At 45.5% G+C, this 144179-nt stretch overlaps 2 protein-coding genes across 6 annotated transcripts; one reads left to right on the top strand and one right to left on the bottom strand.

Annotated features, from left to right (window-relative positions):
* The first annotated feature begins 41105 nt into the window (after positions 1–41105).
* On the top strand, positions 41106–98527 carry CTXND1 (cortexin domain containing 1). Its single transcript, XM_038010242.2, has 3 exons — positions 41106–41330; positions 90292–90443; positions 92021–98527. Exon 3 carries the CDS (start codon positions 92086–92088, stop codon positions 92263–92265), a length of 180 nt encoding a protein of 59 aa, XP_037866170.1. The 5' UTR covers positions 41106–41330; positions 90292–90443; positions 92021–92085; the 3' UTR covers positions 92266–98527.
* Positions 98528–107679: 9152 nt separating this feature from the next.
* FAH (fumarylacetoacetate hydrolase) lies at positions 107680–143762 on the bottom strand. 5 transcript variants are annotated; one of them, XM_008015669.3, is made up of 15 exons: positions 143686–143762; positions 142667–142776; positions 137635–137745; positions 135941–136062; positions 135361–135410; positions 133473–133563; positions 127669–127766; positions 127505–127557; positions 123930–124029; positions 123038–123168; positions 121098–121173; positions 118273–118319; positions 115945–116046; positions 115011–115128; positions 107680–107915 (listed from the first exon to the last, which is right to left on the bottom strand). In XM_008015669.3, the coding sequence occupies exons 2-15, from the start codon at positions 142745–142747 to the stop codon at positions 107836–107838; spliced, it is 1260 nt and encodes a 419-aa protein (XP_008013860.3). In that variant the 5' UTR covers positions 142748–142776; positions 143686–143762; the 3' UTR covers positions 107680–107835. The 5 variants fall into 5 exon arrangements, with proteins under 5 accessions (XP_008013860.3, XP_008013858.3, XP_008013857.3 ...); XM_008015667.3 differs by lacking the exon at positions 143686–143762 and adding an exon at positions 142965–143015; XM_008015666.3 differs by lacking the exon at positions 143686–143762 and adding an exon at positions 142959–143011.
* Between the last annotated feature and the right edge of the window lie 417 nt (positions 143763–144179).

Here is a 144179-nt window from a genome sequence, read left to right as displayed (position 1 = left end):
GATGGGTCTCCTGAACACAGCAAACTGATGGGTCTTGACTCTATCCAATTTACCAGTCTGTGTCTTTTAATTGGACCATTTAGTCCATTTACATTTAAGGTTAATATTGTTATGTGTGAACTTGATCCTGTCATTGTGATATTAGCTGGTTATTTTGCTCATTAGTTGATGCAGTTTTTTCCTAGCATCGATGGCCTTTACATTTTGGCATGTTTTTGCAATGGCTGGTACCAGTTGTTCCTTTCCATGTTTAGTGCTTCCTTCAGGGTCTCTTGTAGGGCAGGCCTGGTGGTGACAAAATCTCTAAGCATTTGCTTGTCTGTAAAGGATTTTAATTCTCCTTCACTTATGAAACTTAGTTTGGCTGGATATGAAATTCTGGGTTTAAAATTCTTTTCTTTAAGAATGTTGAATATTGGCCCCCACTATCTTCTGGCTTGTAGAGTTTCTGCCGAGAGATCTGCTGTTAGTCTGATGGGCTTCCCTTTGTGGGTAACCCAACCTTTCTCTCTGGCTGCCCTTAACATTTTTTCCTTCATTTCAACTTTGGTGAATCTGGCAATTATGTGTCTTGGAGTTGCTCTTCTCGAGGAGTATCTTTGTGGCGTTCTCTGTATTTCCTGAATTTGAATGTTGGCCAGCCTTACTAGGTTGGGGAAGTTCTCCTGGATGATATCCTGAAGAGTGTTTTCCAACTTGCTTCCATTTTCCCCCTCACTTTCAGGCACACCAATCAGACGTAGATTTGGTCTTTTCACATAATCCTATATTTCTTGGAGGCTTTGTTCATTTCTTTTTCCTCTTTTTTCTCTAGACTTCTCTTCTCACTTCGTTTCATTCATTTGATCTTCATTCATTGATACTCTTTCTTCCAGTTGATCGAGTCAGTTACTGAAGCTTGTACATTTGTCACATATTTCTTGTGTCATGGTTTTTATCTCTCTCAGTTCGTTTATGGCCTTCTCTGCATTGATTATTCTAGTTATCCATTCTTCCATTCTTTTTTCAAGATTTTTCGTTTCTTTGCACTGGTTATGTAGTTCCTCCTTTAGCTCTGAGAAGTTTGATCAACTGAAGCCTTCTTCTCTCAATGCATCAAAGTCATTCTCCGTCCAGCTTTGATCTGTTGCTGGTGATGAGCTGCGTTCCTTTGGAGGGGGAGATGTGCTCTGATTTTTTGAATTTCCAGCTTTTCTGTCCTGCTTTTTTCCCATCTTTGTGGTTTTATCTGTCTTTGGTCTTTGATGACAGTGACGAACTGATGAGTTTTGGTGTGGTTGTCCTTTCTGTTTGTTAGTTTTCCTACTAACAGTCAGGACCCTCAGCTGTAGGTCTGTTGGAGGTTGCTTGAGGTCCCCTCCAGACCCTGTTTTCCTGGGTATCAGCAGCAGAGGCTGCAGAAGATAGAATCTTGCTGAACGGTGAGTGTTGCTGTCTGATTCTTGCTCTGGAAGCTTCATCTCAGGGGTGTACCCCACCGTGTGAGGTGTGAAGTGTCGGTCTGCACCTAGTGCGGGATGTCTCCCAGTTAGGCTACTCAAGGGTCAGGGACCCACTTAAGCAGGCAATCTGTCCTTTCTCAGATCTCAACCTCCATGTTGGGAGATCCACTGCTCTCTTCAAAGCTGTCAGACAGGGTCATTTACCTCTGCCGAGGTTTCTGCTGCTTTTTGTTTAGCTATGCCCTGTCCCCAGAGATGGAGTCTACAGAGACAGGCAGGTCCCCTTGAGCTGCAGTGGGCTCCACACAGTTCGAGCTTCCCTGTGGCTTTGTTTACCTACGTAAGCCTCAGCAATGGTAGGCACCCCTCCCCCAGCCTCACTGCTGCCTTGCAGTTAGAGCTCAGACTGCTATGCTAGCAACAAGGGAGGCTCCATGGGCGTGGGACCCTCCCATCCAGGTGTGGGATATAATCTCCTTGTGTGCCATTTGCTAAGACCCTTGGTAAAGTGCAGTATTAGGGTGGGAGTTACCCGATTTTCCAGGTGTTGTGTGTTTCAGTTTCCCTCGACTAGGAAAAGGATTCCCTTCCCCCTTGCACTTCCCGGGTGAGGTGATGGCTTGCCCTGCTTCAGCTCTTGCTGGCCAGGCTGCCACCAGCTGACCAGCACCAATTGTGCAGCACTCCCCAGTGAGATGAACCTGGCACCTCAGTTGAAAATGCAGAAATCACCCATCCTCTGTGTTACTTGCACTGGGAGCTAGAGGCTGGAGCTGCTCCTATTCAGCCATCTTGCTCCAGGATCCAAGAATCCTTTTCTTTCCAGATGCTTCCAATCTCCAGTCCAGCTCTCAGAGCTTTCCTTGGGGAGACAGCAGTGAATGCAATGTGCAGATGCCGGGCCCCTCCTCACTGCATTTCCTTTGTTTTCTGCATTTTCTGCACTTCCTGCACCTCCTTCAGTGCTCTGAAGATACTGGATATAGAATTATGGCAAAAATTAGGCTAGGACCCAGGCCACCTCCCTGACAGCACCTGTGGACAGAGGAAAGCCTGCCAGAGGGTATGGCTGGTTGGGTAGAGGCTCTGGTCACATGCCACAGAGACAGGGAGAACTGGAAAGTGCTCACCTCTATAGGAGCTCTCAGTTTACTGGAAGGAAGCCCTGGATGGGCTTTTCCTCAGTCCCACTGCATCTGCCTCAGGTCACCTAGAAGTCTCCACTTTTTTGCCTATTTCTTTTTTGACTGGCTGAGCCTTTTTTGACTGGATCTGCCGCTCCTTAATGAACTGACCTGACATTTGCTTCTTACCTGCTGCAGCACTCCTCTCCCTCCAAGCTGCTCTGATTTCAGTGAGAGATCATCCACTCCTGCTTCTCTTCCCTGATGTGTAGTTGACCTGAACCTAGTCCATATTCAGTAGGCTTTCCCTGTAGGCTTGGGGTGTGGAAGGGAAGATTGCTTCCTGCAAAAGTGAACAACTCAAACAGAATATTATATCCTTGCTCTAAGATTCTTCAGCGACTCCTGACACAGGGCATTTCTCATCCAGAATTTGGGCCTTGTCTACCTTGCTCTTTCTCTGTCTTGACATCACCACTTCCCTCTGTTTTTCAAATCCCTCTCTCCCCAAAATCTTTCCCACAGGCTCCATAGTCCTCCTCATTTCTGCTGTCACAGGGCAGGCTCATCCAGGCTTTGCAAAACCTAACATAGCCCACAAGATCTTGGCTTAAATAAAAGAACTCTCAACCTCAGCAAAGAATCTTCCCACTGCCCTAGAAGGTGTCCCCCAGCAGCAGCTTAAGGTTGTTTTGTTGTTGTTGTGTTGTTTTGTTTTTTGGTGGAGTCTCGCTCTGTTGCCAGGCTGGAGTGCAGTAGTGCGATCTCGGCTCACTGCAATCTCTGCCTCCCAGGTTCGAGCGATTCTCCTGCCTCAGCCTCCTAAGTAGCTGGAACTACAAGTGCACACCACCACACCCATCTAATTTTTTGTATTTTAGTAGAGATGGGCGTTTCACCATGTTGGCCAGAATAGTCTCGATCTCATGACTTCATGATCCACCCACCTTGGCCTCTCAAAGTGCTGGGATTACAGGCATGAGCCACCAGGCCTGGCCAGGATTTTTTTTTAACAAGTTTATTTTCCCCTTCCAATTATACTTATTAATATTGGGATTCCTTGTAGACTTTAGAAATAGGTTGACCTTCAGACCTATTTTCTCAATGGGTGGTTAGTGCTGGGTTCTCTTGATCTCTCTGGTTTAGTCTGCAAGTATTTTAGTGGAAAGTCATCAAGGCAAGTCAGAATCTGCTCACCAGACACCTTTTTGCATCACACATCCGGGGACTCATTCCTAGTCCTCAAATGCATGTTTGCTGAGGGATGTACCAGGGACTTTGTGTGAGGGTGGCTACTTCATACCTGCAGCTGATTCAGGGTCATGGTAAACTATCAGCTTGAGGTGTGTGGCCTCTCATAGGAACTATCTACCCCAGGCAGCTATTCAGTGCAGAAGAGATCATGAAATTTTATGGCTGAGAGTGCTAATTGTCCGCCACTATTTGTTCTTCCTTTAACAACTGTCTGTTGCTGTGTGACAACCCACTCTAAAACTTAGTGGCTTAAAACAAAAATTTAATATTTCTCACAGTTCAGTGGATTGGCTGGGCTCAGCTAGGCTGTTCTGCAGAATGTGGTATGGACAGCAGACACTCATGCATTTACATTATCTAGTAGGTAAATCTGGTGCCTTAGCTGGAGTGGCTAGAATAGGTCGGAGCTCTCTGGGCCTTCTCTCTCTCTCACACACACTCTTTCTCTGTCTCTCTGTCTCTGTCTCTGTCTCTCTCTCTCTCTCTCTCTCTCTCTCTCTCTCTCTCTCTCGGCAGTCTCTCATCATTCGATCATCTTGTCTGAGCTTATTTATATGGAGCTGGATCCCAGAATGGTGACAAAGAAAGCTGCCAAGCCTCTTAAGGACTAGGTCTAGAAACATCACCTGATTTTACTGGTTAAAGCGAGTCCCAGGACAGCATCAACAGAATGTGTTGACGAGAGACTTGTTAGCATGATGGCTTTGTGACCAGAGCCACCATAATGGAATAGACCTTTATGGAGAGCAAAATAAGCCTCTGTCATTCTGCGTCTTTGTTTTACATCTCTGTTGTTTGGGGCATCTGTTATATGCAGTTGAGCTTATTTCCCAAGTAATATGCATGTGTTCTAATAGAAAATCCCTCTGTAGAAAATCCTTCTATTTGAATTTCCATTTTTCCTTAGCTCTGTTTTATTTTATATTTACACAAATGTATTTATTATACATTATATAGTTTATAGGTATATTTGTACGCCGAGTTGAACCTTTTGTGGAGAGAGGTAAGCACATTTTGCAATTAGATCTTAGAAGTAAAGTCATTTGTAAACATTACAGCACCATGCTACCATAAGAAGTTGCCATTACTTCTAATAATAATAGTTTTCCACATCCTTAGACAAACTGAAGACCCAGCATAATTCCCCAAGTTCCTCCTAGTTCTCAAATATTTACTCCTTGATCATATGCCATGCCCCACTCTCTAAATCAGCCTACTTGATTTTTTTTATCTTCTATTTTAAAAAGGTAACATAAAATTTGCCATCCTAACCAGTTTAAGTGTATCATTCAGTAGAGGTTAGTAGATTTCCATTGTCGCACAGCCTATCTCCAGAACTTTTTCATCTTGTAAAACTGAAACTCTGTACCTGTTAAACAACAGCTCCTCCTTCCCTCTTTCCCCCATGCCCTCACAACCACCATTCTGTGACTTTAACTACCCTCTGTGCCTCATGTGATATAATCATATAGTATTTGCCCTTTTGTGACTCGCATATGTCACTTAACATAATGTCTTCAAGTTTCTTCCACATTGTAGCTTATGTCATGTGTCCTTTTTAAGGCCAAGTGGTATTCTATTGTATCTATTAATATCTACCACATTTTGTCTATCTATTCATCCCTAGGACATACGGGTGCTCCCACCTCTTGGCTTCTATGCAGCCTGCTTCTCTTTTCCCTGACTTCACCTTTTCACACACACCTGTGCACCAGCATCTTAAGCTCAAACGTTCATTCCTAAACTCATAGCCATGTCAATTAACTAGCTCTGACCATTTGCACATCCCACACTGGATGATGACCCTCTGTTTGGTCCTCCGCAGGGAGATGGGCGATTGTCCCCACACACAAGCAACAATGAATTGCATTTAAAATGAAGGACAACATCATACTCTAATATTCTTCTCCTTTTCTGATTTTGCTTGGGCTCCATAAATGGACAGGTGAGGGTGTCCTCAGAGATCGTGAGGGTGAGGGTTAAATACAGACATCAGGGCTGCAGAAAAGCAGTGCATCTGATGCCCTTCACAGGAATTGTAAATGAGTCCCGCTTTTCCCAAACTCTCTGTGGGGAATGGCTTCTAGTGATTGGGCATCCCTGTGGTCTTAGGTCATTATCCAGCCTCCATGGGAGGGGTGTTCTGTTAGATCCAGAGAGAGAATAGTGGGGGAACTAACCAGGGAGAGAGGCCCAGTGGTCAGAGTGAGTAGATCATCTCATCCCTACTTCCAGGAATAGTGAAAGCCAGATGGTGCAACCAAGACAGCGTGGCTCACACTGGAGACTCTAGGGGACAGTAAAGTACTCAGAAAACATCCACTAGGTATTAAGGCCTATGCCAGGTACTAAGAGCCCAAAAGTAAAAAGGGCATTGTTCCTGCTCCCAAAGAACTAACAGTCCATGGAGGGAAAAGGCTTGTAGCTAAACAACTGCAAGACACTCAGTGTTACTCATGAAGGAGCCATTGCAGGATGGGAAGCCCCAGGCTAGACTCCTTCCCTGGCCTGAGGCCCTGGCAGGGTAGGAGTTTGGCAGGATGGGTGGAAGGATTTCCGACAGAAGGGAGAGTATACAAGAAGTCAAAAAGGCATGAAGAGGCACAGCGACACCATGTGCCTGGAGAGAAGGGACCAAGACAGAAATGGCAAGATAGGAGCTGCAGCAGGTCAGAGTGCAGTGTGGGTGTCCTTGAGGGGTGTTGGGTTGCCACGTGGTAGATGCTGCTAAAGAAGGGGCACAATGTCAGACTTGACTGAGAAGTTCTTTGCAACTGTGGGAGGACAGACAGAGGGGTCAGAGAGACTGGAACCAGGAGGACCAGTTAGGAGACTATGAAGACTCCATTTCAACATAGTGATTGAATCCAGAGAGTAAACCCTGCTTCCTCCCAAATCCTTGTTGAATTTTTTAAGATATAGTTTTTAAAGTTCTTAAAAGAAAAAAACAGGCCGGGCGCGGTGGCTCAAGCCTGTAATCCCAGCACTTTGGGAGGCCGAGACGGGCGGATCACGAGGTCAGGAGATCGAGACCATCCTGGCGAACACGGTGAAACCCCGTCTCTACTAAAAAATACAAAAAACTAGCCGGGCGAGGCGGCGGGCGCCTGTAGTCCCAGCTACTCGGGAGGCTGAGGCAGGAGAATGGCGGGAACCCGGGAGGCGGAGCTTGCAGTGAGCTGCGATCCGGCCACTGCACTCCAGCCTGGGCGACAGAGCGAGACTCCGTCTCAAAAAAAAAAAAAAAAAAAAAAAAAAACAAATTCTGCATTTATGCCAGATAAAAATGAAAAGGTGTCATCAACAAGCCAGAAAGAAAGGAAACTTCTTCAGGCATTGCTAGAGACTAATAATGTGTCCACCTGTCCAGGATCCTCCACCCACAGCTTCCTCCTCCCACGGGGGCACAGTGCAGACTGGAGTGAGAGTGGCATGGGGCAGATCAAAGTCTTCAGAACAGCCCAGGGCCTGCTCTCGTGGTGAAGGCCACGAGACTCCCTGGAGCCTGCCCCTTGTGCAGGCATGAGCTGGGTAAAGCGGGCCCTGCTGAGGCAGGATGTCCCATTCGCCTCACCATGAGCCACCACAGCTACCAGAAAAGCGACTGCCCAGCCTGCTGAGGACACTTGTCTGCCACAAGGCTCTGCATTTCTAGTCCTGCTCTTGGCCCACCAGACCTCCAAAAAGCAACCTAAATACACACACGCACACAAAACATGAGCTTCCCCTTCCCTTTTATGCCAGAGAGATCCCATATGAACCCTCAGTACTGGGCAAAATGAAGATGAGCAAAGAGAAAAAAGGACAGATGCCACCATTTCATTTCATTTGTCGAATACTGACGTAGTGATGCAAGAGTCAGGACTGTTTTAAAGTCTACATGAATATTAAACTCATCTATTTACAATGACAGCCCTGTGAGGCAGGTGGTACGATGGTCCCCATTTTACAGATGTGGTAGCTGAGGCTCAGAGCAGTTAAGTCACTTGCCCAAGGTCACACAGCTCCACGTGGTGGACTTGGCCTTAAGCCCAGGGAGTTAGTCTTACCACAGAATCTATGCCATTCACCCTCACACATGCTGCTTCCCTAAGCAGGAGCCAATCTGATGGATAAAAGCACAATCCCCCCCATAAAACAGATTTACTTTTTAAAAAATAGGAAAATATCTTCCCCAAGTCTCTAATTTCTCTTTTTAATAATACATAATAGAAAAATATATATGTAAATAGGCAGAAAAAAGAATCTGACAACAAGAAAGATTTAGATGCAAAATACATGGTTGAATTTTAAAATGCAGAGGTGAGGAAAGTTAGAGAAAACAGGCTGGGCTTGGTAGCTCACACCTATAATCCCAACACTTTAAGAGGCCGCGGTGGGTGGATCACCTGAGGTCAGGGGTTTGAGTTCAGCCTGGCCAACATGGTGAAACCCCGTCTCTACTAAAAATACAAAAATTAGTTGGACATGGGGGCATGCACCTGTAATCCCAGCTACTCAGGAGGCTGAGGCAGAAGAATTGCTTGAACCCAGGAGACCAAGGTTGCAGTGAGCCAAGATTGCGCCACTGCACTCCAGCATGGGAGACAGAAGGAGACAAAAAAAAAGAAGAAGAAGAAAAGAAAGTTAGAGAAAACATTCAGTAGGGAGAGCAAACAGATAGGGTTCTCAGAAAAATAAGATGAACACAGTCACATTTCCCACAATGTGGGAGAAAAGAACCGATGCAAGAGTATAAAGATAAAGGTATAAGACTGGGTATTTATAGCTCCAGCAAATGGACAAAAGTAATCCCAGAAATACAGAACAGAGGGGATGGGGAAGGAACAATAGTCAAAGAAAAAACAACACACACACACACACACACACTCACACACAAAGAAAAAACAACACACACACACAATTTGCTGCACTGGAAAAAAATAAATAAATAAAGGCAAGACTGAAAAGACAAAGACAATGAAAATAGACTAATACCCAGACATATCCAAAAGAAAAAAATAAATGTACAAGCACTCAGTTTGGAGGGGAGGGAAGCTGGGATAAAATTAACTGTCAAGGGTGAAAGACAGGTAAAATCATGGTATTGCTCCACAGTGCTAAAGGCTGCAAGACGAGAGCATGAGATTTTTCTAATGTGAAAGAGCACCGAAAATATGACATTTATTTATCCTTCCTAGAAAAAAAGTGACTTAGGAATTCCTCTGTGTTGTTAGCCTATTATTAGTTCATAATAAACTACCCCCACCCACAGTGCATTAGAGTTCCCCAGAGAAAGAGAACCAATAGGAGATACAGATATAGAAATAGACAGATAGATATAGGCAGACATAAAATGAGGTTTACGGTTAATTGGGTAACACAATTATGGAGGCTGAGAAGTCCCATGATCTGCCATCTGCAAATTGGAGACCCAGGAAAGCTAGTGCTATAATTCAGTCCAAGTCCAAAGGCCTGAGAACCAGGGATGCCAATGGTGTAAATCCCAGCTCGAGGGCAGGAAAAGATCAATGAGATGTCCCACCTTGGGCAATGAGACAAAAAGAAGGGGCACATTTCGTTCCTCCTTCCTCCATCTTTTGTTCTATTCAGGCCCTCAATGGATTGGATGATGCCCATCCACACTGGGGAGGACCATCTACTTTACTGGATCCACCAATGAAAATGCAAATCTCATCTGGAAACACCCTCACAGATACGCCCAGAAACTATGTTTAATTTGGGCTTCCGTGGTGCACTCAGGTTGACACGTAAAACTGACCATCACACACAGTCACTTGTTAGCACTCATGCATATGTGGGTGCTGCACCTGGCAGATATAGAAGGGGTGGAGCAGGACAGCACAGTTTTTCTCTGTGGTCTGTAGGTGGGCTGGGGGGTCTGTTCCATGTGTCTCATCTCCCACCTGGGACCAGCAGGTGAGCAGGGGCTTCTCTCCTGCTGAGAGTGGGGACAGATGGGGGAAGTGGGCAAGTAGAAACAGCTAAGGGCTTTTGTAGTTCAAACTCAGCATTTCTGCCAATGTACCGCCAGCCAACACAAGTCCCATGGCCAAGGCCAAGGTCAAGGGGAAATGCACTCTGCTCCCAATGAAGCTGTGACAGAGGTGTGGATGGGCCAGGGTAGAACTGAGGCCAAGCTGCAATGCACATTACACTCCATGCAACCCCCAAAAATGATCAAATTAAAGACTGCAAGAATGGCAGAGACATATCATAAAAGTTAAACCTGTAAAATGAATAGTTAGTGTTGAAATAATGTCTACTAACATGAATGTTAGCTTAATGTAGACATTAACTATAGCCTCAAAAAATGTCGTAGAAAAAAAGCCTGCTAATAATAGTCTGGATCTAAAAGCCTAGATTACTTAGCAAAATAGAGTGTTAAATGGAGGAGAGAATGAATGTTAAATGGAATATTTAAAAGCGTATTAAATTTCTTATTTTACTTACAGAGAGTTATTTATTTATTTATTTATTTATTTATTTATTTATTTATTTTACGGATGAGGTCTCACTTTGTTGCCCAGGCTAGAGTGCAGTGGCACAATCGTAGTTCACTGCCACCTCCAACTCCAAGGTCAAGTGATCCTCCCGCCTCAGCCTCCCAAGTAGCTGTGACTACAGGCAGGCACTACCATGCCCAGCTAATTTTTTTTTAAAGAGACAGAGTCTCTCTGCATTGCCCGGGCTGGTCTTGAGCTCCTGCCCTCAAGCGATCCTACCACCTCAGCCTCCTGAGTAGGTAGGACTATAGGCATGAGCCATTGCATCTGGTGTATATTTTTTCTGTTTTCTGTTTTTTTCTTTTCTTTTATTTTCTTGTTTGTTTTGTTTTGAGACTCTGTTGACCAGGTTGGAGTACCAGTGGTGCCACCATGGCTTACTGTAGCCTCGATCTCCCAGGCTCAGCCTCCAGTGTAGCTGGGACTACAGGTGCGTGCTACCACACCTGGCTAGTTTTTGTATCTTTTGTAGAAACAGGGTTTCACCATGTTGCCCATGTTGGTCTGGAACTCGTGGGCTCAAGTGATCCGCTGGCATCAGCCTCCTAAAGCGCTGGGATTACAGGCATGAGCCACCATGCCCAGCCCCCAAGCTCTTAAAATCCACTATTCCAATTGTTGACTTGCTGGTCATCACATTAATTTACCCTTTATTCCCTTAGCTTATCAATGATCACATTAAGTCTGAATCGCTTCTCCTCTCCTTCTTTTTTTTTTTTTTTTTTTTTTTTTTGAGACGGAGTCTCGCTCTGTTGCCCAGGCTGGGTTGCAGTGGCGAGATCTCGGCTCACTGCAAGCTCCGCCTCCCAGGTTCACGCCATGTTCCTGCCTCAGCCTCCCGAGTAGCTGGGATTACAGGCGCCCGCCACCTCTCCCAGTTAATTTTTTGTATTTCTAGTAGAGACGGGGTTTCACCGTGTTAGCCAGAATAGTCTAAATCTCCTGACCTTGCGATCCGCCTGCCTCAGCCTCCCAAAGTGCTAGGATTACAGGGATGAGCCACCGCGCCCGGCTCTCCTCTCCTATTAAAAGACATTCTAAGCAAACTGTGCACAACAACAAACAAACAACGACAAATCGAATTCTCATGTTAACAAAGGACACAACTAGAAGTTAAATGCCCTGGTGATTCCACATATAGGAAGGGCCAAAATATATATATATCCGGAAAATGTATATAGAGAAGAGGGGTTCTGAAAAAAATGAGGGTTTTAACTCAGACAATGACAGAAGGTGTTGACTAAAGGCAAAAAAGCCAAGCTTTTAAAGAATTCAAGTTGGTTTTCTTCAGAAGCCTTTCTGAGGACTGTAGACAGAGGCCGGCAGCCCAGGAGCCACCCTTCAGGGAGGTCCTATCAGTTTTCGGTACAGTGTTTTAGCCACGGCTTAAATGCAGGTGGTGGGGTCAGGTACCTGCAAAATCACACCAGACTTGCTGAGAAGTGACATTGAAGCAGAATCACATCAAGGTCTGGGCCTGAGAGTGCATCTGGTTAGAGATTACGGAGGCGTCCTCCCTCACTAACCCCGGCAGACATCGTCTTACATGTAGGGAAAGGCAAGGATAAGGGTCATTTATCTTGTAGGGAGAACAGAGACTCAGGCAAGAGACAGACCTGGGGGGACTATGTGCTCTGGCCTGCTTTGTCTTCAAAGCATCTTTCCGGAGCGCTGCACATTGTCACAAAGCCGGGGCTTTGTGGAATTATGCTGGCAAGCAGAAATGAGCAGGCGTGGCTTCTTTCATTTGCTACTTTGTCTCACAAAGGGAGGAAGGGGAAGTAGGACCAGTAATGTGTTGTGAGGCCAAGGCTGAGAAAAAGAAAAGCTTCAGAGTGATCCCAGGTAAGTAGCATCATATACCAAGTTAACAAACCCAACCAGAAGAGTAGGTCTGGGGAAGAGATGCCACCGCCACCTGTCCATTCATTCACTGAACCACCATTGACACCGTTTCTAGGCAGTAGAGACGCTTAGTGAGTGAACTCAGCTCACCTGCCTTGTAAACAACCAACCACTTAACTAAATGTAAAACTGAAAGTTTATACATCTTAAGAAGAGAGGAAACTGGGTGCTATGAGAGCTTACAATAGGGGCAGCAGGGTGGTGACCTGGTCGGGGAAGTCAACAAACCTTCCTTGGAGAGGTGATATCGGAGCGGAGATCTAATGATGATGCGGCATCTGGGGAAGACAGTCCCTGACACTGACCTTCCCGGATGAGTTCATATAAACAGCAACCCCACTCTCACCCCTTTGTTCCATCATTCTCCATGCCCCTTGTCCTGTTTATTCTCAAATCACTTGTCACTTCCCGAACATTCTTTATTGATTTGCCCCTAGCCGGCCCTCTATCCCCTGATAAACTCTAAGTTCCAAGACAGTAGGACACTGATTGCTTTTGTCCACTGCTGTATCCCCAGCCCCTAAAATGGAGCCTGGCACATAACAAGCATGAGATAAATACCAGCTGACTCCACGGGAGGAGGACATGTGGATGGACTAGGTATGCAGAAGAGACTCTCTGACTGCAGACTCCGTTGCCACACATAGAAACGTCTGCTCCCTGGACTCTCAGACTGCCTCGGCCCCTCCCCTGTGAAACCCACTCCACCATTTCCATACACGCTCCCATGCTATCACCCTCGGGAAGCATCAAGATAGCTTGATGCCGGCAGTAACCGTCCATAAAGAGGGGAAGAGTGACAATGCAGGAAAGAAAAGGAGACCGAAGACGCAAAGTCCTCAGGGGGCGAGGGTCACCTCTTTCTACCAGGCCAGAGAGCAGAGCGTGTGGGAACAAGAGCAGGCAAGCTCGCGGGGGTGGTGATTGAAAGGTGAGGATGCTCTCAGAATTGGAATATAATTTTCATCCAGGGAAGGAAGTGTTCCCTTTAGAGTAACAACACTGTGGGCACACCATTAACAAATGACAGACTTGGGCTCTGCTGCTTAGAGAACTGAAGTCAGGGGATAGCACATGCATTCTTAGCTGAGACGTTCATAAGAGCTGTAAGAACTTGCACAGTGTTTCCTGGAAAGTACATGGGAACAGGAATCAGGAAACCTGAGTTTGAGTCCCTTTCTTGCCACCAAATCCATCATCAGATGACACTTGAACATACTCCTTAAAGGATGAGGTTAGGCAAGGTCATCTGTCTACCAAACCCTCTTCTCTCACTTCCCAAGAAGAGAGATTGCATGGTCCTGCTTGAATGTCACAAACAGGTGTGCTGGGGGGTCTAGCCTGGACCAGGTAGCTCCCATCAGGACAGAGCTGCCACCTGCACATGGAGACCCTGAAGCTTTTTTGGCCTTTAACCAACTCCTGGGCTGCTGCAACTCACAGAGAAAGGAAACAGCACAGTGGGCCAATGACAAGTTATATCATTTGGTTGAAACTTAAAACAACAGGACCCATATGGATAGGAAATTAATTTAAAAGGACTCAAATGTCTAATTTACATAATCTATGTTTCTTGTTCATATTTGCACCCAGTGGGTGGTTATATGAATATTTGAATACTTGATGACTGATTAACAGAATATAATTTGCCAGGACCCCTCATTGTTGAGAAGGGTTTGAACCAACTGCCTTTTTTTTTTCTTACCCCATATATGGAAGAAAATTAAAAAGTTTCAAAATGAGTTTAGGAAAATTATACTACATCTTAAATGTTTACATTTACCAAAATGACACACAAATGCAACACATCTATGTATAAGCCTCATTTGGAGACAGTGTCCAAGGTCCTCTGTGAGACACTTGGTGACTCTGGTCCTGACATTCATCCTCCTCTACATGTCAGGGTCTGTTATTTACATCGTACAATTTGGCTACAAATCCTCCAGCTAAAACTCTCACCAGATCGGCCATCAGACGACCAAGCATGACTCCCCACTCCCAACTTCGTTCCTCCCTCAATGTGTTACTTTGGGCAGCATCTTCCTTGGGCCTGGAAAAGGAAAGGATTGCCTTTCAATGAACCCCAGCAATGTAACTAAGTTCACTTTTGACTCCTGATAAGCTTTTTCATCAAAAAATTTAATTTGGCTTCTTCATCAAGAATTTTAATTCTCCTAGCGGCTGGGTGCAGTGGCTCATGCCTGTAATCCCAATACTTTGGGAGGCCGAGGCGGGTGGATCACGAGCTCAGGAGATCAAGCCCATCCCGGCTAACAGGGTGAAACCCCATCTCTACTAAAACCACAAAAATTTAGCCAGGCATGGTGGCAGGCGCCTGTAGTCCCAGCTACTCGGGAGGCTGAGGCAGGAGAATGGCGTGAACCGGGGAGGCAGGGCTTGCAGTGAACCGAGATCACACCACTGCACTCCAACCTGGGCAACAGAGTGAGACTCTGTCCCCCCAACCAAAAAAAAAACAAAACAAAAACAAAAAAACAAAAAAAACCCACACACATGAAAAATTTTAATTCCCCACACACCACAGAGCTGGTTTTATTGAGGTCAATCTAAGCCTTAGGCCAAATTTTCTCCCCCTCACCTCCATGAACAGCCTTGCTTTGCCTCTTACTCTCACCACATCTGCAACAAGTCCGCTGTGGGTCACGGCAGCTCCCTGCAGATATTGGATTTGTGGTGCAGAGGGGGACACCCCTCCTGAGAGTGAGACAGGAGGGACAGGGTGGGCCAGCCTCCTGCAAAGACTCCACCAGACAGGTGTAAATGTGTGCCCTAGAAGGATGGCAGGGAGGCCACATGCAGCACCATCACACTTTATCATGATGGGTCCATGGCCCTTCCTCCCAGGGGACCTAGCCTTGGGAGATTTGCAAAAAAAGAAAGTCACAAATATACAAAATTTCACCATGAAATGAGCATCGGGCCTGCCAAGGCTGGCCTTGGTAGCATCCTTCCATGTCCCCTTCCCATGGGTTGCAAGAACCACATGCTTGCCTGCTTCTAAGCACTCTTTATATATCATTAGAGAATTTATATCATTAGAGAATAACTTTACCCCTTCTTCTCTTTCAATCTCTCTCAATCTCTCTCTCTCTCTCTCTCTCTCTCTCTCTGAAAGCAAAGTAATGGAAATGAGTCAACAGAAATACTGTAGATGACCTGTCTGAGAGGCCCTAGGTCTCTAGTGTGGGCAAGGGACATGAAGCCTAAAGTTTTTATCTATTTGCATGTTCCCTAGAGAAATAGGAAGAAAATTATTCCAGAGATGCCCCACAGCACATGTGTACTTTACATAGATAAAATCATTTGAAATCTCATGAACATGGCTCAAAATATGAGTTTACATGTTGAATATGTGTGGGGGTCTCTCAGATGTGCAAAGAACATCTATCTCTTCACACTTTATGATTTAATCTTCCTTATGAGCCTCCCGTGGGGGGCGGGGGGGGATGTCAGTGACATTGACGTCCCTTTAAGCAATCCCCATTCATCTCTTATAACAGAGCCTGGTAGGTGAATCTCAGCCTTGCAGATCTCACTCCTGTGCCCTCCTTCTACTGGACACTGGAGGTCAGAGTTCTTGGCAGCCTGAGCAGAGGGAATGCTGTGCTGAGTTAGAAGAACAAGAGTGGTAATTTTGTCCCCTTTCTCCATCCATGTCAGCCCCAGTAACAGCTCATGCCCGTGTGTGGCACACATTCTGTGCCCAGGCATCCGTGCACCCACACCACATGCCTACCTTCTGATGCTGCCAGTGAGTTCTCCAGAAGCAGATGCTGAGATGGAGCTGGGGTTCGCACGATGCTGATGAGGGGTTACATCTGAGAAAGGAAGATGCCACAGGTACAGGCCTAGGGAAGTCATCCTGTGCTGGAGGCCCAGCACAGCCCCTGCCAACCAAGCTGGTCACTGCAGGGTGAGAAGTATCATCAGAGTTGTACAGCATCAGGCTGACATGACTGGGTCTTTGTAACCTTGGTGAGGTGGGTCTCTGAGGCTGAGGCTATCCCCGAGGGGCCAACAGCAGTGGCCACATTCCAGAGGTGGGCAGCAGACCCTCCCCAAAAGGATCCCAGCATGCGTGTCTGCATCTGGCACACTGGCCTGTGAAATTCCTGCTATGCCAGTGCTGGGGCAAACTTCCCTCACGATGAAGAGCCAAGAGGAGGCCTGTATGTCAGCATGGGAGATGTTTGGGCAGTCTCCTGTCAGACCTTCAGACAGGAAGAGAAGCAGGAGCCCCTTAGCTTTCAGGACCTCCTCCCTCCCCCACATCCAGGATTTGAGCCTGGAGAAAGGAAATGATGACCTGTAAGTCAACCACATATCCCCTTTGTCCCTTCCACAATGCCCCGGCCAGAAAGGACAGCTACTCCCAACTACCCCCTTCCTGAGGTGGTGTCACCCTGACCCTTATCCCTCCTGGCAACCAATGCAGAGAGAGAAATCGCCTTAGAGAGAAACAGAACTTGAAGGATCTTCCAAAAACATACTATTTGTCACCTTTATCTTCACTGAGGGCAGAGGTGACTCCTCAGTAGCCTCAGTCCCTGAGATTGGGCTTCCTTGGTGACTGAGCTTGTCCCTCTGTCCACGCAGGGCTCCAACAGTGGCTCCTGTTGGAAGCCTCAGAAACCTCTCTAGCCCATGCAGCCAAAGTGGAGGAATTGAAAGCAGCTCATGACATCCAAAGGAGAGCTGAACACCCAGCTTCAGGAAGTGGGGAGCCAGGGTGGTTTCAGAGGCCTGGGCGCTGCAGGGTGGTTTCGATGCCACTGCCACAGACAGACTGGACCTGTGACTCTCTCTGTGTCTCAGAGTCCCAACACAGAGAATCAGGTGCCCCAGCTGGGGTCAGCAGTGACCAATCAGCCTGTGGCCAGGGGCCGGGTCCCATGGGACCGACACACTGCCAGGGTCTTTCTCAAGGGAAAACGGCTGTAAGCCAGGCTGTCCCCAGATGGTGTTGATGAGAAAGTAGCTGAGAAATAATAGAGCTTCTCTAGGATCGTGAGGACTGGGGAGGGGTGAATCATCTTTCAGTGCCTGGGAGGCCTTTTCAGTCTGGCACATGGCAGATGGTGCTAAGGCCAAGACCAGGAAGTTATTCAATTCTGCAAACAAGATGCCACTCAAACTCCAGCCCAGCTGATTACAAATAGATATCCTTAGTCATTGAAAGATGGTCCTCATTTCCTCCCATTCCAAACCCTCCCTATGCATCCTGGTCAAGTGTGTCAAGTGTATCTTGCCAGGCCACACTCAACTGTTATCACTGTCATAATAAGATGCTTCAAGGGACCTCACAGACCCCAACCTACTATGAGTTGGTTCCAAGCTCATCCCATACCATACCTGCCACACTGTCCTAATCACTGTTTCTTTTTGTGTGTAATAGCTTTGTTGAGATGTAATTCAGACACCATGAAATCTACCCTTTTAAAGTATACAGCTAAGTGGTTTTTAGTCTATTGGTAGAGTCCTTCGGCCATCACTGTTACAGGAATGTGAAGTTCATCTTTCCACTGCATCCAGTTTGCATCCAGTGGGTGGTCTGAACATCCAGTGTGCAGCAACAGACCAATACACTGAGACAACAGGGCTTGCAGAAAAGAGTTGAATAATCTCCAGGCCACTGAGTGAGGAGATGGGAGGAATCCTCAAGCCTCAAATCCATCTCCCCAGGGAGTTCTGGGCAAAGGTTTACAAGGGTATCATGGAGGGAAAGAGGCTGGAAAATTGGGGTTATTGATTGGTTGGGATAAAGGGAATAAAATTATTAGAATGCGGAAACTGCATTTTCCCATAAGTCAGCTCCCTATTGGGCCCTTCAGCCCAGTTGGCACTGGTAGTTTTATCAGTACGCAGGACCCAAACGAGAAACTCAAAACAGAATGCTTATTATGTTATAATGTCTTAGACTTTACATAACAGAAAAGGAGCAAAGAGACTTGTGACAGGGCTATGTTATCCTGGGGTAGTAAGAAGCAGCTAGCTACAAGGAAGCAGGCCAAAGGGTAAGGTAGATTGCTGATTACTGCTGATTGTGCTGCAAGCCTAGTAGGATTTTTTTCCTTAGTTGATTTTATAAAATTTTATTAGGGACAGTTTCACTGCCACTATTTAATTTCAGTTTATTTTCGTTACCACAAAAAGTAACCCTATACCCACTGACAGTCACTCCCCAGTTCCCCAGCTCCTGGAAACCACTGATCTGCTTTCTGTCTCTACAGATTTTCCTATTCTGGACAATTCATATAAATTGGATCACACAATATGTGGCCTTCTGCAACTGGCTTCTTTAACAGAGAATTTTTTCGACATTCATCCATGTTGTAGTATGTACTGGTAATTCAAGCCTTTTTTGTGGCCAAACATTCCATTGTATAGATACACCACATTCGTTCTTCCATTCATCAGCTGATGGACTTTGGGTTGTTTCCATTGTGTGGGCTAGTGTTTATAATTGTCTTAGTCCATTTTGTGTTGCTATAATGGAATACCTGAGGCTGGGTAACTTACAAAAAAAAAAAAGAGGTTTAATTGGCTCACAGTTATGCAGGCTGTACAGGAAGCATGGTGCTGGCATTTGCTTCTAGTGAGGCCTCAGGAAGCTTTCAATTATGGCAGAAGGCGAAAGGGAAACAGATGTGACATGACAAGACAGGGAGCAGAGGTTCCAGGCTCTTTTAAACAACCAGATCTTGTGTGAATGAATAGAGAATTCACTCATCACCAGAAGGGAGGCACCAAGCCATTCATAAGGGAACTGTCCCCATGACCCAGCACCTCCCAACAGGCCCCACTTCCAACATTGGAGATCACCTTTCAATGCGAGATTTAGAAGGGACACACATCCAAACCATATCAATAGTGCTATTATGAACATCCTTGTACACGTTTTTTTGTGTAGAGATATGTTTTCAATCTCGGGTATTTTCCTAGGCATGGAATTTCTCATCAGATGTTAACTCTTATGTTCAATATTTTGGGAAACTGCAAAATTGTTTATCGAAGTGAATGCACCATTGTACATTCCCACCAATAGTTCATGAGGGTTTCAATTTATTCACATTCCTGCCAAAACTTACTGTCCGTCTTTTCTTATTTTGGCATCCAATTGATGCCAAAATAAGTGACATCTCATTGTGGTTTTGATTTGGATTTCCCTAATGCCTAATGGTGAAAGCATCTTTTCATGTGCTTATTGTTCATTTTGTCTAGCTTGTGTGAATATACACCTACATATATCTTTGGAGAAGTGTCTATTCAAATCCTTTCTCCATTTTTAAATTGGGTTGTCCTTTTATTGTTGCATTGTGAGTTCTTTGTGTATTTTGGATACAAGTTCCTTATCTGAAGTATAATTTGCAGTCGTTTTCTCCCATTCTGCAGGCATCTTTTCACTTCCTCTTTGTGTGAATTCTGCTTACCCTTTAAGACTCAGCTGAATTTCAGCTTCTCCAAGATGTCTTTTTTGACCAGAGTAACCACAGATCCTTTCCTACACTTTGGCATACCCACAATAATTTATTCAATTATTTATTCATTCATTTGCTTGTGTATTTATTATGTTTATTCAAAAACTATGCATTGAGCACCTACCATGTTCTAATTGCTGGGTTTCATGAAAGATGTAGCCATGAAAAAGAGAAACATAAATTTTGCCCTTTGGGAGTTTCCCATCTAGCAAAATTCAGACACATAATTAAAGTGAGTGGCTCAAGCGCTACGATGGTGATTATAACATGGTGAGTGCTTACTCTATGCCAGGTCCGACTGGGAGGGCTTGACTCTTGGGCATTCTCTCGTTCTCCACGGGAGCAGGGCTCAGATATGTCTCCTTGAAGAAGAGGCACTTCAGCTGACACCTAAGGGATGAGCAGAGTTGGTGAGCACATGCAGAGGGATCAAGAGAGCAGAGAGCACGACTGCTCTCATGGGAATTGAAGGAAGGCCCACATGGCTGTGGCAAGAGCAGAGAGTGGAAGAGAAAAAGAGGCAGAAGACGGGGTCAGAGAGGTGGCAGCAACCAGATTGTGGAAAGGCCTGAAGCTCCTCCTAGGGCACCAGCAATCAGCTTCCCACGGGCCTGTGTCCCCAGCACTCACCATGCTGTTAATAATGTTTTCTCTCTCCTGTGAAAAGACATTATCGATTTGTCTTTGAACTTAAGGCATAGTGTATTCGTTTGTTCTCATGTGCTAATAAAGACATACCTGAAGCTGGCTGATTTATAAAGAAAAGAGGTTTAATTGACTCACAGTTCTACAGGGCGGAGGAGGCCTCAGGAAACTTACAATCATGGCAGAAGGGGAAGCAAACATGTCTTTCTTCACTTGGCGGCAGCAAGGAGAATTATGAGCAAAGAGGGGAAAAGTCCCTTACAAAACCATCAGATCTTGTGAGAACTCATTCACTATCACTGTGAGTGATAACTGCCCCCATGATTCAATTACCTGCCACCAGGTCCCTCTCACGACATGTGGGTATTATGAGAACTACAATTCAAGATGGGATTTGGGAGGGGACACAGCCAAACCATATCACATGACATAATATGTGTATGCATTTTTAGGAAAGATATATTTCACATATTGCAGCAAATATAACATGCAATGTTTATAAAACCAGCAGGAAATCTTTTAGTGTAGAAATTATGTTAGCTTTCTGTCTATTACAAACCCTGGAATAGATCCTTCCCACCGAACCCACCTCCTATGAAGTAATGAAGGTATCATTAAATGTCATCACGGATTATCAACCATTTTTGCCTTGGGAAGGTAATGAAGGACTTAAAATACTTTCTATTTTTGAGGCAGTTGTCCAGTTGCAGGCAAAACCTTCTGGGTATGACCATTCCCTCCAGAAACAAAAGATATGTATCCAGAATTGCTCAGACTTAAAAAAAAAATTATTTCAGAACAACTGAATCAAATTAGCACAGCTGACCAAAGCCAGGGTGGGCAATATCTGAATGTCATTTGAGGCTGTTTATGGCAGAAGGTAAAGAGGATGGTAGAAAACTCCTTGGATTCATCTCTGTATCTCCATGTATTGAACTTTCCTCCTTATGACTTTATTATAAAAGAGTCAAAATTAGGCGTGAAAAAAAGGACTCAACATTGATTTCAGTAAGATCCTAAAAAACTTCTATATTAGTTGATTTTACTTTACTGCAATGGAGATTAGAGCCATTTAAAGACCTTAAGCAGGGGAATAATATGATCTAATTTCCATTTTTAAAAATTGCTTCAACTGCCCAGTGAAGAAAGGAATGGAGAGGGGCCAGCCTGCAAATAAGTAAACAGCTGGGGGCAATGACGCAGGTGAGGGACCTTGATGGTTCAGAAAGGAGTGGATAAATTGGAGGGCTTGTGCAGTAAGTGCAAAATAGGTCTCATGCATGACTCCTACACTTCTGAATTGAGAAAATGGATGGGGAGCGATGCCACCCACAAAGATAAGAAACACAGGAAGAGGAGCAGGTGTAGAAAAGATGATGAGTTGGGTCTGAGACAAGTGGAGGTAGAGCTGCCCCACATTCATCCAAGTGGTCATTGGGTATGTGGGCCTGATGTTCACCAGATGGGAGTCTCAGGCTGGGGGTTGGGGCATTCTAAGCACAGGATGGTCATTGGAGCCTTGAGAATGAACGAAGTGACCAAACGATAGTGAGCTGACGAGGCAGGAAGAGTGTGCAGTGAACAGAGCCCTGGGACCATTGAGCCCTACAGAAAAGGACACACCAACCAAGGAGGCTAAGAGAGAGAACAGAGAGGAAAGCAAGCAAGCTACAGGAGACAGCATGAGATCAGTGGAAGAAAGAGGACAGGGAAACTGAGCTAGATATTGACAAGAGGCCAAGAAAGAAAAGAAGGAAGGAAAGGAGAGAGGGAGATGCCCATTGGATTGAAAGACATTTAGAGTCACTGATATCCTTGGTGGAATTAGCTTTTTGAAGTGGTATGAGTGGGAAGCAAGATTTTAGTAAAGTGAGTAGTGTGTGGAAGATGTAGACAATATTAGCAAGGAAGGGAGCAAAGTGACGGGGCAGCTGAAGAGATGCAGCTAGGGGACTGGTAATATACAGTCTTGTGCTCTGTTTTCTGCATTGTCCAGAATTTAATGCCCTGCTGCTAAATGTTATTTGATTGTGTGTCTGCCTCTCCAGCTGGCTCCTGAACTCCTCAAACCCAGGGCCAGTATTATTCATATTTATAGCCCTAGAAGCACCTAACATACAATAGCTACTCAATAAAAGTTTGGGGATTTTAGTTTCTATTTTCTGAATGACAGGTAGTATCTGGGCTAGACCATCCTGTGCCTACCTACAGGGTGAAATATGTATTACGTGGCTTGCTTCTATGGAATTTGGACTGATGGAAGTTCCTCCACTTGAGCAAAAAGCATATTGTGCTGGCTCAGCCACGCTGGGAATGTGTTGTTCCTTCCACCATATGGTCTGGTGCTGAAAACAACTGGCGGTTGAGGCTTCCAGCTCCCATGAGCTGCAGAATACGCATGAAGAGGTGCAAACTGAGGGCTATAACACAGTGAGAGCTGGAAGGGGCTTTGCATCTTGCCTAGTCCAGATCCTAAATATCTAATCATCCTGCAATGGCAGCAAGAGCCATCGACCCTCGGGCTGCTTCCATTGTCATATGGAAACACTGACCTCTGTGCTCACCAGGGTGGTGGGACCTAAGGCCCTGCTCCGCTGGCCCAGAAGCTCTGTGAAAATGGCACCCAGGTACCTTTGCATACCCTACTCCTAATTTTTGCAACCTTGAAGGCAGTTGAGACTGTGACGTGTTGCCATGTCATTCTCCTGGGTGGTCTGGTAGAGGCAGGAAAGAGCATGGGTCTGGGAACCAAGCAGGCCCCAACTCTGAGTCTAAATTACACCCGAACTGAATTGTCAAAAGAAGATTGGTTCTGTGGATTCTCTAGATGAGACACATGGAAGGATGAAGAATTGGGATTTTGGGCGGTGTGGTATCTCACTGCCTCTTCCTGTTCCCCATTACAGACCAGCTGGACTATGCTCACAACCCCAGACGACACAGTCGGTACATGAGAAAGGGGCAAATTCTCATACTTTAAGTCTTGTACAATATGACTTTTATCTATTAAAAATATGAATCAGATGAAACACAAACGTTGTGAAGGCAAGGATGTCAGTGTACTTACTGCATTTTTAAAAAAAGTAAAAATTAAGAGAAATAAGGCAAAATGTTAGTAGTCATTAAATAAGTGGCAGGTGCATGGGTATCTGTTACAAAAAGCTCTGTACTTCCCTGTGACTTTTTTTTCAGCATCCTGATATAGTGGAGAAGGAAGTGGGTGGATGCAGCATGGTATTGGAGGGAGAGCTGGGATGGTGGGTGGTGATATTCAGGTCAGCTGCCCTTGGGGTCTGATTGCAATCAGGATGTTAGGGAGGCATGAATCTAGGCTCACTCTGCAGTGTATGCCTTAGAAACATGGTTTGGGTGGTGGTGCCAAGGATCAAGATAAGAAACTGGGAAGGGTGGGTGAAAAGAGAAAGGGGTCTGTTCGGTTTTGGTATGCATAGTGTACGGTGGCTGAGGGCCATTGATGGGGAATCTTTTCATTATCCCCAAACCTTGTTGCCAAAAACGCTAACCTCTGACAAATACCTCTCCCTGATACATACTTGAAACCTTTTTCACCCTTTTGAATCTCTGACCTCTCCTCTGACTCCCTCACTCTTTGAGAATAAACTTGCCTCATTCTTCGTAGAGAAGATAGAAGCCACCAGACAGGACATCCTTTAGCATCGTGCTACATCATCCACAAACCTGCCTTTATCTGATTCCCTCCACTCACTCCATGGCAGGCACCTATTCTTGTGAAGGTCATCCTTGATCTTAATGTTGCTAACCCCCGGGGTGCTTTTCAGTCCCCTTGATACTAGATTTGCTCAGGTTTCTATCGCATTAGCCACACCTTCCTTCTTGCAGGAGGCTCCGTTGTTCTGGGCAATGCTTTTCTGCCAAGGTTCCCCTGGCTCCTCAATGCCACTCCCAGCCCATCTTCTTAGCCAGTTCTTCCCTGTATACCCAGTATTTAAACACTGGTGTCCCAGATTTAGCCCTCTGGCCACCCCTCCCTGTAGACTCTGCTCCCTTCCCTGCAATCTCAGCCTGGTACATGACTTCAGTTACCCACAGCATCCCCCAGTTCTCTCTCTGTCCTGAGCTCTAGCTCTGTGCATCTAATCATATCCATACAATCTCCACTTGAACATCTCACAGAAATCTCAAGTTTGACATATTAAGTCTGAACTCATGGTGCAATGCCCCTCAAACCTGCTCCCAAGTCGGCAAATGAGTCCCTCTGCTCCTTGCCTCACCCTTGCCCAATTGTTCAAGCTACAAACCTGAGCACTGTCCCTGACAGGCCCCTCCCCTGAGACCCCTACAAGTAGTTGTTGGCAAGTTGGCTCCACTCCCACACATCCCTCCTTCTATGTCATCTGTCCCCATTACCACCCAAGTTCAGGTCCATCATCTTGTGCCTCTGCATTGACCTCTGCATCCATCATGCTAGCTAGTACGTTCTCCCTATGCTAGTTTAAGATGTCACTTCTTCCTTAGAAACGTTCTCAGGCCATCCATTATTCTTAGAATAGGGTCAAGGCCTCCATGGTGATTGGCATTTGACTCCTGCTCACCACTCTGGCTTTATTCCCTGCCACACCCACCCCAGCCTAGCCCTCCTTCAGTTCTTCCTTTACCCCAAACTCCTGATTACTTCGGGGCCTTTGCACACACTCCTATGTGCATCTGCCCTTTGCACATACTCCTTTGTGCGTCTGCCCTTTCCCCATTGCTGTCCTGGCTCCTGCTCACGCTGCAAGTCTCAGCATGAATGTTGCTTCCTCCAGGAGGCTTCCACGAATGCCCAAATTTGGTCAGATCTCCTAACATATCTTCCCCCAGCACCCTGTTCTTCCCCATCACCCACTTAATGCAATTGTAACCAGATAGTGTGTAAATGTTTCTTGACTATCACTTTAACCCAATGGGCTGGAAGTTCCACGAGAGCAGGGACAGCGCCTTCATTATTTGCCAGATATGCAATGGGAACTCGGTAGATACTCACTGAATGGGGGTTGGGGAACAGATACATATGTGTGTGGCTAGGGAAGAAAAAGATAAAATGAGAGTGAGGAAAATCTTTACCATCCCTTTGTAGGCTTGTGGGGAATATAGCGTTACTGGGCACAGTGACAGGAAATAGCAGATGCACACAAATAGGGGTCCTGCCCTCTTCCCTGGCTGGAGATGGCAGGGTGTTATCCTGCAGTCTGAAAAGCCGGGCCCCTGGGGCAGGTCATCCTGAGGACATCAGCAGTGGTGGTGGGATGCACAGTAAAGAATATCTATGAGGCTCACCCTCCTACTGCCTGGTTAACCCTTTTCGATGGCATTCATTAACCATCGAATAAATGGGGATGAAAACAGGGATGGATCACAGACAGAGATTGAGTGGCTTGAGGTTTCATTTCAGTTCCTCTCCCTTTCTATCTCAGGTTCAAATCTTTTTATATGTCTCATCTCCCAGTTTTTCCTCTCTTCTGTCTGGCCTTTCCTTCATGGGACACAGCTTGTTTGGATTTGAAGTGCATCCCATCAGGTAGGAAAAGCTGAGGTCTAGAGCCTGGAGTTAGAAGATTTGGGGAGATGCCAGCAGTGCCTGGAGCTGTACTGTGACCATCAGGAGGATGAATGAGGAGTGAATAGGAAAAAGTTCCTTCTCAGAGTGGGGTCCCTCAGTGCTTTTCTGTGTACCACGGGGCTCCAGGCAGGCAGAAGCATCCATCCTGACCCACACACAAGGAGGACAGTCAGGAACCACAGTCCCAGGACTTGGACTGCAAGGACTCTGTGAGCTCTGGAAATCACCACTCCACTCACCTCCTGCCACTTGTCACAGCCTTCTGCTTACCCAGAGGATCAACAGAAGCTCGTTAAAGCAAACAGCCAGCATGTTTGTCTCTGGAGGCAATGCAGGAGGGAAGCCAAGAGATCTCCCACTCCAAGAGAAACCCCAAGAGACAGAGTTGTGATGGTACCAAGCTCCTAGAGAAGTAGGAGCAACTGCAGACTCCAGCAGGAAGAAGAGTCCACAGTAGACTAGGGCTCTGCAGCATCGGAGCTCCTGTGGTGTCAGCAACACGCATCATCTCTCCTGGGAGCAGGTGCATCTCAGCACCACCTCTCGACAGAGTCCCGTCATGCACTGCATACACACACACACAAATATGCACACTAATATGGTCACCTCTTCTGGCCTGAAGCGGGAAATGAGAGCCCAGTGATCTGAGATTTCTCTGCCTGAAGTGGCACAGATCCCAAAGAGCACAGACTCCTCAGAGTCAAGCTTCTCAAACTTCATGGTGCATGCAAATCCTCTGAGACTGTGTTAGAACAAAGATGGCCCAAGCCCAACCTTCCCAGAGATTCTGATTCAGCAGATCTGAGGTGCAGCTCACGAACTGGCATTGCAGACAAAAATGAAAATTCCCAGGTGATGCTGAAGGTGATGCTGAGGTCTTAGGACCCACACTTTGAGTTCTCAGAGACTTTTATGGTAAGTCTATAGGAAGATCACTGTGGGAGTGGCCCTGGGAGAGCCTGGAACAGAAAGGAGTCATGGAAAGTGACATCTGACATCTGGGAAGAGGACTTAGCAAAGATATTGAAGTAGGAATGAATGAGAGGGGTCGGATGGAGATTAAGTTCCTTTCTCTGGAAGGCTCTAAATAGCCCCTGAGGCTCCACCAGCCAGAAGCGCCTTTATGCTCCCTAAGAACCTGCTTCTGTTCCTCAAAAATTAGAGATACAGTTCCCATATGACTCAGAGATTCCACGCTTAGGTATAGATTCAAGAGAATGGACAACAGGTGTCCACACAAAAACTAGCACACGAATGTTTACAGCAGCTTTGTTCATAATAGTCAAAAAGGGGAAACAACCCAAATGTCTACCAAGTGATGCATGGATAAAGAAAATGTGGCATATCCATACAACGAAATATTTCTCATCCACAAAGAGGAATGATGCCTGCTATAACATGCATCAATCTTGAAAACATTATAGTAAGTGAAAGAAGCCAGACACAAAAGACCACATGTTGTATGATTCTATTTATATGAAATGTCCAGAACAGGCAAATGCATAGAGGCAAAATGCAGAGTTGTTGTTTCCAGAGGCTAGGGCTTGGGGAGGAAGGAATAGGGTGTGATTGTTTAATGGTTATGGGGTTTTGTTGAAGGGTGATGAAAATATTCTGAATTAGATAATGACAATAGTTGCACATCATTGCAAATTTACTGAAAGCCGCTGCATTGTATACTTCAAAATACTTAAAATGGTTATTTTATGTTATGTATATTTTACCTCGATAAAAACATATTTTAAGTATTTGCTTGCATCTTCTGTCTAGATCCCATTCAGGAGGGCTAAGCTTGAATCCAGGACTTACTGAGGGGCAATCACACAGAAAAGAACAGACACTTTGAGGGAAGTGGCTCAGAATGACAGCCTTGAATTCATTTACTGTGGCTCGGTAGCTCCGACTCGTATAGCATTTGGGAAAGAAGAATGATTGCCTCCATCCCATGTAACAGAGCTCATATTATACAGAAGGAGAAGACAAACCTCCTTCTCTCAAACCTCTAAAGCTGAAAGCAAACCTACCTTACAAACAGCAGGCTTGCTCCTGATCAGTGCCGTGAAGGGACCAATGCTGCCTCATGCATGGAGTCAGTAGGAGGATGGGCAGATGGCCACTAGCATCAGTGACACTGCAGCCTGGAGTGGATTCAACAGACAACACAGGCTTCCCTTCACTCTCATCCCTGCCCCCACCAGGGGCACTGAGTCACTGGCTTAACTGAGTCACTGAACCTGGAAGGGACCACAGCCTCCTTCATTCACTCATTCTCTCAGTCAGCATTTACCTCTATGTGTCAGGCACTGTCGTGAGTACTGCTCCAGCAATAAATAGGACAGGGCCCCTGCCCTCAAGGAGCTTTCAGTCCAGTCAGGGCTACCCCTTCAAAGCCACCCCTCTGCTGGAGAGCCTGGATCTTAGGTAAGGTTCCACATCTGTTACTGCTGTAACCTGATGCTGTCACTTACTCCCCATGTCTTGGTTTCTTTATCTGATATGAAAGTCTCATGACTTGCTGAATAAATGCCAGAACATTTCATTTAACACAATTTATAATGTTGCACTAGTCATCAGATTCACTGAGTTCTTCAAAAATCTATCTCTTTAACAAAACTCATTGTTAAAAAATAAATAAGTCATTGTAAGCTATTTTTATAAATTTAGTTCATTTTTATTCGTTCTAAACCATGGATTGCCCTTCGGACATAATAAAAAAATGATTCTAGGGTTCTTAGAAACATGTTACTTCTTTCCTTTCTCATCCGTCTGGATGTGAAGTAAAATAATAACTTAAATAACTTGAAGTAAATTATACTTTAAAAAGAATCTCAGCCAGGTGCAGTGGCTCACAACTGTAATCCCAGGACTTGGGAAGTCAAGGTGGGTGGATTACTTGAAGTCAGGAGTTTGGGACCAGCCTGGCCATCATGGTGAAACCCTGTCTCTACAAAAATACAAAAATTAGCCAGGCGTGGTGGCGTGCGCCTATAATCCCAGCTGCTTGGGAGGCTGAGGCACAAGAATCGTGTGAACCTGGGAAGCAGAGGTTGCAGTGAGCAGAAATTGAGCTGCTTCACTCCACTCCAGCCTGGTCAACAGAGTGAGACTTCATTGAAGAAGAAGAAGAAGAAGAAGAAGAAGAAGAAGAAGAAGAAGAAGAAGAAGAAGAAGAAGAAGAAGAAGGAGGAGGAGGAGGAGGAGGAGGAGGAGGAGGAGGAGGAGGAGGAGGAGGAGGAGGAGGAGGAGGAGGATCATCATCTCAGATTTATAAGATGAGAGATTCAGAAATATTTGGTTTCCAAGATGTAGGCATATTTGGTTTCAGCACCCAAAAGTTTGGACAGCAGCCTCCTAATTCTCTCCTGGTAGAACTGACTTGAGAGAAAGCCTGGTTAGGACTAACTGATTCCTAACATCTCTCTTTAACCAAGGTCATCTCAATTCGAAGAAGGAGAGTGTGCCCCTGGCTCAGATTAACCAGTGAGAGTTGAAGGGTACCGAGGACAAGGTACTAAGATGACAAGATTAGGGGGAAAGGTGCACTGTAGGCAGCAGGAAGTAACTGGACCCACATCAGAGCCAACAGCAAATATTCACACCATAACTCTGAATTCTCTGATCCCAGGAAGACTCTGACTTCCTCAGAACCCCACTGTGATGTCTGAGCCTCTGGGTAAGGCTTGGATGTCTCAGTGGCTCTCCTGCTTACCTGTAGTTTGAGTCACTCCCTTGCTGTTTTGTGGCATTTCAGCTAAATCCTGTGCATGGGGTGTGGGGGTTTCTTTAGACCTTGAGCCAAAGCTAGAAACCAGATTTCAAAAGTTATGTGAGCAGCATTGAGAAGCTGTTCCAGGGAGAAGCAAGGACCAGGTTTTTCAGTTAAGCATAACTGAGCTGTTAAGACACAGGAGACTCAGGCATCTGCCTGTCCGCATCCATCTAAGGAAAACTCAGCACACATTGCTGCAGCAAGCAGAGGTTTGGACATGGGATGGGCTGGATTATACTGTGCAGAATTTAACCAACACATGTCGGTGGCTGAATGCTACAAAATCCACTTCTTGCTCAAGTCTTACGTGACCAGTAGGGGGTCAGCAGGGGGCTCTTCTCCACACATCCTTCAAGGACCCTGATGGAGGCTGATGGAGGTTCTACCACAGCATGGCTGCACCATCTGGAATCCATGACCTCCGGGGTCACCTGGCAGGGCAAGAAGGAGATAAGGAGGCTTTGCACTGGCAATTAAATGCTGCAGCCTAGAAGGGACACACTCATTTCCTCCCACAATCTGCTAATCAGAAATAGTCAAACGTGATGGTCCCCCAAAAAAGGGAAGAGCTGGCTGTAGCTGAGTGCTAGAAGATTCTGCCACAGTTCCTGCTATGGGTGAGTCCTCCTCCCCTTCTGAGACCACTCATTTCTTCCTGCATATTTACTATACAAAAATATTATAACAATACAAGGAATAAAAATGGAAAGGAAGCCCTCCACAATTCCATCACTCTAACAAACCAACTGCTTTTGTTGTTCATTGTTTCTTTTCCATGCTCTATCCACCTGTGTAAACAATTTTACATGATTTAGTGTTTGTTTCATGTGTTACCCAATATTATAAGCCAAACATTTTTCCACATTGCTCTATGATCTCCATTAGCATTCTCTAATGACAGTCAACTCTTTGCATTTGTGGGTCCACCTTCCATGATTTAATGGCTCCCTCACTGTTGGCACTGGGCTCTCACTGAACACCAGGCTCAGCACTGCAGCTTTTCATGTGTCATCTGGCTTAATCCTCACAGCATCTCTAAAATCAGACCCCATTGTATCCCCATTTACAAGAAATGAGGGACTCAGAGATGGTGAATGAAGAGCTCAGACCTTCTTAGACAATAGGTAGTGGAGACAGACTTTGAACCCATGATGGTAGCCAGGTTTTCTCTATGGTGGATCGTCATTGCTTTCAGAAGCCTATCTAGGGCCTCATGCCTCCCAAACCCCTTGTCCTTCCTGGCACTCCCACAACCCCAGCTCACTGGCACAGTAAGACCCTCCCTAGAACAGGCTCCCAAAGCACTCAAGGTAATGTGGCTCTTTACTGAAGGTTGTGAGGGTAGACAAGAGAAGGTGACATTGTGTACCACTCAGCAGGACTTCCTAAAAGTATGTTTTAATTGTGTCTTTCTCTCTTGACAAAATTGTGTCATTCTCTCTTACAAAATGTCACACATACACACACACACACACACACACATACACACAGAGCTACTTAAAATTCCCTCTCTCCCACCTAGCTTCCTCCTTCTGTCCCTTTAACCCCTCCCTGCCTCCCTCTCCCCCACTGCCTCCCTCCAAAGTCCCCCTTCTTTTCGTGCTCCAGCCTCAGCTCACAAACCTCCTTCAGGGCCACCTGCCCTGGGACAAGCTTCTCCTCTGCTTCTCATTCCTCTCCCAGAGAGTTTCTGCTATCTCTTTCCTTAAGCGGAACAACTTGTGCCTGTCTTGGCTTTCCAGCTCTCTTCTCCATGCTCCACTCAGCATGATGTGATCCTAGATGCAAACCCAAGATGCAGGCCAGCTAAGAGTCCTTCCTCTTTAGAAGGTGACAGAGGGCAATGCACATGTTTATAAGCTAAATGGATATTTTTTCAGTCATGTCTTTTCCCTCATACTTTGTGTTTTTCCTTAGAGCACACCCATCTGGAAACAGGGCACAGAAGAGCAGCACATCCCTTTTCAGGTGACTGCAGGTATGAGGGAGAGCATTCCTGGGCTGAGCTGAAATCCACCTCCTGGTACCTCCTCTTGCTGGATCTAGCCCCCTTCTCTGCACCACAAGCCCTCAGGGACCCACAGCAGAGATAATCTTGAGTTTTCCTTTCCAGCCAAATGTCCTAAGCCCTTGGAATGGCAGAACTTTCCAGTTAGGACATTTCCTTTCCAGCCAAATGTCCTAAGCCCTTGGAATGGCAGAAAGGGAGGCACTATGTCAGTCCATTTTTGCATTGCTATAAAGAAACACCTGAAGCTGGGTAATTACAAAGAAAAGAGGTTTATTTTGTCTCACTGTTCTGCAGACTGTACAGGAAGTATTGTGTTAGCATTTGCTTCTGGTGAGGCCTCAAGTAGCTTTCAATCATGGCAGAAGGCAAAGGGGGAGCATAGTGTCTCAGACGGTGAGAGAGGAATCAAGAGAGAGAAGGGAGGTCCCAGATTCTCTTAAATAACCAGATCTCAAGTGAACTCATTGCAGTGGGGAGGATGCCAAGCTATTCATGGGATGCCAAGCTGTTCCTGAAGGAGGCCACTTCCAACACTGGGGATCACCTTCAACATGAGATTTGGAGAGGACACGCACCCAAACCATATCAGGCATTAAAGCAGGGGGTATGATGCTACTGAGCCACACAGTAACAACTCCAATATCAGGTGTTCAATCTGACAATGTGCCATGGGAGGTGCTTGGATGTGGCAGAAACTGCACCAGACATGGACTCCAGAGACTTGGATGCTAGTTCTGGAATTTGCTGCTGAAGTCCTGAGACTTTGGACCAGCTACTCAACTGGTCTTTGTCCTCAGTTTCCTCATCTGCAAAGCAGGCATAACGCACTGCCTGCTCTGCCCTGCCTATAAAGCAGTGGTTGGAAATGCAGACGATGTACGAGAAAGGGCTTTGCAAACCCTGAGTCTGGTCCAGCTGGCAGGAATCATCTCCTTTCCTTGAGTATCTTCATTTAGGATGGGGTCATCCATCAACCCTCCCAAAATGTGAAGAGGAGGGACCGGCTGTCACCAATGCCTGCTTCCCTGCTGCCTTTCTGGCCCCCTGAGGGCATGAATCAGCCTGCAGGCTGTGACCCTGAAGTGCAGGGCAAGGGTGGGAGGAGAAGCTGACCCCACAGTGGCCATGCTGTGTCATCTGCAGAGGCAGGGAGCCCAGAGGAGAAGCATAAACAGCACCTTAGATGTAAACAACGGCCAACAGCTGGGAATTTTCCAAAGCTTTCCCTCAAAAGCTGCCTCCTTGGCCCATCTAGGGATAGATTAGGAAATGTCAAAGTGGGCAGAAAGCTCAGGGCTCCCCATGCCCTGGTCCAGTGGAGAAAAGGAGGCTAGAGAGAGAGAGAGAGAGAGAGAGCAAGGGGCTGCCTCAAAGTCACCTCCAAAGGAACTCTGTCTAGTGTGCCCTTTCCAAGCCACCTCTTGAAGTAGCCTTTGAGATGTTTTCTGAGGTCTTTAGGTCTCTTTTCACTGGGTCTATGAGGCTCTCAGGCTGGGATCAGGTTAGGAACTGGCCAAACAGGGCAGGAGCCCAAGGCTGAGCTTTCACGGGGAGACCCTCTCCTAGGAGCCAGCACCTACCACCCAGCATGCCAAAGATGCCAAGGCAGGGGCCTGTCCATCCTCAGGAGGCTGCTGTGCCAGGCACCCCATCTGAACATCCATGCCCCCAATTGGGGTCAACTCCCCATGACACAGAATCCAGGAAAACAAAGTCCCTGCCCTCGTGATTATGCAATCTGGTGGGTAGAAACAGACCACAAATGATTCTACAAGTAAGTACATCACAGGTCAAGGGAGGGGAGAGGCTCTAAATGCAGCAAACATAAAGCAAGGCCAGTGAGACAGAGTGGAAAGGAGAGAGTTATTGTTTTGTACAGAACAATCATGGAAATTACTTGATAGGGGAGCCCAAGAAGAAGGAAGAAAGTAGTCCTTGCGTATCTCTGGAGAAAGAATAGTGCAAACAGAAGCAGCAATACATGTAAAAGCCAGGATCTGAATGAACCAGGGATGCTAGGAGAATCACTCCTTGGTTGTCCTGGCTGAAGAAGCATGAACAAGGGAGCCAAAGGAGGTCAGAGAAGAATAGAAGTGATCTTTTCCGGGGTTATATGTCATATTGAAAGACTGATTTTCAACCTGAGTGAAAGTAAAAACTGTTGTTTGTTTGTTTGTTTGTTTTCTGTGCAAAGCAGTGGTATTTTCTGACTTAGATTTTAAAGGGATAAAGCTGGCTGCAGTTTGGAAGAATGGTGGCATTCAGAATGTATTTTATAGAGCCAATTTAATTAACTAGTAATTGTAAGTGGGAGTAAGAAAAAGAGCATCAAAACGTAGATTTGAGGCAGAAAGAAATTTGCTGCCCGAACCTCCTTACATGTGGCAAAACTGGTCTGCCTAGATGTCCTCCCCTTGTGAGACTCAAGAGAGAACTCTGGTTGGCCAGAACCACAAGTCTGCCCACCACATGCAACAAGTCCCCTTTCTGCAGGGCAGTCAGGAGCCTCGGGCCTAGAAGAAATGTCAGAGATCTGCTGGGACAACTTTCCCCACCCAGTACCAGAGCTGAAGTCCCTTGGCAGCCCTCCAGAGAGTGGCCATTCACCAAGGCTGTGCTGGGAAATGTTTAACAGCTGGTTTGGGCTAGGGATGGGGGACCCTGACCTATAGCATTTACCAATTTCTGAGGTGTAAATGCTCCCACTATAGCTGATTTCAAGCTACCAATGGCTTAAAAACCACCTGGCAAAATTTCTGATAACTTAACAACTGTGTTCTACAAGCCAGTACAAGCTGGCCATAAGGCATTAGTGCCCTTCATCCTCTTGCTACACATCTCCTCATACAGAAAGTCTACCATCTCAGCCAAGTGCTTGGGAAAATTTTTACCAACTGGCTTCTTGTGAGTTTCACTGTTGAAATAAACCCCTGAGCCTTTGGCAGGAATTAGGCATGAGTAAGTTAGAAGGACATGTCTGCTTTGTGACATGGTGGTCACAGATGCAAGTCGCCTGCTGTGTAGAAGGTGCTGATACCTATGAATGTATCAGGATCCCACAGATAAAGACTCTGGGCTTTTGATGGTATCTCTGGGTACAAGCTCATGACAAAGGCAACACTTCTGTGCAGGACAGAGCAAGTAGATTGGTCTGGAAGCTACTGTTGGTGCCATTCTAGGGCTTTTTGTCCTTACCACAAAGAAAGTAGGCTTCTACATAAGCTGACTCGGGGGCTGAAACACCCACAGAAACCAGGTGCAAGTGAGTGAGACTTAACTAATTCTGTTGAAGTTGACCTGTGTTTTGAACTTTGGGAGTGACAAAGGCAGTGCCGCAGTTAATAACTCAGACATAAATTGGAGGGATTACATTGGTTTACTCCCAGTGGACACTAAATAGGAACAGGTAGGCAGCTTTATCTCTTTTTAACGGTTAATAATAAGGGCTGTGCTCACCTATGACATTCTTCTAGACGGCTTACATTCAAAGTTACATTTGATCTCTACAACAGTCCTGCAAACATTGCTATCCCAGTTTCATGACTGAGAAGACATTAAATACAGGTTGAGCATCCTAATCTAAAAATCTGAAATCTGGCCGGGTACGGTGGCTCATGCGTATAACCCCAGAACTTTTGGAGGCTGAAGCAGGCGGATCACTTGAGATCAGGAATTCAAGACCAGCCTGGCCAACATGACAAAACCCCATCTCTACAAAAATAAAAAAATTAGCCTGGTGTAGTGGCACATGCATGTAGTTCCAACTACTCGGGAGGCTGAGGCAGGAGAATTGCTTGAACCTGAGAGACGGAAGTTGCAGTGAGCCGACACTGTGCCACTGCACTCCAGCCTGGGTGACAGAGTGAGACTCTGCCCCCCCAAAACCAAAACAAAACAAAACAAAAAACATTTGAAATCCAAAATCTGAAACCTTTTGAGCACCAAAATTCCACTGTTAATCTCATGTGATGGGTCTCAGTCAAAACACAGCCAAATCTTTGTTGGATGCACAAAATTCTTTTAAAATTTATATAACATTACCTTCAGCTTTTGTGTATAAGGTGTATATGAAATATAAATGAATTTCGTGTTTACACTTGAGTCTCATCTCCAAGTTATCTCATTGTGTATATGCAAATATTCCAAAATCCGAAACACCTGAAATCCAAAACACTTCTGGTCTCAAGCATTTTAGATGAGGGGCACTCAATCTGTACCACGACTTGGCCGTGATTATACACGTAGTGAGTTGCAGAGCCAGAACTTGAACCCAGACCTGTCTGACTCCAAGTCTAGCTTTCTTCCCAGTTGTCCCCAAGGACTGCTTAGCCTACTTGCAGTTTCACAGAGTCTGTTAACTGAATGATCACTCTGGTCAAGATTGATGCAATTGTCTCCCCAGTGTTCCTGCCCCCTTTTTCTGCACAGAGCTGTATCATAACATGGCATCCTTGTCTGTCCCATCCAGTGGTTGTGGTGATAAATGTCATATTCTATTAGGACCCCATCCCCTTCCCTTGGCCACAGTTTACGGGAGTGTGAAGCTATATTGTTGGCTGTATTGTTACTCTGACAGAGCTGTAGACTTCCCTATCCCACTGGTATTAGACTTGGTCATGTGAATTACTCTGGCAGCAGCTTTAAGAGTTAGCCCAAGGTTTCATGTGTCTTCTTTTTTCCTCTGCCATGAGACCAAAATGCTCCAGTTGTAAATTACTTCTTCCCAAGTAAAGTTCCCAACATGGAGCCAAGCCACAGCCAACCCACAATGGACATGAAGCACATGCAAGAGGTAAACTCTGTCGTCCTAAGGCACTGAGATTTAGGAACTGTTTGTTACTACAGCATAACCCAGCCTATCCTGACTGATGCCCCAGGGAATAGATATTCTCCCAAGTTGGGTTAAAGAACCCCTGGTCTGGAAATTTTAAACCTAAGGACCAAAAAAATTAATTTCTTTGGGTGACTGAAGATGTTACATAAAACTCAGGTGACTGCCATATTTTCATGGATTGAGGAGGAGAGGACACCAGTGTAGAATTAAACAGATGAAACTGATGCCCAGACAGAAGCAGAAACAGGGAGTAGAGGGAGAAACCTTAGAGGCGATGATGACAGCAGTCCTCTAGAATAAATTGCATCTTGGTTCTTACTGTGCCTTGGTTGTCTTACTCTCTCTGGATTCTCTAAACCTTCCAGAGAATATGCCTTATTTTTTAAACCAGTGTAAGTTGTATTAAGTAATTTCTGTATTTTGCAATTTGAACCCTAACCTATATATCTAACTTTACAGATTAAACACTAGTCATAGAGAATGGGTGGGACCTGCCTGTGTTCTCAGCACCCTTTTTGATAGCAGCAAGATTCACTTGACACAGTCCAGTGCATGATCTTCTTCAGCCAGTCAGAGGCAGCAGGAGGGGCATGGGGGATACTTGGGGTTCACCTGCTGCTGGGAACTCCCATGATCCTCCATGCTGAGTCCTAGCCAGGTATCTCAGCTGTCAGAATTTGAAGGGAGAAATAACAAGTTTGCAGAAAGCCTAGAATATCAAGACACTAAAGCATGGAATCATGAAATGGGAATTTCCCCCAGGATTTTGTTTTCCTGTTTTTCTAAATATTTTAAAAACATATATTCTTAATACTAAAACCTAAGTCACTTAGAAAAGTACAATGAAGAAAGCAAAAACTCTCCTGAAATCCCATCACTCAGAAATAAAGGCTGTTAATATGCCAGTGATTATTCATCCAGATATTTCTCTCAGTATATATGTATAGCCACATATAAATAAATAGATTCAACGTTATGCAGATGGAATCATACATGTATGTGGTTTTGAAATTTTCTTTTTTCACTTAACAATATGTCATAAATATCTTCTATGTCAGTAAGTACAGAATTATATTGTCATTTTTAACACCTACTTGGTATTCCACCCTACGGATGCATTTATTCTGGCATGCTATCATGGGATTCCATTCAGTACACAACACTGCATAATAGCTGAGATTGTGGTCTCTGGAGCGACAACACCTTGCTTTAAATCCTAGTCCTCAATTTTCCAGCTGTAAGACCTTGAGAAAGTTGCTTTCCTCTCTGTATGTTTTGTCTTCTGCAGAATGGAGATGCTAATAGTACCTTCTTACTCACAGTGTTTCTATTTTGTTTTATTCTGATGATTAAACAAGTTAATACACAGGAAGTGCTTAGAATAATCCCTGCATCGGCCCAGCTCTGTGGCTCATGCCAGTAATCCCAGCCCTTTGGGAGGCCGAGCCAGGAGGATCACTTGAGCTTAAGAGTTTGAGACCAGCCCGGGCAACATGGCAAAACCCTGTCTCTACCAAAAACAAACAAACAAACAAAACAGAACAAAACAAAACAAAAATTAGCCAGATGTGGTGGCGTGCACCTGTAGTCTCAGCTACTTGGAAAGTTGAGGTGGAAGGATCACTTGAGTCCAAGAGGTCCAGACTGCAGTGAACTGAGATCACACCACTGCACTCCAGCCTGGATGACAGAGGGAGACCCTGTCTCAAAAACAAAGAATAAAAAAGAATAATGCTTGCATCACACATCACAGTAAGTCTCATTGCATAGTACTATGATTTAATTATATTTCAATAACTAATCCCCTATTGACAGATATTTGGGTTGTTTCCAATTTTCTACCATATTTCTGCAAAGCAACAAACATCTGCTATATACATTTTGTCCACTTGTCAGATGATGTCTTTAGATAAGTTCTTGAAAATGAATTTGTTTGTATATAAAGCATTCAACTTGATGTTTGTCCTCAAACTGCTTTCTAGAAATATTGTACTAAATCACATTCTCATAAACAGTGAGAGAGAATGCCCATTTTTCCAGACCCTTCAGTAGCACTGAATTTGTTCAATATTTTAAAATTTGCCAGCTAATAGGTAAAAAGTACAACTTCCTGAATTTTTTATTTGCATTTATTTCACTGCTAGAGAGGACGGTTATTTTCTCCTGTTTGGGACCTTTATATTTCTTTTTTTGTGAACTGCCTGCTCATCTCTTTTATTCTTTGTTCTATTGTGGTGATCACATTTTTAAAAAAATTATTATAAGAGTTCTTTGCAAGATATCTACATTAAAATGTTGCTGTTATGTTAGGGCTGCCAGATTAAAATGCAGGACATCAGGTTAAATTTGACTTTCAGACAAATGATGAATGGGACATAATCATACTAAAAAATTATTCGTAGTCTATCTGAAATTCAAATTCAACGAGGTTTATATTTCTATTTGTTAAACTTAGCAAGCCCATCTCTTATGGATAGCAAATATTTTTCCAGTTTGTTGTTTATTTTTGAATTCTGTTTATGGTGTCTTTTTCCATGAAGATGTTTATTTGGATCTTTTATAATCATATATATCAGTCTTTTCCTTTATGGTTTTATGATATATTTAGAAAGGTTTTCAGAATTCTAGGTTTATGATGAATTTTTATGTACATATTCATCTAATTATTTTTTGACTTCAGTTTTTTATGTTCAATTTATGATGGATCTGGAATTTGTTTTGGTCTGGGGAACTAGGTAGAAAATGAGCTCCCCACACTTTCACTAATGACTATCTAGTTATTCCAATATCATTTATTTAAAAATCTATCTATCTAGGCCAGGCGTGGTGACTCACACCTGTAATCCCAGCACTTTGGGAGGCAGAAGTGGGTAGATCACCTGAGATCAGGAGTTCGAGACCAGACTGGCCAACATGGTGAAGCCCTGTATCTAACAAAAATTTGCCAGGAGTGGTGGCGCGCATCTGTAATCCCAACTACTTGGGAGGCTGAGGAAGGAGAATTGCTTGAACACAGGAGGTAGAGGGTTGCAGTGAGCCGAGATCATGCCATGGCACTCCAGCCTGGGCAACAAGAGCGAAACTCCATCTTAAAATTAAATTAAATTAAATTAAATTAAATTAAATTAAATTAAAACTATCTATCTGATTAACATGAAGTGCCACCTTAAACACCACAGTTTCTCATGTACTTCTAATTCTGGGCTCTTCATCCCATTCCATTGAACAGTCGTCCGGGCCAGTAAAGTGCTGGCTTTTGCTTTGTGACAGAGGCAGTGTCGTGTGATGAGGTTGAAGCATATAGACGCATAGTTTTACAGGCCGAACGCCTGCATCAGACCCCGATCCCATATTCCTACCTGTGTGACCTTGGGTGTGACACTTACACTTTTGGGCTTCCATTTCCTATCTGAAAATGGCAGCAGTATCAGTACCTGCATCATACAGTTGTTGTGATGAATAAAATGTATTAATCCATGTAGAGCACTTCCTTAAATAGTAAGCACTCAGTCAATGTATTGTATTTATTCATTTATTCATTTATGCATGCAAGCATTTCTTCATTTTAATATCCAGCAGGGCTAGCTTCCCTTATGCTCTTCTTTATCAACATTTTGTTGCCTGTTCTCTTTATTCTTCCACATGACACTAAGAATCATGTCAAGTTAAAAAGAAAATTCTACTTGGAATTTGATAGAGATGGCATTGAATTGACAGATAAAGAGGACATAATAGGATTATACTCTTTACTTCTTCTTGTCCAAGAATAAGGTGTGTGTCATAATAGATTCAAGTCTTCTGTAGTCCCCCAGTACAGAAGGTTGGTTGTTTTGGGTTTTTTTCACACTTCATGATAAGTTTATTTTCCTAGCTACTGTGTCTTGGCTATTAGTGAGAATGGGAATTTTTATTTGCCTTTCAAACTGGTTAGTAAGTGCACAAGAACACTGTTAATTTGGTATGTTTATTTTGTAGCCTGCCAGTTCCTTGGAAAAGCTATTATTTCAACAATCTTCAGTTTGCACTTTCCAACTACACAATCACATCCGCTGCAAATAGTAATCATTTTTCTCCCGCTTCACATACATACAATATATATACATATATACACACATATAGAATATATATTTTTTAACAAAAGCACAACTTCAGTGTTTTTACATCTTATTTCCTTCTCTTGTCTAATTGCATTGACCAGACGTCCCAAACCGGCCCCCTGCTCTTGCCCCTAACTTTGACGGATATGTTTGGCTTGCTGTTAAACATACTGCAGGAGAAGGCTTTGAGAAGGTTTTGTTGTCGTTGTTGTTTGGGGTGATTTTTTTTTAACTGTAAAGGAAATATCTGAAGAAAATGCTTTTGAAGAGTATATTAGAATAGACCAGATTGGTTTGTGCGCCTGCAAGGAGCCCTTGAGCCCCCTCCCCTCGCTGCCAACGCTCTGCCCCGGGGGCTGAAGTTTCTCTCTGCGTTTCCGCTTGAACAGCGTCCAGCTGCCTCGCCTTTAAAATGACAGGGCAGCCGCGGCTCCGCTCAGAGCCCCCTCTCGGCTGCTGGCCCGGGCTCGCCCGCGCCGCCGGGGCTCTGACTCAGCCGCAGCCCTGCCGCTCCCGCCGAGCCGGGCCTGGGCAGCGCCCCCCGCGCCTCGCGTGCCCGCGCCCCCGGCAGCGGAAAACGCCGTAGCCAGCGATCCGCGGTCGCCCTGGGCTCGGCACCGGCCCAGCCAAGACCCCAGGAGCGCACGGGACGGGCCTCGCCAGGTAAGGACCGCGGGAGCATCCCGGGACCCGCCGCCGCGGCGCCTGCGGGGCTGGAGCGCAGCATCGTCGGTGCCGCCGGGGCTTCGCGCGTGTCACCGGCCACAGGCGGAGGATCTGCTCGCTGAAGTCGGGCCGAGCCCTGCGCGGCCGCGAGGGGACCCGCGTGGACACCGGGACAGATCCCCTCCAGGGCGGCACTGCGCCCGGAGCGCGCCTCGGTTGGCGGGGAGGGCCGGACCCGCGCGGCAGGTGACAGCAGCCTCGGTGGGAGCCGCACGGGCGCCGCGTCGCAGCGGCCCGAATTCCACTGCGGGGCTCGGGGCTCGGAAACCGGGAGAGTGTGGTGCTGTGCTCAGGCACCCTCGCTGTTCTGAGCCTCGCCTCCCCATTCGGGGGTCTTTGGCCTCTCTGCTATTGAAGGGTTTGGGGAGTGTGAGTTGAAACTGAATCAAAGTTAGAAAGTCCTTCTCGTCAAGTTCAGTGCCTAAAATTCCGTCTCCTGTGGCTGATAGTCACATAGAACAGATTTTTTCCTCAATGTAACTGATGAAGGTCAGCACGGATGTAACTTCTGGGAAAAGTTCTGTTGGTGGCAGCCTTTCTAAAGAAATGTCAAGTCTTCGTTGGATTTTGTTCTCATCTATGGCAAAAACCCTAATCCACGCTTTCATATATTTTTTCCATATCAGTGGAGACGTGGAGAATGATCCTGGGTTCTAATGTTTTGGGGAATGTATTATGGAGCCGAATTTGATAAGAGTCTCCATGCCCGCAGGGGAAGTTCTGGAAAGAAACCTGTTAGAAAGTCCAAGCTGAGGCATCTCCTCACCAGGTGTGCAATAGGGCCACAGTGGCCTGTCAGGATGTGGCTCAGGACCCAGGAAAAAAGCTCCATCGAAGCCTGTTCTGCCTTCGTGGGGAGAAGTTCCATTCTAACCCACTCGTGCATCCGCCAGCAGGTTCTTCTCAGTCCTTCCCTGATTCTAATCAGAGGTTTCGAGTTTCTGGATTAACACTGTGATACAATCTTACCCTTTTCCATAAAATATCTATCCAGTGAACTAAGGGGTCTATTTCCCGGGGTCTGGAGTTGAAGTCTTCTATTCTTCCCTCACCCTCATTAAGCCACCTCTTGAAAGGAACTGTAATAATCTGATTTGTGGTCTTTGCAAACCTACAAAGTGTGTTTAAGACCTCATAAAGCCAAACATTCAAGGCCTTAAAAGTAACTTATAGATTAGATTTTGATTAAGGCTACCTTTTCAGGGATGGCTCCGCATAAGAGCTGATAAGCTCCGCACCAGCTTTGAGGAGGCGTTAGGGAGGAAAAGCAAAATCTTACCTCCTTGGGAAAACTGTTCTGAAACTAATGACTTTACATTTATCCAAAACAGAAATTGTGGGTAAGCTGTTTATTTATTCTGTGTAATCATTGCATTCATATATCCTTGTTTCAAAGGATTAATTTCCCAATCAGTTTTCCCAGTAATACTGTTTCTGATTTTTTAACAGCGTGCAGGTAATGAATGCATAGAGCATAATGTGTCTCTACCCTAAATACTTATGGAAAATTATAGCAAATTTCTGGCCATTATATGTTTAAGATGCAGATTTAAAATAAAGTTATGGTGGAAAAGGAGTTGTTTTAAAAATAATATGAACTTTAATTGGCCTAAAAAAAAAAAAAAACTAGTTCAACTAGAAGTTCAATTGCTGCTTGCTTATAAATTGTGATTTACAGAATTGCGTGTATCTTTCCAGTTTCTTTCCTCACAGGGTTAATGAAAGAGGCAGCCATTCTGAATATACTGCCTTGCTAGTTAATCTTTGTCCAGCAAATATTTACACTACCAGAGCACACTATTATAGCACAGACTCAAAATCTGCAACCTTAAGGTAGTTTGTGTGTAGTACTGCCCAAATTCAATACTATTTTCATGACTTAAATAGAAAATGAAATGATACCAAGGAAAATGTCCTTAAAGTATCCTGTCTTGCCATAATAGAACAGTGTTTATAAAACTGACATGGTTCCAAGACTGAGGTTAACGCTTCTAATAAGTTCTGATGTAGAAGAAAACCATAACGACTCTGAATTTTGGCATTGAAGGCTCTGGAACTAGTTCGTGTCCATAAAATTTTTAGATACGTTAAGTTTGCTATTAAAAGTGACAACATTTAGAACAGTTTTGGATGGAAATATTTCTAAAGCACATTACACGCTTCCTACAATCAGCGAGTCAGCGAATGGGAATTTGTGTGTTTCCTGACAACTCAAGATCAGTGCTGTGAATGTCAGTTGCCTTGTGGACATCAGGGGAGAAGGAACACTGGCATTTGTGGGGACAGAGCCAGCGTTTAGTCCTGGCTCTGCCACTAGTCAGATGATCTTAAGCAAGCCACCTTTTTTTATCTTCAGTTATCTTATTTGTAAAACCCCAGAATCATCAATACCTAAAAGTCAGTTCCATTTATTAAGCACTTAGTGTATACTAAGCATTTTATATATTCCATCACTTAATTCTCAGAATTATTATTCCCATTTTCCTGATAAGGAAACTAATGATCAGAGAAGCAACTTGAATTACCCAAGGTTAACTGAGGTAGGAAAACTGGGATTCTGAGCAGGGGTCACCTGGTTTTGAAGCCTGTGTTCTTCTCACGTATGTTGAACCTATGGTATGGGGTTGCTCAGAGAAAAATATCTTTGATATAAAGTGAGCACTCAAAAAAATGTAGCTACACTTAACTTTTAATGACCAGTTGCACTGAGTGAGGATGAAGTGAGATAATTCATGTTTTGGGCCTGCAGTGTGGCCCCTCTGGAAGTCATCACAGCTGCCTCAGTTATCCCCTGGAACTTCCATGCCTCTGAGACTCAGCTTCCCCGATTATGACTTAGGGAAGCATTGCCTTCCTTGCTGAGTTGTTATGGGACTTGTAGTTGATGTATGTGAGAGCCTGGCACCTAATAGGTGTTTTACAAACAGTCCTTGTAAACCGTTCCCTTCCATAGTCTGTTCCTTTTGCTTCGTTATGGACCTCAGTGCTCTGTAGATTTCTTTAATCTACATGTCCTCAAACACGTGTCTCTAGGGCTGGACAATCCCAGAAGGGTCCCTGCTGTGCCCCAGTGACTGTGATGCTTCAAGTCCCCCCAGGGTGGAGGCCCCTGGAAAAACACATTCAGAGGGAAACGTAGGAAAACAGTATCATGGATGGGAAGGATTATGTTGGGATCCCTAACCCCAGAATCCCCAGCCCATCACTCATCCCTAGAGCCACAGGCTTCCAAGAGGCCCCTGCAGCACAGAGGCTTCTACACATCTGAGCATCCACTGGTGTTTCTGTGGCTGTGGCCTCTGGCCCCTTTGCTGGTGCCCTCCCCGCTTACCAGCCCAGTTCTGCTTTTAGCCCTCACTCAAGGTCTAGTCTGAAAGCAGAATAAATGCCTCCCTGCTCCTCTCCTCAGGGCCACATCATCACCCTGGCCCTCAAGTTGTTACTACTCATGTGGCAAGGACAGGCCCAGACAGGGGAATAAAAAGAAAGGGACCTTTCTCATTGAAACCAGAGGCATCAGATTTTCCCGTTGACAGAAAATGTGACCCTGGGGTCTCAGTAAATGATTTCAAGGGCAGCACAGATTTCATATTCGGTACAGAGTTTATGCTCTGTCTTTATGGGAATTTTGTATCCTTCCTCTAAAAGATCTGACTCCTAGTGCCCTTGTCCCATTAGAATCCCGCAGACTCCAAAATGGCGTTCTATCCCTGTCCTTAGGATGGCGTGATAGAAAAGAGCTGAGTTCCCCCGAGACTGGAGCAGGGTCAAAAAGACAGAGAATCGAGGCTGGGCACAGTGACTCCGCACTTTTGGAGGCCAAAGCAGGAGAATCGCTTGAAGCCAGGAATTTGAGACCAGCCTGGGCAACAGAGTGAGACCTTATCTCCACAAAAAATTTTTTAAAAATTAGCCAGCCGTGGTGGTATGCCTGTAGTCCCAGCTACTTGGGAAGCTGAGACAGAAGGATCACTTGAGCCCAGGAGTTCAAGGCTGCAGCGAACTGTGATTGCACTACTACACTCCAGCCTGGGCAACATAGTGAGACCCTGTTTCTACCAAATTAAAAAAAAAATCAAAAAAGGAAAGAAAGACAGGGAATTGTGTTGCCACTCCTGCAACCTGGGCTGGTGGCAGACATGGGTAATTGAAATACAATGTTCTTTCCATAGACATGAATCTCCATGGCCAGGTGGTTACCATGAGTTGACCAGAGGTGGCAGGCATACTGACACCTGTTATTTAGAGGCTGATATTAATAGCTGACAAGTGGCCTGACACTGCATGGCCTTTATCATCACATCCAGTTCCCACCGGCTACCCTGACTTCTTGGCTCAGACGGAGCTCCCTGTGTTCTAGAAAACTGCAAATAAATGGCATACATTTGTCACACCTCCCTCTCTTGCCTAGAGCAGACATTGCTAATCAATCATGATATTCTTTCCCCTGGAGCCAGAACGAGGCCTCAGAATCCTTTTCTACAACTGCCTGGAGTTGGCTTAGGAAATGTTATCTAGTTAGGTACTGCAGACAACGGGGAGACATTGAGGAGTTTTAAGCCAAGAGAGTAATGTGGTGGCAAAACTCCTGAAAGTGTTTCCCTAATGTACCTTTCTTTCTCTCCTTACCCTTTCCACTGCCTCTCCTATAAGCCATAGGAACATCTATAGAAATGACCCCTGTGCAAGCAAACCTCCCCCAAGGTTCTCCACATCAGATGCAGGCTCTCTTGATGAGAGAACTGCCTGAGAGAACACGTCTGTGCCCAGGTTGGGCTGCCTGCATCGAATCAGGTATGACTTGCAAGACCAGGACATCAAAGACAATTAGACTTTAGAGTTGGTTCATTTGTGTGTGAGAGGGCATAGTCCAGGCTGGCACCACAATGAGGTTCCATGCTTGGGAACAGCCAGAAGCCTCAGGTCCCTGGAGGGCATGGGAGGGCATCCTCTCCATCAAGAGTAGGCCGTTCAGCTCCCAAGATGACCCTCCTCTTGGAAGATAAGTCTGGTGCCCTCTACAATAGCTGATGTTTCAGAGGGTTGCACTTTTTCACTAGGTCAATTGACTTGACAAATTGCCATTCTAGATTCAGCTCCCAAGAAGTGACCTGGGTTCCACCCGCATCAACAGTACAGCAGAATTGTGTGGTGATAGTCAAAGCATGCTCCCTTTCCCTGGGCCCCAGTTAAAATGTTAATATATTCATTCTCAGTGTCTACAGAAGAATAGAGAAAAGTTGCTACCTTTAGGAAACTAAACTGTGAAATCCTGCCTCTCCCTGGTGACCACATTTCCATGTGAACAAGGAAATTATTGTTAATCAATATGCATGCCCAGTGAAATCTAACTCTCCTAAAATGTGTCTTCTTGTTCAGCAGTTTTTCTGGTTTCTGAGGATACTCCTCAGAAACATAATGGGTTTCTATGTTAGTGTGGGGAGGGTGGATTTGAGTGTTCCAAGGGTAAGATCTTGACCTACGACTCAATTCCTCCCCTACCACTCCCACTCCCCACCTTCCCCAGGAGCACCCAACCCCTGCAATTCAGAAGAGGCGTTCTTCATCTGTGATTCCAAGGAGGGGACTTCTGTCTCCACTGGAGACCAGCAATAAAGCCTTTTACTTTAACTCTTTGACTATTCACACAAGACAAAAGGCACCCCTCTTAGAGGCACCTCAGAAGCATAGGTGACGGGGATGAGGGACAATTTAAGGAAGCTCCTACATGTGGAATGTTGCTAAGGTGGTGGAAGGATGGGGAAGGGAGAGATCTAGTCATCAATACCTTAGCAGTTGGACTCACAAATTGTGGAACCCTGGAGATATTCTCCTAGGGGAGCATGGGGACTTCCTGGTGTCAAATTCACCTGACCTGGCTTCAAATCTTAACTCCACCACTTCCAGTTGTGAGACCACAGACATATCACCCCACTGCTTTGAGCCTCGATTTTCTCATGGGTAAAATGGAAAGAGGAATACTGACCTCCTAAGTTTTAAGACAGGCTGACAGAGGAGACTATGTGAAATTAACCAGCACCATGCTTGTCACACAGCAGGCCTGGGAAAATGTATGTGACATCTAATCCGACTGTGAGGACAAACCTTTCCGTTTGTCTGGGCAGCAGAGAAACACCCAAAGAATCAACTGTAAGGCTCATTGTAAAATGCAGATTCAGGGACCCAACCTCAGATCCCTGAACCGTAACTTCCTGGCACGGAGCTGGTAACAGACATTTTTAAACAAACTCTGTGAGAGATTATTAGGCATGATAAACATTAGAGTCTAAAATCTGAGAATCACTGACCCAGCTTGGGCAAATTAGCACACTTTGCATACTTGCTTGACTCAAACTCCAAATCCCCCAAAGTCCACAGTTCATTCTGCCCAGGCAGAGAAGTGAATGCCCTCTTTCTCCTTGTAAACACAGAGAGACACACATTAACTCCCACAACGGGTTTCACACAAGGGCACTTCATAATTGCCTGCTTCCACCAATGGCATGACGCGGTCAGCTGTCAGCACTGCCGGTAGCCAAAGCTTCCCTGTCCAGGCTCATGTGGCTCCGATCTTCATCATACCAGCCCTGGAAAATCACAAGAGGATAAACAACAAAGCCCAGATCTGATGCCAGGGTGCCTTTTAACCATGACTCTTCCACAACAAAAGTCCATAATTACACCAATTTCAATCTATACACTAGGAAGTTTCTCTCTATTCTTATTTGATCTCATAGTATTTTTTCCACCTTTATGCAAATTGAACTTCGGAATTTCAGAAAATTTGCTTCTTTGGAGGACAAAGACTTTAGTAGCTTAACAGTTGAGTCATTTGAATGTAGAGCAAGAAATGTTTACCATTTATTTTTTAAGTGTACTTTTTGGGGGAAAAAATGTTTTTCTCATTATACAAGTTATAGATGGAAGTTTTGGAATGCTGAAAATTATAAAAGAAGAAAATAAAAACTACCTATGATCTCAGACACATAACTACCATGTTAGCATTTCCTCCAGTTTTGTCTCCCTGGTGTTTTTCTGGTAGTGTTGTTTATTTTTCATTACAAAAGTGGAATCTGTGAGAATGACACCTAATAAATTGTGTTCGTGAGGCTTGCGGGGTTGGGGGTTGTCCATCAGTAGCACAGGGGCTGACCAGGAAAGATTTTGGAGAGCATGGAGTTAGATGAGGCTGTGAACAATGGACAGATTTGGGCAGCAGAGGTAGGCAGGTGGCGTTTCACAGGGAGAGGGTGGTGGCAGAAAGGGGTGGGAAGGGTGAGAGCCTCAGAGTGGTTTTAAAATACATCCATAAGTTCCTTGACAATCCATCAACGAAGAGGTGGAGTCTATGCCCCCATCCTTGAACCTGGCTGGTCCTCTGTGGCTGCCTCAATGTATAAAATGAGGTGGAAGTGATGTGTATGATTTCAGGGCTGGGATAGAAAAGGCCACATGGCTTCTGCCAGGCTTTCTTGGGACACGTGCTCTGGGAGCCTTGGGCCGCCATATCAGGAGCCAGCTGTCCCAACCAGGATCTGAAAGTAACTGCATGACAGAGCTCCATGCAAGAGCTGCCCAGCTGAACCCAGTCACCCTCCAGATTTCTAAGCAAAATAAATGATTGTTAGTGATTTATGAATAAAGAACCAGAATTCTCTCTTTGAGAACAATGTTTACATCAGTCTCGATGCAAACGCAAGCTTGCTACTGGCAATGTGCCCGGTGAAGCTGGTTGGGGCAGAACCTAGAGGTCATGATGCCTGCAGCACTGAGAGGTATCAGAGGCCCCAAACTGTTCAGCTATGAGCTGTTGCCCACAGAGGAATTACATAATCATGATAGCCGCTGGTGTTAATCTTACCATCCCTCTGTGTAGGTACTGTCCTCAGTGCATTCCACAAAGTCATGCCTCTGATCCTCACACCAACTCTGTGAGGCTGGTACCCTAATCCTCACCCCTATTTTACCCATGCGAAGTCTGAGGCACAAAGAGGTGAATGAATTCACCCAAGTCATGTTACTGATAAATGGGATTTGGGCTGGGATTCAAAACCCAAAGACTAGCTCCAGGCCCGACTCTCAACCCTTACACTCGGTTCCAGCTCAGTGGAGGCTGTTGGAATGCAGATGAGATGATGAGATTGTGTACCTGATAGTGCTTTATACGGTTTAAGGTGCCTGATGGTGTTAGGAGGCTGAACTTGCCCTTCCCTGTGGGAAAGATCTAGCCCACAGGGTCATAGACCAGCAGCAGCAGCATCCACAGGAAACTTATTAGAAACACAATTCCTAGTCATTTGTGTCTCCTTTGCCTCAACCACAGAGGGCAGTGTCTGGGACTGATTCACTCTTTCTTGCAGCCAGAACTATCCAAAGCCACCCAAGTCCTTGCTGATGGGTTCACCTTGCACCCCTCCAGTGTGAGGCCTTCTGCACAGACTCAAAGGAGATTCTGCCTGATCTTCAATCAGAGTGCTCCTTTACTTTTTCCGAACTAGAGATCTCATCACATGCTGCACATCCCCCTGGAAGAATGGGGTCCAGCCAGTGACACACCTGAGGAACAGGTGGTTTCCAGCCCAGCCTCCCATGGCCAGCCCTGTGTTGGGCTGTGCCTCCTCGTGGTTCAATTTTTCAAGAATAATGTAGGCCGGGCGAGGTGGCTCATGCCTGTAATCCTAGCACTTTGGGAGGCCGAGGCGGGCAGATCACGAGGTCAGGAGATCGAGACCATCTTGGCTAACACGGAGAAACCCCGTCTCTACTAAAAATACAAAAAATTAGCCGGGCGTGGTGGCAGGCGCCTGTAGTCCCAAGTACTCGGGAGGCTGAGGCAGGAGAATGGCGTGAACCCAGGAGGTGGAGCTTGCAGTGAGCCGAGATCGCGCCACTGCACTCCAGCCTGGGTGACAGAGCAAGACTCCGTCTCAAAAAAAAAAAAAAAAAAAGAAAGAAAAAGAATAATACAAGAATCATTACAGCTTCAGAGCTTCAGCTGACTTTGATACATCCTTTGACAGCATATCCCTCACTGTCCTGAATATGGGCTTAGAACATAAATTTTCAGGCCTCATCTGTTCATTTAAATCTCACTTGCTAGGCTCAGAGGAAAGAAGGCATTAGCAGAGTAAGAGTAGGATTACTTACTTTCAGCAGCACACAAGCAGACAGTTTCAAGGACTGGAAAAGTCAATCTTCCCTCTACGAATGCAGAGATGCAGGAGATGGAGGAGATGGGCAGGATGACTGAGCCCTGGGCTCCGCAGTGAACTTCAGCAGAGCCTGACTGCTCATTGCCTTCCAGATGGCCCAGAGCATCAGACTCCTCCAACATCCACTGCTCTCCTCCCAGGAGCCATTAACACAGCTCTTTCCACTTATTCAAAATGCTCTTCCATGTTGACTACACCATCTAAGCTGGTAGCCCCAAAAGAAAGGGTGTCATTGCTCTATTATTATGAGAAGGGCACAGAGACTCAACAACTGAAGGGACTCATCTCACTGGTGACTGGTGGACTAAGTCCAACGTGAGATAGCCACATCTGCAAACTCTGTCTGCCTCATCTCTCTGGCTCTCAGCTGGGAGGCATCATTTACCCTGGGGTGCAAGCAGAAAGATGCCTTTGCATCTGAATTTTGCAGGAAGAAAGGAGGGAAGATGATGATGGTAATTAGTCTGGATTCTCTTAGTGTGTTACTACCTGCCTAGCCCTCGGAAATAACTCTGACCCCTTGTCCAAGGCATCTGCTATAGCTACTGGGGCACCACCCTGTGAAGACTCTGCCATTGTAGGGTTCTACCTGCCCCCACCTCTCACCACTCACCCCAAAAGTGGCCATCATGCCTCCCTTTTAGGGCTCTTGGGGCCTGACCCAGAGAATATGCTAAGGTGACAATTGGCAAAGGGAGTTCCCTGTGCAGGAAAGTGTCTTAATGCCCATTAGAGTAGCCACTGCCTAATATCCAGCTTACACCATACCCCAGGCTTGGTAGGTATAACTTGGGAATGTAACTTTGTGTTCACCAGCCTGGGATGGCTTAACACAGCCCTCAACAACTAGGCCCTGCAGGAGACCCTGAGACTCCCAAAGCTGGGCCCAGCTGGCAGCACTGACTGGTATTTGTTCTGGGTGGAGAGTGAAGGGAAACGGGCAGATGCACTTGGCACGGCTTCCTTCCTGAGTGAAGAGGAGGTAGTTCAAAGGAATCAGAGGGTTGGCAGATGGAAGCTGCAGCTCACGTGGTCACAGATCAAGTCTTTCACAAGTGCAAGGCTCCTGACCTCCCTGTGCAACAAAGATTGGAAGTTCTAACTCACAGTCTACTTCTTTAAAGCCACACATGCATGATTTGATGAAATCAGATGCCTACAGAGGCTGGGCAGATGACGTAAATGACCAACCCTGGCTGGGTCTGAGCCATAGGGAGTGGTGGAGACTGTGAAAAGCCAACTCCATGAGTAGTGTGAAGGGGACTCTGGCAGCTCAGCTCCACCTGTGCATTGTGGGACAGAAAGGCAACTCCAGTGTAGCCAGAAAATTTTCCAAAAGCAGAAATCCTGAATTTTATGTGAAATTCGCCAAGGGCCGTCTCTTTCAAGGTAAAACAAAATTAAACGTAAAGCCAGTCTGCAGCCAAACATAGCATAGCTTTGCCCCGCTCTACCAGAGGGCCCCGTGTTGTGACCTAGGGTTTACACGCTCCTCCCTCGGCATTGACTAGTGAGGCATTGTTTATGCAAATTTGCAAACTCCAGGGGAGGTGGAACTTGTTTCAGACACAGTCCCCTGTGATACCCCAATCTAGAAAACAGACAATTCGGAGCTGTTCTGGTTGAGGAGAAGCCAGATGGGGCCATATCTCTGCCTCCCCTTCCTGCCCAGCGTGCCTAAACCCTGAGATCTCAATGGTAAGGCTTCCACATTGTTTAACTTCTTGCCCGGGCTCACAGGAGCCCCCTTGTGGGCCAGGAGAGTTTCTGCCCATTTCAAAGACATCTAACTTGCCATCAAGTCCTGAAAGCACAGAGAGGACACTTGCAGTGCAGGAACTTATTTTAGGACCTCCCCTCTCCTTCCTGCCTTTCAGCATAGGGGATAGTCACTCGTGCAGCCTCTCTGTCTCTCTTAGGGTGTCCCCAAGTCTTCTCAACCTACATAACAGAATAAAGGCACTCAGTTTCTCATCCATAAAACAGGAATGTCCTGTCCAGACTAGGTGGCCTCTCTGAGCCTGGGTTTCCTTGTCTGTAAAACAGGAATGCTCACTGCTCTGCCTACTTCACAAGGGTGTTATTGGAATGAAAAAGTGGGATATGGACATGAAAGTGTTTTGGAAGGTGAAGCCAGGCAGGGGAAAGGGCTTATCGTTTTGCGTATGTGGGTTTTTCTATGGGTGGGATGGGAAGAATTGGACTTTGGTGTTTCTGCTTCTCTTTCTTCAATCTGCACTAGGCAGGTTTCCAGAAAACGGTGCTGTGGGTGGAAGGGAGGGTAGGCCAACAAGCAGCTGTTTCCCCCAAGGGCCAGTGCACCTGAACTCCGTGGGCACCTGGGGTATCTCCAGTCATGAAGCCCTATTCCATCATCCCAGCTCTGATGGGGAGGGTGGGACACAGAGCTGTGCTTGCTGTCCTCACTGTGCATGGTCACTGAGCACCCACCTTGCCCTGCAGAGCAGAGAAGCAAAGGAGAATGGGGGCCCCTGCCCTCATGGCAGCTGAAGCCCTTACATGTCTGAGCATGTAAAACCAAGAGGCATCAGAAACCCAAAAGGGGGTCCTCAGTTCAGATCAGAGCAGGTGATTGTTGAAGGTGGTCCTGAAAGATTTCCTAGGGGCTTCTACATAGAAAGGTCTGTTGAACAAAGAAATGAAAAGGGGAAAAGTTCCTATTTCGTTTGAGAAGCCCAGTGTTTGGAGAATAATATATGAGAAAAGAAGAAACAAGAGGCAGGAAAGGAAGAGAATCCTTCTCAGACAATGGTGCTGTGGGGCCCCTTTTTCCCTTAGCTCCTGAATCCTGACCCTGGAGAGTGGTCTAGGGAGTCACACACGGGGCTTTTCTGTTTTCTGCCCACAGATGCACGCACAGCTCTCACCTCCATCTCTTAACTCTTTTTGGCTGGTAATTGCCCCCATCTCTTTGTTTGTAACACAGGGATAACAGACTTCCCTCACAAGGGATGGTGAGGGTGCAAGGAGCATCAACAAAAATGTGTATCACATGCCAGTTTAAGGATTCCATGAGCAGCAGCATTTCCGCACTTTCTCTGCAGTAGAGCTTATCTCTGTAGAACTTGTCTCCCTTGTGGGTTCCCCTCACAGCCTGGCACAGAGCAGGATGAAAAGGCAAAGGAAGCCAGCTTTGTCCTGGGGATTCTCTAGGTACCAGGATATCTGGGTGCTCTGACTGAGATTCATATGACTGTCTGGTTATTAGGAAATAACATCCCTCATTAACAGCTACTGAAGTCTTTATTCACTGGATTTATCTTCCCTTGAATGTGACATTTGCCACTGATTTTTATATCTTGTACAAAGTGTCTCCAATAAGCAGATGCATTTTCAAGAGCTCTTATCAATGAATCAGTTAAACAAATTAGCTTCCAAATTCCAAATTAGCTTCCCCTTAACAGATGTCTGGAAAGTTCTTAGGACTTCCAGAAGAGTCTTCGGGAGAGACTTTCCAGTCTACACAGTGATTAGGAACTGATTCCATTGCTAAGAGCTTTTTATTTGGTCGGTGGTGGGGGTTGTTGGCAGGCACACAACAGTAAGTCAAGCATGCAATTCAATTTAACAAATAGTGCAGGCTTGTGTACCTGCTAGGGGACCTAGGCCATGTTCCAATCTGGGATACCTGGCAGAACAGGAAAACAGAGTAGTAGAGAGAGGGAGACCTTGGTCCTACTTGGAGATGAGGGACGGGGCAAATTCAGGTTTTATGGGCAGGGAGCTCCCCTTAATAAACTAATACAGGCCGGGCGCGGTGGCTCCTGCCTTTTATCCCGGCACTTTGGGAGGCGGAGGCAGGCAGATCACCTGAGGTCAGGAGTTTGAGACCAGCCTGACCAATGTGGTGAAATCCCGTCTCTACTGAAAATACAAAATTAGCTAGGCATGTTGGTGCGTGCCTGTAATCCCAGCTACTCAGGAGGCTGAGGCAGGAGAATTGTTTGAACATGGGAGGCAGAGGTTGCGGTGAGCCGAGATCGTGCCATTGCATTCTAGCCTGGGCAACAAGAGCAAAACTCTTTCTCAAAAATAAATAAGTAAATAAAGTAATATAAAATTATGAAAACAAAAGTAAGCACAAAAGTGAATATTTGGGATGAGAAAATAACAGCAAATTGTCAATAATAAAAAAGATTTAATTTTTTTAACTGCCAAACAAGATAAAAATATGATAGACATCACAAGGAGACAGGGAGGCTTGCGTGGAGCCAGAGCATGGTGTTCCTTGAATGCTTGCCCAAAGGGACTGGACTCTGTGGATGATGGGGAGCTGTAGCAAGTTGGTGATTGTATTAGTCTGGGTTCTCTCAGAGGGACAGAACTAATAGGAAATATATATATATATATACATGAATGAGTTTTTTAAGTATTAACTTACACAATCATAAGGTCCCACAATAGGTTAACAGCAAGCTGAGGAGCAAGGAGAGCCAGCGTAAGTCCCAAAACTGAAGAACTTGGAATCCAATGTTAGAGGGCAGGAGGCACCCAGCATGGGAGAAAGATGTAGGCTGGGAAGCTACACCCGTCTCTCCTTTTCACATTTTTCTGCCTGCTTTATAATCGCTGGCAGCTGATTAGATTGTGCCCACCAGATTAAGAGTGGGTCTGCCTTTTCCAGCCCACTGACTCAAATGTTAATCTCTTTTGGCAACACCCTCACAGACACACCCAGGATCAATACTTTGTATCCTTTAATCCAATCAAGTTGACACTCAGTATTAACCATCACAGTGATTAATGCAGCAATTTGGGGTGGGTGGTCGCCAGAGGGCGTAGAGTGGAGAGGTGGGGAGCAAAAGACCATACAAGGGACCCAGGCACAGAGGACTGTGGGGCTCAGAGAGGACCTGGAAAGCCAGAACTGGTGGGAAGGGCTTCAGATGGCAGAGCCTTCAGGACTGGCATGGGCATAGGTGTTAGCAAAAATCAAGAGGTCAGGGAGAGCTCTGACACTCCACTGCTCTGTTGCTGACTCTGCTCGGGATGCCAGCAGGTGTGACTTGAAAGAAAACGGAAGATTCAGTTCAATTCAGTCATGTGGTGCTTAACAACGGGGATCCGTTCTGAGAAATGCATTCTCAGGGGATGTCGTCGTTATATGAACATCATAGCATGTACTTACACAGACCTAGATGGTAGAGCCTACTACACACCTAGGCTATATGGTATAGCCCATTGCTCCTAGACTACAGGCCTGTGCACTATGTTACTGTACTGAATACTGTAGGCAATGGTAGAACTTGTTCACTGGGTTTAACATGGTTGGGCAAAGTCTGCCTGCTGCTTGTTATTGTACAGCCCATGAAATAAGAATGGTTTCTACATGTTTAAATGGTTGAAAACAATAAAAGATCGAAGTCATGACACGTAAAAATCATGACACAATTGTAACACAATGTTAAGTATTTACATATCTGAACATATCTAAACATAGAAAAGGTACAGTAAAAATATGGTATAAAAGAAGAGAAGTGGTACATAGAGTGTTTCCCAAAAGGCTGTGCAGGATACTTACCATAAATGGAACTTGCAGGACTGGAAGTTGCTCCGGGTGAATCACTGAGTGAGTGGTGAGTGAATTTGGCCTAAGACATTACTGTGCACTAGCACAGGCTTTATAAACACTGTACACTTAGGCTACACTAAGTTTATTTTAAAATTTTTGTTTCTTCCATAATAAATTAACAGCTTACTGTAGTGTTTTGTTTTATAAACTTAAATTGTTTTAAATTTTTCTTTTTTCTTGTTTTTTTTTTTTTTGAGATGGCGTCTCACTCTGTCTCCCAGGCTTGAATGCAGTGGCGCAATCTCAGCTCACTGTAACATCCACCTCCCGGGTTCAAGCGATTCTCCTGCCTCAGTCTCCCGAGTAGCTGGGACTACAGGTGCGTGCCACCACACCCAGCTAATTTTTGTATTTTTAGTAGAGATGGGATTTTGCCATGTTGGCCAGGCTGGTCTCGAACTCCTGACCTCAGGTGATCTGCCTGCCTCAGCCTCCCAAAGTGCTGGGATTACAGGCATGAGCCACTGTGCCCAGCCTGTTGTAACTTTTTTACTGTTTTGTAATAATATTAACTTGAAACACAAATATATGATACAAAATATTGTACAAAAATATTTTCTTTCTTATAGTTTTATTCTCTAAGGTGTTTTCTACTTAAAATTTTGTATTTTTGCTTTATAACCTTTAATTTTTTTGTTAAAAACTAAGACACAAACACTCACATGAGCCTGGGCCTACAGGGTCAGGAGCATCAATATATCTGTCTTTCACTTATCCTGTCCCACTGGAAGGTCTTCAGGGGCAGTAACACACATGGAGCTGTCATCTCCTAAGATAACAATGCCTGCTTCTGGAATACTTCCAGAAGGACCTGCCTGAGGCTGTTGTATAATTAACTATTTTCTTAACAAGCAGAAGGAGTATCCTCTTAAATAACAATAAATAGTATACCAAATACATAAACCAGTAACATTTTTGTATATGTACTAGACACAATTTTAAGTGTGATGCTTTTATATAACTGACAGTGCTGTGGGTTTGTTGACACCAACAGTGCCACAAACACGTGAGTAATGCATTGCACTATCATGTTAACAGGGCTACCATGCCACTAAGTGATAGAAATTTTTCAGCTCCATTATAATCTTTGGTTTTTTTTTTTTTTTTTTTGAGACAGAATCCAGCTGTATCACCCAGACTGGAGTGCAGTGGCACGATATCAGCTCACTGCAAACTCTGCCTCCTGAGTTCAAGTAATTTTCCTGTCTCAGCCTCCTGAGTAGCTGGGACTACAAGTGCATACCACCACGCCTGGCTAATATTTATATGTTTAGCAGAGATGGGGGTTCCACCATGTTGCCTGGGCTGGTCTCAAACTCCTGAACTCAGGTGATCCACCCACCTCAGTCTCCCAAAGTGCTGGGATTATAGGTGTGAGCCACCGCGCCTGGCTCAGCTCCATTATAATCTTACAGGACCACCGTGGTTGATGGAAACATCATTATGCATTACCATGACTGCAAAACTAGATAGTGTCTGTCCCAACTACTCAATTCTGCCTGTCATAGTGCAAAGGTAGCCATAGACAGTGTGTAAATGAACAGGCACTGCTGTGTTCTCGTAGAACTGTACATTCGCTGAAATCCCAATGTCACATGATTTTCATGTGTCATGATTTTAATCGTTTTGTTTCCTACCATTAAAAAAAGTAGAAACCATTCTTATTTATGTCTGTACAGATACGAGCATGGGCCAACCTTGAAAGGAAGCAAAAGGAAGATGTTCCTTTTTCAAATGCAGTGAGAGTATCGCAGAGGGGACCATGACATAGAGTGTTTCCCAAAAGGCTGAGCATCACTGGGGTGTTCCCCACCCTGTTCCATCAAGCATATTCTGGGAAATGTGGTGCTAAGAGTTTGAACTTGCAGGATCTAGTATGGTTCCCAATACAAGGTAAGTTCAGATGGAAAGCTGGTAGAGGGATATTTACATAGTGCTGACTAGCAACCTGACACTCTTCTAAGGGCTTTAGGTATATTAATTCCTCTAAGTCCTCATCATCATCCCGTGAGGTAGTTACTTAGTATCCCCATTTTGCAAATGAGCAAGCGGAGGTTCAAAGGGATGAATGATTTGTGTCAGGCTACCCAGTCAGTGAGGGGCAGAGCCACATTGAAGCCTGTTGAGGAGAAGAAGGGATTGGTAGGGTAGTCCTGTGATAGTGGCAGGTGGGTAGAGGGGAGGTGGTTCTGGGTCGTAACTACAGAACTACACGATAACAACTTTATGGAGCCAAGAGCAACAGCGCAGGACATCCCAGTGAAGATGTCCAACTGGCAAGATTGGCCCTCAGGAGAGAGTTAAGTCTGAAAATAGCAACTGGGACTTGATTTCCCCTGCAGCCTTCCACAGTCTCTTTATGCCACTCCCAGTATGCTTGCTGTCCCTGTCAACCAAGCCCACAACTCGGTTATGCAAATGAGCACAATTTAGGGCGAGCTCTTTCGGAGATGCTAAGCCAAGGATGCCAGCCATCTTGGCCAGCACTCCACCAGGGTCACATGCGCACCTCGGCCCCTGGATTGGGAGGGCACCTGACCTGCATCCCTTCTGCAGCTGGCCTTATGATGTACTTTGGGCACCTGGAGAGAGAAACGTTTCCCCCAGGCTTCTGGGGCTCAGGCTATCTATTAGGTCCTGCCAGCCCCTAAGGGTTGATGCCATAGGACACCCTGAACAGAGGAACACAGGCCAGTCTTCCATCTGCTCTGCCAGGCTGGAAGGGCTGCCTTGTGATTCAGTAGCTGAACTACCACAAGGGCCCCTTTCCTTGCCTCTCCCACAACCCTCCAGGGAAGAGCAGCTGAGAGGCAGAGGAAGAGCCCTGGTTGCAAGACACAGAGAAGTCATGCAGCCTGCCCAAGGTCACCCAGCCACCAGGGGGCAGAGTCATAACTCAAACTCCGGGGACTGAACCTCAGCCTGCTGCTGTCTGCATCTTGCTGTCACTGCTTCATTGAAGAAGGCCATTCCCCAAAAGCAGGAAACAAAACACGGCAGGTTTCTGTCCACAGCTGGCCTGAGTGATTGTGCACTGTGCAACTGTTTAGATAAAAGGGACATTTTGACCCAGGCGATGGAACACAGCCCCATCAAAAGAGCATGCTCAAGTCAGCAGCAGTGGCTCACACCTATAATCCCAGCCCTTTGGGAGGCCAAGGCTGGCAGATCACCTGAGGTCAGGAGTTTGAGACATGGTGAAACCCCATCTCACCAAAAATACAAACACTAGCCGGGTGCAGTGGCATGCACCTGTATTCCCAACTACTAAGGAGGCTAAGGCAGGAGAATCACCTGAACCCGGGAGGTAGACATTGCAGTGAGCTGAGATTGCCCCACTGCACTCCAGCCTGGGCAACAGAGCAAAACTCCATCTCAAAAAAAAAAAAAAAAGGAAAAAAGAAAAAAAAGAGCGTGTTCAAATTGTGCAATAATACATGTTATTTCAGCATGCTGTGTGTAATACACAGCCCTGTCTCACCCTATCCCTGAGTCAACCTCTCCCCTGATTCCCGCCCATCCCTGACCCTAATCATTCTACTGATTTAGCCCATCGCTTGAATGAAAATAAAACATATTTAATCATTTGTTTTCTAAATTTCATCCAAATGTCCCCTGGTCTCAGACGAACAGCCTCTAAAATGTCAGGTTTCCATAATCAATCTCTATCTGCAAAGCCTTCCCCCAAGAAGTTGGTAGATGCATTGAAGTAAGATGGCTGGGTTTTCTTTGTTTTCTTATTTCTGAATGATACTCTGCACACAAAGGACCTAATCCTCCAAAGCAATGTGCTGGTTTTGCTGGAGAAGACCGAGGCTCACTCACTTCCTCAAGGTCACTTAGCTTCTCCACCTCAGGCTTGCTCCTCTTCTGAGGGACAGCTTTTTTACCTCTGTTAATGGTAATGGAGGAGGTAGGCAGGGAGCCCCATGGTGGTGACCCCATTCCTGCGTGCTTATGGAACCCATGGGCAAGCTGTATGGGTTCCCGAGGGCCATGGGCACCCACAGGGTGTCATCTGTCCCGTTAAATGTCTTCACGGATGCAGATGAATCCTGCAGTTCAGATGTGCACAGCCACTGCAGCTGCCTGCCTTTGAGGTGCCATTAATTTCAGGGAGATTAATTACTCCGCAAGACAGCCAAGTCAGTGACTTGCAGGTTGCCTTTGTTTGTCTGAGTCGCTGTGGGGGAAGTGGGCTTGTCTAACTCCCCCAGTCTCTTTGTAGGGCAGAATCCAAGTCTGGCATGGTGCAGCCCCCAGCCCTCTGAGCTCACTTTGATCAGGGAGGAGGAATCCTTGGGAGACTTGGTCATTCTGTGATGTCTCCTTGTTAGAGGTAACCAGCAGCTGTTTTCTGTGGAAGTCACCAAGAGCCAGGCAGTTTGCAGCCTGAAGGATAGGAGCATCCTGTATTCCAGCAGCCAGATTGGAGGCTTGGGCACCTAGAGAGGGAAACTGCAAGAACATAAGCAAGAACGACAGCTAATATTTTAATTGAGTAAATATGTTACTATGCTAAGTAACAATGCTAAGCACTTTAGAAGTATATTGTCATTTATTCCTCCCAGAGATCCAATGAAATTCACTGGGATATTATTTTCTCCATTTTAAAGATAAGGAAACAGAGACTTAAAGAAGTTGCATTGGCCGGGCACAGTGCCTCATGCCTGTAATCCCAGCACTTTCAGAGGCTGAGGCAGGTGGATCACGAGGTCAGGAGTTCAAGACCAGCCTGGCCAAGATGGTGAAACCCGTCTCTCTACTAAAAATACAAAAATTAGCCAGGCGTGGTAGTGGGCGCCTATAATCCCAGCTACTCAGGAGCCTGAGCCAGAGAATTGCTTGAACTCGGGAGGTGGAGGTTGCAGTGAGCCGAGATCACGCCACTGCAATCCAGCCTGGGTGATAAGAGCAAGACTCCACCTCAAAAAAAAAAAAAAAGGAAGTTGTATTGTTCATCTAATATCACACTGCTGGTAGTTAGGGAGCCAGAACCTGAGCCTGGACATTATGCCCAGTACCTGAATTTCCAACGAACATTCTTTAAGTAGTCTGGCTTCTGTTTTTCACTTGGGAAGGGTTTTGGGATTTTAACTATGGTCATGGGAAATCATTGCGAAGGCATACACACCTGAGTCTACCTGACTGTCTTGTGAAAGATAAACTACCTGCTGGTGCTTTGGGGAGATGGAGAGTTTTATCTGGGGGCTTCAGGGCACAGATAGAGCAGCACAGGTTCAGGGAGGCCTGGGCCTAAGGCTGTTGTTGGGGCTTTAAAGGGCTTGAAGAAAAGAGCACCTTGAGCAACAGCAGTTGTGCCAGGACGACTCTGCTGCTCATGCATGGTGTTCTACTCAACTTCATTATTTGGAGAAGAAAGATTGATTCTTTCCATTAAAAACAAAACAAAACAAAAAATTCATTACAGGCTGTTTGTTAGTGTTAAGTAAAATAAAAGGAAAATAATTACACAGGGGCCACTGATGAAATTACAATCAGGTTAGAAACATGAGCTTGATTTCCTGAGCATTTCTTTGGCCATGGGTCTGATCTAAGATAATTGGATATCTCTAAATACATGAGACTCTGTAAGCGATTCCTCTGTTATTCAAAAGGATTGGGGGCAGGGAGGTATGCAGAAGCCAGGGGTTACCTCTTTTGGTCCAGAATAATTTCCCACATGTCACATCCTCACTGCCTGGTTCACAACTCTCATCTCTCCATTGAGCAGTTGCATGTCGCCAGCATTCCGGGCTTGTCACAGTCAGATACCCCCTACTCCTATAGCCTCACTCCACTTACACCCATCCCTAGTCTTTCTCTCCAACCACAACCAGAACCATGGCTGATCCCCATGGCCAGGTCCCACTGTGGCCCCAGAAGCTCCACGTCATCCATGTACCTGAGACTGGGACCTTTGTGAACCTGCTTAGCCTCATAACCGTAACAGCCCAATTGTTCATGCTTAAACAACGCCGTGAATGGAAAAACCTCTTCCAAAATATAAATTATGCACAGATAGCAGCTGCTATTCTCAGTGTGGCCAGACTTTTCTCTTGTTGTAAGATGGACATTTTTTAAATAAAAGTGAGTATGCTTTTCTCTTTCTCATTCCTGGGTATGTGACTTTCAGCCTAGTTCATCCTGGGCAACACTCTGCCTGGAAGGAGATTAGACTGTTACAGGAGGCATGCAGAAAAAAAGGCCACAGGAATAGTTCGTTCCTGACAATCAAAAATACGATTATGCAGCAGAATAATAGCCTTGCAAGCCAGCTATTTTCTAGAGAAGAAATTTTCCAAACTCCCTTATTTCCTTCTTTATTTAGCATATCACAGACCAATTTAGAGGAGTTGGCTCATAAATTTCTCCCATGGTTTAGAGCCATGTTTATGTCCTTAATGAGGTATTAGCTGCATTCAGGAAGAAGTTGACACAGGAGAAGTTTTCTCTTTTTTTTTTTTTCTTTCTTTTTTTTTTTAATTGCAGGATAAAAATGGCAGGGATGATGATAAAAGACAGAGAAAAAGAAGGTGGCAAGGCTCTGTCATTCAATTTCTCTTCTCTTAGCCTAGATCTGGATGGGGCAAGGTGCATGAGATAATGAGGGAGCACTGAGGGCTTGACCGTGCAGGACTGAGCCATCTTAAAGACTGCCCATGTGAACCTGGAGAGAGGTAGGCACAGAGAAGTAGTGATCAGGCTCCAGAGCAGAATTAAGCTAGATAGCAATAACAAGAAGACACACGCACCAAAAACAAATCTCTAAATGCTTGGAAATTAAGCCACACACTTTTTTTTTTCTTTTTTGAGATGGAATCTTGCTCTGTGGCCCAGGATGGAGTACAGTGGCACCATCTCGGTTCACTGTAACCTCTGCCTCCAGGGTTCAAGTGATTCTCCTTCCTCAGCCTCCTGAGTAGCTGGGACTACAGGTGTGTGACACCGTGCCCGGCTAACTTTTGTATTTTTAGTACAGATGGGGTTTCATCATGTTGGCCAGGCTAGTCTCAAACTCCTGACTTCAGGTGATCCACCCGCCTCAGCCTCCTGGAGTGCTGAGATTATAGGCATGAGCCACTGCACCCAGCCAACTTAAGCAACACGCTTTTAAATATCCATAAGTCAAAGAATAAATCACAACGTAAATTAGAAAATACTTTGAGCTTGTGGGTTACAGCCAAAACATTACTAAGAGGAACATTTATAGCTCCAAATGCATATGTTAGAAAAGAAGAAAAATCTAAAATTAGTGATGTAAGCTTCCAGCTTAGTAAGGTTAAAAAAAAGAATAGCAAACAAAACCCAAAGAAAATCAAAGGAAGGAAATAATAAAGATAAGGAAGGAAATCTATGAAATAGAAATCATACAACAAAGTTAAGAACTGATTCTTTTAAAAGATAAATAAGATTGATAAACTGATGAAGCAAATGAGAAAGAATATTACCAATATCAGGAATAAAAAAGGGTATGACTGGCCAGGCATGGTGGCTCACATCTGTAATCCCAGCACAGAAGTGTGTGAGTGCGTGCTTATGTTTGTGGGAGGTTGTGAATACTTAAGTAGTAGGAACTAAAAGTACTCCTCCTTATCAATGGAGACACCGCCCCTGCCTTCCAAGAATCATTTAGAGACGCGTCATCACACTTTCCTGCACAGCAAGATGCACTGTATGATTCCACTGCTGCGGATCTGGAAACAGAATTGATTTTCTACCTTACACAATCCTACCAACTTAAGAATTATAGAAAGTCATTCTAGAAATTAATTAATTAATTTGGGGAATGTCTATAAAAGTGTCTAGAAAGTAACTCATCAAGCTTTATTAATTAAAGAACATTAGTTCCAAGTCATTCAAATAATTCTGAACACCACCAGGAGTCCTACTGCCCATCCTTACAGATGCTTATCCTGTCACCCTAATTGCTCCTCTTACCTTACTTCAACACAGGGCCTTCCAGCCTGAGGTGAAAGGAGAATTTTAATACTTAGCATTTTCCAACCTGGATAGATCTCTCTTTGTTTGAGACCAATTTAAAAAGGGATTTTTTAAGAACTCCATGTAATGTATTTTTTGTATTTTTGTGCAGCTACCTTTCTTCCTAGTTGCCCAAAGCACACTATACCAGGAATGCAAAAAGAAAGAATGGCTCATTCAGCTTTTGACTAGCATGCACCATATCAGAATTTTTTAGTCAAGACAATATTGCTTTTCAAAGTCAAAATGCCATAGGAACAAAGGATATACATCCTTTAATTTGCATCAGAATATCAAAATCATAGAGTTTCGATGGAAGAATGGATGCCTACACATGAACCCTTGTGGTGGCCAGGCCGTGAATTTGCAGTGAATGACCTGTGGTTGGCTTTCTTCCTAAATTTCCAGTCTGTCATGGACTTGAACATGGTTTGCCTGGTCAGCACTCAGCATGCAATGCGTATGACTCACACGTAACTGGCCTATGCCCTGCTCAAAGAGAGAGTACACTATCACACACTTAGACACACTGCAGCGTCACATTGCTTTAGAGGTTTCCTAACACTTATTCTCCAACTCTGTATTCACCTTGGTGTGACCAGCAACCACAGTTCCAGAATGAACATAAAACATTGATGTAAAAGACCCAGAAACCCTGAAACCTGTCCCTTCCAGGTTTGGCAGGGGAGGGGGTCTTGTGGGAAAGAAAAAGGAGACAGGAGAGTGGGGATATCAGGTGGCAGGATCTTGTTTCCCAGCCTCACCCAACTCAAGGTCAACTAACGTGTATACCTTAGGGGCTTTCGAAATATAGGTGGAGTGTCCTTTATCTGAAGTGCCTGGGACCAGGAGTGTTCAGATTTTGAAATGTTTGCATTAGGCCGGGCGCGGTGGCTCACGACTGTAATCCCAGCACTTTGGGGGCCCGAGGTGGGCAGATCACAAGGTCAGGAGCTCGAGACCATCCTGGCTAACACAGTGAAACCCCGTCTCTACTAAAAAAAAAACACAAAAAATTAGCCAGGCAAGGTGGCGGGTGCCTGTAGTCCCAGCTACTCGGGAGGCTGAGGCAGGAGGATAGCGTGAACCTGGGATGGGGATCTTGCAGTGAGCCGAGATCACCACTGCGCTCCAGGTTGGTCAACAGAGCGAGACCCCGTCTCAATAAAAAAAAAAAAAGAAAGAAATGTTTGCATTATACTGACTACCTAAGCATCTCTAATCTGAAAATCCAAAATGTTCCAATGAACCTTTTCTTTGAGTATCATGTCAGCACTCAAAAAAAGTTTCAGATTTTGAACCTGGTGCGGTGGCTCACGCCTGTAATCCCAGCACTTTCAGAGGCCGAGGAGGGTGGATCACGAGGTCAAGAGTTCAAGACCAGCCTGGCCAAGATGGTGAAACCCTGTCTCTATTAAAAATACAAAAATTAGCCAGGCGTGGCAGCGGGCGCCTGTAATCCCAGCTACTTGGGAGGCTGAGGCAGACAATTGCTTGAACCCAGGAGGCAGAGATTGCAGTGAGTCGAAATTGCACCACTGCACTCCAGCCTGGGCGACAGAGCAAGACTCCATCTCAAAAAAAAAAAAAAAAAAAAAAGTTTCAGATTTTGTAACATTTCAGAATTTGAATCTTCAAATTAGGGATACTGAACCTGTACCCTGCTAAATGTGAGGAGCTCAGAATATGGGGCCAGTAGCTCCCTTTCCGGCATAACATGAAGGAAGCTGTGGGGCCCTGGGATAAGCCCAGCTTATGCTTACCATATGAAAGAGAACAACTTTCGCATCTCATTATTTAATAAATACATTTTGTAAGGCTCTAGCTGCCATAGATTGTGATTCCTCTGATGGATTTGGGCAAAGTAAATTGAAAACCTCTGCAAGGAATTTATCATTCTAGATGCCATTAAGAACATTCATGATTCATGGAAGGAAGTCAATGTGCCAACACCGACAGGAGTTTGGAAGAGATTAATTCCAGCCTCATAGATGACTTTCAGGAGTTCAAGACTCAGTGGGGGAAGTAACCGCAGATGTGGTAGAAATAGCAAGAGAGCTAGAATTAGAAGTAGAACCTGAAGAAATTACTGAATTGTTGCAATCTCATTATCAAACTCGAACAGATGAGGAGTGGCCTTCTATGGATGAGCAAAGAAAGTGGTTCCTTGAAGATGTGAACCTTGTTGAAATGACATCCAAGGATTTAGATTATTACATACACTTAATTGATAAAGCAGCAGCAGAGTTTGAGAGGACTGACTCTAATTTTTAAAGAAGTTCTACTATGGGTAAAATGCTGTCAAAAAACCAGCACTGCATGCTATGAGAAATCTTTCATAAAAGGAAGAGTCCATTGATGTGGCAAACTTCACGGTCATCTTATTTGAAGACATTGCCATGGCCACCCCAATCTCCAGTAACCACCACCCTGATTAGTTAGTAGCCTTCAACAACTAGGCAAGACCCTCCACCAGCAAAAATGTTACAACTTCCTGAAGCATTTTTTAGCAATAAAGTATTTTTTAATTAAGGTATGTACATTTTTCAGATGTAATGCTATTACAAGCTTAATATACTACAATATAGTGTACATATAGCTCTTATATGCACTAGGAAACCAAAAATTTCCTTTTATATGCACTAGAAAACCAAAAATATCACTTTATTGTAATAGTCACTTAATTGTGGTGGTCTAGAACAGAACCCACAATATCTCCAAAGTATGACCCTATAGTAAGCCCTTATATAGCCAGATGTCTACTTGAAGAGGAGAAAGGACAGGCAGAATTCTGAGAGCCTGCATGTTTACCTAAATAAATCATGTTTATCATTGAAATCACCCTGAGTGAGAAAACTGGATGACTATTTAAACTGAAAAGAGACTTTTAAGTGTGGAAGACTGTGCTATTAGTAAGTTACCTTCACTACTCAATGAGGTGGGTGCCTATAAAGGACATTCAATCTGTTATAGGAAACAGAGGTGCATTTTTTTTTAATGTCAAAGGTTCTGTGAACACACTACTTGTGTACCAGTTGTTTGCTTGATTTGCTTTTCTTTGTAGCATTTGAAAAAAAATGCAAGAATTCAAGAGTCAGAGGAAACTTATAGAAAATGATGTATTTCACAAAACAGAAGTAAATTTTAAACAGCATCTGCTATCTGCTGTGTACACTCAATAAAACTCAATAAACCATGATCCCTATGAATAAGATATGAAAAGAAGACTAGTTAATAGGCAAAGAGCAAAGAGATGGGGAAAGAATCCTGCTCATGTGGCAGGATTTCAGAATGGTGAATTGATTACTCTCCTCCTTCTCTTCACTCTTTACATCCCACTGAAATTACCAAAGAAATAAAAAATAGATGCAAAAGTCTGTAGCAGTCATGGAAAACAAGTCAGGGCATTCTCAATGCAGCAGACAGGTATAGGAATTTTGGGAAGATATAAAGCAGATGGGGTCAGATTGACAATCAATGGCTGAAGGCTTGACTCTCATGTCAAAGGTTGATCCTCGTCAGGGGAGGAGTGGATGGCTGTCCCTAGTAGAGCAGCAGAAGGCCGCCAGGGTCAGAGTGTCAGGCCAAGGGGACCCCGGATCGCCCAGCTATGGGGGAGTCAGGAAAACTGGAGAATTCAACATGAGAGTGTTCTCTTCACCTGAAAGGCTTTCTGTTTGCCACAGGGCCTCAGGAGTGGACTGTCTCCTAAATGAGGCAGAGCATTTGTTCTGGGAGATTTCTAACACAAGCAGGAGGGCCAGAGAGAGATCAGGGAGGGACAACTTGGGGCCATTACAGCAGATACTGAGTGCGAGGGAAACTCTTACAAAAAAAACATGTCCTAATTTTTTTTGACCTTCATTGGAATTACTTCCTTATTTTCTGCTATAACATTTTTTCAACCGAGCAAAAAGACCCTCTTGAGACCTCAACAGCAGGTTTAGGCAGGTTGACCTGAGAACAAAAGAAAGTATTCATAAAGCTCTGCTTTAAATCCATTAGGGAGCCACCAGCTCAGGCACTCACCTCATTCTCTTTTTACTGACTACAATTGGACAACTGGGGATTTCCTCCAGAGTAGCTTTGAGCTACCCACCTTACCCTAATGGAGTGAGAGAAGAGAAAGGTTAACCTCCTCTTTTCGCTTCTGGCCCAAGCCCAAGCACCCTGAAATAAAATCCACCTATTGCTTCATCCTCTAGTCACTGGGCTGTGGATAAACCCTGCCCATGGACCCTTAAGCTCTTGGAAAAGATAGCTAGGGTATAAACAACAAGGCAGTTGCTGGAAACGCCCACATCAGCTACCAATATAAATGAATCTACACCTCCATTTATAAATGTGAACAGAAAAAAAAATAAGGATAACCAGCATCTCAGCAAGCTGAGCAATTAGAACAAATGGCCTCTAATTTTAAAATGGCAATGAAGGAATGGAAGGAAAGATTAAATTCTAATTGGTATGCTCAGTAAGATTGATTTTATGGAGTGATAGCATACCACTTCAGAAAAAGAGAGCAAGAAAGGAAAAAATCCTTGAAATTGAAAGCATAATGGATGAAACAGAAAGATTCATAGAAGCAGTGAGTAGCAACACGAAACATGGCTGAAAATGAAATTATTGATTTAAAAGACCAACTTGAGGAGTTCCTCAAGGACAGAGAGATGGGAAAAGTAATAACCTATAAGAGAAAGAAATAAGATATGGAAGATAAAGCCATAAGATTCACTATCTGTATATTTGTATAATAAAACCAGAAAGACAGACACAAGGAAATGGTAGGGGAAAAAGGGAAAAAGTTTCTCTGAGCATTTCTTCTGCTTGAATTTGTAAACAAAAAGTGCCCATCAGATGAAGAAAAAACAAATGAAAAGGAGACACACAAAAACACACACATTAAAAGTCTCCTGGTAAAATTTTTGGATATTAAAAATAAAGATTATATCCTATAAGCTTCCAGACTAGTAAATAATATATTTGTTGCCAACAATGGAAAAAAAATAAGATTTTTTTCATCTGTAACACTACGTGCTAAAATCTCAGACAATAATGAATCAATAATTTTAAATTTCTGAGAAAGGAACATCTTGAACCTATTTGTGGAAATATTTTTAAATTAGCACATCAACCCTCACATATGGTTGCTTTTTTGTTTTGGGTTTTGTTTTTTTTTTTTTTTTTTTTTGGCCAAAAGCATATTAAAACATTCTAATTTCACATCAGAGAAATGCAAATAAAAACCACAATCTACCCACCAGAATGGCTGGAATTTACAAGGCCAAACCTACCAAGTGCTGACGAGGATGCAGAGCAACTGGGACTGTTGATAGGAGTGTAAATTTGTCCATCCACCATGGAAAACTCTGCCCATAACTGCAATAATTAAACATACACCTATATGGTCCAGCAACCTGACATCTAGGTATACAACTAATAGAAATGGATACATATATCCACCAAAAGATAAACAGACAGACAAGAATTTCTTAGCAGCACTATTCATCATAGTCCCGAACTGGAAACAACCCAAATGTCCACTAGTTGTAGAGTGAATAAATCGTGATGTAGTCCATTTCATACAATGGAATACTTCACAGCAATAAAAAAGAACTACTAATACATGCAAAAATATGAATAAATCTCTGCTGGGCATGGTGGCTCACACCTACAATACCAGCACTTTGGTAGGCTGAAGCAGGCAGATCACCTAAGGTCGGGAGTTCAAGACCAGACTGACCGACATGACAAAACCTCGTCTCTACTAAAAAAACACAAAATTAGCCAGACATGGTGGCACATGCCTGTAATCCGGCGAATCACTTGAACCTAGGAGCGGAGGTTGCGGTGGGCCGAGAGCGTGCCATTGGATTCCAGCCTGGACAACAAGAGCAAAATTCCATCTCAAAAAAAAATAAAAATAAAAATATGAATAAATCTTATAGACCTTATGTTAACTGAAAGAAGCCAGACACAAAAGAAAACACTCTGTATGATTCCATTTATATGAAGTTTCAGGATAGGTAAAACTAATCTGTGGTGATATCAGAATAATGGTTTCTTCTAGGGGACAGGATACAAATGTGTGTCTGTATGTATTTGTGTTTATTTGTTTATTTATAACAAATGTATCTAAGAAACATTGTCATACGTGAATCCATTGTAAAAGAAAAAACACACTCAAGGAAATACTATAGCAGATTTAGTGAAACAAAGAAATAATTTTTTTAAAAAGATGCAGTAAAAAATAAAAAGCATTAAAGAACAACAATAAAAGTAAAATAATGATAAGGCAAAAACTGTAAGAAAAACAAGAAACTTGGCAGAATTAGAATTATACCCATTTCAAAAACTTTCCTATTAATTGCATTAAAAAGAGAGGAGGAACAGTTAATAACAATTAAAAGAGATAATGTGTAAAACTCATTCATATCTTAATTCAAACAAACCTATTTTAAGAAAACAATTTTGAGATAATCGGGAAAATTGAACATGAATTGGATATTGTATGATATTAGAGAGTTAGGATTACATTTGTTAGTTATGATAGAAGTATTACAGTTATGACTATTTAAGAAAAAGTCATTAATTGTTAAAGCTTTAAACTGAAGTATTTCACTGGCAAAATGATACGTTACCTGGGATTTGCTTCAAAATACTCCCAAAAGTGGGGGTATGTTGATGAAATAAGAGTGGTCTAATATTCATAATTGATAATCTGGATGACTGGTACATGTGGATTTATTATATCACCATCTCTACTTTGTGCATGTTTTAAATTTCCATAAAGTTTTAAATTCAAATTTCCCCTTACAAAAAAAAAAACAAAACCTTAAAATTGGATGGATCAAATAGCCATGAAGAAATAGAGGATTCTAGTAGCATAATGAATAATCTTGATTTAATGAATATGTCTAAAATCACATATGCCCCCAAAACAGAGAATATTACGTTTTTATAAATGACCATGGAATCATTTCAAGAAACTGACTATTTATACACACACATATAATGCAAAAAGCAACACTTATACAAGCTATATTCTCTGACCACAGTGCAATGAAACTAGAGATTAACAATTAACAGAAACCCTAAATAAAATTTTCTAGCTACTTAATAATTTTTGAGAAACATATTTCCAAACAACATTTAAATCAAAATATCAACTTGAGACTACATAAAAATTAATAGCAGTTAGAACAATGGTTTCCAAAATCTATGGCATGCAGCCAAAGTTATACTCAAAGAAATATATATATCCCTAAAAATTATTTTTCTATTAAGCAAAAAATATTTAGAATAAATTTACTTACTAAACTGTCACCTTTAGAAGCTAGAAAAACAACAAAAAAGTTACTAAAAGTAGGACAAAAGGATTAATATCGGTTAAATCAGACTTACCAAAAAAAATCATTTTTATTTTTAGGGATAGGGTCTCTCTCTGTCACCCAGGCTGGAGTGCAGTGGCGCCATCATAGCTCACTACAGCCTGGAACATCTGGGCTCAAGTGATCCTCCCGTCTCAGCCTCCGAAAGCACTGAAATTTAAGGCATGTGCCACCAAACAAATGTCGAGTCCAAACAAATCATTTATACAATGAAAGATTAGTAATATTTCTTTACAATAAAGAACAAGATAAGGATGCCCTTTATCATCCCTACTAGTCATTATTTCACTTGTGGTCTGAGCCAATTCAACAGGAAATGAAAAAAGTGGCAATGTGCAAAGAAAGGGACAAAACTGTTCTTTGCAGGCACTATGATTTCCTAAACCTAAATCTTCTAACAAATAAATTAATAATAGAGCTCAGTAAATTTTCTGGATTTAAAATTCATGTCCAAAAACTTATATTGTTCTTCCATACCAACAATAACCAATTATAAGATGTAAAAAATAATCAATACTATAAACCACAAAGTACCTAGAAATAAACAAACAGAAAATGTGTATTCCCATGGGGAAAATTATAACACATGATTAACGGACATGAATGAAAGTCTGAATACCTTTATCACAAATGGGAAGACGCAATATCATAAAGATGATAATTCATTATTAATTAAATCATAAATTCCATGTAATTCCAATCAACATCCTAATAGAGTTTTTCATGAACTCAACAAGGTAATCTTATATATAAAAGTGTAAGGAGTCAAGGCACTCTTGAATAAAAATTACAAGGTGGAGAACTTGGAGTAGCATATAACAAGATGTATTATAAAACCATTTAATGCAATTTAACACAGTATGGTACTGGCAGAGATAGACAATAAACAAATTCAAAAGGATAGGAGCCCAGAAATGGACTCGTGTAGATGGAAACTAGAAGTGGCATTACAAATCACTGGGGAAAGACAGATTTGTCAATAAATGGGGATGAGACAATTGTTTATGTGTATAGCCACACAAAAATCTATCTCAGATGGATTATAAACCTAAATGTGAAAAACAAAGTTGTAGAATTCTAATATAGATAGATAGATAGATAGATAGATAGATAGATAGGTAAGAGTATATTTGACATCAGGACAGGAAAGGATTCAAGAAGTCACAAAAAGCATAAATTGTAAAAGAAAAGATTAATGTGGCTTACTACATTAAAATTTGAAACATCTGAACAAATAGGATTCTAAGAACAAATCTGAAAAACAAGCCACAAATTGGGGTGGGCGGGGGTCGCAGAATAGCAAAGCACAAGACCAGTGAAGAAATGATATTTAGAACAAAGATAAAGCCTAAAAGACAAACAAGAAAGAGAAAATTAACATAGTAGTTTATAAAGGGGAAAACTAAATGCCCAATAAAATTATAAAAAGATGCACCACATCATTAGAAAGCAGAGAAATGCAAATTAAATCCATAATGACATACCATTCACACACCCCATGATGGCAGAAATTCACGTCTGATTATACCAGCTCATGCCAAGGGGTGTGAAGTGGCAGGAGCTTCCAGGTACTGCTGGTGACTGTGAGAATAGGAATAACTATTTGGGAGGAAAAATTGGCAATGTCTAACAAAGTTAGAGATATGCCTGTTCTACAACTCAGGAATTTCATACCAATTAACATAGCCTAGAAAAATCCTTGCCCAAGTGTACCTGTGAAGCATTGTTTTTATAATTTAAAATTTTGAAATAACATAAAAGCCCATTAGTTGGAGAAGAAATGAGCAGTGAACAAACCTTGTTTCAACCACAGAATACTATGTAGTAGTGGAAAAGAAAGAAACAAAGTTACGTATATTGGCATGACGAAAAGTCTCAAAGTCATCGAGTTGAATGAAAAAGCAAGTAGCAAGACGATAGGTACTCGATAATCTTTAAAGTTTTAAAAACCACAGAAAACAGCTAGGCACAGTGGCTTATGCCTGTAATCCCAAGTACTTTGGGAGGCCAAGGTAGGAGGATTGCTTGAGCCCAGGAGTTTGAGACCAGCCTGGCAACATAGTGAGACCTTCACTCTACAAAAAAAAATACAAAAACAAAAAATATAACTAACTGGGAGTGGTAGTGCACACCTGTAGTCCCAGCTTCTAGGGACACTGAGGTGGGTGGGTCCCTTGAGTATGGGAGGCAGAGGCTGCAGTGAGCTATGATGACACCACTGCACCTGAGCCTGGGTAACAGCGCAAGACCCTGTCTCAAAAATAAAAAATAAAAATAAAAAACACAGAAAACACTCAGTATGGTGTATGAAAACATTCTTTTATATAGTAAAAATATAACAATATGCATAGGAACGATCCACAACTTCAGGAGGGTACTCACCTCTGGTGAAGGAAAGTGGAGAGTGGGATCTAGTTCAAATACATACTGGGCTTTGCTTACATCTGTAATATCTTTCCTTTTAAAAAAGGAAACAAACAGGGTGAAATACTAATGCTGGTTAAAGCTGGATAGTAGGTATACAGATACTCTGTCAGATTTCCTACACATTTAAGTATTTCAAATAAAATATCAATGGAATATATATATATATGTAATATTAAGAAGAAAGGTAAAATAAATAATAAGAAAACAATTCATTGGAAAGCAAGGAAAGCATACAATTGATCTGTAATATCAATACTTTTAAAACATCAACAAAATGCAGAAAGTTCTGGAAAGCCTAACCAAGAGAAAACACAAATAAATAATATATGCAATAAGAAATAAGCAAATAGGCCAGGAGCGATGGCTCACACCTGTAATCCCAGCACTTTAGGAGGCCAGGTGGGAAGATTGCTTGAGATCTGAAGTTTGAGACCAGCTTGGGCAACATAGCAAGACTCCACTTCTACAAAACACTGTTTAAAAACATTGCCAGGTGTGGTGGTGCACACCTGTAGTCCTAGCTACTTGGGAGGCTGAGGTGATAGGATTGCTTGAGCCCAGGAGTTCCAGGCTGCAGTGAGCTATGATTGTGCCACTGCACTCCAACCTGGAGGACAGAACAAGACCCTATCTCTAAAATATATATATAATAGTAAGCAGATAATTACAGCCAGGAAGCACACCAAAAAGTAATGAGAATACTACATACAATTTTATATCACTGAAGTTGAATACATAATATGGACAATTTCCCACGAAGTTATACATTTCCCAAATTGCTATAAGAAAAGGTAGAAAATCTAAACACATTGGCATCCATAGAAGAAAGTGAAAAATATTTACCATTATTTATTTCCAGAAAAGATCCGAGTCACACAGGGTCTTTTAGAATTCAAAAAACTTCTAAGGAACAGATAATTCCTCTTAAACTATTACTGGGCTGGCCACAGTGACCTACACCTGTAATCCCAACACTTTGTGAGGCTGAGGCAGGCAGATTGCTTGAGCTCAGGAGTTCAAGACAAGCCTGGGCAACATGGTGAAATCCTGTCTCTATAAAAAATACAAGAATTAGCCCAGTGTGGTGATGTGCACCTGTAGTCCCAGCTACTTGGGAGGCTGAGGTGGGAGGATGGCTTGAACCCATTGGGTGAAACTTGCAGTAAGCAGAGATTGCGCAACTGCACTCCAGCCTGGGTGACAGAGCCAGACACTGTCGCTAAATAAATAAATAAGCAAGCTTTTGGAGAGCACAGACACATTTATAAATCTTCCCAATTTGTGCTAAGAAATTAGCACAACCTTGACACAAAAATTAACAAAATAGAAAAAAAAACCAGTAGATTCCATTTTACTTAGTAATGGTTGTAAGAATCCTAAATAAAATATTAACATTTGAATCTGACAGTGTATTAGAAAACAATATACCAAGTAGGATCTATTTCAGGATGTAAATTTGGTTCAATATTAAGATATCTATTTGTAGACAAAGAAGAAAATCCATGTGGGGGTTTTGTCAGTTTCCTAGACCTTTCTTTAACTCTCCAAGGCTTGATATGTTGCTATTCAACCCACAGGAGAAGAGAGGTTCAGCTTGCAAACTGGCATAGAAAAACCCCAAGATGAATGTTTTTTCCCTTGTGTCCTGGCACTAGAGCCTACCTTCTGCTATTGGAACCAATTCAAGGAAAGCAGAGATTTAGTTGCAGCTATCATGGATAGTGTCAAGTCGCTGCACTCACCAGTGACTAGAACTCAAGAGTTCTGGTCCATATAAGAAGAATCTTTGATCAAATCGTTTGCCCTATCTGAGCCTTGTTCCATCAAACTCTAAAATAATGAAAGGGGCCAGGCACAGTGGCTAACATCTGTAATGCCAGCACTTTGGGAGGCCGAGGCAGGTGGATCGTATGAGGTTAGGAGTTCAAGACCAGCCTGACCAATATGATGAAACCTCGTCTCTACTAAAAATCCAAAAATTAGCCAGGCATGGTGGTGTGCCCTTGTAGTTCCAGCTACTCAGGAGGCTGAGACAGGAGAATCCCTTGAACCCAGGAGGCAGAGGCTGCAGTGAGCCAAGATTGTGCCACTGCACTCCAGCCTGGGAGAGCAACAGAGCAAGACTTTGTGTCAAAAATAAATAAATAAATAAAATAATGGAAGGGATTGGATGATCTCCAATGTCATCACTTCTGATTCTATATTAAATGATGGTCCATAAACAAGGCTCAAATTACTTTTACAATTGCAGCAAAGTAAATGACAGTTTGTTGGTCCTCCTGCTGCTATGTAACAGTTGTCAAATTTGTAGGAAGGAAATATGAGCATCTCAATTCATGGCTGGAAACAAATGAAATATGTGCTTTGGAAAAGAAACATCTCTTCCCTAGTCTGCAAAACGTTGAGCTCATGTCAGTTTACCTTTCAAACGCAGAAAATCAATTTGTGTAGCTGTGCAGAGGGGATTTGCATTAATTTAGAGGAAATACTATCAATAGGAAGTGTCCCCTTTTGCCATATGTCCGGCAGGAGTAGAGCCAGAAAACATATGCTTGATGCAGCCTGGTATAGCCCCAGCCCTGGAGAACGGGGACATGATCTTCAGAGTTTTCCAATGAGAGATGAGATAAAGACAAACATCTTTAAATGCCATTTTGTGAATTGTTGAATATTCTGTGTCAACACAGTTAACACAGAATATTCAACAAGGTAGAAATTTAACATATCTTTCTGGGAGAAAAACTGCTAATGAGCAGACCTTGGAAGACGCTGGGGAGAGGCCGCACATTTGTATGATCCCCTAGGACTCTTGAAAGTGGGAACTGATTGAAACTCCACCCACTTCTTCCCAAGAATGAAGTTGCAGAAATCTGCTTCAGTAGCCCAGTCTCCCCCAAGCAACGTCCAGAGGGAGGAAAGAGCAACGAAGCCCCTGGAATGAAATCATCTTGGGGATAAAAAGCATTAGGCTTGGGGTGGGCCACTGCTGAGTTGGGCTGTCTTACGACAGGAATGGTTCTGAATCCCTAATGCTGTGGATCCTAGGACAGGTTCCAATCCAGCCATCCTGGAGACCAGATAATGCCCCAGGAATGTGCCCTATATGAGAAAACAAATCTAAAAAGCTGCGACATTGGAACCCTTGACGAAGAGCTGAGGAAGACCAGCCCACACTTTGAAGGACCACCCATGGAGAGCCACTGTGGCAGGGACTGGAATAGACTTCCTAATCACCTTCTCTAAGTGATGTGGCATCTTTTGTCCTCAAGGAGAGGAGACACGCCATCTGGAAGGCATGAATAAACTTGCTCTTTGGTCATAAATAAGCACCTTGGGGACTTCTTTCATCATAAACATATGCAAAATAATCAATATTGGAGCTTGAGCTGTTCAATGAAAGTACTAACAGGAAATGTGTTTGTACCCCAAAGGGGCAAGGAGGAACTCCAATGGTGGCCAATACAATTCCCCCAGCTCTCAGAACAAGAAATGGTACCCCCAATGTGGAGGAGTTTCAGGCGTAGGTCATTACGTGCTGGAGAGCACTGGGTGGCTTCATGGACTTGGCCTTGGTCTGGCTGCTGGACTGGAACCCAACTTGGGCCAAGTAAACAGTCTTGACAAACACCCATGGAGATTGTTTAATTTGGGTTTTCTATTTCATTTTGAGCCAATTTTGGCTATTTACATTTTTCTGGAAAACATCCATATCATTGAAGTTTTCCAATGCAATGGCAGAGTTTTCATAGTACTGCCTCATTATATTTTTGATCTCCTTTGTATAATATCTGTGGTTATATCCTGTTTCTCATTCCTAATGGTGTGTATCTGCCTTTTCTCTTTTTAACCAGATTAAACTTGCCAGAAGTTTGCCCAGGTTCAAACTATTTTAAAGAACTTGCTCTAGGGTTTATTTTTAACTGTGTCGATTTTGTGTTTTGTGAATTATTAATTTCCACTTTTAACTATACTAATCTCATCTTCTGGATTTTCTTGATGCTGTTTATGCAACTTCCTAAGTTGATTCCTTGTTTCACTACACTTAATTCCCTTTGTTCCATGATGAGAGTTATGATTTTGCCCCCGAGTATAGTAAACAGCTGTCACTCACCTCATCCCATAAGCTTTAACAGGAAGTATTCTTATTATAGTGATTCTCTAAATCTTCTGTAATTGCAGCTTAATTTTCTCATTGACTCAATAATTTTTTAATGTTATTTAAATCAAGAAGCTTGTTGGTTTATTGTTTTGTTTACTCCTTTGTGGTCGGAAATGCAGTCTGCAGAATTTTTACTTTTTAAAATTTATGGATGTTTCCTTTGGAAATCAATTTCTATAAATATTTCATGAACATCTGAAAACAATGTCTATTCCCTCCCAGTAATAAAAACATTTATTCAGCTAATTAATTATACTATTCAAATTTTGTATTGATATATCATCCTACTAGTGTTATCTTTAAATGTTCAAACACATATCTGAACTTATACTTTTCTATCAATATTAAAATAATATTTATTGACATTACCCAATAATGTGAAGAATATATTGTACTTTCATTTACTTCTACCTTTTCCCACTAATTTTTATTGAAACAATATGGGCTCATAGGTACAAATTATTATTATAAAGCTCTTATGATAGGTAACTTTTTTCAAAAATTGTTTTTAATGTTTTTGTTGTTTTATACCTATACAAACACAGTAGGTTATTGCCTTATTGGTTTCATTATTCTCTATATGCCTTTTCCTCCCTTCATTTATTCACTTTGATTCATCTCTTAGTGGTAGAGGTACCTCTTCATGCAATTTTTTCTTGCTAGAAAGGTTTTTGCATATATGAGACAGGTATATACAATTCTTTAATGTCTGAATATGTCTTTCTGTTGCTGTCATGGCTGAATAGTACCAGTTAATATAGAATGTATTGTTTATAATCTTCCCCTTCAAAATCCTAAAGATGTTGCTCCTCATCCTCAGGTGTTCAGTGTTGTAGAGGAGAATCCTATGCTAGCCTGTTAACATAATTTTCTTCCCCTATGTGGATAACCTGTTTTTTCTGTCTCTTTATGTCTTTGTGGGATTTTTCTTATCCTTGCTCCTTCTACTCCTAGTCACTGCCAGCATTCCTTGGCCCCTGGCCACATCACTACAGTCTCTGCTTCTGTGAGTCACATTGCCTTCTCCTCTCCTATAGTCGAATCTCCCACTGCCTCTCTCTTGTAAGGACACTTGTGATTACATCTAGGGCCCACCCAGATAACTCAGGATAATCCCCCCAATCCCAACACCCTTAACTTAATCACATCTGCACGGTCCTTTTTGCCATATAAGGTAACATTCACAAGTTCCAAGGATTATACGGTGCACATCTTGGGAGGCCATTATTCAGCCTACGATAGTCCACTCTTTGGCCCCCAAAGATTCACGCCTATGCTACATGTATTCACCTCATTCCAACATTCCCCCAAAACCTCAACCCATTAAAGTCCAAAATCTCATAATCTAGATCATCTAAATTAGATGTGCATGAGACTCTGGGTATGATCCACCCTGGGACAAAATTCCTCTCCATCTGTGGACCTGGAAAACAAGTTATCTGCTCTGAAGACAGAATCATGGGACAAGCATAGGATGACAGTTATATGCATTCTCATTTCAAAAGAGAGAAAAAAAGCAGAAGGAGGAAAGGAGTCATAGTCCCAAGAAATCTCAAAATCCAACCAGAAAAACTCTGTGGGTTTCCAAAGCCTGAATAATCCTCTATTTTTCAAGGCTCCACCCTTCTTACCCTCAGAGTCATCCTCCCTTTTTTCTTAAAGGGTAGCACATATTTTTAGCTGATTAGTTTCATCAGCATGTTTTCTACCTGTAGAATTTGGGGAGTCCAACAGCTTTCTTTTATTTCATCTTGTCTCTGTCCCTTTTAATCCAAGCTGGCAGTGTTTCTGCTGATACGACATTTGAAAAATTTTTGCAGATCTCCCATGTATGTCATGGTGATTTACTCCTTCAGACCAAAGAGTCTTCCAATATTTTTTTTCTGGATAATATTATCTCTATTTCTAACTTCTGCTGAGATGGCTGAGGGGATCTGCGAGTGACACATCTAATTTTTATACCATTAGCAAAAGATTGTCCAGTCCCACCTTTGGCTTTCTCTCCAGAGCATACTTTCCTAACAGTGAATATCCTAATTTTAGCATCTTTTGCAACCCAGATATGCAGAGAATCCTTGAGGGTAAGGACTAGGTCTGATTTAACATTGAATATCCAAAACATACTATGTTTCCTGTTCTGGCTTCCAGTGGAAGTTTGATATCTTGAATTTAAAAGTATGGGATAGATACAGAAAATTCGTATTCATCTACCTAGGATCAGGTTACCCCAAAGCAGACTCTGGGGCAATGATTCATGTGCAAGGATTTATTTGGGAAGGGCTCCTAGGAGAAACTGACAAGGGACTGGAGGAAGTAGGACTGAAAGGGAAAGAAGCCCAGCAAGGGTGCAATTTCAGATGAAGGACAAGTCTCAGCCTGATCCTGTGGTGTTCTGTAGCGTAAATTACACAACAGAGTTTTTCCTCCCTCAAGACTCGTGAGCTAGACTTTCATAGTCCTGCACGAGTTAGCCATTAGCTATGGGCCACCCCAGGGTGACATAACTCCTAACTCCCAGGCACTTCCAGCTCTCTACACACATGGGTGAAGCAGCTCTAGTAGTCTAAAGATAGTCTTCTACGGAGTTGTTAGTGTGACCTGCTATAAGAGAAAGAATAAAAAACATTCAGAGCCTGGGTGCTGTGCATACCAAATGGTAAAGGGAATCCAAGGAGATCTGAGTGAGACCAACAGCATCAGCATTATCATAACATGATACAGCAGAAGCGGTATGGTGGTTCATAGAATTATGAAGTAATGACAGTGCATTCTCTTGGCAGAAATACCCTCTTTTCTTACTTTTATCTAAAATGGTGCTGGCTCATACTGCCTCCTTGCTCTGGGAGGTTTCTTAGAGGATGGGGTGTTTAAATATCAGAAGATAACAAGTCTTAAACACAGTATTCCATTAATCCCATCCTCTCCACCGCCCTGCTGATTGTCGTGGTTTTAATTATCTGTTAACATACACTCATCACCTCCCCCTGACAGGCCTGTGAATTGTTCTGGTAGAGGAGTGAGGCCACCAAGTGCAGTCCCACAGAACGATGTGATTGGTGGGAGGTTATGACACTGAACATCTCCTCTGTCCTGAGCAAATGCCATCCACTTAACCCATTTGTCAGTTTGGGGAAGTGATCCTGACAGGTCACCTTTCATAATGGCTACACTTCTATTTATAGAACCAGCTGATGACTGCACGTGGTCAGCTTGGATTCTTCTTACCCCGAATGAATTCATAATGTCGCTGCAGTGTACTGTTTATCCCCACAATGAGAAGTGGTGTGCTCTCTCAGTCCCTTCATCTTCCTATTTTCAGGGGCTGGTAGGCACCAGCCAGGCACTGGCTCTCACCTTCTGGCATTTACTGTGAGCTGCTCTAACAGGTGTGGACTTGTCCTGGCTCCAGGAAGGCAGTGCCCCTCAGCAGACTCAGACTCTGCCCTCAAGGATCTCATTGCTATGGACCGAATCTTGTTCCCTCCTCCTCCAAACTCATGAACCTCTAACCCTCAATGTGACTGTATCTGAAGACAGGGCTTTCGGGAGGTAATTAAGGTTACATGAGTGAAAGGGTGAGGACACAATAGAATTAAATTGGTGGCTTTACAAGAAGACTCACATACCTAGGAAAGGTCTTGTGGGCACACAATGAGAAGAGAGCCATCTGCAGGCCAGGAAGAGAGCCCTCGGGAGCAGCCAACCCCACTGGACCCTGACCTGGGAATTCCAGCCTCCAGATCTGTGAGGAAATGAATTTCTGCTGTTTAATCCCCCAGTCTGTGGCATTTTGCTATGGCAGCCTGAGCAGACTAAGAAACACATGTACAGAAATAAGGAAATACAGAAGCATAGAAAGTAAAGCTGCTGATTCTGAAGTGTTCAGGCAAGGGATGGCCTTGAGCTGGTGCCTTTCATAGATCCTCCAAACAGATAACAAATCTCCGCACATTATACAGCATCTACTGTCTCATCATTTCATTAAATACATGTCCAGGGGAACAAGGTGACACAGCAGAAGCAGAGTCAAGACGTGGGACAGAAAAGACAAGTCCCTCTCTTCCTACCCATGCCAAGTTCTCTGGCTGCGAGAGGGAAGAGAAAGCCACAAAAGGGAGAAACAGCTTGTGACTTACTGTGGTTTGAATAAAGCAGATTGAAGGTGGAAAGAGTCTTACTCACATTCTGGGGAAAACAGTTAATGGGAACCAATACTTACTAGTATTAATATTTAATTTAGTATCCATGCTTAATACTAAACTTCAGCGGACTGGCTAGAACAAGCCTGGCTATGCCTCATGCCCACCTTGCCCCCAGAGAATAAAGAAAAAACATTGAGGAGGCGGCAAACAGGTGGATCTGGAGAGAGTCAGAGGCCAGTGGAAGAAAAGGTCTGCCTGGCCAGGCCTGTGTTCCTATCACCAGATGATCGGGGCAAAATTCCTCAAATGTAGCCAAAATGCTGAGGACATTATTTTCTTATCTGCATTGAGCACGTTTCTAATCTTCTATAACTTTTTAAAATTGAGTTTAAGTTTGATTTAGATTAATAGTTACATGTACGCTTTAAAAGTACAAATAAGGTGTCATATTTTTGAAATGAAAAATTGCCCGGATTGGCATTTTAATAAATTATCAAAGATACATGTGAGTCTAAATTAGGCTTACCCAATGCATAGTTGTAAAAGAGAGGATGGGATGAGATTAGTCAAATATATGCACCTTCCCTGAGCACCTCACTCCCAGCCCTGGGGGAGTACACAAATTTGTACATAAATCCTATATTTGTGCACCCTTTGAATTGTGATTGCTTTGCTGCTGGTTTTTTCCTAAAATCCCGATTCGGATGCTTGTTTCCAGGTCTATGTTTGGATTCTTCATTGTGTCCTATGACTTTCTCACAGCATTTGGCAGGACTCTTTTCCACATGGATCTGCTACAACCCAGCCTTACACCTTCACGCTTAACAAGTACACTGGGTCAGCCCAGCGGCCACTTTCCTTGAGGGTCACTCATTGGCCCAAGTCAGAGTCCCTGACTCTGAAGCAAATCCACCTCCAGCTGCCGCAAGAACATGGCAGATGGAGCACTTGGCTCATACAGGCTCAGTGTTGAAGGACGATGCAGTTATGCTGGGGCCCACTGAGCTGGCCACCGGGAAGGCCAGCAGCTCAGCTCCCGGGGAACTGCAGCTGAGTTCAGTGTTGCCTTCTCTCCTGGATGTGTGTCCTTGCTTCGAAGCAGAGCTGGATAGGACTTATGCCTGCCTGGTAATTAAGGTGAATGAGCACATTCCATCTGCAAGGCAGAAAAGCAAATCTGGTTTTTGAGTCCACATTCTTGGCATTCACCCCAACCAGAAGGATCCAGAAGACAGTAATAATCCTCCCCTGGGATATGTCGCCAGGTTGTAGGACCCAATCCCGGTTCCAGACAAGGCAGTGGAGGGTCACAAGGTGATCCCTGTGAGATCTGACCCCTGCAATCTGTATCTAGTTATCTGATATTAACTTGGCAGAGCCTGAGATTTCAAAATCAGGGTTTGAGAGGCTAGGCTGAGTCCTACTATGAAACATTGGAGCAAGAATCCCTTGCACATTCATCTTTCTTTAACACCCACTAAATGACTATGTGGAATCCATGCCACAGGGCCCAAGGCACAGGCATGGGGTGAGAAACACGGGTTTCTCCAAATTCTGCTGTGCTATTGACTCTGAGCAAAAGTCTTCCTCCCCCTACACTTCAGTCTCTTCATCTATGAAACAGAGGGAGGTGGGTTAGAGCCGTATTTTCAAAGTATGGTCCAAGGAATTCTAGAGGTTTTGTGAATGCCCAAAGTGGAAAGTGCACACCACACTCATGATGGTGATACTGCTGAAGAAGGTGTGAGGAATAGTTCTATAGGTTAGGAGTTACAATGTAAGGATTTATTTAAAAAAAAAAAAAGAATGCAAAAACGATAACAATCGCAAATTCTGCATCATGGAAATGTAAGTACTTGTTATAGCGTTGTTGTACTTTTCTAGGTCTTAAATTTCTCAAACAAAAAAAAAGCAATTAAAGCAGGAGCATGTCTTGACCTAGCAGTCAGTAGACAGCACTGACCTCCCACCCCCTCACGCCGCATGTGCAGATTTTACATTAAAAATTTAGTTTCTTATTTTATATAAATATCGTATTTGTGATATTGTTTATCAACTTACTTTTTCACTTAACAGAATTTCTCGCCCTCTATTGTGTGTATGTGCATATGTGTGTGTGCACACGTGTGTTTCCAATGAACTAAGAGTACTCCATGACGCAGATATACCATGGCTGTTTTAACCATTCCATTACTGACAGAAGTTCATTTTGTTCCCAGTTTTTCACTGTTACAATACTGCAGTGAACATATTTCAAAGGAACAGCAGACCTGTAACCAGACACCTATTTCTTCATCCTCAGGCCTGGCTTCATATGAGTGACTATTAGTGAATGGCCAATGTTCTTAAGTTTCACACACTTGCATTCCACAGCGCGGAATCAAAAACCAGTTCCCGGATAATCCTGAATAATTTCCCCCAGGCAGTTTTCAGCTATTTCAAGGCACTAAGGAGAAAAACTAGAATCTAAGATATGCCAAGAAAGGAACAGCCCAAGTAAACATCCCAGGATCTCAACTTGGTACCCTAGAGTGCAACACCCTAGTAATATTGTCAAACTAAAGTTAAACACAGCCTTGTTTGCAATAAGTGAACCCCACCTTGAGTGGGCTTAGCCCCTTATTGAATGGAGGTAATCTGCTTGCACAATAGTTGCTTACCAGAGAAAATGGTGAATCCTCTCTACAGAAAAATAACATCACCCTGAGCTGCTACAATGTTTTACATCAGTGCTCAGTAACTCACTGAAATGTTTATCAGGTATATCAAGAAACTGAACCAAAAGAAAAAATAAACAATAGAAGCAAACCCACAGATGACCTGGATACTGGAGTTATCAAATAAGGACTTCAGAAAAATTGTATCAGTGACAAGGTGGAAAATGGCACTGGAGAGCTGGAAATTATTTTAAAGCATCAAATGGTAATTCTAAAACTGAAAAGTATGGCTGAAGGGAAATTTGAATAGGTAGATTTAACAGCTGATGGGACATAGTTAAAGACAAGATTAATGAACTTGAAGTTAGTTCATAGAAAATATTCAGACTACAGCATTTTAAGAAAAAAAAAAAAAAAAAACAGGAAGAAAGCATAACAAAATTGTGACACAGTTAAAAAGTCTAAGTGTACCTGGAGCACCAAAAAGGAAAGAGAGAGAAAATGGAACAAATGAATATTTAAAGGGAGAAGAGCCCAAAATTTTCAGAAGCTGACATCAAGTAACATTCAAGAAGTAGTACAAACACTAAGAAAATACAGAGAAAACCACACATTGGCACATTCACAGCAAATCTGCTGAAAACCAAAGACAAGGAGAAAATCTTTAAAGCAGGCTGAGAAAAATGTACATGCCCTTCAAAGGAGACAGGACCTTGGGGAATATTATTCACATGACCTCTTCCTGAAGGACATGCTAGACAGCCAAACAAGAGATGATAGAAAAACTTCAGCCAAAGTGAGAGGTGACAACATGCTAGCAGCCCTCGCTCTCGGCACCTCCTTGGCCTCGCCGTCCACTCTGGGGGCGCTTGAGGAGCCCTTCAGCCCACCAGTGCACTGTGGGAGCCCCTCTCAGGGCTGGCCGAGGTAGGAGCCGGCTCCCTCTGCTTGCTGGGAGGTGTGAAGGGAGAGGTGTGAAGGGAGAGGCGCAGGCGGGAACTGGGGCTGCATGCGGCCCTGGCTGGCCAGCGTGAGTTCTGGGTAGGCGTGGGCTCAGCAGCCCCGCACAGGGAGCGGCAGTCCTGGGTCCCGGGCACTGAGGGGCTTAGCACCCGGGCCAGAAGCTGCAGAGGGTGTGCTGGGTCCCCCAGCTGTGCCGGCCCGGCGGCGTTGTGCTGAAATTCTTGCCGGGCCTCAGCTGCCTCCCGACGGGGCAGGGTTGGGGACCTGCAGCCCACCATGCCCGAGCCTAGCCCCACTGCACAGTGGGCTCCTGCGCGGCCTGAGCCTCCCCGATGAGCTCCGCCCCCTGCGCCACAGCACCCAGTCCCATGGCCCGCCCAAGGGCTGAAAAGTGCAGGACTGGAGGGCAGCTCCGCCTGCAGCCCTGGTGCGAGATCCACAAGGTGAAGCCAGCTGAGCTCCTGAGTCTAGTGGGGACTTGGAGAACCTTTATGTCTAGCTAAGGGGTTGTAAATACACCAATCAGCACCCTGTGTCTAGCTCAGAGTTTGTAAATACACCAATCACTACTCTGTATCTAGCTAACCTAGTCGGGACTTGGAAAACTTTTCTGGCTAGCGCTCTGTGTCTAGCTAAAGGATTGTAAATGCACCAATCAGCACTCTGTGTCTAGCTCAGGGTTTGTAAATACACCAATCACTACTCTGTAGCTAGCTAACCTAGTGGGGACTTGGAGAACTTTACTGTCTAGCACTCTGTGTCTAGCTAAAGGATTGTAAAGGCACCAATCAGCACTCTGTCAAAATGGACCAATCAGCTCTCTGTAAAGTGGACCAATCAGCAGGATGTCGGTGGGGCCGGCTAAAGGAATAAAAGCAGGCTGCTCGAGGCAGCCAGGGGCAAGTGGCTGGGGTTCTCTTCCATGGTGTGGAGTGTTCGTTCTTTTGCTCTTTGCAATAGCTCTTGCTGCTGTTAACTGTTTGGGTCTATGCCACCTTTATGAGGTGTAACACTCACTGCAAAGGTCTGCAGCTTCACTCCTGAGGCCAGTAAGACCTGGATCCCACCAGGAAGACCCAACAACTCCAGAAGCGCTGCCTTTACATACAAAGGTCTGCAGCTTCACTCCTGAAGCCAGCAAGACCACAAACCTACCAGAAGGAACAAACTCCAAACACGTCTGAACATGAGAAGGAACAAACTCCAGACCCACCATCTGTAAGAACTGTAAGACTCACCACTAGGGTCCACGGCTTCATTCTTGAAGTCAGTGAGACCAAGAACCCACCAATTACAGACACAATGACTGGTGGGAAGCCTTAAATAGATGTCACTGTAAAACAGAATGAAAACTAACGTAGACTTAAGGGCAAAAACAACATATAAATGTTACATACCCTAACCGTGTAGAAATAATGGAAGTAACTGTCAATGGAAAGAGAATGGGAAAAGGAGGTGAAAATTGGAATAAACTCCCTAATTTCCTAATACCTTACAGCTGGGAATAAAACTGCATACATTTAAAGTTGACAATTCAAATTACAGAAACTGACGCACATGTAAAAGATTAAAGGTAAACAATTAGCTAATACTAGTGACTAAAATTAGGTAGTGAAAGAAAATAAGAAATAGGAGTAGGAATCAGGGATAAAGGAAAAAAAGGTAATAAAATAAAAATTAATAAAATGAGTATATTTATTTCAAGTCTGCCTCCAAGGCCAAAAGGAGAGATACCAAAAACCCAATAGAAAAATAGGTAAAGGATATTAACAGAGAATTCGCAAAAAGAGGAAGGACAAATGGATCTTACACATGCAAAGATGCTTAATTTCTCAAAGATAGATAAAAATTACTCTGAGAGCTACAGGGTGTATACATTTGTAAAATCTCAAAAATGATGCATTTAATATGTGTACATTTCACTACATGTAAATTTTACATTTTAAGAAATCTATAAACAAATATTGAATTCTAGTTAATGATACACATGCTGAAGTGCTTTGAAGTGAAGTATATTAATGCTTGCATCTTTGAAATGCATTCAAAAAGTAAAAAGGATGGATAGGTGGGTAAATAGGACAAAATTTTTAAAATGCGGCGAAACATAGAATCTAGGTGGTAGATATATATTTGTTTACTGTATAATTCTTTCAACTTCTCCGTGTGTTTGAAAATGTTTGTTATAAGATGTTATAACATCTTTCAAATTTTCTTTCAAATTGGTAAAAATAAAAGATAACTCTGTTTTCAAGATTCTGCTACTGAAACACCAGGGGTTTGGTCTGGATTCTGTTGCTCACCGTACAGAAAGCCAGTAACTGAAACAATGAGTATTTCCGGGACAGAAGGCTTTTTATTCTCATGATGTCAACTGGGAGAATGGGAAATAAGTCTCAAATCCATCTCCTCAACTGACTAAAATTGGGGGTTTATAGACTGAGGAAAGAATGTGGAAAAAAAAGTTGGACTAGGAAGGTAAGGAAGAGTAAGGAAGACGAACGAGGGGTCTGGTGTCTCATTGTCTAGATGCTGGGATCTGGTGCATTTCAGTCCCTTGCCTGACAGTTTCCTAAGGAAAAAACTCAGATGAGAGAAATGTAAGTTTCAAATTTTAAGACTCGGAGGGTCAATTTCTATGTTTATTCAAAAAACCCATAAATATCAGTTCTATGGGACAATTGGGCTGGTTTCAGCTGTAGGACAACCGTCCCTCACAACCTTTGCCAATGGAAGCTTACATAGGTACAACCTCCAAGAATAATAATATCGATCAGAATTAAAATGACTTTATCCTTAGACACAGCAGTTTCGCCTGAAGGAATTTAATTACAGACATACTCAGACATGTGCAAAATGCATAGCTACAAGGACATTTGCTCCATCAATATGTGGAAAACAAAAGATTGGAAATCCTATCTAACTGATGGAAGACTATGGTTGAATTTACTATGGGATATCCATACAACAAAATACAATACAGCCATTAAAAAGAAAGAGGCAACCTTCTATGTGTTGACGTTAAATAATCTCCAAGATATGTTAAACTTTAAAAGTAAGATGTGGAACAGTTTATATAACAGGCTTTCAATTGTTTGAAAAATAAATAAACGTACATATTTTCTTTTATAAAAATAAAATATCTCCAGATTAGAAGGATGTGTAAAGACCTGATAACAATAGTTGCCTATCTGGAGATGAGCTAGATGGCTAGGGATAGGGGTAGTGAAAACACTGGTTTTACTGTTTTCTTTTTGTGCTTCTTGAGTTTTGAATAGTGTACAACAATTAATTATGCAAAATGTTCAATTTAATCCTCAAAAAAGTTAAAAATATAATTACCATATGGTTCAGCAATGCCACTTTTGCTTATATACCCCAAAGCATTGAAAGCAGAGTCTCAAAGAGAGATTTGTACACCCACATTCATAACACTATTTACACAGCCAAAAGGTGAAAACATCCCGAGTGTCCATTGATGAAAAAATGGATAAACAAAATGTGGTATAAACATATATACAATGGAATATTATTCAGACCTTTAAAAAAAGGAAATTCTGACATGCTACAATATGAATGAAGCTGGAGGACATTATGCACAATGAAATAAGCCAGTCACAAAAAGATAAATACGTACAATTCCACTTACATGAAGTAGGTAGAGCAGTCAAATTCATATAGACATAAAGTAGAATGGTGGCTGCCCGGGGCTGGGGGAAGGGAAATGGGGAGTTATGGTCTAATGAGTGCACAGTTTGTTTTGCAAGATGAAGAGGTCTGGAGATGGATGGCAGCAATGGCTGCACCATAGTGTGAATGCACTTAATACCACTGAACGGTACACAAAAATGCCGCTGCACACTTGAAAATGGTCAAGACGGTAGATTTTATGTTATGTGTATGTGGCCACACTTTTTAAAGTTTATGTGTGTGTGTGTATAACCATTTTTTTTTTTTTTTTTTTTTTTTGGAGACACAGTCTTGTTCTGTTGCCCAGGCTGGAGTGCAGCGGCGCAACCTCTGCCTCCCAGGGTCAAGCGATTCTCTTGCCTCAGCCTCCTGAGTAGCTGGGATTACAGGCGTGCACCACCACGCCCGGCTAAATTTTTTTGTACTTGTTGTAGAGACAGGATTTTGTCATGCTGGTCTCAAACTCCTGGGCTCAAGCAATCTTCCCACCTCAGCCTCCCAAAGTGCTGGGATTACAGGCGTGAAAGTTGTTATATTTTTAAAAGAGAGAAGAAATCAGCATCAAACAATAGTGTGTGGCAGATCCCACCCCCATGCCAGGAAGGAGCTACCCAGGGGAGTCCACATTATATCTAGGGCTGGGCATCTCAGGAAATAACTAGTCTTCTTTGTCCCTTTCTCTTACAGTTACACTCCAGCGCCCCCACCAGACAGCACAGCTCCTGCTCTCAGTGAACAGCCACTGCTCTCCATGGGCGACCCCCATGATGCCTGACCACTCCCTGTGCCTCTTGGAACAGCCAGGGTCCTTATGAAGTGGTGACCACTCCAATCAGCAGGTCAGTGTCCCGTAAGAGTGGTGAGGGTTGAGACAAGGTCTAAGAGTGGGGAAGTCGTGGTTGACTGTGGTTACGGTTCTTCCCCAGCCAGCGGACTCTAAGTTTGCACAGACAGCTATCTTCCTAAAGCTCCAGAGTGGGTGGGGAAGATGGAGCCCCACTAGAGGAGGCAGAGACATGTAGGGACCTAGGGTGTGGGATGAGGGACCTTGGATATGTCATTTTCCTGCTCAGTGCCTCAGTTTCCACATTTATAAAATGGGCCTATTGATGCCTGGGTAACTTGCTTCCAGGGGTGTCATGAGCTTTAAATAACAAACAGAACACAAAGCACAGCATACAGCCCAAGCACTCCACAAGTTCAGGGATAAGGATGGGGATGAATGCTATGTGTGGGGAGAGGGAGCAGCAGCCAGCCCTCCTCCTAAAGCTGTCCATGGCAGCTCAACTTGGGGAGCTGCCTGCCCCCTCCTAGCCAGCTCCTCGAGCTGCCAGTTCACCCAAAGTATGTACTGACCATCCACTGGAGCCAGGGACTGTGCATTTGGTTGTCACGCCCCTGTGAAGCAGGTATGGCCACCTGTCCTCAACATGGAGGAAATTAGGACCCAGAGAAGGTGGCAAATCATCCCAAGATGAATGAGTGATGTGTCAGTGTAGGGACTACTGCTGGAGTCCTAACAATAATTGAGAGCTGTCCAGACCTGCACTGCAAGGCGGTGGCAGAGCTGGGACCCTTCCATGTGACTGCCAAAACTGTTCTTCCCATCACACAGTTTTCAGGCCATGTGCTGGCCTCAGCAGGAATCTCTAGAGAGTCCCTGTGAGGACCTGCAGCAGGGAAGGGGATATAGACCCTCCAGGCTTCTCACTCTCTTCCACGACAGCAGTCCCTCGTCGGTCTGTTCCTCTGTGGTTTTCCACAATAGGTTTCATTTGAAATCTAGGTTCTTATGCTTTAAAAAACATAATAGACCAGACATAGTGGCTCACACCTATAATCCCAATGCTTTGGGAGTCCAAGGCAAGAGGATTGCTTGAGGCAGGAGTTGGAGGCTGCAGTGCGCTATGATTGTGCCACTGCACCGCACTCCAGCCTGAGCGACGGAGTGAGACCCTGTCTCTAAAATATATGCATATATATCATAATTACTTAATTTTTGAAATGCTTTCAGATTACCCTCAGATAGTGGTTTGTCTAAATGGAAAACATTATCCTAACTGCCTTTCTAAAGGGTTTCATGGAGTAGAGGCAGCTGCAGGGCCTCTATCCCCACCAAGCCCTCAGCCCCACCCTAGTCCCACACCTGTTGGGACTCATCTGTCACCTCCCCTGCCCCAGCCTGCGGAGGCACTGGCTGCACCCTGCTAGAGCCTCTGGTCACCTACCAGGTTTCGGGCTGGGACCATGTGGGTCCATGTGTACCCATCCCCTCCTACCCTCCTGCAGGGTGGTCTGAGCTGCAAGCTCTCGGTGCAGGGGTAGCAGATAAGAGGGAGCAGAGGTTGGTGCCCTGCAGTCACCCCAGGCACGTGACCACACCCCTCCTTCCCCACTGCTGTGGCTGTCTCTGCAGGGGTGGAAAATGGTACCAGTCAAGCCCGAGGCAGAGGAGGAGCAGCCCGCAGTCGCTGCCACGAGATGGAGGAGCCCACACCCGAGCCCGTCTATGTCGACGTGGACAAAGGGCTGACCTTGGCCTGCTTCGTCTTCCTCTGCCTCTTCCTTGTCGTGATGATCATCCGCTGTGCCAAGGTCATCATGGACCCTTACAGCGCCATCCCCACATCCACCTGGGAGGAGCAGCACCTGGACGACTGAGGCACAGCGGTGGCGGAGACTGGACCTGGCAATCTGCGGGTGGTTGTGCCCCAGGATGCACCCATGTGTCCCCTGCCAGCCTGCCATCCCACAGAGGCAAGGAATGAATCCGTCACCCAGGGAAGGAGAAAGTGCAACTTAGCCCTGTCAGCCCTCCCTCGAGCACCAGCGTGGAATGCCCGGGTGCCATGGGTGTCGCAACCATGGAGCAGCCAGGGGAAAAGAACCCTGGACCAGGACCCAGGAGGCTGGGGTTCCAGTGTGGGGAGTCACTGTGAGATGATGGGGTAGTCACCTTCCCAGGCTCCTGGGCACCTTTTGGAATTGGATCCAGCAACAGACACCCCCCAGCCATCACACAACAGTGGTCTTGTCTTGAGGAGACTCTCTATCCTTAAAATACAAAGTAGCACATGGAGGCTTCCAACCAAGAGGTCCCACCTGAACCCCAGCCCCCTCCCCACGGACCAGCAATGGTGTGGCAGTGAGGGGGCAAAGCAGGTTGAGGGAGCCTCACCTGAAAATTCAGGAAGGGCACAGGATATGGGCTGCTTCCAAGCAGTATTTTTTTAAACTAAAATATAGAGGGATATATTTTTCCCATTATAAATAAAATGTACATTTTAGAAACTTGGGAAAATGCAGATAAATAGAAAGAAAGGGAGGGAAATAACACTTAATAATTCCACCTCCCAGAAACCACCATTTTGATATATTTTCTTCCAGCCTTTTTACTTGTATGTTTTAGTCAAATTCATACGCCATGCATGGTGTTGTATCACTTCATATGGTAGCATGAATATTCCCCACGACATCAAACACTCTTCTTAGCTGCCAGTTTTAGTGACTGAAGGGTCACTTCAGTCACTACCCAACCATCAGTTGGGTAGGTCATGGTTAAAAAATCATCTTCTTTGGTTGTACGTTTAATTTTTTTCACTAATTTTTCCTCACACAAAATTATTTCACCCAGTAACCTTTCTGAGGGTGCACAGTCCATGAGATAAATATTGAATGGGGAGATCTGTGTTCTAGTCCCACATTTATCAGTCAGGTTACAATGTGACCTTGAGCAAGTCACTTCACCTCCCAGTGCCTCAGTTTCCTCATTGTAAGTTAGGAAAAGCCTTGTCATTTTAAAATGTTTATTTTTTGCATATACCTCGTGAACAAAAGGACAGAAAGGGGAGTGAATGTGCTATAAATTTGCTATAGTCGCAGTTGTGGGGCAAGGAAGAAGTTATTGATGATGACTCTTCTCGGGCCCTCCCTCCTCCCACCTCCTTCCGCCCTCGACCCCACTCCCACTCCATCACCTACATCCATGACCTTGCAGCAAAATTATTACAGCAGAGCCTACAAAACTGGTCCCAGGTCCCAATTCCTCTACTTCCTTGTTATAGCACCCCAAATAACTCACTTAGCCTCTCTGAGCCCCAGTTTCCTCATCTGTAAAGTGAGGGAATAACATCTACCTCACAAGGTTGTTGTGAGGATGAAATGAGAGAACGTGGGCAAACATGAATGTTCCTGAGTTCACCACCCCAGGAGAAGCCAGGGGTCTGAGCTGGGAGGAGTGCCCCCTGCCCCTACAGAGCCTGGAACCCTCAGCTTTCCTCAACTTCCGAGGGCTGCTTCCTACAGGCCAAATCTCCCAGCCAGAACCACTTGGTCAGAGGAATAGTCACAGCAGCTTTCCCTAGCACCTGACCTCGAGGGATGTGGTGTCTTCCAATTTACGTAATTGCCAGTGTCATCAGTTTTCCTGTAACATGATATGAAGTTAAACAAGAGCACCTGAGCTCCCCTTCCTCTGAGTGCATTTATTCTGTCCCTCCAAGGTGTGGCCTTCCATCCCCATCCAAGGGACCTGCAGCTGTGAAGAAGCTCAAGACTTCTCATTGTCTGCCTCCCAGCCATTAGTCCCCACCACAGCGCAGGCCACCTGGAAAATGGGTTTCCAAAGCACTATCACTACTAGGTGACCCCTGAATGCGGACAAGGCCACAGCTGTTCAGGCAGCATTTCAGGGGATATCCAGTCGTCATCCCTCTCCTACCCCTCTCCTACCCACCCCTATCCCCACTATTGTGGGATGCACAAAGGGACAGCTGGCAATGGCACTGAACCAAGATGCAGGGAAGGCCCTGTATAATGAGGAGGATCTAAAGCAAGACTCATGTGCGTTGCCTCAGGTTCAGCAGCAGCAGCCCTCACTCTGAAGCCTACCTTGAGATGCCAGGCACTTCTGGTAAAAATCTCATCAGCATGCATTTACAATGTAAACTAGAACCAACTCCCAGTAAGCTAATAACAGACCCCAGGAACAAGAAAAGGTCTTCCAGACCGCCCCTGGACACACTTTAGAACCCTCAGGGGTGAAAAAGAGGGTGCTCCAGGGCAGTGCAACTTAACCTGTGGTTGAAGGACAAACAACCTCTGCAATACTTGAGGAGCTCGTTAGAAACCCAAACTCACAGCCCCCTCCAGACCAACGTACAGAATGTACATTAGCAAGATTCCCTAGGTGGTTTCTATGCACCTTAAAGTTTAGGAAGCACTGCCTGAGAATCCCTTGGTCCTAATTAATTCTTTTCCACACTCAGATTCGCTAATGGGTTTCGCCTTATCTCTTGACTCTTGTTTGATGGCAATGGGAAATAGTAACTTTTCAGGAAGAATGGAAAATATAAAAAGCACTCCCAACCCAAGCCTCCAAAAAACAGCAATTTTAATTTTGTGTCCATATATTGCCTTCTAATCATTGTCCTCATGCAAGATTTTTTTCATAAAGATGATCTGCTATATAATTTTATATCATACTCTTTCTCCTAATATTACATCATAAGTATACTTTTGTGTTGCTACTACATTCTTCACACTTGTCATTTTAATGGCCATAAAACATGACATCTAGTGCACATATATAATTATGTAGCTTCCTATTATTAAATACTTGGATTTCTTCCATTTTCCCTATTATACATATTCCAAGCAAAAAAGAAAGGTTAAAATACATATGATGAAGGCAGGGTGCTTGCTTAGGACAGGGGAGAATAAATATTTACTATACACTCCCTCCATCTGAAAGACACATGGAGCACAGCGGGGAGGGAGACCTATCTAAGAACTGGATCATATTAAGGAGAAAAAAGCAACTGGAATCTCAGGCTACGGTTGTTGCATTATGCTGCTGAAGCACAGAGGAGATGGTCCTTTGTGACCAGAGCATCTCAACTCGTTTCTGGCAAGCTGAGATGAACTTTGGGGTTGTGGATAGAAAGATAAACTGATCAGCAAAAGGAATGAACAGAAGTCTTCAAGGCTAGAAGTTGGCAGAGAAGAAATGAAAAGTATTAAGAGAATGGGAGGCCTGTGAAGTTGGCCACAACCCAGGACTTAAGGAGAACACAGACTGGAGAAGAACTCTCCAAAGCAGAGAATGGGTGGTGGGTTTTCCAGGCAGGGATGCCTAGAGGCCAGTTTTAAGTGGTTGCTTGTACTGTGCTCAGCTACACTCCCTTCCTGTCGCCCCAAGCCCTCTCTAAAGTCTGATAAACGATCCACTCTGCAGCAGTGGTCTTTGGGACAATGAAGACACCTCGGTGGTGGGTCATGTAGGGAAATACGATCTGGAAGGGGCCAGCAGTCCCACAGACAAGTGGGGTAGCAGAAATATGCAGAACCAAGAGTTCAGAGTGATGATCACTAGAAGAAACGCAGCCCCTAAGGATGCTCAGAGACTTGGATAATATAGTAGGACCCTAGCTTTACCATCCTGGCATATCGTTCCCATCATAGATATTTCGTTTTTTTCTAATTAGTTGCTCAAATGTCTACCTGTTCTTATTGAATTGAAAACCAGTGTCTCCCTGTCTCATTAAATTTCCAGAACTTCAGAGGCTAAATCAATCCAAAAGGGGCCGGTCCTGCTTTCAAACACCAAGTGAAGAGAACTGCAAAGCTTGGTGTGTGCACTAGTGTGGTTTCATACCACTCGGTCTTGTTGTTGAGGACTGGTTCTGCCAAGCATGATCAATGACCACCCTCAATGTCCTGTGGCCCAGCCTGTGGAGAGAGTTATCTGGGTCCACATCCACGTTCCCAGATATTCTGTCCAATCATAGCACAAAGACAGGTTGCCTGTATCCAGAGGGACACACAGCCTCAGCCACACCAGCCCTTACTTTTGAGCTTGATGGTCATCAGCCAAGACTCTCTCTCTTTAGGAGGGTTCTCCTTGGGAGTTTTCAGTGTCTTGGCAGGAAAGAGATGGCACGCACAAAGCACTGACTGAAGATAGTTTAATGAAAGAATATTTACAGAGTTTGGGCAAGGGTATGGAAAGCAACAGGGAAGAGTAAAACACCCAGGGATGGCCAGGCAAGGAAGCTCATGTCTGTAATCCCAGCACTTTGGGAGGCCAAGGCAGGCGGACTGCTTGAGCCCAGGAGTTTGAAACCAGCCTGGCCAACATAAGCAAGAACCTGTTTATCTACAAAAAATAAAATGTTTTTTAAAAAATTAGCTGGGTGTGGTGTTGCACACCTATAGTCCCAGCTACTCAGGAGTCTGAGGTGGGAGGATCACTCGAGTCCAGAAGTTTGAGGTTACAGTGAGCTAGGATCACACTACTGCACTCCAGCCTGGGTGACAGAGAGAGACACTGTCTCTAAAAATAAAAAACTAAAACAAACTACCCAGGGACAGGCAGGCCACAAACTATTACCATCTCAGCCTAAAGAGACAAGGAGGAGGATCTAGAACCCAGGGAGAGCTACAGCCACGGAGAAGGAATCACCCAATGGAAGCCCTGGTCACAACTAGAGGATCAAAACTCCTGCACCCACTGCAGCTCAGTAGGAAGAGAGCCAGGGGAATAAATACCTTGACCTCTTGCCTCCTGCCCTCCAATCTCCTGTCTGGGTCTTCCATTGGCCAAAAACAATAGAAGCTAAAGGTCAGGGGACCCTGAGTGATACGGTCCACATAGGCAGCACACTGGAGCCAAAGAAGAAAATCCAGCACAATTCATCCTGTTACCACTTAGCAGCCATTCACAAACTTTGCTTAGATGGGAGAAAAATATTTTGTCCCCAGCACAGCGGAAACATAAAATCTCACCAGTCACCATATTGTCTGGGGGTGATAGCAATTTAGTCCCATTCCCACCTGCAACTTAAATCATCACGTAGCCACTCCTGGGTAAGTGGAACACTTCCTGTAAAGCACAACTGCTAGTGCCCCCTTCTGTGACTGATCATGGGGCCCAGAGTGGTAACTGTAGTCTTGTTCTCCCACCACCCATTCCATAGCCCTTCTACCTTCTGGCAGTCCCTTAGCTGTTGGATAATTTTATCTGGTGGAGTGACCCAAATCTTCATCCACAGAGGATTCAAATTCTTGGTGCCCTGTCTTCATTGAGTTGCCACAGTATCCACAGATTCCTAAAGAACATGAAGAGGCCTTGAAGATCTTACCTGGAAGCACTGTAAAATTCTCAGAAAGAATAACAGGTGCTCTAGGGCAACAACTACTATGGTCCAAGGATGGACAGCATTGGCATCTCTGGGGAGCCTGTTAGAAATCTAATTTTGTGCCCCCACCTCAGGCTTACAGAATGAGGACAAGGGATACAGGGAGTACCAAGTGCCCTAGTGAATCCCAGGGTTCCAAAGCTAGTATTCCTTGCCCCTACTGTGTAGCAGAAACCCTACTTTCCCTTGGATATTGGGGTGAACCATCCTGGCAGTGCAGTGATCTCCTTCTCTGCCAATGTTTCAACATAAGGAACCCCAGATGGCACAAGATCATCTTCCAATTTAACAGACCCGTAACTATACTCCCTGGTGGAAGCAGTTCCTCTTGGTCACTAGAGATTTCCAAACCCACAAAACCTAAGGTTTCTTGTTTAAAGGCCATGTTTGTGGGATATACTGAGATGAATATGCTGTGGTTTGAATGTGTCCCCCAAAGTTCATATGTTGGAAACTTGATTCCCAATGCAACAGTGTTGAGAGGTGGGGCCCAATGAGAGGTGATTAGGCCATGAGGGTGGAATGAATGGATTAATGCTGTTATCTCAAGAGTGGGCTTGTTTTGAAAGGGGGTGTTTCGTCCCCTTTTCTCTCTTGCCCATGTGATTCATTCCACCATGTTTATGATGCAACAAGAAGGTCCTCACCAAATGCTGGTTCCTTGATCTTGGATTTTGCAGCCTCCATAATCGTGAGCCAAATAAATTTCTATTCATTATAAATTACCCAGTTTGTGTTATTCTGTTTTAGCAGCACAAAATGAACAGAATGAAACACCACAAATGGCGGGGAGGGACAGGGATGGCAAATCCATATCCGGAATATATGTCTATTCCTACTGCCCTCCATGATGAAAGGGACTCAGTTTAATTAACCTTCTACCAAGTAAGTGTTTGGTCTATCTCCCACCACCCATCCCTGGGAATGGTGCCATATCAGGGGCTTGGCATTGGTCTCATTCATTGGAAGCCTACATATCCAGAAGTTATGGAAACCAGTGGACCTTAGCAAGGGAAAGCCCATAGTGTTGATAGCCTCTGTCCCTTCCACTACAGTCACTTTGTTCATGATGTCATTGAGCAAACACCAGAGTAGACAGAGGAAGAGGCTGACACCCCCAAGTTGGGTCATCTTATCCACCTGATCGTTGAGAGTCTTTTCTGCAGTGGATGCCCTCCAGTAGGCATTTAGATGGCCCTTGAATATCTTGACACCCAGGGCCCCTTCAAAGATGTCTTTTCACACATATCTCCCGAAGACTGCCTTGGACTCTCTCTTCCCATCCTGTTCAGTTGGGTCAATGCTGTGATTCTGCTATTGGAGATGGTTAGGAATTCCACACAGCACCCCCATTTGCAACAGACACTTCTGGCACTATTGGATCTGCTGATCTTAAGGACCAAACGGCAGAGTAGCTTTCATCACAGTCTGGATATATCTTTTCTAGAGTCCTTTATTATTCTGGGCCCCATTCAAAACCAGTGGTCTTATGATGTAACCAGTAAATCCATGAGAGACACACACACAAATGTTCTATACATTGCCTCAAAAATCCAGAGATCCATCAACTGCCGAGCCTCTTTCTTTATGGTGGAAGACACAAGGTGAAGCAACATGTTTCTCATCTTAGTGGGGATATTCCAACAGGCCTCAGACTGCTAGAACCCAAGAAATTTCACCAATGTGGGAGGCCACTGAACCTCCACATGTGTTTTCTTCCCCTCTCTGGCAAGCATGTGGCAGTATGGCACTCGCTAGTCCTCATTCACCAGATCCCATTAGCATAATGTTATCAATGTAGCAGACAATCATAAAGTTCTATGGGCTGTCAGGATGATAAGGGTCTCATATAATATGACAGAGACCAGGAGAATTGGCAGATCCCTGAGGTAATGCATTTAGGGTGTGCCACAGTCTTCTAACAGGTGAAGATGAACTCCTTCTGATTATCTGTATTGATTGTGATGCAGTGGAAACTATTTCTAATACCACAGTTCTCAAACTTCGGTATGCATTGGAATCACCTAGACAGCTTGTTCTAACACAGCTGGTGAGCCCCTAAAATTTTTAATTCAGGTGGTCTTCAGTGGAGTTCTATAAATTGTACATCAGACATGTTCCAAGGTGACACTGAAGCTGCTAATCCAGGGACCTCCCTTTGCGAATTACTGTTCTAGTCACCAGGCACAATACCAGGTGCATACCAGGTGCCAGGGGCTAAGTGGATCTTCTCTAATAAAGATACCACATCCAGAACAACTTCCGAAATGGCATCAATTCCTGATTTGTGTTTATGAAAATCTATAGTCATTCTCTAGGATCCACCTGGTTTTTGCATAAGCCAGACAGGTGACTTAAATAGTGATATGATTAGAACCACCTGCCCTGCATCTCTCAAGTCTTTGATGGGGGCACAATTCAATTGCCCTGAAGATGCAGTATTGCTTTTGGTTTACTATTTTGGCACAAAGAGGCGGTTCCAAGGGCTTCCATGGAGCCACTTCTACCATAATAGCCCTCACTCCATGGGTCCAATTGTCACCCTTAATACCAATGGCTTTATTCATCAGGATTTAAGTGGCAAATTCAAAAGGTTCAGTGAAGAGGGTTTAATTTGGGACAATTTTCAGAGGGACAGGTAAGGTAAAGAGAATCGGCAAGGGTTGGTGATTAATCCAGGGTTAACAACGATAAGAAGCCATTACTGCCCCTTGCTTGGAGAGAAAACAGTGGCACCAGAATCTAGCAAAGTCTGTGGTTATGTTTCCCACAGGAGCAGTAGGACACAGTGGGACACAGCCACTGCCCAAACCATGGCTCAGCAGGGAAAGAGTAAGGAGAATGATGCTCCCTGCTGCTTTCTCCCTCTATATTCCAACTTCTGCCTGCACTTCCACTGGCCAGTCCTAACCAGCAGCCAGAGGGCATGAGCCTGGGTGATGTTGTCCAATGAGGTCAGCCTCCAGGGGCACGAAGAACAGCACAGGGAAGGATGGAGAACCGATTTGGAGGGACAAAGGGAGACAAACCTGCAGAGGGCCCTGGGTGCTCTTCCTGCCAACAGACCTCAGTCAGGGCCCAACAAGTGTGCCCAAATCAATGTTCTAACTTTTTAGTTAGAAAAACAATTTTCTGGTTATTTAGGAGAGACGGTTGGAATATCAGTTCCTCACATCCCTTGGACTTCTTATGCAATTTGGTCCACTCCCTCTCCACCCTTCTGCACCAAGGAGAGGGGCACCCTGGTTATATCCAACTATACCCTTTTTCCAAGGAAAGGAGTGTCCACTTGCCTAATCTACATAACTAAGAAGGACCCCAGAATTGAGAATACTTCAGCTGACCATACAGAGGCTGCTGGGCAATATACCCCCAAAAAAGATTACACTGTCTCTTAGAAGCCACCTCCATTTCACAGCAGTCATCCCGTTAAGCGGGGGAGTTATGGGGGTTCACTGTGGAGATAGGACAGCAGCTCAGGCTTTCCGTGAATATATATTAAGGGAAGAGAGACCCCAGAAAGTTAAATGACTCGATGACATTCAAAGGCTGAAACTTAGGCTACAAAAATAGTGCTTCAGTGACCATCCTTGGTGCACAGAGGTTGTTGTTTTGTTTTGTTTTGTTTTCCTTTTTTCTTCTCTTAGATTACCAAATACAGCACTAACATCATTTGAAAGAAGTCTGGCTTGAGCTTATAGCTATGAAACGGGGAACTTTGTGAGTACAATGCCACACACATTTAGAAGCAACTACTGTCTAACAGAGGGATTGGACACAAAGATGCGTAGTGCACAGCCCTGCCCTTGAGAAGCTTGCTTCCACAGGCCAAAATCAAAGTCCACATACCACTAGACCATAAATGGGGAGTGTGTTGTCCTAAAGGCTGAAAGCTCTAGAATCCAGTTTCAGCTCTGCCACTCACTAGTTGTGTAAAATGAGCAAGTCTTTGCTATGACACAACAAATATCCAGAGACAATGTGGGGTCCAAAGATGGAGATAAAGAAGCAATATTGCCCTTAGGCTGGAGTAAGGTGTGGAGGGGGTGCTTCCTTGGAACTCATGCCACAGAGGCCCCAGCTTATAACAAATACACATACACAAATCTATTTGTTCAAATTCATACAAGCACTTCTACCCCTCCCTTGGGCCTCAGGTTGGTGCAGCTCAACCTGTACCACAAATATCCAATCTTATGAGTAATACTGTCCAAGCCAGGAGAGTTCTTCTTCACATACCTGCCCTGCATCCTCAAAATAAAAGAGACTGTGTGAATGCCGCGCAGGACTGTGGCACTTCCAACCCTGGAGGTGGACATGTCAGTGGAAGCGCTTAGGTGAGAGAAAGGAATGATTATTTAACTTATTACACACTTCCTCCTAGCCAGAATGTAAATGATTCTTTCCCCAAACAAATGTCATTTCCCATTTATATCAAATATCCACTTTCTTGCTTTCTTTTCTTTTATGGCTTCTATTTGATTGAAAATTGGTAAAATAGGCAACTGAACTTAATTATCATTGCACTTGAAGGGAGTTGATGGGATGGCAATGTTTGGATGAGAATTAAAGACATAAATTCATCAATTACATACCTACTTTATACATTTTTAAAATCAAACTTCATTTCCAACCTGTGGTTCTGAAGGGACTCACAAAACGTGCCCTAGTTGGCATGGGTATCATAACCTAAACGAAGAGTGATACTAATTCTTTACTTTGGCAACTAAATGGACAGTGAACACTAAGACTGCAAAGTAGTTTTGTTTTTATAAAATATATTTAATAAGATTTAATTAATTTTTTGAGCTGGGTGCAGTGACACATTCTTGTAGCTCCAGCTACTCAGATGGCTGAGGCAGGATGATCCCTTGAGCCCAGGAGTTTGAGGCCAGCCTGGGCAACATAGTGAGACCCCATATCAAAAAACAAAACAAAACAGATTTTATTACATTTTCAAAAAATGAATTTAGACATTTCATTTTTATTTGAAGAATTTTGAGATTAAATGTTAAAGCTCTTTAATTATAATTTGTATCTTGCTTTTTATTATTAATAATTTTGAATATTTTCAAAGAAAACTAACTTTGAAAGTGCATATGAAAAATTTAATTTTTCAATTTTTAACAGTTTAGAGTTTTGATGAAGATATTTACTTCTTGTAGAGTGAAGTATAATTCGATATACTTTTTAATATTTTATTTTGTCAATAAAACACACATTTATGAAAAGCTCAGGAGAGCATAATTAATGATTCTAATGAAATTAAAGAAAGAAAAAATAATTGTAAAAAATAAAGTCTGATTTTAAAAATGTATAAAGTACAAAATTCATGAATTTATGTCTTTAATGCTCATCTAAACATTGCCATCCCATCAGCTTTCTTCAAGTGCAATGATAATGAAGTTTAGTTGTATATTTTGCCAATTTTCAATCATATAAAAGCCGTCAATTTGCAAATATGTTTGTTTTGCAATTATGAAAGCAAACATATCTAGGTAGGAAAATAGAAAGTATTTTATTTAACAGTGTATAGCTTGTTTATACCGCCTAAATACTGAGACTTCATGAGCACTCTCAGGTTAGGCCCTGCAAGTACTAGAAGTAGACCTATCAATAAGACACAATCTGCTCCCAGTGATCTCCTAGAATTCATTCACTTACTTAACGAGTATACATTGAGCGGCTCTTATGTGCTAGGTACTGATGAACTTTCAGTAAGCAAAAGCAGACTATCCTCAAGTAGCTGAAAATCTAATGAAGGCAGATACTAATGAAATCATCATAAACAACAAAGGTCTATTTATTTCCGGGATCATGGCCTTGGCGGGAATAGATGTGCCATGCGACTCCACTCCCTCCCTCTTCGAGAAAGAACTTGTCGCTCCAGCTTTTGGGTGTGCGGTTGGCAAACAGTCTGAAAATAAGACTGGCCTCAGCCTTATTTAGTTTTCAAGAGCAAAATTTTAAAAAGCAAAAACAGGCTTGCAAGCAAGCATCCAGTCTTGGTCCATCTCCCACGAGCTTCTTTCTGCCTCTCTGCAGGAGGAGAGCGAGCAAAATACTCCCACAGCCCTGGAAATCTTGCTGAGAGGGCAGAAAGAGAGGGGATACACAGAAAACAAATTAGTACTTCGGAATACAACCCTGCCACATTACTTTTTCTGGAGTTGTTAAAAGCAATATGCTTCCACACTAAAGAAGGGGGAAAAAATGTGAAAATAGAACCACTTTTGAGATCCATTTTGTTGTCAGGAATCTTTGAGATAATATTAATTATGATACTTTACACCCCAAAATTGCCAGGCATGGTGGCTCATGCCTGTAATCCCAGGACTTTGGGAGGCCAAGGTGGGAGGATCACTTGAGCACAGGCGTTCAAGACCAGCCTGGGCAACATAGTGAGATCCCATCTATACAAAAAATCAAAAAATCACCTGGGCATAGTGGTGTGCACCTGTAGTCCCAGCTACTTGGGAGGCCGAGGTGGGAAGATCACCTGAGCCAGAGAAGTCAAGGCTGCAGTGAGACAAGATTATGCCACTGCACACCAGCCTAGGTGACAGAGTGAGACCCTTTCTCAAAATTAAAAAACAACAACAAAAACAACAACAACAACAAAAACAGAAAAAATTCCCTTGTCCTCAAAAACATTGTCTTCGTTCAAGTCTACACTCACCCTCAGGAGAGCTCTCAATGTACAGCGTTTCAAAGGTAAACCAATGTGTGTGAAAGGCCTCAGGACAGAGAAGTACCATGGTGGGGGCAACAAGGCCTCTCTTCCTCCACTCCCCTCTGCAACAGAGACAGGGGCTCCTGGCCCCTGGAACCCCAGTGCCTGTCCCAGCCCAGGGCAGTAGCATGCCCCTGAGCCTAGCTCCCTTGCCACCCTACAATAAAACCTGCAGTGGGCCCCATCTTGCCAGAAACACCTCTGCACTGACTCCTCCTGGTCAGGTAAAGTTTCAAATGAACTCTACTCTCTGTTCCACAGTCATCCATTCATATTCCAAATGGACCACTAGTTCAAAACAGGAAGCATAAATGGAATACAAATTATAAGGAAGATACAGTCATAACTACGGCCAACTTGCCTTGAGATGCTCATCATCCCATCTGCAAGCTCCATTCATCTGGTCAAAATGCTTCTAGTCCTTAAAATACCACTGTCAAAAAGAGGAAATTTGGCTCTGAAAGTCATTTTTGTCTATTTCATATTATTACACACAGATAGGTTTCAATAAATTAGATCTCTAAAACTAAAGACCATTAAAGTCACTTGTCATGTGGGCTGGCAGTGAGCACTTCTGGAGTTGGAGACAGTAAAACAAAGAGGCTCTTGTCGCTGAAGATTAGGGAAAAGTAATTGCCAAGTAACGCCCAGGCTGGACCCAGAATTAACATCCATTAGTTTGGTTTCTTAAGTGAATCTGGTGCCAGGAACATTTCTGGCTCTTTCTGCCCTGTGTGTGTTTCAGACTCTGGGGCAGGTCAGTTGGGTTTTCCCAACATCATCAAGCCCTTTAAGTGCGTTAAATGCCTAAAAAGGGAATAAGCGTGTGATCTCAACAGATGACATTGGCATTCTCTGGTGCCAGTGGGAACAAGTGGATTAATAATGATTTTAAGTGACCTTTGCCCATGACCCAGAGATCTCCAGTAAAGACCTACTGTGTGGAGCATGAGGGCCTTTTATCTATGTGCAGGTGAGGGCTTTGAGAAAAAGAGGAGTCACTCCTGTGGGTTGATGCCAGGAGAGAAGGCTTCAGGAACAATCTCAGAACACAGTCGAGAGAGCAGGGGTTTTAGCTGAGTCAATAGAAGCAGATGTCTTCCTGGGAACATAAGCCCCAGGAATTCAGAAAAATCCTGGGGAAGGCTTTGGTCTTCCAAATTCAAATAAGTGTTTACATCAGTCTGATCTGGAGAGTAGCGTCTGGGAGACCTGGCTGACAGCTGCCCTATACAGCATTTCCACTGAAATCAGCAAAGCACTGGAGAGTATGGCCCTAGAGCATAGCTCTAGGAAGTAAAGTCCGCGGGGAGCAGTTCAGCCTCAGAGTGTGATATTTCCAAGCCTGCGTGTAGCAGAGACTACTAATTGTCCCCCAGTGTTCATTCTCCCCTTCTTTTAGGGCAATCAAACTAATTTTCACAGGGCAAGCAATGTGTTTAGATGAAATACTGTATTTCCAGGCTTTCTTGTAATGAGGTATGGCCTTGTGACCAAATTTACATCAATGAAACGTAAGAAATGTGTGGTATGGGACCACCAGGAAAGCTGCTTAAAGTGACCTAACTCAGGAGGAAGGAGTTCTGCCCTTCCATCCTCCCAATCCTCACCTCTTTATTGTCTCTTTCTACTGGCCTGGAACTTAGGTATACTGGTTGGAGCTCCAGCATCCATTTTGCACCATGAGGTAACCCCAAGACTGAAAACCACATACCGAGGATGGCTGAGCAGAGGTATCTTTAATGATACTGTGGAGCTGCCATACTAACTCCAGCCTTCCTGACCCCAGATTGCTTTTATGTAAGGGAGAAATACCAGTCTCCTTGATGTTCTTTAGAAATGATAAGCATATTCCATCCTCAGGGCTTTGCACTGGCTGATTCCTGTGCCTGGAGGACTCTGTCCCCAGGTATCCATCTGGCCTGCTCCCCTCACTCTTTCAGCTCTCTAGCAGAAAGGTACTACAGGATTAAGGCCTTCTGTGACCACATTTACAATAGCATCCACATTCCCCAGTCATCCATAAAACTTATTACTATCTGTCATACCACGTGTCGTTTCCTTATCTGTTTACTGTCTATCTCTTTCCACTCGAATGTAAGCTTCAAATGGGCTATTCTGTTTACTGCTGTGCCTCTCATCCTTAGAACAGTGCTTAACACATGGAAGGTGCTCAATAAAGATTTGTTGAGTGAATGAATGAATGGTACGATCTGATGGATGGGCTCTGCATCCTCAACTATCCTCCTAGGCCCCAGTATAAGGTTCATCAGGCCCAGGAAAGGTTGCAGGGCACCCTCCCTTGCTGTAGTCACCAAGGAACTAGGGTAGAACCAGGGCTGCCTGTGTGCAATGGGTTGGGGCAGAAGAGATGGGACAGAGCTCACTCTCCTGGCTCTAGTGGGCTTTCAAGAGGTGAAAAGCTAGGTCCTTTTCTGCCATCATCACAGTTCAGGTGTGCATCCATGACTCAGAGGCTCTTCCCAAGGCGTACAGTATGGAGACACAGCCACAGGGCCCATGAATCAAGCCTACAACCCATATGTGCTCATCTGTTAGCCCCAAGAAATACTGGACATGTAGGGTGCTGTGATGGGCAATTTCATGTACTAATTTGGCTAGAATACCCAAATATTCTACATGTTTCTAAGAAAGTATTTTTTAGGTGAAATAAACTTAAATCAGTGGAGTAAAGCAGATGACCCCCCACAGTGTGGCTGGGCCTCATCTAATCAGTTTAAGGCCTTCACAATGACTCACTTCCCAAAGGAAGACAAAATTTTGACAGCAGACTGCTTCAGATTCAAATTGCAGCTCTTCCTTGGGTCTTCAGTCAGTAACCCACCCAGCAGGTTTTGGACTTGCCATCCTCCAGAATCCCATAAGCCAATTTGCTAAAAATTAATCAATCAATCAATCAATCAACCTCTTTCTCCTTGGTTCTATTTCTCTGGAGAACCCTGACTACTACAGCTGCCAGTCTCTTTTCATATTCCATGGAATACCAGGAGGCCTGGGATGTCTAATAAGAAAACCCCACAAAGACCCTTGACCCCATGAATAACAGTGAGAAAACATATTAATGAATGTCTGGCAGGGAGGCTTTACACACCCTGACCCACTGGATCAAATCACGATCATAAGTGGACACAGCTGCACCTGCGGCAGTGCAGGCCTCAGAGCACAACGGCTTTATTTGTCACTGAATGAAGGACCAGGCCTACAGCCCAAGGGAGGACCCCCGTCACAGGGTTGAAAGGGGTGCTTGAGCCCTTTGTTTCTGGAACAGCAGAGAAAATCTCATGATGGCAAGAGAGCAGGCAGCACTTTTCCAGCACACTGGCCAAAGCCGATGCGGTAACCATCCCCCTGGCAGTACCCTGGAACAGAGGAGGACAAAGGTCAGTCACAAAGTTGGTGGGCTCACCAGAACCAACACCTAGGCAGCAGCAGTGCCCGTCAGCACACAGCTGGCCCAAGGCAGGAAGGTGCCATCAGAATCACACACATATCTTAAACACAAGAATAACCCTCCACAGAAGCTGGGCAGAGTCGCACGCAGGAGCACTTGGACTAGAACCTGGGCCCACCTCACAGCCAGGGATCGTCAGAGGAACTGCAAGGCTCAATAGCTTTCCTGTGGCTGATATGGTTTGGCTGTGTCCCCCACCAAACTTCATCTTGAGTTATAGCTCCCATAATTCCCATGTGTTGTGGGAGGGACACGATGGGAGATAATTGAATCATGGGGTGGTTTCCCCCATACTGCTCTCATGGTAGTGAAGAAGTCTCATGAGATCTGATGGCTTTATACGGGGAAACCCATTTCACTTGGCTCTCATTCTCTCTTGCCTGCCACCATGTAAGACGTGCCTTTTGCCTTCCACCATGATTGTGAGGCCTCCCCAGCCATGTGGAACTGTGAGTCCATTAAACCTCTCCTTCTTCATAAATTACCCAGCCTCGGGTATGTCTTTATCAGCAGTGTGAAAACAGACTAAAACAGCGGTCAACTCTCCCCACACGGGTTTGGGTTCAAATCTTCGCTCTGCCAATTAGCCTGAAATCAGAATACCTGAGTTCAAAGCCTAGTTCCTCCACTTACTGGCTCTGTGACCTTGGGTCCCTCTAGACCTCAGTTTCTTCATCTGTGCAATGGATCTAATGATAGTGCCCACCACACAGGACTGCTGCCAGGATGATGGGAGCAAATGCATAGAAAACTCTGAGAACAGTCTCCAGTCCCCATGTGAAATACCCTGTAAGCATCAGTCATTATAACCATTATGAGCTGGGTGGCTGGGAACAAGCTGTTTAACTTCGGAACTCACCTCCCTCATCTACAAACAAGAAAAACAATGCTTATATCTCAAGGTTGTAAGGATTAGACTAAATATTTCAGTGAAATTCCCAGTACATCTCAGAAACTAATAAATACTAATTTCATTCATTTAATTCCATTTCAATAAGGCTGATGGAAAAGCAGAGAGAAGTCCATCTCTGCCTTTGAGAGGGGTCCACTTAGAGGGAGTGGGAGGTCTGGATGAGAGATACAGAGAAATGCCTACAAGGTGCTGAGTGAGCAGCATGGAGGGAAAGGGAGCAGGGAGCGGGGACATCTGAGCCAGGCCTTGACAGGTAGCTAGGAGTTCATTAAGGAAGACACATGAAAATGCCACTCCAGACAGAGGGAAGAACATGTGCAAAGGCTCAGAGACCCAAGCATTTGTCACATCTGTTCAGTGAGGCTGTCCTTTGGGGGACCCTAAGAAGCCAGGTTACCAAGGGCTCTGAGAAGCCATGGTAAGGTGTTTGAACCTCATTCTAAGGGCAATGAGGTGACACAGAGGAGCGTTCAGCAACGTTCACTTATCAGAATCAAGTCAATACAGACGCCTTCAGGCACCTGGGTTGAATTGCTTCTCAAAGGCCCCGAGCCACATGAAAGCCAGAAGAGGCAGTGACAGGGCACCACTGAGACGACACCAGGCCCAGGATGGAGGCAAAGCCACTTCTGGGGATGCTAATGACCTTGAGTTACAGAAAAATACTATTAGATCCCCTCGCCTGCTGGAGGCAAGCTCCAAACATGGAGCTATGCTTTCTGCCACCCAATGTGAAGAGAAGAAATGATGCATTACAAGATCCCAGAAGCCAAGAGAAAGAAATCCGAGCACAATGCTGAGAAGACTCATGGCCGTCTGACACCGAGACCAAGGGTGGATCCACACGACGGGGTCAATGACATCTTCAACAAGCCCTCCCGGCCTGAAAGGGTACAGCTTCTCTGAGGTGGTCCTCGTGGCCACCCTTGCTCAGCAGCAGCTCAACCCAGCATGTTTCCTAGGCCCTCTCCCTTCCACTGCCTGATCATCTGAACAGGGCTTCCGGCTCGGGCCACTCTGACCACTATCCTTCTCTGGAAAGGCAGCAGCTTGAACACCACAGTGGCATTCCCAGAAGTTTTGGTCCTGGAGCCCCTTACCCTCCCTGGCGCCAGCACAGTCGAGCCAGCCTCCCTGGCTGGGCGCACCCCATGACCCACATGCTGACAACGTGCAGGGATGCCCTTTGATGAGAGCTATGCCCTCGCCTCTTCCGTTGCTCAGTTTCATTATTTTCTGTCAGTCACTTTTCCGTCTCAATGCTCAGAAATATCCACACCACTGGAGGAAAAAAAAAAAAGCCTATTAAAGTAAAACTGGCTCCCAGCAGAAATTTATTAAACAACTGTCAAAACAACTAACTCGGAACTGCAGCATTTTAAAAGAGCCTTCTCCCAAACATGGTCCTGAAGGAGAACGGTCACCGCTTCTACACCCTGGGACCCCTGGCCACCCTTGCCCAGGAATTCTGTGCCAGGCAAGGGAAGCAAAAAAGCTGGAGAGAGAAACTGGAATAAACAGAGACACAGGAAGACAAGGTGGCAGATGCCACCACTGAGAGATACAGGGAAAGAAACGAAAGACTTTTGCTCAGATATTGTTTCCAAATAATGTCAGACACCAAGAAAGAATCCACAACAAACCACAACTATCAACACATCAAAGATCCGAAGGACAGTGGGAAATGCATGTGTCCAGCAGGGCAGAGACCATCTGTGCAAATGCCTGTGAGAACACATTCTTGCAAGTTGCAAGTTGAACACTAGATGGGGCTTGTGAGCAAGACTAGGGGATGGATGAGTTACACCAAGACCATCAGAGATTTTTGTTGATAATTGTTGGTTTGTTTACTTCACCTGTTCTCTTGCTGAACATTTTGTGGTTTTTGCACTCTCAGAAATGAGAATCTCATTGCACCACTTAAAGAGGCAAGAGGACACAAGGGTTCAGAGCACAGCTCCTGGAGCCCAGCTGCCTGTGTTCAGACCCTGGCTCCACCCTTTATCGCCTGTGTGATCCTGGGTAAGTATGCATCTTTCTGGGTCTCAGTTTCCACATCTGAAAAACAGAGACAATAAAAGTAGCTGCCTTGTTAGGAATAGAAAATGTACTGCAGGTAAAGCACTTGGCACAGTGTCTGGCCTGCAGTAAGTGCTGCAGCGTTGGCTGATGCCAGAACTTCTGAATGTTCTATCATATTTCCAGTGGTTAGAAATTGATCTGGGGAAGGAGCATCTGTGAAGAGCAAGCAGGGAAATGAGAGGCAGCCACAAAGGCATCTGAGCAAGTACAGAGAAGGAGGAGGAAAGCCAGGAAGAGCTGAAGAAACCATGTGTGGCTTTCAAGCAAGAAAGCAGCTCAGCAGGACCACGTGACCAGTGAAGTCGTAGAAGGTGACGGCAGAGCTGTCCGCCGACACGGGGCACCTTTGCACAAGGTAACACAGCTGACGCACCACCTCCACCTGCCTGCTCCTCTGCTTACCCCCTCTTTTCCCCCATAAACACACAGCCCAAATTTTAGCAATATGCACTCATTTGAGTTTTTCAGTGGTCCCTTTCTGTATGAAATTCTCTTTTTTCTTTTTATTAATACATAATGTATGCCTCTCATCTTAGCAAATTATAATTCTTCTTTCTTGGTTCCAGGGGATTTTGCGCATCTGTTCCCATTTCCCTTTTTACTTGCCAACACATGCTTCTTCAGATCCAAGGAACTGCCTTTCCCTGAATTCCTCTGCTGGCCTCCAAAAATCCTTCTGGAGCAAGGCATTGTATACACAAACAAACATGGAAATGACTCTCATGGCATCTTGGCTCCTTTCTCAATCCTTCTCTGGCTCCAATGTCAAGAACACATGTGCATTCCAACTGCTAAATACCAGCCTCCTTTCTTCCAGGCCCTGGACAGCTGCCTGGTCTAGCATGGCTTAGTCAGGGGCCCTTATCACACTGACAACAGAGAGCTAAAGCCACCATTTTCTCTTCTGCCATCATCTCTTTCCTTCCTTTCCCCAAATCAAAACTTCAGAAAGTGCTTTCACTCAATCCACAGAACCGTGACCAAAGGCCTGCGGTAGGTCTGGCAAGCATTGCAGAAAGACTAGAGACAGACCCAGCAGGGGAATCAGAAGGCCTCGGTTGCAGCCTGGCTTCCCCAGTTGTGGGACTTTTGTCAAAGTAACCTGCCTTCTATCAGCCTAAGTTTTCTACTCTGCAAAATGGAGGCAATGCTATATTACCACACGGCTATTGTGAGTAAAAAAATGAAATAAGGAAGGTGGACATGCCTACAATATGGTTGGCTACTAGCAGATGTTCAGTAAATATTGTCAAATGCAAATTAGAGAGGTTTAATTAGGCTGCAGAAATGTGAGCAAAATGGGTATTTATTGACTAATAATGGGTATCATCTGCTGTTTTGAACTCTGCCTGCATCTTCTCTACCAAATCCACTTTATTCAAAGAACTAACCAAAGCCACACTGAGCATGCACTGTGTGGTTGCTACTTGGACTAAACTTCGCTCTCCAAGAGCTCTGGAGTGGACTAAATTATGGCCCCCAAAGACATACAGCCGAATCCCTAGGACCTGTGAATGTTACCTTATATAGTAAATTTTTTGGAGATGTGATTAAGTTAGGCTCTTAGAATGAGGAGATTGTCTAGGTGGGCCCTAAATACTATCACATGTGTGTTATAAGAGAGGTAAAGGAGATGAGACAGAAGAGGAGGCGACAATGTGACCATGGAGGCAGAGATCGGCGCGATGTGGCCACAAGCCAAAGAGGCTTCCTTCCACCAGACGCTGGAAGAGGCCAGGGACAGACACTCCCCAGAGTTTCCAGGAACATGGCACCGCTAACACGAGAATTTTGAACTTGTACCTTATAGAACTGTGAGAGAATACATTTCAGCTGTTTTAAGCCACAAAGTTTGCGGTACTGTGTTACTGAGACCACAGGAAACTAACACAAGCTTTTAGTTAAGCACAGAAACTGACATGAACATCATTAACCAGAATTCTGTATTTTCCATGAATTGCTAGCAGAGAGGACAGAGATATTGATTCTACCTGAGCAACCAGAGAAGGTAACATTTGGGCTGAGCCCGTGTATATCCAAGGGTTTGCAGGTAATGAGAAAAGCAATTCTCTTATCACAGAGGGTTACGTATTAGAACGAGACTGTAAGACTAAGCAGGTAGAGCAGAATCAGAGGGGAAGATATTGATTTGTTGAAACAGCAGCTTTGAGAAGACCTTGAGCGGAAGAGTAATGGGAAAAGCAAACATGAAGGTTCATTTTTCAGGCACCATGAGCAGGATGGATTGCAAGGGCCTGGTGCAAAAGCTCTTCTAGGATTTCAGGCCTGGAAGGGTGATGGTGTGGAGTGGGTCCGCGGCACAGAGATGGCAGGGCATTTTCCAAGGATGCCCAACAGACTGTGCTGATGAAACGGGGGCAAGGTTCCAGCCCATAGATTGTCAGCGGTATGAAGACAGTCAAGGAAGGAGGGGCGAGGGTGACAATTAGGCATCCCAAGGGAAATGTGTGGTCAGCAGGTGGAGAGCAGGACATGGAGTGTTAGTGCAGAGGCCGGGCACCACCTCGCCCCAGGGTGGCTGTTCTACTGGGCAAGCAGGTGCCACTGCTTGTCACTTCATGCAGGGATCCCATTAAGAAGAGGTCAAGAGGCAAAGCCTTCTAAAAACTGGGTTCTGGAAAAAAGCAGCAATGACAATAAAGATAACTATGAAAAGACGACCATCATCACCATTTTTAAGCACTCACAAGGTAACGTGTCCTCTGATAGGTGCTTTAGACACTATCAAAGGTGTTAAACACCTAGGTTCTGAAGATAAGCTGCCTGGAAAGGAAACCAGATTTCATTATTTACTGGCTGCAGATCTGGGGCAACTCATTTAACCCCACTACGCCTTCACTTTTTCATCTGTAAAATGGCACAGTCACGACACTGGAATATAAACCCAGAAGAGCAGAGACTTCATTTGTCTTTTTACCACCAGAACCCCAAGATGGGACTCAGAGTAGGTGCTCAATAAATGTCTACAAAGGGAATAAACAAGTTCATTTAATCTTTACAACTATGCTGTCAGGTTACGTATTGTATTCACTCCATTTTAAAGATGAAGAAGGCTGGGCACAGTGGCTCATGCCTGTAATCCCAGCACTTTGGGAGGCCAAGCCGGGCAGATCACAAGGTCAGGAGTTTGAAACCAGCCTGGCCAACATGGTGAAACCCCGTATCTACTAAAAACACAAATATTAGCCAGGTGTATTAGGAAGCTATTAGGAAAGCTTTTAGTTAATCATGGAAACTGACACGTACACAATTAGCACGCCTGTAATCCCAGCTACTCAGGAGGCTAAGGCAGGAGAATCGCTTGAACCTGGGAGACGGAGGTTGCAGTGAGCTGAGACTGTGCCACCACACTCCAGATTAGATGACAGAGCAACACTCTGACTCAAAAAAAGAAAAAAAATTAAAGATGAGGAAAAACTGAGTCTCAGAAAGGTTAAATAACTTAATGAAGGTTGCACAGCTGGTGGGGGACCTGGGAGTCCAACCTGAATCTTTCCAGCTCTAAAGAGTGTGCTGCTAACCACTATGGTGCCCTTCCCCTCTATTAGTAAAATGTGGTAGGCAGAATGGCCCCCCAGAAGAATTAAGAGGCACCCTTGCCTCCTCGCAATGGGCTGCTGGGAAGCCTCAGCCACTAACTCAGCTGAACCTTCCTTGATCCTAGTCATAGCTCACCAAGTTTCTGCACAGGAGGTTTGCTGCAAAGTCTAGACCCTGAGGAACCTGCCAGGATTTTATAATTTTGCTCAGGGAGAAGGGAGACCAAGCAGAATGTCTACAGTCTTTCTGACCTGGGGAGACTCATGCTTGAAGTCCTGCGTAGCCATAGCTGTGGGGAAGGACAGAACAAGCAGGCAGAGACTCTGGGAGGCAGAGTCAGGATGCATTAGAACAGATGGCTTCATGGCCAGGTGGAAGCGTCCTGCAGCTAGAACAGTGCACGGCGGGCAAGGAGAAAGATGAGCTGCTGGGTTTGGCAGCCCTCACCTGTTATGATGACTTCATCCCCGTCCAGCAGAAACTTCCTGGTCTGACCATTCCCCAGGTTGATGGGCTTCGTTCCCTTCCACGACAGTTCCAACATGGAGCCGAAGCTTTCTGGCTCCTTATTCACAGGAAAGGAAAGAAAGAATAACATGAATTTATGCCTTGGCTCTGGCATGGACCACGCTCAGCAAGACCTGGGAGTCCCGAGAAGCAGCAGGGGCCCTCATGCCCCTCAGAAACACTGTCTCGGCCTTGGTGGGATCACTGCAGAGATGCCTTTGAGACTTGGAACTTTGCCCCTTCTTCCTGTGGGGACAGCAATGGTTCCACTAAGGACATCGCTTATTTAGGAATCACAGTGAATCCCTGACCAGAGTGCCCAGTGCCCCCTGCAGCATCCCCTCCCCACTCTGGAGGCTGCAGTTTGCCCAGATACTGTGATGCTTAACACCCTCCTGTTGACAGCTCATGGAACAAGAGGGCTCGGCGAGGCCCCTGCAGGGAGTGACTGACGCATGCACCACCCCAAGGTCATCGTCTCCGAAGGTTCTGTGACTCCCACAGGCTTACAGGGGGACAAGTGGGCAGGAAGGGGCACAGCAACATGGCCACCTCATCCTGGGAGGGTACAGTGTGAGATGGTGACAACAAGACACTATCACTGTCTCCTGACTCCTCCCCACGTGTCACTGTGCTGCTCCCCTACAGAGGCAGAGACCCAGGCCTCCGTTCTCACACCAGTCTCCTTAGGTTTGCATTTGGATGAGAAGTCCCTACTGCACCCAGAGAGAAAGGCTACGAGGAAGACAGAGTTGTGAGATACACCCACCTTGGGCCTGAAATTCCTTCTTGAGGGTGAGCTGAGGGCCCTCGGGGCTGTGTGGGGAGTAGGGATGTTCTGTGTGGGCAGCACACAGTGCAGCCAAATACTCACCGGCCCACTGATGGTCCCAGTAGCCAAGAGGTCCCCCGGCCGCAGGTTGCAGCCATTGACAGAGTGGTGAGTAAGCTGCTGCAGCAACGTCCAGTACATATACTGTGGGCAATGGACGCAAGGTGGAATGAGCAGCTGCAGGCTCAGCCTAGCATCCCGGAGGCAACTGAGCACAGCCTGCCCTGCTCACGACCACCTTCCCTGGCCTTTCCCCAGTCCCGAGCTCCCCCAGCCAGCTCTCTCCAGGCCCTCATAGCAAGGACACACTGTCCTCCTAGGGAGCTGCCCAGAGACTTCCCCCAAGCTCTTTCATCTCCTTCACAAGCTCCGACCTCAGCTCCTCTGCTACCTCAAGCCCACACTGACCACCTTCTCCAAGCAGCATCCCCTAGGGGCTGACCTTGCTGCTCAGTCCCTCAGCCTGCAACATGCCCATGTGTACAACACTCCACTCTGCCCTGGGAACACCCTCCAGTCCTGCATTGGGAGAGTCTAAGTCCTCACCACAGCAGAGGCTTCTTGTGAACAAAGCCCTTGCTCCCATTCTCCCATGCCGGGCCTTGGGATGGACACTGAGCAATGGAGCTGAATGATTCAAACACGATGTCAGGGCAGGCCAAGAAGTGATGGAGAGCTATGGGAGGTCAGGCTGTGGGCAGAGGGGTCCAAGGTACCACGTGCCCACCAAGACTCTCAGAGGCAATGCATGCCCACGCCTGTCCCACGCCACAGCTTCTCACATCACCATTCCTATAGTCATACATCCCGGCATAGGAAACCCAAAAGATGGATTCTTGCCCACAAGCCCCCACAAGGAGGCCCCTTAATTTCTTCTTACTAGCCTAAGGAGCCCAGAATAATATTAAATTAGAAGGGAAATTAGGGGAACTAGGAATGGTTCAATGATTCAGAGGATATTCAAAAGGCCAAGAAACAAATGAACCATAAACATATGACTAACATGCCCAGCTGCATTAGTCATTAGGAAAATGCATACTGCAGTCACAATCCCCGGCACAGTTTGAATGAAAAGGCAAACACCACCAGCGCTGACGAGGATGTGGAGCAGGCAAAATGCTTACATGCTGCTAGTGGGAGTATATACTGGTATAACCACTTCAGAAAACTGTTTGGAAGTACTCCTAAGCTGAATCTACATGTACTCTATGACCCAGCAAGCTTATTACTGGATATACACTCAACAGAAATGTGCACATATGTGCACCAAAAGGTGTGTACTAAAATGTTCACAGTAACTCTATGATAGCCAGAAACAATGGAAACAACCAAATGTCCATCAATTGTGGAATTGATGTGACTTAAAAAAATAAATCAAGTGTGGAATATATATACCGTGCAACACTAGAAGGCAATGAGAAAAATGAGCTATCACTGCAAAGAGCAACAGGGTCGAATCTCACAAATATAACACTAAAACAAAGAAGCCAGCTAGAAAAGAATACATGCTATCCTATGATTCCATTTCCATAAAACTGAAAAACAGAAAAAAAATATATGGTAATAGAGGTCAGGAGAGGAGTGACCTTTGCTGGAGGGAGTGACTAAGTGACCTGGTGGGGCCCAGGGGTCTGCTGAGATGCTGGAAATGTCCCATTTCTGATCTGGGTGCTGGTTGCACAGGGATGTTCATTTTAGGAAAACTCTTCTAGCTATACATGTATAATATGCACTTTTTAAAATTTTTATTTTTTGAAATAGGGTCTTGCTCTATCACACATGCTGGAGTGCAGTGGCGTGATCATGGTTCACTGCAGCCTCAACCTCCTGGGCTCAAGTGATCCTCCTGCCTCAGCCTCCCAAGTAGCTGGGACCACAGGTGCATGCTACCATGCCCGGCTAATTTTTTTACTTTTTACAGAGACAAGGTCTCATTATGTTGCCCAGGCTGGTCTCAAACACCTAGGCTTAAGTGATCCTCCCACCTCGGCCTCCCAAAGTGCTGGGATTACAGTAATGTGTGCATTTTTATCTATGTGTATTATGCTTCAATTAAAAGTTCACTTTAAAAATAAGTCACTCTCACCAACACAGCCCCTGGCAGGACAGGATAAACCAGGAACGAGACCTTTACAAGAACACCTATTGTCCCCCAAGAAAATCCCTGGCCACATTTATGTAGCCTCTATGTTGACAGAACTCTGTGACCCCACGGCCACTCCTAAAAGAGACAGGCCATGGAAGCTCCAGGCCCACAGGCTGAGCCATCATCATATCCCAAAAGCAATGCCCTCCTCCTGCTCCTGCCAAGAAGAAAAGTCTCTCTTTCCCCCAATTCTAAGAAGCAGTCTGATCAGCGTCAAAACTTACCTTAGAATTGGACTTGCATATGGTAGCCGCCTGGCTCATTCCTTCTCCTGTTGGAAAGAAAAGCAATATTGATGAAAACTTAATTCCATGCTTCAGGGAGGCAAATAAAAAAAGAATTGTTCTGTGGCTAAAGCTTCCCATCGTCCAACATGATTTCACTTAAAGTCTGTGAAACAATTAGCTCCTAGGACATCAGAGCTGGGATGTCCAGGGTTGGCCAATACATGCGCACGAGTCACCACTTCCTCCTCCCACACCTACAGCAGGCAGCATTAACTGATCACAGCCCATGTTTGCTCTGAGTCCACATGCAGCCTCAGAAATCCTTCTTAACACAGTGAACCTAGCACCCACAAATCCACTGGAGACAGTGTGCCATTTGAAGGCTACTTGTGACTTTTGACCAAGGATAACCTGCTGTCCCCTCAGGAGTCCTCTGGATAGCTGGGTTATCTGTCCCCTGCCAAGCTCCTCCAGTGATGGGCAATGTGCTACTTTACAATGGACTAAACAATATTTACTAAACATCTACTACATGCAAGTTACCGGACTGTTGTTGTTCCACTTCTGAACAACACTAATAAGTAGAAAGCTCCTCTGCTCCCTCAAAACCTGGCTTCCTCCCTTGGTCCTAACTTCCCCTCTGAGGTGGCACAGAACAGATGTGCTCTTCAGCCATGCGAGTTCTGGGTCCCCCAAGCCTGCTCCTCCCCAGACCCTTTCACCTAGATCCCAACTCAGAACATCAGAACTGCAAATGCAACACTACATCTCTGGACACCATGCTTTCTGGATAATTTTGTCCCTTCTCCACCAGTGGCCTCCCCTGCGTGAGTTCACCTCTAGGCAGGCAGGAAGAAATATCTAGGATGAAACCAGATAGAAAATACACTCCAAGCATGCATAGTGGGTGGCAGGAGGCCAACCTAGAACTTGTGACGCTTGGATTGAGTCCCAGCCCTGCCATTAGCCAGGTAGGTGACTCGGGGTGAATCCTTCTCCTCTCTGAGCCTCAGCTACCTGACCTGGAACCTCAAAGAGCAGGCCCAGCACAGCTTCCCAGGGGGCCCTGAGCAGCCAGGAGGCTCTCTGTGGCAGCCTTTTCTCCGTGGAGCATCCTGCTCCCATGGCAACAGCTCCGCACTCCTGCAGGGTACTGAGCCTCCTGACAGGAACCACCTCATGAAGGGCCGAGACCCTGGAACTGGCAGTGAGACAGACACAGCAAAGCCTGGTGTGTGCAGACAGAGCAGATGGAAGAATGGAATGGAGCTGGCTGGGCGCGGTTGCTCACGCCTGTAATCCCAGCACTTTGGGAGGCTGAGGCAGGTGGATCACCTAAGGTCAGGAGTTCGAGAACATCCTGACCAACTTGAAGAAACCCCGTCTCTACTAAAAATACAAAATTAGCCAGGTGTGGTGGCACATGCCTGTAATCCCAGCTACACAGGAGACTGAGACAGAAGAATTGCTTGGACCCAGGGCCGGAGGTTGTGGTGAGCCGAGATCGCGCCATTGCACTCCAGCCTGGGTAACAAAAGTGAAACTCTGTCTCAGGAAAAAAAAAAAGAGAAAAAAAAAAAAGAGAAAGGAATGTAGCTAAAAAGGAGATGTGGCCAGAGTGTGCCTAGGAGGTCTGTGTGTGGCCGCCAGGCAAACCCTCTCCACCTGAGGGCCTCTATTGGGACTGGAAAATGACACCTGACTCTTCCTAGGTACAGATCCTGTCCCAGACCTTTGCATGAATTGACATGTTTGGTCCCCACAACACACCATGAGGTCAACGCCATTATTATCCCATTTCATAGATGACAAATGAGGACATGGCCAGGTTGGGCAACTTGCCCAAAGTCCCGCAGTTGAGGAGCAGAGTCATGGCCTGCAGAGCCAGTCTCGTTATTACCAACTCTCTGCCGGTCTGTTCACGGAGCTGGGCTGAGCAGCCACAGGGAGATGTGGGTCCTGTCTATCTCAGGGCTGGCCCAGTGTGGGGATCTCAGGCCTGTCTGCAAGACACGCAGGGCTGGCCCAGGGTGGGAATCTGGGGCCTTGATGCGCTGGCTCTGTGTGGCCCCAGGGGCTCAGCCAAGCCTCCTGCGAGCAGACCCACAAGGACATGCTTTCAAACAGGCACTCAATGAAATGTGCCACCCACCACAGAAGTGAGGGTCAGTAGCGATATGTGAGCGGGGGCCAGGCAGCCCCTGGAGAGGCTGGAGACGGGATTCAAGTGGAAGACAGAGGTGCCGGACTCCATCCTTTCAGCCCTATCACTGAGAGCTCAGTGACAGGGTTAATGCCCTGTGGGCCCAGTTAGGTTCCCAGTGAGCACCAGAGCATCCCCTCCCCTCCTATTTTATTTTATTTTATTTTATTTTATTTATTTTATTTTATTTTTTTTTTGAGACAGAGTCTCGCTCTGTCACCCAGGCTGGAGTGCAGTGGCGCCATCTCGGCTCACTGTAAGCTCTGCCTCCTGGGTTCACGCCATTCTCCTGCCTCAGCCTCCTGAGTAGCCGGGACTAGAGGCGCCCACCACCACGCCAGGCTAATTTTTTGTATTTTTAGTAGATGGGGTTTCACCGTGTTAGCCAAGATGGTCTCGATCTCCTGACCTCATGATCCACCCGCCTCGGCCTCCCAAAGTGCTGGGATTACAGGCATGAGCCACCGTGCCCGGCCCTCTTTCCTTTAGAAGAGCCACACGTCTCCAGGGCTGTAGCATGTGCCCCCACCCTTGCCAAAGCTCAGGAGCCTTCAGGACAAGGCACACAGGCACACATTCCCTCAGAGCTCCTGGCCATGTCAATCCCCCCACGACATACCTTTCAGGGCAACAGAGAGGTTGATGTCAAATGTGTAGGGCTGATCATGGCAGAGATACGGCAGAGGCCTGGGGTCCTGGGAGGGCAAAGCACAGCACAGAGGTCACTGGCAGGTGGGCTGAGCTCATCCGGCTGGGCCCCCAGACCAGTCAGGCCCCTGGCAGCACCTGTTCCCCCAGGCAGAGGGTCTGAGACAGCAGGAGCATTCCCTCTCCAGGGTCCCAGCACTGTGTCCTTGGATAGCAGTGGGGGGATCATACTGTGGGGCTCCAGGAAAAGCAGCCAAGGAAGGGGCATCAGCAGGTCAAAGGTCACAGAAGCCAAACCAGAGATGTTCCTGTAAGCCACAGGAGGGGAGAGAAAGGGAAGGTGGGCAGCAGACAAGTCAAGATGGGGAACAAAGCATGGCCTGTGAGGAAAGGCTGGGGCCTGAAAGGGCATTGCAGGGCCCCTGGAAGGCAGAGGGGTCACAAAAGAAGCAGACAGCCCTGGCTGGTGATGGAGTCAGCGAGGGAGGCAGCTTGGGTGGCTGGGCCAGAACATCTGCACTTCGGCCAAAAACAGTGTTTTCCAAAGCATGGTACGTCAGTCACCCATGGGACATGAGATCGTTTTTGGTGATTCTAATAGTTATGAAACACTGTAGCTAGTGATGCCAGTAGGAATATAAAGTTCCCTTCTTAATATATTAAGTTTTAAACTGGGAGCCACTCTGAAGAAAAACATTAAGTAAATAATAGTTCAGAAGGGGTAACAGTAGTGATGGTTTTACATAAATGGTGTTCAGGAAGGGCTTGGCACAGAGGAGTGTGGGCAAAGCCTTGTGATGACAGACCTGGAAGAAGGCAGATGACTGGAGGACAAGCAGAGAGACGCTGTGGCCTTCCGGCCCTAGGGAGACTAGACAGGGCCACTGTCGGCTAGAGAGAAAGCCACGTCCTGGACACTGAAAATGAGCAGGGGTGGGCAGGGAGCAGTGAGGAGAGAGCAAGGGGCGAGTGTGAAAGCCCCACAGTACTTCACTAGAACTGGCTTGCAGGGAAAGACCTCAAGGTTGTTTGTAGCACAGCAAACATGAGATGACCCCAGAGGCAGAGGAACACGGGATAGCAGTGTGGGTGCAGGACCTGCACAGGGTGTTGCTAGAGGTCCCCAGCAAATGAGTGGTGAGATGCTCAAGTGAGGATGTGCAAATGGCTGGGAGCTTGGCCTGGATTCCCACAGGGAGGTCAGAATTGGAGAGGGGCATCGTGAGGACTCAGAGACACTGGAGAACGAGGACAGGTCACATGCCAGAAGCCAAGGGGTGAGGCAATGCCAACAAGAGTGAGGGGCCACAGGAAGTCCATGCTGAAGGGAACACAAGGTCATGACACTGGCTATCGGGTCACAGGTGACTCTGGCCAGATGTTGCCAGTGATGGAGTGGGGCAGATTGCAAGAGGCTGAGAACGGGGGACTGGGACCAGGGGTCAAGGCCTAGGCCCAGTGGTAGACCCAGTGGTGCTGGGAACCAGAGGCTGCCGGGACTCCCTTGTTGCTGGGCTCCAAACTGCATTCTATGAGTTGGGATCCAGGTGGCGCCATTTGCACAGAACACGATTTGATGGCCACCTGGGAGGTTGTGCAATGTTGGTACCTGCAGGGACTCCTCCTACCAACTGTCCAGATCCCCTGGTCTTGCAAGATTCTTAAGGTTACAAAATCCTGTGTTTTCTCCAAGAACTGTGCCAGGGTCAGGGAAACCATAAGGGAGAATGATGCCCTGGCTGCCTGGAGGTAATCGTGGCCAGGAACTCCCAGGCACTCCACTGTGGGCATGCCATGGGCATAGGGTTTCCTTCCCGATGGTCTGCATGCCCGGCATGTCCACTCAGTGGGCAAGCAGGCTCGGAGGCAGCAGGGCTGGGTTTGGGAGCTTCCTGTAGAGAGTGTGCTTACCTGCTTCGGGTTGGGCAGAGCAAAGGGCATGAGAGCATCCATGGGCACCACCCACGGAGAGATGGTGGTCCCAAAACTCTTCCCAAGGAATGGCCCGAGAGGGACATACTCCCACTTCTGAATGTCTCGTGCTGCAGAAGAAGGGCGCACCCGGGACTTACAAAGGCTGATCAGGGCCTCTCCCTAAGACCCCCTCCTGCCCTTGACCAAGGAGAAAAGACACCCAGCACAGCCCCTCCACAAAGCTCAGCCCCAGCCAGGCTGCCCCAGGACCAAGGGGCAAGAGCATCCAATGCCAAGGACAGAGGTCCTTTGAGGCCACTGTGCCAGGCTACAGTAAAGAGAAGGATGACCCAACGGTGGTCAGGATATCCCCCAGGAAGGGGCCGGAAGCTCATCCTCAAACTATGAGGGAGACACTTCCTGGGGCTTACGGTGCCACCTTCCTCCCACGTATCGCAAAGGGTTGAGAGCTCAGGCTCAGAAGCTGGACTGTTGCTTCAAATCTTAGTTCAGCAATTAACTGAAATCTCCCTGTGCCTCAGTTCCTCATCTGTAAAATGGGAATGATAATATTGCACATGCCATGTAGGGATCAGCGGGAGAATATATGTAGGGTGTTAAGCACAGGGCCTGACACATAAGTGCTCAGTAAATATTAGTTATGGTGTCAGCTGTGTCCCTAGCCACTCATGAGGAAACTGGAGCTCAGAGGAGTTGAGTGGCCTGAGTTCTTAGAGCTGAAACTTTGTTTGATACCCAAACCTACACTCTCAGTCACTGCATCAACTGCCACTTTTGACCTGCACCAGATCTTCAGCTTCTATGAAATTGCCCCCAGTCCCCAGCCTCCTCCCCCTCATCTCCACAGGAGCAGAACTCCAGTAATTACCACTCCAGTCGTTCATAAGGACCATCCCAAAAATGTGCTCATGGGCCTTGGAAATGGGGATCGGCTCTCCCAATCTGTTTCCAGGGCCTACAAAAAAAGCCTGACATGGGGGAGAGTTCATTAGAATCCGGAGCTGATCTGCCCGCCCAGGTCACTTGTCACCTAGAGAGCAAAGGTCAGGTATTTCCAAACTCCAGCCATGGATCAGGACTGCCACAGGGGCCTGGCAAGAATCCACCGTGTTTCTAAGTCAGAGGTCGGGTAGACGCCTCAGGAAAGCAGCGTGCAGTGGTGTGCCCTGCCCCCGCCCCCAGCCTTCCTTCCACGCCCCTGAGCTCCACAGCAGCCTCCCCTCCCTTCAGTGCATCCCAGACCACTCTGCTCTTTCCTCTTCGTCCCTTACAGGCTTTGCCTTTCAAGACTTGACAGCTACACGGGGCTTGTAAAACTGAAACTATCAGAGTTTATATTCATGTCATGAAAAGCCAGGCCAGACACTGTGGCTCACGTCTATAATCTCAGCACTTTGGGAGGCCAAGGTGGAAGGATCACTTGAGCCTAGGAGTTTGAGACAAGCCTGAGCAACATAGTGAGACCCACCTCTACAAAAAATAAACAAAATTAGCCAGGCATGGTGGCACCTGTCTGCAGTCCCAGGTACTTAGGAGGCTTATGTGGGTGGACTGCTTGAGCCAGGGAGGTCAAGGCTGCAGTGGGCCGAGATCACGCCACTGCACTCCAGCCTGGGTGACAGAGCAAGACCCTGTCTCAAAAAAATAAAATAAAATAAAATAAAAAAATTTTTAAATGAAAAACCAAAAGACTGCCTCCTTCATGCAGCAAATAGTGCCAGAGAGAGCATACCCCACAGCCTCTAACCCCAATCCATCACCCCATTACCTCTACAGAAAAACAGCACCAACGTGATGTCCATGAACCAACAGACTAGCCAGACATCATTAGAAAGAAAAAAATTGGCCGGGCGCGGTGGCTCACGCCTGTAATCCCAGCACTTTGGGAGGCCGAGGCGGGCGGATCACAAGGTCAGGAGATCGAGACCATGGTGAAACCTCGTCTCTTCTAAAAATAGAAAAAATTAGCCGGGCACAGTGGCGGGCGCCTGTAGTCCCAGCTACTCGGGAGGCTGAGGCAGGAGAATGGCGTGAACCCGGGAGGCGGAGCTTGCAGTGAGCCGAGATTGCGCCACTGCACTCCAGCCTGGGCGACAGAGCGAGACTCCGTCTCAAAAAAAAAAAAAAAAAAAAAAAGAAAGAAAGAAAAAAATTGGGAAAATCTCTTTCGAAAACACATAGACTCAGCCATGACATTTGCAAAACTTAGTCACCATTGTATTTGTTCTCTGACAGTAAACATTGCAAACTTTTCATCAAGACAAAAAAAGAACCCAAAACACTATCTTATGGAGAATCCCACAACCTTCAGTCCAGGTGACCTGGGTTCTCTGCCCCAACCATTTCTCCACATGCTGACTCTCTCTGTCTTTTCTCTCCCCCTCTCAACAGGGACCAACATGGGTGAAGCGTCTGCCTGCAGAGTCCTTAGTTCTCCCAGAGAGAAGACCGTGGCCCCAAACCAGGGCTCAGATGCCCTGCTCTGATGAATCTCAGCTGGGAGTCCTCCTCCCAAAGTCTCACATGGCACCCTTGCTAAGGCAAGAGGAGGCAGAGGGCTGGCAGGGAATGCTCTGCTATCCACAGGCTATTCAGCAGTGCCCACTCATTTCCCTCCTCTGGACTGAATCCAGAGAAATCACATGGAAGCCCAGGAGAGACAGGGAGCTCCAGAAAAGCAAACGGGCCTTCCAGCCTGCCTCCACCAACCAAGGCTTCCCACTGCCTCAGCCTGACTCGGTGGCCCCACGACAGCTTCTTCTACACCATCAGTGATGAGGCACTCAGAGTTTCCTGAGGCAATGCCTAAAACCATAGGTGCTGACTATGGGAAAGCCCCCTCCACCTGCCTGTCTGCATTTCCCACATGGAGGCTGACTCCACCCTTGGGCATCAGACAACCCAGGAGATGCTGAAGACACTGCCAGGTCCCTGGAGCACTCCCTCCCCCAGGTCAGCTCCTCCTTCCCATCACTTTCCTGGTCCCCTCACCTTGGGGGCTGCCCAGATTTCCATGTCCCCTCTGGAAAATGGGCAGCCCTGCAGCATGAGGGATCTTCAGGTGGTGGGACCAACTATACCAATATCAACATCCAGGTTGTGATAGGCACCATGGTTACGAAGGATGCTGCCATCGGGGGAGGCTGTGTGAAGGGTATTGGGATCTCCATATTATTTCTCACAACTGCATGTGAGTCTACAATGACCTCAAAATAAAAAGTTTAATTTAAAAAAGTATGCAGCCCTACAGTGACCACAGTTCTGAGGTTGTGTGGGCCCAGCTATGGGGCTGATACAGTCAATTCTTGTCACTCCTGGTAATTATTATTTTGGGGTTTTTGTTGTTGTTGTTGTTTTGTTTGTTTGTTTTTGAGATGGAGTCTCGCTGTGTCAAGCAGGCTGGAGTGTAGTGGTGTGATCTCTGCTCACTGCAACCTCTGCCTCGTGAGTTCAAGCAATTCTCCTGTCCCAGCCTCCCAAGTAGCTGGGATTACAGGCATCCGCCACCATCCCCGGCTAATTTTTGTATTTTTAATAGAGACAGGGTTTCACCATGTTGGCCAGGCTGGTCTTGAACTCCTGACCTCAGTTGATCCACCCGCCTTGGCCTCCCAAAGTGCTGGGATTACAGGCATGAGCCACTGTGCCTGGCCAGGTAATTAGTTTTTATAAAGTCATCATGAACACAGAAGTAGCAAATACGGAGTGACTGTTCCCAGAGGAAACACAGGATTAGGTTGCTACAAGCCTTTGGTCAGAAAATGTTTATCAACTAATCAAAACTTAACTATATAACCTTGTTTTATGTATGTTTCTGCTTAAAAACACTTTATGTAATATATTTTGTTGATTCACGAACATTGAGCTCAGGCAGCAGCACTGTACCTTGCCTGAATGAAGCTTACTAACACGCATATTCTCTCCATTAGGCACATCACAGTCTTCCTGTGCTAGGGACACTAGACGGCACTTCAGCACTGCACTTGGGGCCATTATAAAAAAACAGTGAAACCGCTAAAAAAGCACAGATACACACAAAAAAACATGGCACTAAATAGACCACAAAGGACACGTGTTTACAGCATGAGCTGAGACAAGAAGGCAGAGTAACACCTTGTCCAGCCTCACCTGGGAACGCGCTCACCGGGCAGCTCATGTTTCGCTGCTCTGCCCGCATGTCCACACGTGCCCACAAAAGCTCTGTGAATATTAATTTTGGACTTACAAATACATGTTAGCAAATAGTTGTGAATTCTCAAATACAGAATCTGCAAGTAATGAGACTCAACTGTCCTTCTGACGGCCAGGTGGGGACACAGAGCAGCTGCCAATGTGGCTGAAGAGGAGAGGAGTGGGCGGCTCATGGTGCAGGCAGCCATCCCAGAGGGCTCTCCTGCTGGGTGTCTATAGATCCCGTGGCAATAAAACACCAAGCTCACTCACCATTTCCAGCTCCATGTCCAAGAGCTTGCAGGCACCATACACAGGAGGCTTAGCTGGAATAACACCAGAAAAAAAAGAAGACTGCTGTGAGTGAGGCCACAGAACTCACTGTGTGGAAACAGAGAGCTGGGCACCAGCAGGGTCTGGATGCTGGGGTCACTTACAGTCATCAGGTTTCATCTGTCCCATAGGCCTTCGGATTGGGGTGCCGGACACCACGATGGAGGAGGCACGGCCGTGGTAGCCCACTGGTAAGTGCAGCCTGAGAAAGAAAGGCACGAGAATGCAGGGCATCAGAGCTGTTATATGTTGTCAATTAAGTTTAAAAACTTCAAAAATTAGAAACAAAGAGTCGCCATATACATATGGCTCAAAAATCAAAAGGTGCTTACAAGTTTACATCCATGGATACATGGATAAACAAACTGTGGTACATACATACAGTAGAATATTATTCAGCCTCAAAAAGGAAGAAAATTCTGGACTAGGTGCAGTGGCTCGCGCCTGTGATCCCAGCACTTTGGGAGGCCGAGGCAGGCAGATCATATGAGGCCAGGAGTTCGAGAACAGTTTGGGTAATATGGTGAAACCCGTCTTTACTAAAAATACAAAAATTAGCCAGGCATGGTGGTGCACACCTATAGTCCCAGCTATTCGGGAGGCTGAGGCAGGAGAATCACTTGAACCTGGGAGGTGGAGGCTGCAGTGAACCGAGATTGCACCACTGCACGCCAGCCTGGGCAACAGAGCAAAACTCCGCCCCACCCCCCCAAAAAAAAAAAAAAAAAAAAAGATACAGCCATGTCCTAACTCCCAGAAAATATGGAAAAAGAGTCTTTTTACAGTTAATCAAGTTAAGAATCTTGAGATGTGATCATCCTGGATTATCCAGGTGAGCCCTACATCCAATTAGAAATGTCCTTATAAGAGACAGAAGAGAAGATACAGAGAGGAGGAGAAGGCCACGTGAAGACAGAGGCAGATACTGGAATGATGCAGCCACAGGGAATGCCTGCAGCCCCCGGAAGCTGGAAGCAGCAAGGACAGCGATGGTCCTAGAAGCTTCAGGAGGAGATGGCCCTGCTGACACCTTGATTGCAGACTTATGGCCTCCAGAAACTGAAGGGATAAATTCCTGTTGTTGTGACTTTTTCTCATAGCAGCCCCAGGAAATGGATACAGACCCACACCACACCTTACACATAAAAGGAAATCCAGATGGATTCAAGATCTAAATGTACAAAGAAAGGCTATTACGGACACTAGAAAAAACAACAACAACAACAAAAACACACACACACACACAATTTCCAAATTCTTGGGGTGGAGAAAGCCTTTCTAAACATTACACAAAATGCCATAAGGAAAATGATTGGCATGCTTGACTTTATAAAAATGCAAAACTCTGTATCTAGAAAGACTGGCAAACAAAGAAAAAAGAACATACCAGGAGAATATATTTGCAATGCATTGCAACAAAGGGTTAATTTCTATCACTTATAAAACACCTTTAAACAAATAATAGAGAAGTGACTGTATAGATAAACTGGCAGAGTATGCAAAAACATCTGTGAAAAAATATATAAGAAGGGCAGGCACGGTGACTCATGCTTATAACCCCAGCACTTTGGAGGGCCAAGGCAGGCAGATTGCTTGAGTCCGGGATTTTGAGACCAGCCTGGTCAACATGGCGAAAACTCATCTCTACAAAAAATATAAAAATTAGCCAGGCATGGTGGCATGCACCTTTAGTCCCAGCTACTTAGGGGGCTGAGGCAGGAGGATGGCTTCAACCTGGGAGGTCAAGGCTGCAGTGAGCCAAGGTCATGCCACTGCAATCCAGCCTGAGTGACCATGTAAGACCCTGTCTCAAAAAAAAAAAAAAAAAAAAGGCCAGGCATGGTGGTTCACACCTGTAATCCCAGCACTTCGGGAGGCTGAGGCGGGTGGATCACGAGGTCAGGAGATCGAGACCATCCTGGCTAACATGGTGAAATCCTGCCTCTACTAAAAATACAAATAATTAGCCGGGTGAGGTGGCAGGTGCCTGTAGTCCCAGCTACTCAGGAGGCTGAGGCAGGGGAATGGCGTGAACCTGGGAGGCGGAGCTTGCGGTGAGCTGAGATCGCACCACTGCACTCCAGTCTGGGTGACAGAGCAAGACTTCGTCTCAAAAAAAAAAAAAAGAAAAGAAAATATATATATGACACTGATGAACAGTTTTGCCTCTGGAGAAGGGAACTGGATGGTGGTCCATAGGTGGTTGAGTTCTGTTTTTTCCCATTGTTTACCCTTAAGTACCTTTTGAATTCTCAACCATTCACATATATTGACTCTTTTTATTGCTTTTAATTTTTTAAATGTTTGATAAATGATTTTGCAATATTTATGATATACAAATACATGTAATAACAAAGGTCACCATGCACTACCAAGGAGCTAAAGAAATACCACTTCACTAATCCAGTCCAATGCATCCTTGGGATCCCCTCCCTGATTTCACTCTTCTTCCCTCCCTTCCTGCCCCTCACCCTAGAGGAAACCAGCATGGTCCTCATTTCCCTACATTTCTAGACACTTTTATTACCGTACTGTTTTTTTGGGGACCGGGGGGGGTAAGGTTTGAGACAGAGTCTCACTCTGTCACCCAGGTTGGAGTGCAGTGGCGTGATCTTGGCTCACTGCAACCTCCACCTCCTGGATTCAAATGATTCTCCTGCCTCAGCCTCCCAACTAGCTGCAACTACTGGCGCCTGCCACCACAGCTGGCTAATTTTTTTTTTTTTTTTTTTTTTTTTGAGACAGAATCTCGCTCTCTTGCCCAGGCTGGAGTGGAATGGCATGATCTCAGCTCACTGCAACCTCCGCCTCCCAGGTTCAAGTGATTCTTCTGCCTCAGTCTCCCAATTAGCTGGGATTACAGGCACCCGCCATCATGCCCAGCTAATTTTTGTACTTTTGTAGAGATGGGGTTTCACCATGTTGGTCAGGCTGGTCTCGAACTCCTGACCTCAGGTGATCCACCCATCTGGCCTCCCAAAGTGCTGGGATTACAGACGTGAGCCACTATGCCCAGCTGCTAATTTTTGTATTTTTAGTAGAGACAGGGTTTCACCATACTGGCCAGGCTGGTCTCAAACTCCTGACCTTCTGATCCACCCACCTCGGCCTCCCAAAGTGCTGGGATTACAGATGTGAGCCACTGCGCCCAGCCCTACTGGACCATATTTTTGTATCTTTTTATAAAAATGATATTTTACTGTGTAATTATCTTGTATTACCTACTCCAAAAAACTTATTTTGTAAAAGACTGAGGTAGATTTAAACTTATTTACATGGAGATATGTCAATGATGAAGTGAAAACAAGCAAATTTCAGCATGGCCTCGTTTTGTTAACGAAAGAAATAAAATGCATATGTATGCATGCATATGTGTGGTCATGCATGTGTAACCTGGAGCAAAGTACAGGAGGCAGCACATCCAACTTGTTCAAAGTAGTTGCCCCTGGTGAGTGGCTGAGGAAGAGCTCCCTTTTTTACCCACTTTGGTTCCTTTATTGGATTAAATTATAAAATTCAATTGCATGCAATTACATGGCATGTAATAATGCAAACAATTCAGATGAAAAAAAGGAGTTAGGAATCTCTCCCCATCCAGCCACTCCCCTGAGGAAAGCAATGTTAATCTGCAGTCTGATATTTTTTGCCTTTCTCTATGCTCATACCAGCCTATGGAAATAATGTATGCATAAGTGTGTGTGTGTGCACGTGCACATGCGTGTGTGTGTGTTAAGCTGAAAAACAGCCCTCCAAAAGATATCCAGATCCTAATCCCTGCAGCCTGTGGATATTATTACATGGCAAAAAGGGTTTTGCAGATGTGATTAAGTTAGGGATCTTGAGATAGGGATACTGTCCCTGGTTATTTGAGTGAGCCCTAAATGTAATCACAAGGGTCATTATAGACAGAGGCAAGGTCAAAGGAGGAAGTCGGAAATGTAACAGTGGAAGCGAGTGGTTGGAGTGATGTGAGGAAGGGGTCAAAAGGCAAGGGATACAGGCAACCTCTAAAGCCGAACAGTCAAGGAAATGAGTTCTCTCCTAGAGCCTCCAGAAGGAACAAGCCCTGCTGACACCTTGGCTTTAGCCAGTGAGACTGATTTTCGACTTCTGGCCTCCAGAACTAGAAGAGAATATATTTATGTTTTAAGCCACCAAGTTTGTGGTGATTTGTTACAGCAGCAACAGAAAACTAATACAGTGTGTATGTACATATATATTTTTTGTGCTTTTTTAATAAAAGTGAAACACACTTTACCTAATTGCCTATAGTTTACCTATTTCACTTAACATAGATCAATGAACATCTCTCTTGATCTAAATCTTTCACTAGCTACAAAACATTTCATATTGTGAATAGACCAATTTTTCAACCATTCCTCCACCAATAAGCATTGAGATTACTTCCAGCTCTGGGCCACTAGAAACTCTGCTAATTAACATCCTTGCTTTTGGATACAATCCACTGGTGCTTTTATTTCTGTAGGATAGATGCATGAAAGTGAGTATTGCAGGTCAAAGAGAAGACATATTTTAAATTGTAAATGTTTTACTTTACATATTTTCTGTAGTGTTTGGGTTAATTCCAGTAAATATACATTACATTTATAATGAAGACTATGTACAGAAAGTTAAAAAGTCACAGCTGTGGGTCATCTTGCATCAAACATGGCTAGAGAAGGCCTGTTTGCTCTTATTCTGCAGAAGAACATGGGGCAAGGATGGCTGTGGCCCCCACACTTGGTTTCAGACATAGTCAACACTCATTTCCCAGGTCCCGGCTCTCCTCTCACTTCCTGGTACCCGTGCCCTTTGGCCACTGGGATCCTGACACATAGGTGATAGCCAGCTCTTCTGGGGCTGTGCAGTCCACTGGGTCATCACTGCCAAGGACACTCAGATAGACAAGTTGAAGCTGGCTGGGGACAAATACAGCCTGGAGTCTGTAAAATGCAAGAGTCTCAAATATTTGCCCATCTCACATGGGAGCCTGGAACCCGGAGTATGGGTTCTGGTCTCAGATTCACCCATGCCTTGTTCTGCAACCTTGGCCTTGTTGCTCAACATGTCTGGCTTGGAACTGCTCTCTCTCCCTTTCTTTCTTCTTCATCTTGGTTCTAACAGACCCTCCTCTCATGGCATAGCTTACTGGAGACACTCACTCAAGAGAGAGTAAAACCCCGTCCCTAACCCAGCTCCTGTGTGTGACTGATGGCACCGGAGCCTGGGGTGTATGCCTGTCACTGTGTCCAAGCCCTCTTCAGTTCCAAGGAATCATCTCAACCAGCAGACAACACAGAAGAAAGGGCAAGGATCCCAGCTCTGCATCCTCAGCTTGGTCAATGGCCTGATCTGGGGGCTGGGAGACAGGCTGTGGCCCTGTTGTGCTCAGGCAAGTTGATCCTTCTCTGAGCCCATTTTCCCATCTGTAAAATGGGGCTTACAATCATGGCCTTGTGACATCACAGAACTACTAGGAGGATCAAACAAATGAATGAAACAGATCACATGTTGAGGAATATACAGCACTGGGCACGTTTGAGGATTCTCATTCATCAGAAAATGTAAGTATGGAGCATGCTGAGTCTAAGACTTGCCCATAGTACGATAATACACAGCTTATAAATGAAAGACTCCAGAAGGAGCGCAGTGATTCAGGGAATCTAATTCCAACCCCTGCTGTCCAAAGGAGCTTAAGAGACTTGCCCTTCGATCCCACAGCAAGTCCTGAGCCAAGCTGAGCAGGAGACCAGAAGCTGAGACCACTGCTTCCAGAGGTTGCAACATCATAACTGCTTTTCCTCCCCAGTTTACTTTAAGAAGAACTTGGCAGCCCCTGAGACAAACATGCTGCTGGAAATGAAAAGAAAGACTTTGAACTTATGCAAACATTTGGCCCAGAACATACCAATTTGGCATCAATGCATTCTCCTTGTCCCTGAACATGATTCCGACATTGGTAGCATGCTGCCGAGAGGAATAGAAGTCTGTGTAGTCTCCTGCAGAGTAGAGACCCAAGAGATCCCATCAGCAACCCAGATGCCTCAGGAAAGAGAATGGACTGTTCTAAGCACTGAAGCCATGAGTGTGCACACAATACTGTTTACACATCCAGAGCTCAGCCTGCAGCCAGCAGGACAGCACCAAATGCAATACAAAATATCCTCACTGAAGATTTGTTCTGAGAGCCCTCAGCTGAGAAACAAATAAGAAATTAGGAGTCCAGACTTTCTGAAACTGACAGTGGAATGTGAACACCAACTGGCTGATACCACCCCCCTTCTCAGGCTCCCCACTTTTACCACATACAACTGCCATTCCCGAGTTCCCCCAGGCTCCCTCACCACGCGTATACTGACTGACTTCTCCTTTGTCCTGTGTGTTCAAATCCTGACAACTCTTTGAGGCCCCCTCCTCCCTGAAGCCTTCCCTGCTCTCTCTAGCAGGATCTCTTGCCCCTCCAAATCCCCTCCCCTGAATCCTTCTGGGGCAGGCTTCGCTTCCCACTGGTGCTCCGGTTATGTGTGTGCACATCTTTGCTAGACTGTGGACAATCCAGGACAGCCCCAGCCCAGTCCTCATTTTCTTGGACTCTGCCCAAGTGCCAAGGACAAGGGTGTGCACGCTGCAGATGCATATCAGTGCCTATTGATTATGATGAACTGAACGCGCTGGCCAGCAAGCTGTAGGCATATCTACCATTCGGAGAATTAAAAATCTGAAAGAAAAACCAGTTGGGACAGTCTGCCTGTTTTATCTTCCTAAATGTCTCCTCGTCTCCTCAAAGAAAAAAAAAAAAAAAAGCTGGGTATTCATCAATATCAACAGCCTAGACTAGCAATAGTCATGGTGAAGGGTGAGGAGAGGAAGAAAAGTCCACGGGGCAGGTGGAGCCTTAGCTGCTGCTTCCCATCTTCGGTCCCAATGCACAGAAGTAATAGCTGAGAGATTTTTCAAAAGAATAAATCCATAACAAAAAATAATAATAATAACAAGAAAGAGCACCATCAGTCAACCAGACATGATAAGTCCCTGAAAGACATATGGTTTGCACAACAGCTGGTTTGCCAAAAAATAGCACAGTCCCATGAGTGCGTGAGGGTAGGGAGTGAGAGGGGCTGGGAGGAGGCAGGTGACTCAGCCCCTGTCCCCAGTCCCATCCTCCAGTCAGCTTAGCCCAAGCAGCCCAGCAGCAAAGGACTCTCCCCGGACAGCAAGAGCTGTTCCAGAGAGGCAGTGTACCCCAGGGCAGGGTCAACCGGCTCCTCAGCTTACAGGTGCCCGGGTAACCCAGCTGAGGAGGCCTGTGCACAAGGAAGAGGGCTGCACTTTGGGCCGCAGGCTGAACCAGCCTCTCTCTGCTTCAGGTTGAGAGTTTCAACAGCTCCAACTTCCTGAATGACGCTCCAACCAGACATCCTGCCACGTGCTCAAACTGGGGCCCTTCATAACCCTCTGGCGTCTTTCCTCAAAACTGCTCACAGACTGAGCTCAGAGAACTTGTCCCATAGCCTTTTGGGGAAGGAGAGCAATTTGCTGTGCAGGGAGCCATGTAGCTAGTCATGAACTTGACCAGCCTGCAACTCACTACCTGAGCCAAGATACAGCCTGAGTGAATGCCGGGCTTGGGTGCTGAGAAAGGTCAGCGATGAGGAGGGGGTAACAGCCCCAGAGCCCCTCTATCTCCCCGCCCCCAGCAGGGACCCTCCACCCAGATGCAGAATCAAAGCACCTGGCCAGCCCTCTTGGCCCATGAAGCTGCTCCGTTCTTGCCTTGGTGAAGAGACTGCACTCACCTATGGCGGCTGGAAGGTGCATGGTGGCAGAAGCCTGGGAGATGAATGCACTGAAACACAGAACCAGGGGCTTCAAAGTCAAGCAGGCAGCAAAGCACGGTCCCACCCACAGGCTCAGTCCAGACCATCCCCAAGATTATCCAGTCTCCAGTGGGCACCTCCTGGCTGGCCTGGGGCCAGAGCTATGCTGAACCTTTCACAGCTGAGAGGACATCCACCTACTAAAGCCGTCTCTCTATTCTACCCTAGGAAATGGGACTAGATAAGTGGAAACTCTTTCCTACTCTAGAAACCAGATGAGGGCACAGATGATGCTAATGAGGACCGGCTGAGTAAGAGAGAGGGCCAATGGGCCTGGCCTGGCCTAGCTCGGGCAGCTCCAGTCCAGGCTCCAAGGCAATCCCAGTCCTCCCAAAGCCCTCCCATCAATATGCAGCTCAGGCAGGGGCTGTATGGGGGCAGGTCTCACTTGACCACACTAAGGCTGCCGAGCCGTGACTCAGAATGGCACTGACCACCACACAGCCCTCATCTCCCCTGCTGCATCTCCTCATCACCTCCATGACCACGTGCTTCTCACCGCTTCCGAAGTTCAGTGTCATCTCTGAGTCTGGCTTGGCTCGCAGACAGCAAGTTCTGCAAGAACACTCTCGCCTCCTTCCAGGCAGCCTGACCCAGGCCCATGAAGCTGTTGAGCATAGGCTAAGACCAAAACACGGAGAAAGAAGATTACGCACAGGAAAACCCAGGGAGTATCCCTCCTGCCAATGGGAGGCCAGCCAGCTTGCCTGCCCCTGCCACTTTTCTCCCATTCACTCAAACTCTCAGGACCTCTGCTCTTAGTTTTGTCATCTATTCATCAAGCTGGAGAAAAGCATATCCTCTCTTGACGTTGCCTCATGCCCTCCTGCACCTGTACACAAGCCCAGGAGCTGCTACCTGGCACAGCAACTGTGCTAAACTTGGCCCAGCCCACAGTTGAAGGTGGCCATGTTCTTCCAGTAGAGGCACACTCCAATCTGCAGAGTGATCACAGCCTAAACTAATTCCTTTCACATCAGTTAAGAAGAGGTTTTGGGCTGGGTGTGATGGCTTATGCCTATAATCCCAGCACATTGGGAGGCCAAGTTGGAGGATCACTTGAGCCCAGGAGTTCAAGATCAGCCTGGGCAATATAGTGAGACTTCATCTCTATTTAAAAAAAAATTCCCACTCTGTCACCCAGGCTGGAGTGCACTGATGTGATCTCAGCTCACTGCAACCTCTGCTTCCCAGGTTCAAGCAATTCTCCTGCCTCAGCCTCCCGAGTAGCTGGGATCATAGGCGTGCACCACCACGCCCAGCTAATTTTTGTATTTTTAGTAGAGAGAGGGTTTCACTATGTTGGCCAGGCTGGTCTCGAACTCCTGATCTCAAGTGATCCACCCACCTCAGCCTCACGAAGTGCTGGGGTTACAGGTGTGAGCCACCATGCCCAGTCAAGAGCTTTTCTAATTTAAAAAAAGAAGAGGTTTTGTAGCCAGTGAGGCATAGCAGAAAAAGCCCTTGTAGGTTCTAAGAGTCAGAGTTCCAGCTCCAGCTCTGACACTTTTAGCTGTAGAGCTTGGGAAAACAGTGTCTCATTCCAGAATTTCAGGTCCCCATCTAGATGCTCAGGCCCCCACAGGAATTCCAATTCCTATGCCAGAGGGTGGTCAGGAGGATTGAAGGAGAGGATGTGTGCGAAGCTCCTGGCACACAAGAGGTACCCATAAATCCCACCCTCCTTCCTGACCCATGCAATGACAAGATGCTATATCAAAGTAGCTGACCATTTACAGGGAAGCAAATTCATGTCCATCCCATGTGAACACGTACTTCAGGCTGACTCCTCCATGGCTGCTTCCACAGAACTGGAGGGCAGGGCTCGTAGCTCCCTCCCTTGGGGGCCCACACAGCCCTTGGACAGGCAGAGGCTCAAACAGCTTGACAAGGAAAGTAACCAGAGTTCCTGAAGAGCTTCACCTCAGAGACAACTGGAAACGACCCAGGACTGCAGACATTGACACTTTTTTCACCTAGGAACTCACCCTGAGGTGAGAAGCCACGCTGAATTATCCCAAGGCCACCTCCTACCAGTTTGTCTGTCTCAAAACAACCCCAACCTTATCCAAGTATAACTTCTGAGACCTCCGATGGCATTAACTCTATCAATAATGGAAAGCAAGGAGCATTCTCTTTTTGGCATCTGCAGTGCCACTGAGGTCAGGAACAAGCCGTTTCACAATGTCCTACCTGATTGAAGACATCCTGGTGTTTGGAGAGGACAGGCCCAGTAAAGAGGTGCTTGACGACGCTGAGGTCCAGGATCTGGTCCCCAATGGCCACGCCTATCCTCAGTCTCGGCTAGGAGGAAGATGACATGGTCAGCACCAGAAAAAGTCCCTGGCTGGGCTTGGCTCATTTCCTCAGAAAGCCTGCCTATTGAAGAGCCCATGGGTCCCCCTTTAGGTGGCCCTGTATACAGAACGGACTGAAGAACCACCTTCTCAGCATCCTGCCCCAGCTCCCTTGCGCCATCTCTGCTTCCAGGACTAAACGGAAAAGAATCTGTGTTCCCTGAATGGGAAATAAATCAAATATTCCTTGGACTAGGGGAAGAGCAGTCAGCCTGGTCCTAGCCACTTAACCTGACCAAAGTGCCCTGCAAAGTTCCCTAGGCATTACATAAATGCCTCCAGTGACGAGGAGCTTACCACCTTCCCAGGATGTTGGATTATTTTCCAGGTTTAACCTAGGCCTTGGCTCAGGGTAATTCAGTTGTGCAGTGGAGCAGTGAGTCCCCGATGCACAGTGCTGAGGGCCAGGTGGCTTGGATTAATGAGCTCTGTTGTGGCTCAAATGGAGGAGAGCTCAGGTTATAAGGGGGCTGCAGGAAGCCAGACTGCTCAGAACATGCAACGGAAGTTCCTTTCTGCACCACAAAATCCCAGCATCAGCAAAGATGTCTTAAATATTTGTTAAGGCCTGGTCTTTGTCCCCACAACCCTGAGCTTTGCCCGTCAACAAGAACCAGAGGGCATGTTTGCAGACTCAACTTCCTGGTGCTCTGTCCTGAGTCAGGCTTCCAGCTCTCCTGAACCACCAGCTTGGCCATTTCAGTGCCAGCGAGCTTAGTGGTGGGATTATTGGCTGGCCTTATCTCCATCGGCTGCTCACTGGGGTGGGCTGAGAAAAGATGGCCATTTCTCCACGCATGTCAGCTCTTGGGACCAGGGGTAGAGCAGAGCCACACTCCTCACCTGAGGTCTCAGCAGAGCCTACCCTAGAAGAGGCTGCCTGGAGAGCTTAGCTACCCATTATCAGCCCCGCTGCCAACTCCCTGTGCCTCAGTCTTCCTCTCCTGAAAATGGAAAATCTGCTGCAGTAGGCAAAGAGCTGAACCACCTGGATCCAAGTGGTTTTCCATTCAGGGAATGTGCAGGTCAGACCCGTGGACCACATCTCTGACCCTGGTCCCCACACCCAGCTGACGGCAAGAAGGAGCCACCACCAGTAAGCTACCTCCAAAATGGGGTCACAAGTGCAGCTGCCTGATGCCTCAAATGCAAACAAAGCATAGAAGCTTCAAACTTGTGCTTCAAACTATGACCTGAGGACCCAGAAAAAGTCTGAGAGAGTGAGTACCCTCTACTTTCAACCTTGGGAGTTATTTTCTTCAGCACAAAACTAGAAGGGGCTCACAAGTCGGATCCAGGATTCCTGGGCTCCAAGTCTGTTCCCTCATTCACCATCTTATCATCTTGGACAAGTCCCTGGTCCTCTCTGGGCCTCAGTTTCCCATATGCAACTTGAGGGAAACAAACCAAGGAGGGAGACTCCATTTGTCTAACTTCAAGAGAAAAATGTGCATTCCCTCTGTTTTAAAACAGTTGGTCATATCTGATATAAAGTTTTCCAAGGGAAAGCATTACCCAACTCCCAGCCTGACATACAGGGGGAAGTATGGGATTGGTGTGGGCGAAGGATTACCCAGGTGCCAAGGCAAGAGACTGAAGGCACAACTGTAGCTATACTGCTATACAGTTATAATACAAATTAGATATACAGATGATCATGGACAATTATCAATCATTACTATAAACATTATTAATCATTAGCTTTTAATAGTACTCTTTGTTGCATTACTAATATAACCTAGGAATAACCGGTGGGTATAGGGTGAGGTGCTGAAGGGACATTGTGAGAAGTGACCAAGAAGGCAAGAGGTGAGCCCTCTGTCACACCCGCATAAGGGCCGCTTGACGGCTCCTTGGTCAAGCGGTAATGCCAGTGTCTGGGAAGGCACCCATTACTTAGCAGACCACGAAAGGGAGTCTCCTTTCCTTGGAGGAGTCCGGAAACACTCTGCTCCACCAGTTTCTTGTGGGAGGCTGGATATTATCCAGGCCTGCCCGCAGTCATCTGGAGGCCTAAACCCCTCCCTGTGGTGTTGTCCTTCAATGGTCACACTCCTTGTCCACTTTCATGTTCCTCCCGTACTCCTGATTCCTCTTTGAAGTTCGTAGTAGATAGCGGTAGAAGAAATAGTGAAAGTCTTAAAGTCTTTGATCTTTCTTATAAGTGAATAGAAGAAAACGCTGACGTATGCTGCCTTCCCTCTCTGGCTGTGGCTACCTGAAGGGGAAGGGCCCACTGTCCCATGATCACGTGACTTGCCTGACCTTATCAATCACTTGGACGATTCACCTCCTTACCCTGCCCCTCTTGTCTTGTATGCAATAAATATCAGTGCACCCAGCCATTCGGGGCCACTACCGGTCTCCACGTCTTGGTGGTAGTGGTCCCCCGGGTCCAGTTGTTTTCTCTTTATCTCTTTGTCTTGTGTCTTTATTTCTTACAATCTCTTGTTTCCACACATGGGGAGAATACCCGCTAAGCCCCATAGGGCTGGACCCTACAGATTGGGAGGCTGACACATGTGGGGATCAACCCCATATCTGCCTCCTACTGCCTGTGAGATCTGGAGCATGATGCTTTGCCTCTCTGGGCCTCAGTTTCCTCATCTGTAGAATGGGGACAATAACTTCACAGTAGTTTTATTGTGAGAATTTGATTAATATCTGTAAATCTCTCACCACAAGAAAAGACAAAGGGTAGACGCTATTCATGCCACAAACATTTAGAAAGCATCTTCTCAGTACCAGCACTACACAAAGGCTGCTGAGGTCCTGGGAACAGTGACTTGGTTCCTTCTCTCCAGAAGCAAAAGGAAACACAGGGTGTGGTGAGAGACAACCAAGGCTGGGCAGCAGCTGGGAGCCCTTTCAGAGAGAGTGCTTAGGAGGTGACATTTAAGCTGAGTCTCAAAGAGTGAGAAGGGGCCAAGTATATAGAGAGCAGAGGGACGAGTATTCCAGGCAGAAGGAACAACATGTGCTAAGGCCTGAAGGCAGGAAGCTGCTCTTAGCATGTCTCAGAGACTCAAAGGCAGCCAGTGTGGCTGGAGAGAGCAGAGGCCCGGAGGCAGTGGCAGGGCCAGACCCCAGGGACTTGAAGAAGGCACCCGGCAAACCAGCTCCACACTACTACATTCTCGTTCTCAGAGGCCACCACCCCTACCTTCACAGAGAGCACCCATATGCCTTACTAGTCCATGAGCAACCAGAAATGGAAGGAAGGTGTCTCCTGTGTCTTTGATCCCAACTCACAGCCCAGGCAGTCTGGACCACAGTTGGGGTTCGTAAGCATTCGCTGAATAAGAAAATGAATAAAGTGATGACTGCATTCATTGTTATTCCACTCAAATTAGGAAGGGCTGACTGCTGACATGGGGGAAGGGAGGTTTTGCCTTGGCAACTAGTCTTGCCTGGCAAGGCAGCCATCACCGTTGGAATGTCCAGTGCCTGCAGAGAAAGTTTCAGATGAGGCTTGTTCAGCTGGAAGGCCAAAGGGCCAACTCTCCACCCCCAGCACTCTATCAGAGGACAGGGGGATGGGGCTGTCTCTCCCAGACATCTGTAGTGGCTGCCCTGCACATGCTGATGTTGAAACAGCAGGACATGGTGTCTGAAAGCGCCTAGCCATACTCTAAGGGACATTAATTCGATTCCCCTGAGAAAGCAAGTCAGAGCACCCTACTGGGGTGTGCCTGCCTCTCACAAATGTTTCTGTCTAATGCATTTGTGCTCCAGGAAAGGTGAGAGAGGACACATCTGCTGAGGGCAAAGTGTTTGAGGACGGCAGAAGAAGGGCTTTGTCTGCAGAAAGGTTGTTGGCCATCACAGGTTAAGGTTCAATGTGCCTCAAATTGTGTCCTCCAGGGGATTTAGTGTCCACTTTCTGTGTCCTTGCAACATCTGGTCAGCCTGGCCAGATATGAAACCACAAGTTGACTCTTCTAGACCAAAGTACTCACTGCAGACAGGCCCATAAAAGGCCAGCCACTTGCCTCCAATGACAAGCCATGGGGGAAGGAGGGGACCCCACTTTCCAGGAAGAAGCCAACTGCCAAGCCCCTCATTTAGCAAACATTTCCTGATTCTGGGGTTCTATGGCTTACAGAGCTGAATCAGAAGTGTACCTTTAAAGTTGGGAGCAAAAATCTAAGCCAAAAATATCATCAACAAATCCAAGGGAATCTGCTTTTCCAACCTAGGGACGCTCATATTATCTATTTGCTGATAAACCTCCAGTTTTCAAACACTTATTTCTACCAATCAGACTACACTGACTTAATCAAAGTTTGTTTCCCTGCCCTCTCTCTTCTGATCAGTGGGGGAATGCCACGCAGCCCACACCAGGAGCTGAAAGAATTCCAGCAACAGGCAGAGAGAGACACTTGCGATCTTAGATCTCACAGCTCTAAGACAGGACATGCGCGTCCCCCTCTGAGCTGCTACGCATACCGGGTTATCATTTCCTGGGTTCTAGGGTTAGGGGCTATCCAGTGAGATGAACCACCAGCCTCTTGGGCAAGAGAAACACACCGCAACCGCCTTGGAGTAGGCAGCATGCCTGCGTACTGCAGCTTCCGGTAACAGAATCCTGCTTGCTCTGCTTGTCTGGGAGAGTGACACTATTCATTTCATTTTGCATTTAATTCTCAGCAAACCTGAGGACACTGAGGCTGAAAAGTCAAATAATGTGCACAACTAGAAAGTTACGAGGTGGGACTCGAGCCCACAGGCACTCTCACGGAACGGATCTTAAGAGAAAAATGACACAAGCCTCCATCCCGCCCCTCATTCCACTCCATTCCACTCCATTCCACTGCACTCCACTCCACTCCCTCCCCGCGCCCGGAAGCCGAAGCCCCACTGCTCACGTCGCCTCTGGTGGAGAAGACGCCGTAGGGCAGGTTGTGGATGGGGAAGTCGGAATCCTCGGCCACCGGGATGAAGGACATGCTGGCGAGCACCCGGCACGGCTGCGGGCCTAAGGTGGCGTGCGGAAAGTGGGACTGAACTCTGCCGCCGTGGTCAGCCCCGGCCCCGCCCCCCCGGCCCACCCTCACGGCCTGTCCGGGTGGCACAGCAGGGACCCCGGAGGCTCCTGCCTGATTTTGATCTCACCGTAAACAACCCGCCCCCGAACCCTGAACCCTGCCCCTTCCCTACCCTGACCTCCTTGAGCTCCAGGTCCTCCACAGTCTCGCCTTCTCTTCCAGAGCCCCGCCCCTCCCCTGGCCCCGCCCCTGCGAGCCTCAGGTCCTTCACAGTCTCTCCTCCCTCCCCGATCCCCGCCCCTCCCCTTGTCCCGCCCCCGCGAGCCCCTGGTCCTCCACAGTCTCACCCTCCCTCCCCAAGCCCCGCCCCTCTCCTGGCCCGCCTCTGCAAGCCCTAGGTCCTCCAGTCCCACCTTCCCTCCGAGAGCCCCGCCCTTCCCTTGGCCTCGCCCTGCGAGCCCCAGGTCATCTAGTCTCTCCCTCACTCCCCGAGCCCCGCCCCCCTGGCCCCGCCCCCGTCCTGATCCCCGCCCCATCCGCGAGTCCACATCGGGGAGATCTGGTTCTAGCCTCCGCTCGGGGCAGCTGGTCCTATCGAGAGCAAACCCTAGCTTAGCAGTTAAGGCTCTGCCCTGCATGACTCCAGCCTCGCTCGCCCCAGCTGCTGCCTGCTCTTCAGCTCAACAGAACTCTTCTCCGCTTCCGGGAAACAGACACTTTCTCCCCAGGAGCTGCTTCCTGAGCTTCAGAAGAATACCCAGTCGCGTCCTTTCTCCCTGCATACCACGTTGCTCCGTCCAGCTATGACACTTCCACTTGTGTTTCAGAGAACGGAACAGTTACGCCTGTTTGGAAGGCTTCAATTAATGAGAATTAATATTCTAAAAAATATAACTCACCTGTTTCACATGCCGGTAGTAAAATGACGTTGACAAACTGCTCAACCTTGGACAAGTTACTTAAACTTTCTATACCTCAGCTTCCTTCTCTGTATAATGTTGATGATAATAGTTCCTACTTCCCAAAATTAATATGAGAGTGGAATGAATTAATATTTGTGAAGCACCTAGAATAATGCCTGGCATACAGAGATTATGTGTGTGTGGAAAGAGAGAAAAGGGAGGAAAGAAGAGGAAAGGAAGGGAGGGGGATAAAGGAAAGAAAAAAGAGAAATAGGAAAGGAGAGAGAGGGAGAAAGAAAAGGAGGAAGGCAGGAAAGAAGGGAAAGGCAGACTATCTTAGGGTGGGTTCAAGGTGTTAATCTAATCACTCATGTGCAGTCAGCTGCAGTTTTTTGAGACCACGCCACAGCCAGGACACTTGGAACACACCGGAGAGTGTACTGTTGTGTTATTGTTGGTGTGAATGATTCAGGTACACTTTTAAACAGCCA

The sequence above is a fragment of the Chlorocebus sabaeus genome, chromosome 26 (assembly GCF_047675955.1).
Source record: "Chlorocebus sabaeus isolate Y175 chromosome 26, mChlSab1.0.hap1, whole genome shotgun sequence".
NCBI classification, from domain to species: Eukaryota; Metazoa; Chordata; class Mammalia; order Primates; family Cercopithecidae; genus Chlorocebus; species Chlorocebus sabaeus.
This window is presented reverse-complemented; position numbering and strand designations above follow the sequence as displayed.

Coding starts and splice junctions, on each gene's coding strand:
- CTXND1 (XM_038010242.2), top strand. CDS start 92,086: ATGGAGGAGCCCACACCCGAGCCCGTCTATGTCGACGTGGACAAAGGG.
- FAH (XM_008015669.3), bottom strand. CDS start 142,747: ATGTCCTTCATCCCGGTGGCCGAGGATTCCGACTTCCCCATCCACAAC. Junction 135,411..135,940: donor GACACTGAACTTCGGAAGCG/GTGAGAAGCACG, acceptor TCTGTGTTTCAG/TGCATTCATCTCCCAGGCTT. Junction 121,174..123,037: donor CTCTGCCCAACCCGAAGCAG/GTAAGCACACTC, acceptor TTGCCCTCCCAG/GACCCCAGGCCTCTGCCGTA.